Source organism: Urocitellus parryii, unplaced genomic scaffold (assembly GCF_045843805.1).
Source record: "Urocitellus parryii isolate mUroPar1 unplaced genomic scaffold, mUroPar1.hap1 Scaffold_48, whole genome shotgun sequence".
NCBI lineage: Eukaryota > Metazoa > Chordata > Mammalia > Rodentia > Sciuridae > Urocitellus > Urocitellus parryii.
Genome location: NW_027554049.1, coordinates 1091286 through 1235464, shown reverse-complemented (window position 1 = coordinate 1235464; position 144179 = coordinate 1091286). Strand labels below are relative to the sequence as shown.

General features: G+C 37.6%; 1 non-coding gene and 2 pseudogenes across 1 annotated transcript; 1 reads left to right on the top strand and 2 right to left on the bottom strand.

The window, feature by feature from the left end:
- Positions 1–30209: 30209 nt before the first annotated feature.
- Positions 30210–30282, bottom strand: Trnaa-agc (transfer RNA alanine (anticodon AGC)). The gene has a single exon. It is a non-coding gene; the product is annotated as a tRNA-Ala (tRNA).
- A 28340-nt stretch (positions 30283–58622) lies between these two features.
- On the top strand, positions 58623–72553 carry LOC113178401 (zinc finger CCHC domain-containing protein 14-like; annotated as a pseudogene).
- Positions 72554–89101: 16548 nt separating this feature from the next.
- On the bottom strand, positions 89102–104911 carry LOC144252562 (dual specificity protein phosphatase CDC14B pseudogene; annotated as a pseudogene).
- Between the last annotated feature and the right edge of the window lie 39268 nt (positions 104912–144179).

Sequence of the window (144179 nt, the reverse complement as noted above, 5' to 3'; positions counted from 1 at the left end):
CCAGTTATAGTGATATGCATTTGTACGTTTCGCTTGTTAACCTATTTGAGTAGTTTGTATGCTCATAACTCATTATCTGTGCAGTTGTTGGTAGTATATTTGAGTGTGCTTGCAAAAAATATATATTATTGGCTATTATAATTTGTAAAATGAAGTAATCTGATATGTTTTGTGTTTCTTGAATCCCATTATGAAAATGTAATTGCCCTTTTAAGAAAATTTTAAACTGTTTTTTTTTTCCAGAATTATATTTTTGGAGTTTAGGTCTTTCGGGATCTCAGCATTTAGGATTATGTCATTCCAGATTGTGTTTTCAGGATTATGACCCAAACCCATAGGTAGAATATAAACAGATGTTTTGAATAACAAACAAACTGTACTAGATCCTTTTGTATACATTATAGTAATTAGTTTAATCTTTGCATTAACATTGTGAGTTTGGGAGCATTATTTCATTTTTACTAATAAGGAAATGAAATGTGTAACAAGGTTAAAGAATTGACCATTATTAAATGGCAAAATAAGCTTTAAAGTGACTAGATGTTGAGTTGACATTTTTGGAATTTGATTTCTAATTTGTATCACTATTGTGAAGATTCATAATCATAATATAGTTATATGAAAGTGCTTTGTGAAAGTGCAGAAGATAGATGTTATCATTGCCTCTTGTTAATATATTTTCAGTATGATTTATGTTAGGTATTTGGTCTGAGAAAATGGCAAAAGTGGCTTTGGAAAAAAATTACAGTAGAATGTGTTATTTGTATTTTAAAAAAGTAAATTCACATACTGAAAATAATAAAATTTATAGTATTGGTTTTATTTTAGGAAATTAAAGCTTTATTCAAATGTTTCTTGCAAAAACAAATACAGTTTACATCTAATAGATAGGCAAAGATATCTGGAATTATATTTGAGTTGGCAGACGTTTATCTAGTTTAGTGAAATTGATAAGAAAGAGAGAGGCCTGGGTATGTGGCTCAGTAGTAGAGCACTTGCCTAGCATGTTAAGGTTGTGGGTTCATTCCCTGAAATCTTCTCTTCAAACCTATCAGAAGTACTTTATGAAAAGATAAGAGATAAAGGATGATTACATGAAAAATCATAAAAAGTTTCAATCAGAATCCATAAAACAGTGACAGGATGGACAATAATTAAAAAATCAAGTAATTGTATGTTCTAAAATATTAAAAACAGTATCAATGTAGTAGTTTTAATAACTTTTAAGTTTGACAGCACTGGGAAAAAGATTATAGGCCACTTTATGAAAATAAATACAAATAGCAAATAACAGGTGAGCTCAAGGCTTCTTATCCATTCAGTACATGGCAAGGATTTAAACTAGGTTGAACTGGCTATACCTGCATTGCCTCTCAAAAGGTTTCTTGGGGCTAAGAGAGCAGCTCAGTTGCAAATGATTCCCAGATTCTTTTTTTATTAAAGAGATAGAGAGAAAGAGAGAGTGAATTTTTTAATATTTCTTTTTCAGTTTTTCGGTGGACACAACCTCTTTAATTTATTTTTATGTGATACTGAATATCAAACCCAGTGTCCCGTGCATGCCAGGTGAGCATGTTATTGCTTGAGCCACATCCCCAGCCCAATTCTGAGATTCTTACAATCAGCTTTCTTTAATTTCTTAAACTTTTGATCATACTAGATATGTTCTTTTGAGAGAAAAATTAATCTTCACAATTCAAAATAACTTCAGGTTTGGTGAAATACTCATGGCCTTGCTCACGGCATTCAGATACATGATCACAGCCTCTTTGCTTTTCTTTGACCTGTTATTTCCATTTTTTCTTCTTCTTACTTTTCTTTGAGAACTATTTATTGGTAATGAGATTGTTTTAAAGAATGCTGATTTTATTCCTCTTGTTACTGTCAAGAATGAATATTTCATAACCATTTCTCTCTCTCTCTCTTTGGTCAGTCTGTAAGTTTCTCTCTCTCTCTCTCTCTCTCTCTCTCTCTCTCTCTCTCTCTCTCTCTCTCTTACACACACACACACATACACACACACACACACTAATTTGTTTTTTGTTTTTTTATTTTTATCTTCTCCAACTTTTTCTGAGTCCTAATGTCTTTTTTTTTTTAATGCGGGGCTGATTTTCAAAATCAGTGCCTCATACATGCTAGGCAAGCACTCTACCACGTAGATAAAACCCCAGCCCAGTCCAACTGTCTTGATCTGAGAATTTTAGTATGTTGGCCTGGAAAATTCTGCCATCATAAGTCATATTCTAAGCCTTGTATACAACAACATAGATTATTTCAGAAGGAGAATTTTAAGACATTCTTTTTTGGGGGTGGGGGGCAGGTATGGTGGATACCAGGGATTGAACCCAGGGCCACTGGGCCACTGAGCCACATCCCTAGCCTTATTTTGAATTTTTATTTAGAGACAGAGTCTCACTGAGTTGCTTAGTGCCTTACTGTTGCTGAGGCTAGCTTTGAACTCAGGATCTTCCTGAATGTTAAGACATTCTTTTACAAAATTTGCTTAAAATGTGATAGGTAATGTATTACAAAAAGAAAGAAAAAAGCCTGTGATCAGAATCAGAAGGCTAATTATACATTTAATAACTTTGCATACATCAGAGCAATCATCATGAGGCATGGGAAAATCAAATAACAATTCTCAAACATGATTAGTACATTCATTGGTGGGAACAAATCAGGCAGGAGTGATAGGTCAGTCCTAAGAAGGGGGGTACATTCAAATTTATTGGTTTGGGCCCTGTATGCCTACGTGCCAAACTGCACAGTGTCCAGGTTATTTATCTACTAAGTGGTCAGGGGGAATATCTACTGGGCAGTCCTGGGAATTGTCTTAACAGCTACAGGAATTCCAGGTTTTGTAGTGTAGCATAGGAACTTAACAATACCTGGTCCTTTACATTTTAACTCAGGCTTTGCAGCTTAGAAAGTTTACAATATCTGGTCTTTTACACTTTAACTTCAATTTCAATTTCTTTTACTCTTACAGTATAAATGAAGATTTATGCCCATAGGGAATTTATAATCTGGTTGGAGATGAGATGAACCATAAACACTTGAAAAATTAAATGAAAGCAAGAAAATAATTACATAATAATCCTGGCTTAATGAGATTAATTATATAAAGTGTTTAACAGAGTGCCTAATACATGGTAAATACTTTGAAGTGCTTATTTTCTTCCATTTTGACTAAACACTAAAAGTTTCATAAAATAATATTTACATGTAGAGATTTGTTTTGTTTTTAAATGATAATAAATGTGCTTGAGTTTTAGAGAGATTTCTATGAGCTAAGTGGGCTCAAATTTGAATATTGGTAGAATATGAAAAGAAAAAGTGTTTGGGGAGGTTAGCAGGAAAAGGGAAAGGCAAACAGCAAGGCATGGACCTGGAAAAGTTCAGTTCTATCTGAAGATTCATTGCTTCAGTTGAAGCCCAGAGTGTGTGAGCAGGGATTATGAAAGGTGAAGCTAGGAAGAGTAGTCTGGGACAGATTGTGGATATCCTTATTCTGCTTGGAAGAGGCTGGTGCTGAAGTCTGGCTGGACACAAACAACCGAGCCATCACAAAGCCTTGTAGATTCAAACAGCCACTCTTTATTTCCCAACTCTCACCGGCACTGCACACACCACACGGGAACACACTCCCTCCAACAGGCTCTGTCCAATCTCCCCCCCCCCAAGAACTCACAGGAACTCCAAAGTAGCAGGCACCCAAGGCAGCAAGAGCTGCCCCATTGCCCGACAGTAAAGGTCAAATATGCAATTCAATCAATCCAGCCTCACAGCAATTATATACAGCTTAACTCAAATCATCATCTCAATGGTTCGCTAGCATCACTTTTCAACCATTCCCTCTGGCAAATGCCAGGAGTCATTCTGACTGGGCTGTGGCTCTCAACTGGCTGGACTTTATATGCCACCTGAGATTTATAGGTTTACACTTTATACATAGAGAATGAATGCTTTAAATATAGAAAAGTAGGCCCCCTGAAGAATGCTACTTTAAGGATGAATGTACATATCAAAAGAATTTTATTGGTTTAAAATGTGTTTAGAACCCCTTTGGAGCCATAAACATCATACAGTATAGAAGATTTGCCATTTGCATGGCATGCTTTCTGAGACCATTTCAAATCCTCAGATTTTAACATTGTAAGATTTTTGTACAAATCTTTACTTGCCCTGAATGTATTTCTATTGAGTCTTATGTTTCTTGTATATACTACTATTCTACATGTTAACATTCTTTTCAACTTTAGTGAATGTTTTATTTTACTTTATGAATTATTTTTGATCAGGTTGGAGTATTTGGCGAATCAGTTCAATGATTGTTTTTTTTTTTTAATCTCAAACATTTGGTGGACTTGTTCACATTCATAGCTACAAGTTATTACCAAATTTGATAATCTGTTCCTTTTCAGGTTAAGAGCTATCATTTTCTTAGTCTTTACACTTTCCCTTCTTCCAATATTTTTATTAACAGTTTGGCTTTCTTTGGTGGTGATGAAGAAGACATTCTTTACGAAGAAACTTTGTGGGCTGGGGTTGTGGCCCACTGGTAGAGTGCTTGCCTAGCATGTGCAAGCACTGGGTTTGGTCCTCAGCACCACATAAAGATAAATAAATAAAATAAAGATAATGTGTCTAACTACAACTAAAAAAATATTTAACAAAAGAAACTCAGGGTTTTAAAAAATAACATTTTTTTATTAGTTGCTCAAGACAATACAATGATCTCGACCTATCATACATTTGATTCAAATAGGGTATGGATTCTCATTTTTCCACGTGTACAAACTGCAGAAGCACATTGGTTATACATCCATGTGTATACATACAGCAATCCTAGTGTCAGTTGTATTTTGCTGCCCTTCCTATCCACCCCCTCCCTGCTCCTCCCCTCCCATCACCTCTCTCTACCCATTCTACTGTGACACTTATTTCTCTCTTTTTTCTTCCCTTCCCCTTCACACCTTCGTATATGTATTTTGTGTAACCATGAGGGTCTCCTTCCATCTTCCGTGAAATTCCCCTTCTCCCTCCCATTCCCTCCCACCTCTTTACCTCTTTTCCTTGTTTCATGGTAATCTTCTTCTCATGCTCTTCCTCCCTACACTGTTTTGAGTCACCTCCCTTAAATCAGAGAAGACATTCAGCATTTGTTTTTTAGGGATTGTCTAACTTTGCTTAGCATAATCTGCTCTAATGCCATCCATTTTCCTGCAAATGCCATGATTTTGTTATTTTTTAGTGCTGAGTAATATTCCATTGTGTATAAATGCCACATTTTTTTTATCCATTCATCTGTTGAAGGGCATCAAGGTTGGTTCCACAATCTATCTATTGTGAATTGTGCCGCTATGAACATTGATATAGCTGTGTCCCTGTAGTATGCTCTTAGGTACACTTGTACATTGCTTGTGGGACTGCAAATTGGTGCAGTCAATTTGGAGGGCAGTATGGAGATTCCTTGGAAAGCTGAGAATGGAACCACCTTTTGACCCAGCTATTCCCCTTCTCGAACTATACCAAAAAAATAACACTTTTTAGTAATTGCCTTTGAACTTTGAGATGTAAATTAAAAACATTAGGCTAAACTCAAGTATTTTTAGTCTTTGAATTAGGCCTTAGCCTCTCCATTGCCTTCACAAAGTATCTTCTGCATGGGTAACCATGAGTGTCATAGTCTGATATACTGAATATGTTTGTAGAATACTTCCCTTGATCGATATCTTCTTTTCTCATACTTCTTTGTGTGCCTGTATCTGTGTGTGTGTAGATATGCATATCATATGCATCTGGTTTCATGTTTTTTTCAGTGAACTTTCTAGTCCCTTGAGCAAACATCAGGAACATTTGTAAAGATTTAATATTTAAGAGAGTAAAATGTGCTGTGGTAACTGATTGGTTGGGAACCCAAGTGAACCTTTATGAGAATGTAGAAACCTACTGCTGGGTGGTTACTTATATACTGAAATAAGGCAATGATGTGGATATAATTAATTTAGTGGTTTGGGTAGTTGAGGGTTTTCTGTATGGAAAAACCAGTATTTGTTATCAGACATTTGGAGATGGCTTTGTGAAAGAATGCACCACTCTTTCCTATAGCATTTCAGAGGTAATAGGTCATCTAAAAACTTCCAAATCTTTTTTGAAAAGGAATGATAGACAAATAAATGTAAATAGTACAGGAATTTTTTTATGCTAGTTACAGAATAAATACCAGGTCAAAAATTTTTGAAAAGAGCAACAATTCTATATTTGTCTCAAAATTTAAATAGATGTCCCATTGTATTTTATTTGTGTTTGTTTTTATATTCACTGCTTTTGCCTGTAACTGTTTCTATTGTAAGTACATCTACCATATGTTATTTGTACTCATGGTGTATATGACATGTTACATCTACTGGACTGTGAATACTGTTTTATTTCTATTGTTAGTCTTTTAATCCAGTAACTGTGCCTAGTACAGAGTAGGTGCTTGATTAATATTGTGAGTTGAATGAATATGAATATTTGACTGTATCATTTGAATTATCATTTATTAGAAGACTGAACTATCTTATCTTAGCTTTTCTTGTGGACTGGTCATGTACCCTAACTAGATTGGAATGTGTTATGAGTAGGAACTTGATTTTGTCTTTCTTAAATTCTTATTTATAACACTTTGGGCTGTAGTGGGTAATAGGTATTCTCAAACATGTGATTGAACTGAAATATGTTGGCAGTTTTTATTTACTTATCAGGAGATTCCTAAAAACACAGCCATTAATAAGAAATTTGGAAGAGATTCAAAATGCCAGTATATATACTTGTCTGTCAGCTTGTGGGCTTATGTAACAATCCATACTTTCATGGAGTAAAGAGTTGTGGTTCTGGGTCCTTGCTTTTGAGTGGCCTACTTGCTGTATTTTGGCCTTCTACCTGTATCACAGATGATGTAAGTCAGTGGCTCTTCAAATGTGGTCTCAGATTAGAACATCACATAGGTACTTGCTAAAAATGCAGATTCTCCTGCCCCCTCCAGATCTACTAAATCAGAAACTCTGAGGGTGGAGCCCAATTTGTGTTTTAATTAGTCCTCTAGGTAATTTTGAAGGTGAATTTTGATGTCACCATGTGATGTAACTATCTTTAAGACAGAGGGATAAAGTCAATGCTTATGTGCTAGAGAAAAGCCAACTAGCAGCCTAGATTAATGTGAATAAGAAGAGTTTCTCAGCAAATCATTGGGGTGAGTTAGCACGTGTGAACCCTTAGAACAGTGCCCAACCTGTGGCAAATACTTACTTCAAAACTACAATTTTATTTCTTATGAGGTCGATTGCAGTTGCCTGTCATGCATTTGGTGTATAAGCCCATGACAATGATATGACTTTAATTCTTCATGTGGTTTCCTGCCAGGCTATGAATTCCTCAAAGGCATTGGTTGAATAAATACCTTTTCCCAAAGCAATTGATATCATGCTTTCAGTTGTATTTCCTGTTTAATATATTTATATACTGTAATCTAAGGGGAGCTCTTCGTTTAGTATTTTGACTAGAAAACATTGTTCTTTGGAAATTCTTCCTTGAGGCTAAAACATCCTTGGACACAAGAAGATTTCTTTAAACCTACACAGGCCCTTGAGGAGGCTGCCGGGAAAGTTATCTCATGAAGGTGCTGTTCAAAAGAATTAAAAGGCCCAAGAAAACAAGAAATATCTGGACCTTGTCATTTTGGCCAGAAATTTTTAGCAGAGCCTTATTGCAAAACTTTGACACTTGTAGGCATGGTGGCACACACCTACCTGTAATCCCAGTGACTCGGGAGGCTGAGGAAGGAGGATCACCAAGTTCCAGGACAGCTTTGGCAACTAAGTGATTTAAGCTAAGTGATTTAAACTTTGGAAACTAAGTGATTTAAAAATAAAAAGGGCTAGGGATGTGACTTATTGGTAAAAGATCCCTGGGTTCAGTCTCCAATACCCCAAGCAAACATTGAACCTTAGCAAAAAACAAACAAACAACAAAAAAAGGTTTTTTTTTTCCAAAGGCCCTAATTCCTGAGAAAAATCAAGTCTAGTGGAGTTTTAGACATCACATATACCCAGACACTGAGTGAGCCCTTTTTAGGATTCTTTTGAATGTCTCCCCATTATACATCTATCTCACATCTTGACAGATATGTTCTTAGCAGAACATGGAAGTAAAAAGGAAAGTTGAACCAGATTTCTCCCAGCTTATTGTAATGCAAAAACATCAATAATAACATCTAGCTCTCAGCCTTCTGTGATGGCACATGCCTATAATAACCAGCAGCTCCAGAGGCTGAGGCAGGAGGATCTTGAGTTCAAAGCCAGCCTCAGCAAAATTGAGGCACTAAGCAATTCAGTGACTCTGTCTGTAAATAAAATACAAAATAGGGCTGGGGATATTGCTCAATGGTTGAGTGCCCCTGGGTTTAATCCCTGGTACAAATAAATAATTAATTAAATAAATAAGAAACCTAGCTATCATTGAAAAATCCAGGACAAATGCTAAACTAGATGGATCCCTTAGGACAAGAGGCATGGAAACTTGTAGGAAATGACTGTAACACTGATCCCTCTGAGGTAGTGCAGTGGTTCTCAATCCTAGCAACCTCTAAGCATCACTGGGGAGCTCTTAAAACATGCCAATACTTGTTTTGGATTCCAGTTCTTCCTAGAGACTCAGATTTCACTGGTATTAAGATGGAACCTGAGAATCAGGATTTGGGTAGCATCACTTTCAAGCAAGATCTACCTGTTCCTTAAGGGCCAGTGTTCCAAAAGCAGTGTGATGCAGGCATTCAGAGATTCAGACAATACAAACAACAGGGACCCTACCACGTTCTCCGTACCAGTGGGTATGTTGTTATCTTGGGCTGAAAGAGTGGAGAGTGGCCCACATCACAGAACTCCCACCTCATGACATGTGACACAGTGAGAAAGAGTGCACGTGATTCTTTTAAACATTTAATTAAGCAACTCCTACACTGTCATGACAAAATGAAACTTGTTGAGGGTTACAGAGTTTAATGAGAAATAAAAATAAAAAATTCTCACAAAAGCCCCATTTAAGCCTATTATAAGTGCTGCACTCTCTTTTGAACATGGATTTTGAAAACAAATGTCAAAATGTAAATCCTCAGCACCCTAAAAATGACTTATCATTTTGATTCAATCTATAAGTCGATGATCATATTTCCAGTGCCAAATTTTGACATATGAGAACTGCAATAGCAAAGAATAGAAATGCATCTTGTTTGCCCAAGTCCTCCCCAAGACTCGCCCACCCTGTGGGTTCCCCAGAAAGCACAGGGATGGTCCAAAGAGCCAGTCAGTAAGGCAGCATTTGCTATGCTTTGCTGCTCTGAATTCAGTTCTGCTGCTTTGCATTGAACTCTGTACAAATGTTCTGGATGATCCTGGGGTTGGATTTGTACAGGTTGTCAAACTCATCCACAAAGAAGTGACCTCCAGCTTGTCCTGTGCAGCCCATGCAACCCTTATTGCACAGGTGATCACTCCTATGGGGACAAAGATCAGATGAAACAAATGCCCCTAAGAAAAAGTGTTGTTGATGAATCTTTGCCGTTTTGCTGCCCTGTCAGCACAACCCAATCCCAAATCAGAAATATGTCAAGCAAAAGAAAAAAACTCCCATGGAACTCTGGGTTCTAGAATTGAGACCAGGTATGGCCATTCATTCATCCATTCCTTCAAGAAATACTTTTGAGCATCCACTTCAGAGAGGAGGTAACAATCTTCAGTGGGGAAAATGGAGAGACTGCCTGCTGTGATAGTTCTTGATTTGGTTGGGGGCAGTTGGATATCAGGTACTTGACCTTACTCTACAAACTCCTATTCCTATACCACCTTCAGGTTAACCAGGGTGGATGCACAGGATGGCCAGGAAACAGAGGGCAGAACCTGAGGTGGTCTTCCTGCCCAGGCACCTGCCCTGCACCCCCCTTTCTGCCAGTGGCCCATCTCATCTTCTAGGTGTACAGTCCTGCTTATTAGGAGCTATCAATGCTTCACATAGCTCTGGTCTAATATGCTTTCAGTTAACCATCATGCTGCATATTAACTGCCAGTCCCTTTTCTCACCTCTCCAGCTTCTTTTCTCTGAATATCGTCTCAATTAGGAGAAGTTAGCCTTGGGTTTTAAAATGCTGGTTAAGTGGCCATGGGAACTGAGCTTATACTGAGCAAGCCCATGTTTCTGCTCAAAGAAAGAAAGAAAGAATATCCCCCTATAAAGACTAGAGAACAGTATGCAACTTTTCAGATCCTTGAGACCACCCTTGCACAGAACCTTCTACTGTCAATTCTGACAGATGGTTGTTAACTCTGGACTTGGATTATCCTACGAACACAATGCTCATTGCATTTTTAGATGAATCACAGTGTTTGGCTGAGCAGGAACCCACCTCCATGTAATTTGTATCTATTGGTCCCAGTTCTTTAAAGCTTCTCAGAATATGAGAATATGATCCCCTGAGAACTCCCATTTCCAACAGTCTTCTCATTCCCTCACTTCCTGGGTGAGGCCCAAAGAAGGTTCCTAGAGAAATAAGTGAGGGTGGGACTGAATGTGATCTTGGACAGATGTGCTAGAAAAAGCCCTGCGCTGATGAGCCAAGAGCTGGCCCATGTGCCACTCACTCTGGGATTTGGAGCGGGTAGCTTATGACTCTTGAACCAACTCTGCTGATGTGAGACCAAGGGAATTTGTGACAACTGGCACAAAGAACATCACCATCTCACCATTGTGAAGGTGCCCCACAGACTCTGCAAAAGGCAAGTCCCTGAGAAGACTTTGTCTGAATGCATTGTCTAGATACTTTGTTTTCTGGAAGTCAGCACCACCTGTTCATTAAGAATTGTCTTAGAAAGGATTTAAAGCAGCTCTCAAGAATACAAAAAATCCTGAAAAAATAACCCATATTAAAAGTATGCACAGAAAAGGGAAAAATAATTGACCACTGCATTGTGTGAGTTTTGTACCATAGCACTTAGAGGTCTCCAGTTCCTCTGACTACTTTATTCAGTTTTATCATTGTTATTGCTACTATTTTTCTTTTTCGTAGTTGTAGATGGCTACAATACCTTTTATTTATTTATTTTTATGTGGTGCTAAGGATCAAACCCAATGCCTCACACTTGTTAGGCAAGTGCTCTACCACTGAGTTACAACGCAGCCCATTTAATATTACTATTATTATTATCATTTTGGGTTTTCTTCAGGCTATTATATTTTCATGCTATTTTATGGCACTTTTGAGAAAATATATATTAATTAATTCATAAATGTGATTTATTTTCTAAACACTTAAGTACTTTGTTCATTTTTTGTGTTCTTTTAAATAATTATTTCTTAATTTTAGGTGGACACAATATCTTTATTTCATTTTTTTTTTATGTAGTGCTGAGGATCGAACCCAGTGCCCCATGCAAGTACACTATCACTTGAGCTACATCCTCAGCCCTCATTTTTTGTGTGTTTTTGAGCCTTCTCTCGACAACTTAGAAATTTTTATATGGAAATATCACTTTTAAATATTCTGAATCAAAATTTCTTAGGGTTTTCCCCCCAAACCCTCAATATCTAGTTTACAAACATAGTACGACTTCCTTAAAGAACACTATTAGTCTTTAAAAGGTATTAAGGACAAATTGGTGTCTTCAACACAGCTAGGGATTTGTTTTTCTTTCATAGAAAGTGAAAAATAGAATTCCCTTTTAGTGTCTCAATCCCTGGTGGGAAAAGCCTCAGGATGTAGGAGGTCAAGGAAAGGCTCCCTGTTTTCATATAGATGATTGTACTTTCTCCTTTACCTTATGGTTGAGTGGTCATGTGACTGATACGGTCTATGAGTTATGAAAGGAAATGACACATGTAATGTCTTGGCTTGAGCAAGACACATGGGGCCTCTCTTCTCTGCCATCTACCAGCAATATTCTACACAGAGGCTTTCCCATAGGATTTTTATCAGGGAAGAAATGACAGAAAACAGATCTGCACATGGTCCATAGGGGGTACATAAAATGACCAAAATATAAACCTATAAAAAGCCACCACAATTGGAAAGTATTGATTACTCTAGCATAACTTCACTTAATCCAATTAATGTATAGGTCCACTAGTGAAGTACTCAGCTAGAAAGAAAACAATATAGAAACTATCCCTGCATTATTTGTACCTCCTCAAAGAAAAGATAATAAGATTTTAACTGAAAAATGCTTACTTGATGTTCATTTCAAAGGGCACCCATTTAATTTTGTATTAACAAGAATTACATCTTTTTAAAAACTTTGTTATCATTTTGTCTAGTTAAAACATCCTGAATCTTCTCAAGTTCTTGAACAAAATAAGAATGTCAATATTTATCTTATATATGTATGTAATTCATGAAAGAATATAAGAAACACAAAGTTTACACTAAGATAATGTAGTATTGATATGTAAAGTAATGAAATTCTTGAGTTAAACTGTAGTCTCTCCTACATAGGTCTAGATATAGATCAGGCTGCCATGACAAGTATGAAAGTGATTTTTGGCATAAAGAATCAGAGTTTGGGATCTTGGTTATAATTCTTAGAAACTCTTTCTTTCATTAATTGTTTACATTACATAAATAATCTGAGGTTATTCATATTTTTAGAAGTTTTTAACCTTTCAGTGTTTTACTTTGAATGTAAAGCTCAGGCATTTCCAACTTGGGGAAGCCTGGCAGATGTATACCCCTTATGGGTGATTATTGTGATACACACATCTTTTTCCTTTGCTGGACTTGGGCATATGTCTTATTCCATGTGTTAATGAGCTCTTTCCCTTGGCCCCTTTCTGAGCTCTCAAAAGCCATAGGTACAGGTGGAGTGGGTAAAATTCTTATAAGAAGCACAAATATTATTGAAAAATGTGTTCCTGTCTTCTGGAGAAGCACAGCAGACTGAGTGTCCCCTAAAACAAAGGTGTAAGTTGTAGTTGGGATTTGTTTACTCAGGGATAACTTAGGTAAAACCTCAAGTCTTGAGGACTAACCTGAAACTTATTCTAGTTCTGAGACAAGATACATTCCAAGATTAAAAGAACCAAGTGAAAAATCAAATTTGGGACCCCAATGGTTCAAATTTAAGAGGTAAAGTTTAAGAGGTAGTTTTCCAATAGCCATGTTTTTATTAGATTGATTACACTTTCTGAGAGTTTGAATATTTCTAGAATATTTTGATTATTGAAGCTTTTTTTGGTTATTTGAGCATTCAAATTAAAGAATGCTTAAGACACTATTGCCTCTTCCGTGTTTTCCAATGTCCAAATGCATTGGATTTTTGTCAAAGAAGATAATCCTAAAATTTTCTTCTGATTCACCAAAAGAAATCCAGGCATAATTTGCCCTTTTCTATTCTTTCTTTGAAGTCATTAAAATCCAGGCAATCTTGGTTCACAGATTGTCCCCACTGTTTGTCAGTAACTATCAATTCATCTTCCTTGTCTGTGCATTAAATTCTTAGTTCTTTTTTTTAAAGGGTGTGTGTGTGTGTGTGTGTGTGTGTGTGTGTGTGTGTGTGAGAGAGAGAGAGAGAGAGAGAGAGAGAGAGAGAGAGAGAGAGAGAGGAGAGAATGTTGTTGATATTTTTTATTTTTCAGTTTTCAGTGGACACAACATCTTTGTTTGTATGTGGGGCTGAGGATCGAACCCAAGCCTCAAGCATGCCAGGCAAGTGCACTACCGCTTCAGCCACATCCCAAGCCCAAATTCTTAGTTCTTAAAATTAAACACTTAAGATTTGTCTACTTTATATATATGTTATGCTTCAATTTTAAAAAGCTAATATATTTTTGGGCTGGGGTTGTGGCTCAGTGGTAGAGTGCCTAGGTGCCTAGCATGCGTGAGGCACTGGGTTCGATTCTCAGCACCACATATAAATAAATTAAATAAACGTCCACTGAAAACTAAAAAAAAATAAATATTTTTTTAAAAAAAGCTAATATATTTTGTTACACATATTTAATTTTACTACAACATAACTTTTTTGTGTGCATTCAACCAATATGCCTCCATTCATTATCTAGTTATTCATAATATTTGTGAGTACATATTTGTGATTCAAACTGACTTGAGTTCAAATCCAGATTCTGCGACTGCATTTTTACTCTCCCAAAGTTTGAATTCCTCATTTCTTGAATGTGATCATTGCTTATTTTCAGGGTTATTTTGAGGGTTAGCTGAAGTAATGTAAGTGAAGTATTTAATGCTGCAGATACTACATAGTAAGTCTTCAATAAATAGTAGAATTACCATTTTATAAATATAATGCTTCTATACAAAAAGGCAAACGGTGCTTGCTTATAGCCACTGTGAAGTTGATCCAGGTGAACAATTTTTTTTTTCTTCCAAGACAAGAAACAAATGGTACAAAAACATCAGTGAAAGAAATACAAAACACACAAGACCTGCTTCCCTTAATTAAACAGACAATAGAAGAAATCATAAATTGAGAGTAAAAAATGGAGTGTCCAGTCCTATTTTCAAGCTTTGTTTTTTAAGCCTGTCATGAACATCGTGCACTTCCATATTCATTCAAACAGTTTTGGTTTTGAAATTTTAAAGTCGATTTACAAATGCATGTATTATGTGTAAGTATTAATTGATGCACTGCCTATCTCAGTACCCTCAGTAAAAAAGTTCAACATAATACTTTTATTACTATTATAATCCTAGTAAGCTTGCAAGTAGAAGAGGAAAGTAAAAACATAACACCCTGAGTGAACTTCCTTTACAGTGTTCATAAAATTTTGTTATTTTCTTGATGCCTATAAGACCTCACCCTAACCACTGAAGTTATTTCACAAATATTAAAATTGTTTTTGTTTCAAATTACTTTGTGAACAAATAAAAATTGTATAGTTTTATGGTGTACAAACATGGTTTTTTAAAGTATGTATACAATGCCGAATGACTGAAACAATCTGATCCTAAAGTTTTCAATTACTATGTTTAGTCTTGGACTGCGATATTATCACTCAACTAATATTAACATAAGAAAGTAATGTTTGACTGTGAGAATTTTTCACCAAAAATATGATGTAGATAATTTTTTATATACATGCAATTGTAAGAATAATGCAGAGAGAGCCTGTGTGCTCTTTACTTCATTTCCCTTATTGTATGACTGTGCAAAATTATAATATAATATTGTAATCACAATATTGATATTTATACACCATGTTGCTGTTACTCAAACCACCTATTTTATTTGTACTCACTAGTGTGTGTGTGTGTGGGGGGGGGGATGTTGTATATAGCTTGATAATCTGTATAGTTTTATGTTGCACCAAACATACTCAGGATACTGAGCATTTCCTTAACTACAAGGATCTTCAGTGTTAGTTGAAGTGTAAATTATTTTTTCTTTCTCTTTGGCCTGTCGATGTGATGAATGGTATTGATTGATTTTCTAACACTGATCCAACATTGCATACCTGAGAATAAGAACTATTTTGCCATGGTATACAGCTCTTTTAAAAATGTTGTATACTGTTTGCTAATAATTATAGGTGATTTTCATGTCTAAGTTCATGAGCAATATCAGCATTTCTCTTTTTTAAAACTATGTTTGTCTGCTGCTGGTATTAGAGAAATATTGAGAAAGACTATATGAAATTGTTTTTCAGTTTTTCAAATGTTTGCTAAATTTCTCTGGTGAATCCATTTGGGGATGAGGATTTCTTCTTCAGGAAATTTTTAATTGCAAATTTTACTTTTTAATGGTTTAATGGGATTTGATAGTTCATGGTTTTAAAATAATTGGTCAATTTTATCTAAATTATTGAATTTATGAGCATAAACTTGTTCAGAATGATGACTTATTACCGCTCCACTGGTTTCAGGTCTGTAGCAATAGCCTCAATTTTATCGTGATATTAGTGATTCTTTTTTCTTCTTTTTATTTCTGTCAGTCTTATCAGAGATTTACTAATTTTGTTGACTTTGTTTTTTGATGTGTTAAGTATTTGTTTAATTAATTTTCTCTATTTTCCTATTATCTGATTTTCATTTATCTTTATTAGAGTAATTGACAGAGGCATATGGTGAAGTCAGTGCTATAATTGTGGAAATGTTAATTTCTCATTGTAATTTTGTTGGTTTGCACTTCCTGTATTTTGACACTCTCTAGTTTGATACATAATTAGGACTGTTATGTATTTCTGGTATATTGCTTTTCTCTTATTGAATTGCCATTTTTAATTTCTGATAAATTTTAGAAATATACTTTGTCTCTTATTAATTCAGTTATTCCTCTTTTTTTTTAAAAAAAGATAATGTTTCTCTGGTTCATCTTTTACATCCTTTCACTTTAAGTCTATATATGTTGTTGAACTGAGAATGAATTTCTTTTAAATAAAATTTAATTGGGTGTGTATTTGTTTCATTATTTCCTGCTGCCAACTTGTCTTTTCATTGGTGAATTTACACTGTTCACATTTAGTATAATTAATAATAAATTAAACTTAAATCTTTCACTGCGATTTTTTTTTTTGTGTGTGTCCTCTGGATTTGTTCCTCTGTTTTGCTTTCTCCACCTTTTATGAGACACATAATCAAATTGTCCAGTTCCATATGGATTTGCAATAGTGTATTTCTGTATCAATCCTAAAGGAAAGTGGACAGCAAAAAAAAAATTGTATCTTTGAATGTTCCTTTTCTACTCCCAAGAAACCTCACCAAGTTAAGGGAAGTATGAGAGCAAACCTGGGCAGGAAAGTCCAGATACTTATTATCTTGAAGGCATGGCCTTCTCTGTGAACACAGAGTTAGGGTAAGTTAGTGTTACCTGTAGAAAGTTACTTTCTTGAATGTATACAGTGATGGTTGCTCCTTGAGATTCTGGTAATACAAGTAAGCTAATGGTGATATGTCACTGATTCTGCCTCCTAATATGTGAATCTATCTTCTGGGGAGTTGCGTGTTGGTGTGAACTGGAGGCACTGTGGAAAGGATTTATATCATTCTACACTCATTCAGCCAGCCACCATTAGACAAAGCATCAAGTGGAAGAAGAGTCTCTACCTTGGTGAAACACCTTGAGGTACAGAGCTTCTATTTGTTCAGCCTTCCAAGAACTGAACTTTCTGAGAGCAGTCACTGATCTCTCCTAAGCTTTCCCTTACTAGTCATATATGTCTCATGTGGGCACTTTCTTGACTTTCCCAGAGCCCATCAGAGGGCCCTGGCACACTGGGCTGTGGACAAGACAGTCTTTTTGTATCATTTCTGTCAGAGTTGCTCTGGGAATTACAACATATAAATGTGACTTTCAACATACATAGATGACTTCTGTTGTTACCGGGATTTCCAATTGACTTCCCTTGCTTTGGAGCCATGCTACCTGGTACGGTAAGTAAGCTCCTGAATCAACAAAGGAAGGAAGTTATCAAGAAAAACACTGGGCCTCCTTAGGTAAAGTGTGTGAATCTCACTTCTGGTTGCTGTCATTATCTTTTTCTTTGTCTTTATTTTTTATAAGTTTAAATTTTTTTTCAGCATTAAGTTCTCTGGAATTATTTTGTTTAGAATTTATTCAGTTTCTTGTATCTATATATTTGTATCATTTTGCCAAGTTTTGTAAGTTATTTTTCATTATGTCTCTGAATACTCTTCCACACACACTCTACATTCCCTCTCCTTCTGGGACTCTGATAACACAAATACTGAATTTTGGAATATTGTCCATAGTACCAGAAAGTATTTAGTTTATTTAATTTGTTTTCTAGTTCATTTTTCTCTTTTGTTTAAATTGAGCAATTTTTTTAATCCATCAAGTTAACCAACCTTATCTTCTGTTATCTTCAATATATGATTGAGCCTTACAAGTCAGTTTAATAATGTTGTTATTGTACTTTTCAGGTTAACATTTTCCACTTGTTTCTTTTGTATGACTGCTAATTCTTGGTTGAAGTTTTTAATTTATTTATTTTTTTTCATTTGCTCCATGAAAGTGTATTATTGATTGTTTAAGTAAATTTTCTGGCCATTAATTAAAACCCCTTGTCATGGTGCCAGCTGATTGTCTTTTCTCACTAATGCTGTGATCTTCTTTGTTCTTGGTGTAACTAGATGATTTTGAATATATTTTACTACTAGCAGACTCTGGATCTTCTAAAATCTCTTGTTCTACTAGATGAACACTCTTCTTAGCTTTAGCACTCAGGTCCTGGCATTCTTCTGTGAGTTGTTTTTTTTCTCTGACAGTTCAATTTTTAGAGCTTGTGTGGTATATTCTTGTCTAATCTTCCTTCTGGTACTGCTGGGGCTTCCACGGGTCTCTTCCACTGCAGATGTTTTGAAAGGGAAAAAGAGGTTTCTGACAGCAAGTACTACAAAGTATTTTTCATCAGTAAAGGAAGTCATTGATCCTAGGATGAAGTGGCTTCTGTGGCCAGAAATTTATTATGATGGGATTCTCCTAACTGTCACAAACAGAGAACAGAGTATTGTCAGTGAGCATCCTGGCCAGCACTCCTTTTCCCTGGCCTAGCATCTCTGGCAATGGCATGACTCAAACCCTCAGAAACAAAATGTTTTCCTAGGTTTGGCTGATGAGAAGACTAGGTGTTTAAAAAAATCTTCCTATCTTCTTATGTTGGGCTGCTCAGTGTGACTACATTTCTTTTGCTGTTGCTGCCCAGTGGTTTGGTGTCTCAGGCTGATATGAAGAGTGTTTCTTCTGGCTTCTATTGTTACAGGGGTTTGTAATTGACCTCCCTTTCTGTGGTGCCAGGCTACCTAGTATTCTAAGTAAGCTCCTGTACCAACAAGGGAAGGAAGAAAGCAACCTGGTCTACTCCTGGGTCAGCTTCTATTGAGGGTGGGAATCATGAGTCTTCTTACAGTTAAGGGGCTCTGCCAGTTCTGAGTGACAAACCAAATTGCCTTTCCCTTACCTCCTTTTGGGGTTTTTCTTTGGTTGCTCCTTATGTTTTTCTCATACTTTGTGGTTGTATATATTGGGGAAGAGCAGAGGCAAGTGTGTATATTGAAATCTTCTCCAGAACAAAAGCTGTAGATTATTTTTGAAAATAATTATTTTGAAAATACTATATAGTCGAAAAACCATTTCAAAGTACAATCAAAACTTCCTGTTACGAATCTGATAGAAATAGCAGATAAAGTTTAGCTAGGCCATTGTCCACAATATCATATGTGATCTAGACTTCATAAGCATCTACAGTTCACTTGTCTTCTCACTGAGTTACTCAAGTTATTCATGTGTTCTAATGTATCAGGCCAGTATAACAATTTTTCAATATATACTAAGAAAGCAACCCAAAAGTCTCCTTAATTTTTAGTTGCTCCCAATCATTCAACAATTAGAGGTTTATATTATAATTAATAATGCAATGTTCTGATAGATATAAGTATACAAAATCAGTTAAAATGTATACCTCATCCTTTCTAAATTAGAAACTATTAAAATAAAGACTAGGAAAAAAACCAGAATAAATTTTCATTTATTTATAATTTATTTTGATTACATATCAGGTTTTTAAACTACTCTATATCTACACAAAGATATATTTTTAAAGACACACATACAATGCTTTACATGCCAGCACATCTAATTCAATAAATATGGCACATCATAATATGCTATGGATTGGATATAAGATGCTCCCTGGAGAACTCAAGAGACAATGTAGGAGAGTTCAGAGGTGAAATGATTAGATTATGGGGGCCATAATGTAATAGGTGGATTAATTATTTTGGTGACCTAATAATTTGAAAGGAATACTGTACTGGGTAGTAACTGTAGTTAGGTATGGCATGACTGAAGGATTATGTCATTGGGAGCATGACTGTGAGGGTTATTTTGTCTCTAGTTGCTTGATATTTGCTTCCGGGAGCTTTCCTCTGCTGAGATATTCCACCATGATATTCTGTCTGAACTCAGCCCAAGAGCAATGGAAGCAACTAACCAAGGACTGAGACTTCTGAAACCATGAGCCCAGGATAAACTTTATCTTCTCTAAATTATACTTGTCAGATATTTTGGTTACAGTGACTAAAAGCTGCTTAACCCAATGTACTACAGGTAAAACTACATATATTATAAAATGAACAAAATTGTATTATTTTGATATTACAATACTTTTCCCAATGTAAATTAATAATAAATTAACATTAATGTTACTTACACAAAATGTTAATAAAACAGCAGATTCAAATTAAAAAAACTGAAAAAAAAATTAAAAAGCAACTTTATATATCATATTTGCATATAAAAGTATTTATGCTGTAAGGTTAATTTTATAGTAGTCCAGAATATTTATTCATTTTTAAAATTCCTCCAGGGGAATTTATATCAAAAGGAAATGAGATATTTAATAAAGGTAACGTAAATATGAGACATCATTTAATTATTTGCCCCATTTCCAATCTTAACATAAACCACTAACATGACTAAGTATGAATTACCATATTTGTAGTTTATGTAAATTAAAAGATTAAAAAGTTATGTCTGTAGCTAAGGAAAATAAGTAAAACATTTTACAACTGCTTATCAATTCTAAAGCCAGTGATTTGATTTCAATTGTTCTATCCATAAGAATCAATAAAATACTATTTTTTAAGGACAGGAAATAAGATGAGTTAAAGATTGAAATAATGCTAAGCACCTGAATCTTTCAACAGCATAATCATACTCTGAAAACTTGAGAATGAATAAATGATTGTTAATATTTTTAGAGATTTCAAATAAAGAAACTTTGTTTGCCGCGACCCCTCGCCAGCAAAGGAAACACGACACAGGATTCTTCCTTCAGCAGTTTATTCAGGCCTTTGTTTAGACATGTCTTTTAGCTTGTTTCTCTCTCGAACATTCCTCCCGTGTGCCCCAGCCTTAATAAAGCAGATAAAGCCCCAATGCACAACTGCCACGTGGACTTTTCTCATAGGGTGCCAAGTCACAGCGTGCCAACTCATTCAGATAAGGAGTTGTTTGTCACAGACTACAGCGGAGCCAGCGCCATCTTGTAATGACGGCCACAGTTCACAGAAACGGCTCACCACATTTGTTAACCTCTGCTTTCAATTTCCAAAAATCCAGTCATCTAACCATAGTATTTATGATTAAACAGTGGAGTTTTATTATAATATTCCAGGACAGTTCACAGCATGCTTCCACACACTGTTTCAGAGGGAATCAATGCATGAGAAAGTACTTGTCTAAAGTCACCATGAACCCAGAATGGAAAGCTTGCAGTCTGTGGTCTTCCCATCTCACCACAGTTTTTTTTTTCTCTTTTAGGAGGAGAATCATGTCCATCAGAACTTTATATTTATGCAAATTAATTATAGAGTTCTGTGTTTCATTATGGCAAATAACATAATTAATCTATATTTTCCCAAATACCTCCCTTTCTCTTCTCTCCAATTCCCTCCTTCTCCTGATTCCTATACTCTACTGGCTTATTCTCTACTGGCCTCCCTTCTACTTTCATGACATTTTTTTTCTTTTTTTTTCATCTAGGCTTCCATATATGACTGAAAATATATGACATATGTCTTTCTGAGTCTGGCTTATTTTGCTTAACATGATGCGCTCCACTTTCACTCATTTTCCAACAAATAACATAATTTTGTTCTTTGTTTTGGCTGAATAAAACTTCATTGTGTATATATACCACATTTTCTTTATCCATTAATTGGTTGATGGTTTCATAACTTGGACATTATGAATTATGCTGTGATAAACATGGGTATACATGTATGTATAAAGTATGCTGACTCTAATTCTTTTGGACAGAGACAGAGGCATGATATAGCTGGATTATATTGGTTTCTGAGGAACCTCCCTACTGATTTCCATACTGCTTGAACAAATTTACATTCCAAACAACAATGTGTAAGAGATGCTTCACCTCACTAGAACTCCCACATTCTTGCCAGCCATTATGGCTATTCATTGCTATTCAATGATAGCAATTTAGCATCTTTTTTTTTTATTGGTTGTTCAAAACATTACAAATCTCTTGACATATCATATTACATACATTAGACAATTTAGCATCTTAATGTAGTTTTGATTTGCATCTTTTCTGATGGCTGAAGATTTTGAACATTTGTTTTTCATAGAGTTGTTGGTCAATTGTGCTTATTTTGAAAAGTGCCTGTTTTGTTCTTTTGCCCATTTATTTGCCTAATTATTGAATGGGTTATTTCATCACAGTGTTCCTTAATTCTTAAATCATTGCTTTTACTGCCTTTTGAAATGAGCATAGGTGTTTGAACTTACTTGTATATAAATACATACACATTTATGTGTGTATAAATATTCTGTATCTCTCTCTCTCTCTCTCTCTCTCTCTATATATATATATATATATATATATATATATATATATATACCTGTAGCAACACTCTGAGATATCTGTTAACAATAGATATATCTAATTATTATAAGTTATATAAATATGAATTAGGTATTGAATTGTTTGACTTTCTAGTCAAGGCAAATGACAGTGGCTCACAACACACAAGTAGTACCAAATAAATGCTAAATGCAGTAATTTGTTCCCTTTACACAAATAGCTGCTGAAAGGTAGATGGAGGTGACAGTTGTGTGGGGTGCAGGTGATTACAGCCCAGTCCACACACCATCAGGTTGTTGTTTTTTTCTCCACCAGAAAACTGTCCATTAACTTTCCAAAGAGCCAAAAGCAAAAGGAGAGGAATATGTGAAGTTGATAGCCCATATGGCTGGTAGTGAGTTAATCTGTGTCTGAGCAGCAGGTAGCAAGAGCCAGTCTGTCTGTTGGGGCTGTTAGTAACCCAGGGGCAGATCAGAGAACAGCAGGGAAGGGATCAACTCAGGCTGCAAATACAGTCAGGAATGTGGCAGGAAATTATTTCTGAAAACACACTTTGCAGCATAAGGGCAGCCATCAGATGCTACATGATAATCTAATCTGCACTTCATTTTGGTAATTATTTAGAGTTATACATGTAGGTATGAATTTTAGATAGTTGAAGATATGTAGTCATTGTTCACTTTATATAACACCTTGCCTTAAAATAATTATTTCAAGTGTCCTTGCTTCAAAATAAAATGTGCATTCAAAAATATTTTGGAATTTTGAAAAAGAGGAATTGATCTAAATCAGCTATATGAGAAAGAGATAGGGACCTGTTCAAAAGGCAGAACCACAAAGATAATGGCTTTGTTAAATAACCAAGAGAAAATAGGGGCTGGGTAGTATTTCCCTTAGTGATCTGGCAAATAGAGAAAATGAGAAATAAATTAGTTGAAAACAACTAAAAGAAGCCTGAATTATAGGAACAACTGGGTACCAAAAATTTTAAAAAGGAACCATGCAAATTATTATTGGACGATGGTTATTAGTATCTTCTTTCCTTCCTTCTTTTCTTTTGCTTTCTTCATTCATTTATCAATAGATGGATCTCTCATCTATCAATGCACCTATATTAATGTTATATCTAACATTAATATTTGGCATATTTTTGTGTTCGCAGAATTAAACCTAAACCATTTGCAAAAATAAACTAGACCAAGGAATCTGTTTACATGTAGTCTTCTTGTTTCTTAACCGTGAAAATAAAGCATTAATTTTCCTAAACTTAGTTAATATAACTTAGTTATATTAAACATCCATCATTAAAATATTGAATAGAAGGGTTGAAGAGATAAATGATCAAAGCTGAATTAAAATGATATTCACAACTAGTATCAAATGTGATAACTAGGATCACATAGTTCTAGAAAATCCAAACTACTATTTTTTTTTCATTTAAATTTTTTATATTTTTTTACATAAGCTCTATTATTTTTATTATTATTATTTGCATTACAATTCTTAATACACCTCTATACCACAATTTATCCTATCTTCGTATACAAGACATGCTGACACCAAATTCACATCTTCATACATGAACTTTGTACAATGATGAGGTTCTCCTTCCACCATCCATGCTATTCCCCCCTCCCCTTCCCTCCCACCCCTCCTCCCTATCTAGAGGTAATTTTCCTCCCATGCTCTCCCTCCTTATCCCATCCTGAGTCACCCCCCTTATATCAGAGAAAACATTCAGCATTTGTTTTTTGGGGATTGGCTAACTTCACTTAGCATACTCTGCTCTAATGCCATCCATTTCCTTGAAAATGCCATGATCTTATTCTTTTTTAGTGCTGAGTAATATTCCATTGTTTATAAATGCCACATTATTTTATCCATTCATCCACTGAAAGACATCAAGGTTGGCTCCACAGTTTAGCTATTCTGAATTGTGTTGCAATAAACATTGATGTGTCTGTGTCCCTGTAGTATGCTGTTTTTATGGGTTTATATGTAAACATATAACTTTTTCAAACCTTCTTTACTCATAAAGAGCTTTAATAACAAACTCTCTAGAGGGGAAAAGAATTAGAAAGGGCCAAGTCTATGCTCAGGATCAGAATTCAAGTGAACTTCATGTTTTTCTTTCTGAGACCTATGACCATTAGTTTCAGTAGACTGAATTTCACCTTCTGTCATACCATAGCTGAAATTCCAAAACTAAAAGGTTTACTGTTTAGGGGTCTATCACCTGACCCTGGTGATAGGATGTGGTTATTTCCATAGTGAGGCATATTCTGCTTTTTCTCCCTAGAAACAAGAAAACTGAAATACTGTTAACTCCTGCACAAAGTCATTGCTACAGAGTGGTTCCTACCATTCTTCAATAGCCAGTATATGTTATCCACCTCACAATTGTCCTCTAAAGCTTACATCATTTACATAATTTCAGGTGATCTCAGAGACCAACTCAAATTCTCTTCTCTTTGCTCCAAATTGCAAAAACATCTCCAAATATGTTAGTGTGATCAAGGGAGGTATCATGATTAAAATTGCAGCTGAACTGGGCCTCAGAATTTTAAATAATAAGAATCAGAAGATAAATTGTTATTTCATGAAGATTGACATGCTAGACATAAAGTCATCAAGAAGGATTCCAGACTGTATCCAGGGGGAGAATGCAGAAGAGCAGGATGCCTAAATTTACTTATATAATTCCTGAAATTGTAATACACATGTCTCATGAAATATGAAGTTCAAATTATGATAAATGCTAAGAATTTTATTAGATGTCAACAAACCCTAGAAATGATGATTTGGAAGAAACTTGATTTTTTTGATGATCAAAGAAAATGACAACAATGACAAGAAAAAAAAAAAAACTTGTACAGTGGTATGTATAACCAAAAGGCTTTAGTGTAGGGTAAAATGTATGTATATATTAGTAGTATTCAGCAATAATTTGGATTACCTAAGTTTCAGAGAAAGTATTAACGTATTTCTATGTAGAAGGAGTTTGTATTTTTAAATGGGAGGAATTTGTATTTATTTGCAAATGCACTACATTCTATGTAGCTGTAGAGAAACTAAAAACATATTATTAACATAAGACACAGACACATGCATATCTAAAATGAATTACACAGTACCCAGCAATGTCACATTTGCCACTTTCACCTATTCTTACAGTATTCATTTTCCTTAAATCATGACAACATAATAAATCCCATTTTACTACAAAGAATAGAAGCTTTCTCAAAAATAATAAAAATTAGTGTTATTCATCTATGTATCTGAAAGACATCAATGTTCATTTTTTAAAACTACATTTTAAATTTATTATCAAAGTAATATGTTTAAAAGTAACTCTACTCTTCCAAGTCCACTACTAATTCTTTTTTTTTTAATTGTTGGTTGTTCAAAACATTACATAGTTCTTAATACATCATATTTCACAGTTTGATTCAAGCGGGTTATGAACTCCCACCTTTACCCCGTATACAGATTGCTGTATCACATCAGTTACCCTTCCATTGATTGACAAATTGCGTTTCTAGTGTCTGATGTATTCTGCTGTCTGTCCTATTCTCTACTATCCCCCCTCCCCTCCCCTCCCCTCCCCTCCCCTTTTCTCTCTCTACCCCTTCTACTGTAAATCATTTCTTCCATTTGTATTATCTTGTCTTACCCCTCCTTTCCTCTTATATGTCATTTTGTATAACCCTGAGGATCGCCTTCCATTTCCATGCGATTTCCCTTCTCACTCCCTTTCCCTCCCACCTCTCATCCCTGTTTAATGTAAATCTTCTTCTCAAGCTCTTCGTCCCTACCCTGTCCTTGTTTACTCCCCTTATATCAAAGGAGTCATTTGGTATTTGTTTTTCAAAGATTGACTACCTCCACTTAGCATAATCTGCTCTAATGCCATCCATTTCCCTCCAAATTCTATGATTTTGTCATTTTTTAATGCAGAGTAATACTCCATTGTGTATTAATGCCACATTTTTTTTATCCATTCATCTATTGAAGGGCATCTAGGCTGATTCCACAATTTTGCTATCATGAATTGTGCTGCTATGAACATCGATGTAGCAGTGTCCCTGTAGCATGCTCTTATTAGGTCTTTAGGGAATAGACCTAGAAGGGGAATAGCTGGGTCAAATGGTGGTTCCATTCCCAACTTTCCAAGAAATCTCCATACTGCTTTCCAAATTGGCTGCACCAATTTGCAGTCCCACCAGCAATGAACAAGAGTGCCCTTTTCCCCGCATCCTCTCCAGCACTTATTGTTGTTTGACTTCCTAATGGCTGCCAATCTTACTGGAGTGAGATGGTATCTTAGGGTAGTTTTGATTTGCATTTCTCTGACTGCTAGCTATGGTGAGCATTTTTTCATGTACTTATTGATTGATTGCACTACTAATTCTTAAAAGCAATGACATCCAGCTTACTTTTTGTATATTTAATTATCCACACCTCAAAATAACATGTGTGTATAACTTCTTAATTTATCAAAATGAAGTCACTTGTCTATTGTCTTCTGATATGACCAAAAATATTTAAAGCATTTAAACTGCCACATCACCTCCATGTACTCTGGGTATGGTTACATCACTATTCTTAAGTTCTTTGGGGGTAATTTCTATCATTTGGAACTATTAGAGAGAAGGAATATAAATTAATATAATAAATAAATGTGAACATCGCCCAATTTAATAAATCTCCAATGTAACACTTGTATCACGTTCTCCTTCCTTTCCTTGCAAATGTTAAGTTCCACTTAAATTTGGTGTTTGTTTTTCCATGCAAGTACATATTCACTTATATTTATCCATCTTTCCTGTTACAAACCCTTTTGAAGTTAAATGTATTTTGAAATTAGAATGATTTAGATACTATGAAAACATTACCATAAAGACACTATATACTATAGAATATGTAACATCTTCTGTAGATTTGGAGCAGGCTCTATAATTAAAATCAACAAATATTTCTGAAACAGAAAGCATGAATATCCATAGCAAGTGTGATAAACAAAAGGAAACATTAGCTTCATATTATTTTGGTCAAATTTTGTCAGCAAGTGAATTAAGATTACGTAAATTTTATATGCAATGCATTGGGGGTGGGGTAAGAAATCTCATTTTTATAGCTCTTAGGATTTGGGAGTCATTCATGAGAGATTGTGAAAATACACTAAATAATGGATTTCTATTACACTCCTAATACATTTGTTCCTAACTTTTTTGACACAGATTAGTGTAGTTCCCCTCTGTGAAACGCAATTATCATCATCACTTCCCTTCCAGGGACCTTTCTTCCCAATGCCTACCTTTAAATGGAGGTCTTTTTTTGGTATGATAACACTTGTATTCTGTTACAGAATGCTAACATAGCTTGTTTTCCCTGCTATGTCTGTAATTTGATTTGGAGAGGGCATGTCAATAATCTGCTTACATTACTTTGTCTATGTGAATATGGGTTATGCAGCTCCAGGGAGCACATTCATTTTTCTTCGAGCTTTAACTCTATTTAGTTCATTTCTCTGCATTATTTTAACAAACATACCTTTCAATTTACCCACAATTTCTATCCAAATGTGTTTGCTATCAGCTGCCTGTAAATACTGAACTCAGAACCTGTATTAAAAGTGATTTCCTTGTTGCTGTCATTGCCCTGTGTGCAAGGCAAACATTTGTTTCCAGTTTCCCACCATATCCTTCACTCTTTCTCCATCTGCTTTTTATCTTTAATATTTGTTGAAATACATCATTTGCAAATGACTCTTGTTTTTTATATTTATGTTGAGACTATACATGTAAAAGCATAATTTTTGTAAAATACAATATATATATACACACAAAAATAGTATCAGAAAGAAGAGAAAATGAATTTATATTGCTAGCTTAACATTTGTTTCTATAAATTTTAAGAAGAAAAATGTTCAAATGATAACTATAAAAGATCATATTATCCAGGAGCAAGGTGGCAAGGTGCAGAACTTAAATGTGTTGTGTTCAACTACAACTAAAATAAATATTTAAAAACAGATGAAATGAACAATGCCCCGAGGGCCGCACCCCAGGACCTTTGCTTGCTAAGCAAGTGCTCTGCCACTAAGTTACATTCCAGCTTGATGTCTGCCTTTTCCACTCTTTTTTTTAAATATTTCTTTTAGTTGTAAATGGACACAATACCTTTATTTTATTTGTTTATTGTATGTGGTGCCAGGAATCAAACCTGGTGCCTCACACATTCTAGGCAAATGCTCTACCACTGAGCCACAACCCCAGCCCTGCCTTTTCAACTCTTACTCTCATGCTTCTACAATACAGTTTCATACAAACTTCATGATGTGCAGTGACTTTACCACTGTGAGGGTTACAGACTGTATGAAGCTGATATGAGAATCCAGCTGTCTTTTATTAAGGCAGATATTACACAATTTGTGAAGACATAAATTAATGTTATTCTTTTTATTTTTTTTCTTTTGCTTTGGAAAGTTAGTTATCACCCACAAAAAAATGTTTCTATGTTGCTATATGTGGTGGTGCATGCCTATAATCCCAGCAACCTGGAAGGCAGAGGCAGAAGGATCACAAGTTTGAGGCCAGACTCAGCAAGGCCCTAAGCAACTTATCGAGATGGTGTCTCAAAAAAAAAGGGGGTGGGGGTGGGGATATGATTCAGTGGTTAAGTGCTCCTCCTGGGTTCAGTCCCTAGTGGGGAAAAAGGTATACTCATACATTGCTGTTGGGACTGCAAATTGGTACAACCACTCTGGAAAGCAGTATGGAGATTCCTAAGAAAACTTGGAATGGAACCATCATTTGACCCAGTTATCCCACTCCTCAGCAATGTTCCAGATGACTTAAAATCAGCATACTAGAGTGACATGGCCACATCAATGTTCATGGCAGCTCAATTCACAATAACTAAGCTATGGAACCAACCTAGGTGCACTTCAACAAATTAATGGATAAAGAAAACACAGTACATATACATAATGGAATAATACTCAGCCATAAAGAAGAATGAATTTATGGTATTTGCCAGTAAATGGATGGAACTGGAGACTAACATGCTAAGTGAGATAAGCCAATACCAAAAAATGAAAGGCCAAGTGTTCTGATATGTGGATGCTGACTCACAACTGGGGGGGGTGGGCAGAGGTTCACTGAATTGGAGGAGGAAGTGGACTGGGAATAGGGGGAAGGGAGGAGAGTTAAGAATGGGAAAGATAGTAGAATAAATCAGACATAACTTTCCTATGTTCATATATGAATACACGACCAGTGTAACTCCACATCATATACAACCACAAGAATGGGAATTTATACTCCAGGTACGTAAAAGTCAAAATACATTCTATTGTCATATATAACTAAACAAACAAACAAAACAAAAACAAATAATGGATGGATTGCACTCCAGAGCAAAACAAAATATTTTAAAGTAAAAAAGACAAAAGTGAAAAAGACATTAAATATTGTATACTCACCCAAACAGTTACTAAATCTTGTACATCTTGATGACTAACCAACTGAATATTGCCATCTTCATAATAGTGAACCTGTGTGATGAAGTATTTGATCAAGTTTATGTTTATGTTTAGTTCATATAGAATCCTATTACTTAATGCACAGATTCATGCTTTAAGCTATCTTTTAAGTTGACAATCCATGTTTAGCAATTCTGAATAATTAATACAATCAATGATAATTCATAGTGGTATTAACATAAAATTCACAGAATGTTTAAGTTTAAGAATTCTTTTTTTTAATATTTATTTTTTAGTTGTAGTTGGACACAATATCTTTATTTTATTTATTTTTATGTGGTGCTGGGGATCGAACCCAGGGCCTCACACGTGCTAGGCGAGTGCTCTACCACTGAGCCACAACCCCAGCCCAATTTAAGAATTCTTTGGGCTTGTTGGTGCATTCCTGTAATCCCAGTGACTTGAGAGGCTAATGCAAGAGGATGGAAAATTTGAGGCCAGTATTAGCAACTTAATGAGACCTTGTCTCAAAAAATAAAAAGGGCTGGATGTAGTTCATTGGTAAAGTGAACCTGAGTTCAATCTTGTACAAAAGAAAAAAGAAACAAAACCTCTTTCCTTACCAGATAAAATTTAAGTTCAAAAAACATTTGTGTGGGACTGTGGCTCAGTGGTAGCGTGCTCACCTAGCATGCATGAAGCACTGGGTTCAATCCTCAGCACCACATAAAAATAAATAAAATAAAGTCCATGAACAATTAAAAAATATTTAAAAACAAATAAAAACAAAAAAACAAAAAACATTTATGTTTTTGATTCCAGGCACTGGGCCAGACATTATGACTACAAAGATAAATAAGATCCCACTTTAGAAATATTAAAAATAATAAAAAGCTGGAAAATTAGTTTCTTTTTGAAAACCAAGGAGTTTTAATGGATCCTAATACTTAATATGTGAGACAAGGCCATACAAATATCATCAATATGCAGGAGGTACATAGATCTGACTGGCAGGAAAAACCTAATTGGGATTTAAAAGAAAATCACTGAAAACCAAATATTTGATGGGAAAATACACTATAAAAATAAGTGTGACATAGGCCAGATGCAGCGGCACATGCTTGTAATCCCAGGAACTCTGGAATGTGAGGCAGAAGGATCTTGAGTTCAAAGTCAGACTCAGCAATTTAGCAAGGCCCTAAGAAATCAGCAAGACCCTGTAGCTAATAAAATAAATCACTGAATTTTTTAGAGCCTTGATTTTGCTGAGGCTAGCTTTGAACTCTAGATCCTCCTATCTCAGTCTCCTGAGCCACTGGGATTACAGGTGTGTGCCACTGTGTCTTGTAGGCCTAAATATCTTACTGTCTCTTTCAAATAATTTTCATTGTGACTTTTAAAGGATAATAAAAATGAAGTAAGCCTTCTCTCAAAGTGTGACCAGACATTCTGTATTAAAAAGTGTATATGTATAGGGCTGGGGATATAGCTTAGTTGGTAGAGTGTTTGCCTTGCATGTATAAGACCCTGGGTTCAATCCCCAGCACCCCGCCTCCGAACACACACACAAGTATGAAACAGGGCTGTGGTTGTGGCTCAGCAATAGAGAGCTTGCCTCGCACGTGTGAGGCACTGAGTTCGCTCCTCAGCACCACATAAAAAAAGAAAATAACCAGCAAATAGTATTCTCTACATAATTATCTTTATCAACCCCAAATAGATCTCTGTTTAACTCCCTCCCCAGGAAAGCTTTTAATTCTACTCACTTCCATCCACCTCTCTTTGCATCTACATATAATTTAGTACTTATTTTAATTCTACAACAATGACCAACTCGCATGTTTATTTTAAAATGTGAAGTTTTATTTATTTAGGCAGTGCTGGAGATTGAACCCAGGGTCTTATGCATATTTGGCAAGCACTGAGTCATACTCCCAAACCAAAAATGTAAACTTTTTTACCATGATCAATGAACATGTTTGAATCTTACCTGAATCCTGAGTACTCCAACCACCTGGGCTGTAGGTGGTGTAATAGTGAACTTCCACTCTGATCTCCAATGACCATTCCTATTAAAACATACACATACAGTGCTGCAGAATCAGCAGTAGGTACAAGAAAGAGGTGATTTACCACTGAGGCCAAAAAGTTGAAAAAAATTTTTGAGGGGTTGGGGAGGAGGGGACCAGTCATTCCCAATTTGTTAAACCCAAGGCATACTCAAACCTAGTCTGGAACTAAGTGGCCTGACCATAAACCTTTTCTAAATTATCTGGATTTCCACTTTTTCTTAGTTTGCTTTGAAGTGAACCATGCCCATTCTGTTCATGGTATGTTCTTCTGAAAATGGACAGGCTGCTGAGTTACATAATCAACTCAAATATTACTAACCCTTACCCAAGTAAAATTCAATAATTTCAACTGGGCACTTTATATTAATCATTTGTTCCCACTCAATATAAAAGTAGTTTTTAAAAAGATATGGCTATAGAATCTTAGAATTGGAGCTGGGTATGGTGACACATTCTTGTAATCTCAGTAACTCACAAGACTAAGACAGAAGGACTACAAGTTCAAGACCAGCCTCAGCATCTTTGTGAGACCCTGTCTCAAAATTAAAAAAAAAATAATAATAATAACAAGAACTAGGGATGTAGCTCAGTGGTAAAGCACCCCTTGGTTCAGTCTCACATATTGGAGAGAAAACAAAACAAAACAAAACAAAACAAAAAACCCAAACCAAATTAGAATTGGAAGGAATCTAAATAATGTCTAAATTCATAGATGGAGAGCTAAAATCTTGTAAATAAAAAAATTACCTTGCTGAGGCAGGAGGATTAGAAGTGCAAGGCTAACCTCAGGAATTTAGCAAGACCGTCAGCAACCTAGTGAAATCCTGTCTCAAAAATAAAAAAGACTAGGATATATGTAAATTAATAAATGTTGGGAGCAGTGAATGAACTATATAATCCTTGAGCTGTCCCTCCTGGGAACTCTCTGTGCAAAGGCCTAGATTTAAAACTGTCCAGGTGCTGTGGTGATGCCCTGTTCAAAGGGAAATTCCATGCTAGCCAGGGACTTATCAGTTCTTAACCTTGGGTTCTAATGACAGTTGTCCACAGGTGGAGAATTATGGGCACAAGCTGATAGTTCTAATTGAGCTGTTTATACCCTCCACTTTGGTTCTGTTTATCTTTAAGAAACTTTCTTACAATAAATCCTTTTGAGGTTAAAACCTATATAATGAACATAGTGAACTGGCTCTGGGTTGTCCATCCCTTGTCAGGGCCCATGCTTTTTCTCTATTTGTATTGTCTCCATCTCCTTATCACCTGATCTGGTATCTGAATTAACTGCTGTGCAGTTTGCAGCAAAAAAAAATTCTCAAAATGGATAAAAATTGCTGATTTCTCTACAAAATAATTAGATGCAAACAGAAGAGAATATCTATTTCTTACCAAAAGTTTTTAGGCTGAAACTGGTGGCTTTCAATACATGCCATGATAGTCTGTTGCACATCTATAGTTTTAGAATAAACCTATTGGGGGAAAAATCAAACTAGAAATACACAATTAATCTAAACGCCAGACAATGCACATAAGCAGTGTGTTAAATCCTTGAGACAGATAGAATAAGCAAAACATAGCACTCACAACCAGATCCTGTTAAATTCTTTATATATATATATATTTTTAGTTGTAGTGGACACAATACCCATATTTTATTCTTTTTATGTGGTGCTGAAGATCGAACCCAGTGCCCTGCACATGCTAGGCAAGCACTCTACCTCTGAGCCACAACCCCAGCCCTAAATTCTGTTAAATTCTAACAGAGACAGAGGTACAATGAATAGAGGAAAATATTGCTCCTGGCTTAGAGTTTAATGGAGGTTTCCATTTAAGCTGAGCTTTACAAAGCAGATAAGATTCTGATAAGCAGAGACTGAGAATAAAGACCAGTAAACAGTTCAGGCATGAAATCAAGGGTTTGTTAAGTGAATGTCAATTAGGTCTTCAGGTTACAGGGTATGTGTAAAGTAGACTAGTGGGAGACAAAATGGTAGATTTAGAACATACAGTAGTATATATAAGTAAAAACTTTAGATTTCATTCTACAGGAAGCAGAAAGATAGTAAAACAACATGACCAAAACTATTATATTGGGAGAATATGACCAGCACTATTATTTTTGGAGAATGACCAATTCTGCTATACAGGAAAAAAGGGAAGAAAAGCTGGAGGCTGGTTAGAAGACCACATAAATTAATTTAGGTCATAATCTAGGGTAGTATCAAATGGTAATGAAAAGGAAGGGTTCCAGACATAATGCATAAGTTTAGCAATATATTGTAACTAAAAGGTTAAACAAACAAATGGACAAACAAAAAAAAAGGAAGGGCCAAAGTATTTGTACATCTGAATGATTGGAAGATGGTGGTATCAATGACAAACTGGGAAATCTAGATGGAAATGTCTAGCCAGTAGTTACAGAAACACCAACTCTTCCTTACAGTATAAATAAATGGAAACAATTACTAGAGGAATGCAAAGAAGCCATTGAATTTTAGAGTTCACATAATATGTTTTCCCATATTATTTTCTATTTGCTCGAATAAAACTGGGAAAATCTACAACAAAATAAAAGAAAAGGCATGTTTATTATCCACAAAAGGTAAAGCTGAAGTTAGTTCACTGTCCAAGGTCTCTTAAGAGAATAAGTGGTGAAGATAAAACCAAAACACATTGTTTTTCTAACACTAAGTCTGTGTTACTTTCCCTATGTTTAGTGGGCTATGAACTTTCAAGTGTATTTTAAAAGTTTTTGGATATTAGAAAATTAGAGACAAAGTAAAAAGAATTAATAGGTATTGATAATGGAAGTCTAAGCAAAATATCATTTCTATTTTCTGGGCTCAGTATGAAACAGCAGTAGAAGTCAAGGACCACAAAAATGTTCACTGGATCAAGTGATTCAGGAACCATTAATACTCTCAGAGAGCACTTTCTATAGGATGGAGACTAAAGTAAAATTCAAAGGCTCATAAGTGGATGAGTAATGAGAACATGGCACTAGTAGGGGAAGAAGGCCCAATGATTTGGAGGGTAAGGAAGAAAACAGAGGAGAAACAGCAAGATGAACAGAAACAACTCAGAGGAATTATCATGATTAAAGTTTTATCTCCATTAAGTACAGGAAAAATAAGAACATTTCTAAGTAATGAGAACTATATAAGAAGAAAAAACAAAGTCATATAAAATTGTCTTAAAGTACACAGGATAGTATGAAACCAAGAGTAAGAACCTTTCTTTCTCAAATTCAAGTATAAGAGAAAAGTTTTTCAGTGTGGAGGGAAGAGAAAAAGATTTTATGTCAGACTCACACCTAATAAAACGTTGGGGATTAGATGCCCATCTAGGACAAATAAGAATTGTCTGAAAAATGCCACATAGAAAATGTGATAGTTAATAATGAGTTGAAATTACTAAAATAGATTACTAAGCAAGACAGCTAAGAATATAGAAAACTAGTGTACAGTAGACACCATTAGAAAAATTCCAGCACTTTGTTGCTCATTTGATAGCAAAGAGAAATGAAAAAAGATCCCTGAGGTTATTTGCCATTGAAACTCTCCAAATTAAGAATGGGGAATGACAAACTTTGAATAGATAACAAATGACAAATTGAAAGTATATTTAGGAACGAAAAGCCAATTTCTAAAAGGAAGTGTATCAAGTCTCCCACTGCAATACTGGGTTCCAAAAAGAATTCTGTACTGGTATCCACCAAGATGGGTTTTCTCCTTTATTAAACAAACAAACAAACAAACAAACAAATAAATAAATAAAATAATAATGTTATCTACCATTTAGGCAGGGCTTATGTTGTGCCACTGTTTTAAGCACTGTAAATGCATCATTAACTCATTTAATCTTCACATCAATACTATGTGGTAAGAACTATTTCCATTTCAAATGAGAAAACAGACATAAAACTATTAAGTCATTTACCTAAGGTCACACAGCTAGTTAGGTGGCAGGGCTAAGACGCATACCAGTTATTAAAGTTTAAATGTAAGTGCTCTTAACTAACTTTCTATATTGCCATTTAACTCATCATCATCACATATTTTAAATATTCAAGTTAATGTATTGTTTTTGAGAATTGCTTAGAGATTAGATTTTCAGCATTCTCATTAAAAAATGAGAATGTTAATTAGCTCAATTTAGACATTCCACAGTGTATACCTATTTCAAAACATCATGATTTTATTAATTGATATAAGTTTAAAATACAATAATAAAAAATTATTAAACATTCTGAGGCTGGTGTTACAGCTCAGCTGGTAGAGTTCTTGTTTCACATGCACAAAACCCTAGGTTCAATTCACAGCACCACCAAAACAAACAAACAAACAAATAAAAAATTAAACATTCTATACATATCTTTCTTGTCACAATATTATAAAGGGGAAATCATGTTAGAGCCAAATTTATCTGTTAGAGCCCAAGAGATAGTAAAAAATAAAAATAAAATTACTCTGGATTTCTAAAAGTGTTTATTTCAAAACAGTTTTGATTATCTAGTGAAAAATATCTTAACTATGCAGAAGTAATTTTTTTATATAAATGCCTATGCCAAAAAGACACAAATGTGGACAATAGATCTCCCAACAATTTTAACATTTTTTCCTAAGTCTATGTTAAATTATTTAAAAACTTAATTTTTGAAGGAAGGCAATATTTTTCATAAGTAAATAAGATAAATATGAAATAGAACATATAGAAATTTAAAATTATTATGCATTGTGATTTTATAAAGAAATTTTTCATATATTTATACTCCGTTCAAAAATGGTTTAGGGGGCTGTGGTTGTGGCTCAGTGGTAGAACGCTTGTAGTATGTGTGAGGAACTGGGTTTGATTCTCAGCAACACAAATAAATAAATAAATAAATGCCCACTGACAACTAAAAAATATAAAAAAAAGATTTAGGGAATAAAATACAGAGACCATAACTAAGAAAGAAGTGATGTTTGGTTGGCCAAAGTTCCCAAGTGATAAGGTAAATGTAAGAAATATAACACTCTGATAATGAAATAGGCAGACAGTTACTTAACAGTACAGAAGCCATTGGAATAATGATCTTTCACATAGGCTCTTAAAGCATTGTCATAGGATTCTCTCCAAGACTTCAAACCTCCATCTACTTCCTCTGGTTGAGGGTCACTTTGCTTCTTTCTATAAGTGATCAAACTTAAAGGAAATTTTGTTTCTTGGATCTAAAAACTGACTATTACCCAGGTCACCATGCTCTGTAATTAAGACCTTCCAAAAAAGAATTAAAATTATGACTAACTATAAAAAATATAGTTATCACATTTTGCAAAACAAATAAATAAAATTGAGGAAAGCAGTTTTTCATTAAGTCAAATTTCTCTTTCATATTGATTTTTTCCAAGTCTCATTTTTATTCTTATGAAAACATTATACTTATGGTAAGTCAACTTTATCCTATAAATTGCCCCCCACCTAAACACCCATCATTTCTTGGTTTAATATTTATGTAAGTACTTTTGAACACTTTGGTATTCTCTTTCCTATACTTTATGCAAAATTTTCAGAGTCACTATACTGAACATTTAAAAATATATAAAGGTAAAAAATCTCCTATTTTCCAAATAGCAAATTCCTAAAGGAACTTAAAGTAGCCTACATTTCAGTATGAATGCTTTTATTTCCCCATTGAATAAAAATGTCTCCTGTTATTCTTTTTTTAAATTTTTTTTTGAAAGAGAGAGTGAGAGAGGGAAAGAGAGAGAGAATTTTTTTTAATATTTATTATTTATCGGCAGACACAACATCTTTGTTTGTATGTGGTGCTGAGAATTGAACCCGGGCCGCACACATGGCAGGCGAGCGCGCTACCGCTTGAGCCACATCCCCAGCCCTCTCCTGTTATTCTTACTAAAAAGAATTAGAGACAGCTGAAAAATTTTTAAGATCTTTTGATTTTCTCTCTTCATATTAGGGGCATCTCTCTCTCTCTCTCTCTCTCTCTCTCTCTCTCTTGTCAAAGATAAACACTAGTATCAGCAGAAAGAGAAAATAATTTCCTAATGTGTAGAATATTTTTAAAAACTTTGAAAATCAAGACATAAATTTATTTAGCACTTAATATACATCTGCTTTGGTTTCTATCATCTCAACTACGTGTCAGGCATAGTCTATCTAATGGGTGTATTTTTTCATATATTTTTTGGATCTTTTGAAAATATGTGAAAAGGCCATTTGTTGGGCATGTAAGCTGGAAATAAGCCTACTTTCCTTTGCGCAGGATCATAGGGCTCCACTCACTGGTCTGTATATTTGTGGTTCGGAACACCAACCACAACCCGCCCCATCACCATGGTAACCTGGCTACTCTCACGTGCACATTGTGTTCCTTTTCTTTCTGCTTTTTGCCAGTGAACTTTCAGCCCATTGGATGCCACTTGTAAGTGTGTTGCTTGCTCACCGGATTATTATGGCCCTCAGCTAAATTTACTAGGTAACAGACTATGCATAAAAGGCTTCCCTATGCAATAATAACGTGGAACAACTTCTGTGAAACTGGTCACCAGAAGCTTCTTTTTGACTTTGTCACCACAACCTCCTCAGCTCTTCAGTGGGCTTTGGCTGGACCAAGTGAGCCCACAGCCATTGAGTACTCTTCTTCCTAAAACCAAAAAGTGTGTGTGTGTGTGTGTGTGTGTGTGTGTGTGTGTGTGTCTGTGTGTGTGTATTTGTGTACAATTAAAAAAATCATGGATACTTTGAAGCCAATTAATACTGCCACCAGGTAAAAAATCCCAGCAATAAAGGTGCCTCTGAAAAAAACATACTACTACACAAATCATACAGATGCTTTTTTAAGTAGATGCTACTCAAGTTTTATAATGTTATATGTTGCTCACTGTCATCATATAATAATGCTGAACCCTTTTTTTTTTTTTTTGGATATACGAAATACCATAAGTAACATTGCCTATTATATATTAGGTGACTTATCAGTACTTGATAACTGAATGCAAGTATTAAACGTTTTATGACATGGTATTAAAAGGATATCAGTACCAATGACCAAGAAATAAACAAAAAAATCCCTGAAATCTTTAATAATCTCATAGTTATTTTTAAAATTCTGTTGGTAATTAAAGTCAGCCTACAAAGAAAAAGCATGAAGTTGACTCTTTCATTTAAACTCTCAAAATTTAGCACAACATTCTCCCTCATATCTGGATCATGGACCCACTATGAAACCAACGAATACCAATTAATGAATGGCTTATGATTTAGGATTTACCATTTCCTGAGTGGACTTTCCTTGAAAAAAAGTTATTGCAAAAACATTTAACGTTAACAAAACATTATAGCCTCTTATATAATAAATAAGTCTTAAAAGCTATAATTAACTCCCTTCTCTCATTGCTAATATTAGTTACTTGTATGTCCATCTATTTCTTGATTTAGTACCTCAGAAGTTTATCTATCTTATTAATTTTTCCAAGAATCATCTCTTGACTTCATTGATATCAATTGAATGTTTCATTTATTTCTGCTTCATTTTTATTATTTCTTCTGTTTTTCTGTTCTTTTGCTAACTTGCTGAGATAAATAATTAACTCATTATTGTTTAACCATTATTCTTTGATATGAGCATTTTCTTAAACAGTTACTTTTGTTAAAATCAACAGATTTTATATTTTTAGTTGTAGAATTTGAAAGGAAGAAAGTAATTTGTAGTTAATCTTATTGTGCCTTGTGATAGCTGATTTTAGGTACCTAGATATTTGGTTATATATTGTGTCTGAGTATCTGAGGGTTATTCTAGTAAAAAATAAACATTTAAATTGGCAAAATTAATTAGTACAGCAACATGCCCTCTCCAATGTGGGTGGCCTCATCTAATCTACTAGAGATCTGAATAGACTTAAAGACTGAGTAATAAAGAAATTTTTCTCTGTTTGATTGTATTTGAAGTGAGATGTCAGTCTTCTGCATTTGGATTATGACTCTCACTGGAACTCAGACCATGAGCTCTCAAGAAAGTGCCTCACTCTGGCTTTAAGACTCAGACTGGAACTATATAATTATAGGTCTCCAACTTGTCAAATACAGATTTTGGATGTCTTAGCCTCCATAAATGCATGAACCAATTCCCTTATAGTAAATGTATTTTTAAATGTCTCTATTTGTGTGTGCATACTATTAATTTAGCTTATCTAGAGACACCAGAATAATGCTCCAATACAAGATACACCTGTCATACAGATAAATTATTTGAATTCATGAAAAGTAAACTTTCATTTTTATGTACCAGCTACAAAGCTAAGAAATAAAATTTTCAAATAATAGCTCTTATAATAGAATAAAATATCATGTAGTTTGGACTAAATAATATAAAATAAGAAGACCCTCAAGTTTACTATAAAATAGTATGCAATAACAGGCCACAGTGGGCCACAGTATGTGATTATCTAATATTATCTAGGTTTGTGTATGTATTCTTTATGATGTTCAAATAAGGACAAAATCATCTAACAATTAATCTGTCAGAATGTGTCCCATCATGAAATATACTCTTAAGAGAAATTGAAGTTCTAAGAACAAGATACTATTTTTGTGATTATCAGATTTAATATTTTCTGAAGGGCTATGTTAATTCCCCACAAGAAGTTAGCAAAATTACAATCAAATTAAGCAGCCTGTATTGACAAGATAATTTAAAAATAACATAGGAGATTCAAAAGGTTAAGAAAATCAGTAACATAATCTTTAAAGAAGCACAAGTACTTGCTCCTCTAATTGTTATAATTTATTATAAACCTGCAGAAATTAATATATTGGCATAAGGATAGAGAAATATATCAATGGAACAGATTAGATTGTTCAGAAGCAAGATCATTTATACCCTTGTCTTACAACAAGTGACATTAGAGTATGGGAGAGTGTAGACAGTGGAGAATTGGGGTAAAGTGGATGAATGATACTGAACAATTAAAGACACCTATATGAAAAAAAAAATTCAACCTCAATCCCTACTTCATATTCAACATAAAAATCAATACTTGCAGGCTTTCATACCTATTAACTAAACATATTTATTAAAGTTCTGGTAATGAAAACATGTATTTTTATGACCTTAGGTAGAAAAAAGACTTCTTAAATAGAATACATAAGTTATTAATCATACAGGGAAGGGGTACCACACTTTAACTACATGTAACTAAGATTCATCAAAAGCCACCTCAAAGAAGAAAAAAATTAAGTTGCAGAAGTGGAGATGGATGTGACACATATGACAAAATGATTCATATACAGAATATACGAAGAACGCCTAACCCTTCAATAGGAAGAAAAGTATCAAAACCCTAATAGAAGAAGATGGGGGTATGCATAGGGTTTACAGCTCAGTAGTAGAGTGTTTGCCTAGCATGAGAAAGGCCTGGGTTTGATCTATGTCCTACAAAATAAAGGAAAAAATACAAGCACTTCACAACAGATGACATTTAAATAGCCAATATACATACGAAGGTGCTCTAACTCTTTAGGAAATAAGGAAATGCAACTCAGACAATATTGAAAACTATTACCCACTAACCAGTCAGCAAAATTATTATCAAATATTGATGATAATTTGGAGCAATAGGAACTTTCTTACACTGCTATTGGAGCATTAAATGGCTCAAATTCACCATTTCATACATACGTTAGTCACATGAGATTCTAATCAGCAACAGATCACATATATGACAGTGATCCCATAAGATTATAATGGAGCTATCCAGGTGCAGTGGTGCACACCTACAATTCGAGCTAATAGGAGGACTGAAGTTTTGAAACCAGCCTAGGCAGCTTAGCAAGAAAATATTTTAATTTTCTTAAAGTAATAATAATAAAAGCCTGTACATGTAGCTTGGAGGTAGAGAACCCTTGGCTTTAATCCCTAGTACCACCAAAAAAGATCATAATCTAACTGAAAAAAATCCTTAATACATAATGAAGTCATAGCTGTCTTGACAATAACATGATACTCATGTGTTTGTGGTGACGTTAGTATAAACAAACTTACAGTTCTTCCAGTCATATCAAAGTATAGCACATACAATTCTGAAAAGTGAATGACATTTGATAATTATAATGAGCATCTATGTTATTCATTTGTATATTTGCTCTTCCATAATTTTTTTTTTATTTTGGAGCCTCGCTACTTATTTTAAAAGTGCATATACAGGTGTGGTGTTATCCACATATAGTCACAGCATTTTGGAAACCGAGGAAGGAGGACTGCTAAAGCAAGAAGATTGCTTTAATCCAGGGGATTGGTGACAGTCAAAGTAGGACCCCATCTCTTAAAAACCAAAAATGGCAAGTACTATAAAATAGTATGCAATAACAGGCCACAGTGGGCCACAGTATGTGATTATCTAATATTATCTAGGTTTGTGTATGTATTATTTATGATGTTCAAATAAGGACAAAATCATCTAACAATTAATCTGTCAGAATGTGTCCCATCATGAACATATACATATATATTCTTTACAGTTAAGCATTTAATACAGTAGACATTGGTCAAATATGGATAATGCACATCTACAATGTAGCTCCACCGAATTGATACAGGATTTAAAGAGTATAAAACACAGGCCAGAATTAAAATATTTAGTATAAAAATGGCAAATATCTTAATTTTTTAATCTATCATGTGTTGCAATGACTATATATTTATTAGGCTGAATAAAATATATCATTAAAATCAACTTTATCTCTGTCTACTTACATTTAAGTGTAGCTTAGAAAAAAATTAATATATATATATATATATATATATATATATATATATATATATATATATATATATCACATTATATTCTACTACATATCACTATTTCAGAGACATTACTCACATGTATACTTGAGGACATGCACCAGGAGGATTGTAAGTAACATTATTAGTTATATTTCCCAAACTGGAAATTTTCACTAGAGTGTAATAATATATTGTGGCATATTCATACAACATGTAGCAAAAAATAACAGTAGTAATAAAACATGGATCTATCTTCAAAATATTATTAACATAATGAAGCCAGATTAAAAAATAAAAACACATATGATTGAATTCATTCTAATCTATTTAAAAAGTTCAAGATGAGAAAAACCTAATTATGGTATTTAGGAACACCTGATTGGATGAGAAAATTATAAAAAAAGCAGTCACTGCCATAAAAGTGGTATGATGAGAAAAGTGTTGACACTGTGCTAACTTCAACACACATTATGCTCAGTGATGGTTAAATACTAGTGTTCTGTAAATTGTATATTTTTTATTTATATGCATTTTCTGATTGAGTTACAATTCACCATAAAGAGGACTTAAAAAAGAATCATCGGGCAAAGAAAAAAGAAGGGTAAAGTTATCAAAAATAAGTCTAAATGGTCATTGTAGTACCCAGTTCAAAGAAAAAAGGACAAATTTCAAATTCTGTAAGGGTATAGCAGAATACACCCATAACACCAGGTTCTCAGAAGAAGAGTGAGGTAGGAGTACCAGTGAGATTATTCCAGACTGTAATAGTAATACTAAAAGCTAAGCAACACTAATTTCCAAAACAGAATTCAACATTCAAACAAATTATCAACAACATGTCATAGTAACATACTCCTTTGTATACCAAGATAATAAATCTTATCTCCCATATATTCTTTCTCATTAAGCTTATGTGAGTTCTGCTATTGTAAAATGAATATAAATACCAATAAATGAAAAATCTGGAATATAAGAAATGAAGGAACCATTATGGAAGAATGGCCAAAAGAATGCCCAGAATGAAATGAATGGAAATTACAAAAATATCACCAGTCCACATTTAGGTCAGAAAAATAGAAATATCACCAGTCCACAGTCAGGTCAGAATGCCCTGGGAGAAACTGTCTCAAGAAAAGAAAATTGATTCAATGACTGAGGGAACTAAAAATCTTGGGAGAATATTTGGAAAACTGGTAGAGAGTTTGAGAATCAAAACATAGAAAACTATACAAATAAGAAAACAAGGTAATTTTCTAATCAAAGACTTCCTCCAGAGCCAATCTTGAGCAACTTAAGAGCTATAATGCCTGCAACTCTTAGCAGGCAATACAAACGTGCATGTGACAATGTCCCAAATAGGGTAAAACTGAATATAATATAAAGTACTTCACCAAAAATTTCCCAAGGTATTTAAAATGTTTCTGTGGGAATGTACATTAATTCTATTAAAAATTAATAATAAATTAATAGAAATTGTTTTTATACTTCACTAAAATGGTCAAATTTTCTTACACATATTTTATAAGCAAAGGGTATACCACAATTGTTGAGTTCAACAATATAATATTTGCCAAGCACCTAGAAAACAAGCACAACATATGAATGCTACCTAATAGGACTAAAGCAAAGGACAAGGATTAGATGCTAGTCCTGGTTTTGCTCTAACATATCCTGAAAAAAACAAATATGGACCTGAACATGAAGATGATTTGTCAATACTACCTACACTTAAATACTATTGGCTACCACAAAGTAGTAATGGGCGTATATTGCTTTATGCTGCCAACAACATAGACCTACCTGGTAACTGAACTCACACTTCATGATAGAAGTACTATCTAAGCATTTCTCCCTTTGCTTTTAATTCAGGTCAGAGTTCATTACCACCACTCAGCACACTTCCACATTGATTTCGTCTCCTTACAGAATTGGACTACACATGTCAGAAGATCAGTTTAATACTTTAGAACCTGGTGCACCAATGAGATGACAATCATTCCACCCAATGTTTTAAAAAGCATGACTTGAAATTTGCCCTAAGGGAGCCAATGCTCACTTTTAAGAATCAGGACATTAGAAAATCTGAAATTCGGAATGCCTGAGAAAATGTTTTTACCTTTAAAACACACTACTGCCTTCCTTTTCTAGGAATTTAATGTATGAAGAATTATATTCCAGGTGCAGTCTTTTTCTCTTCTGAATCCCTCCTGGGGACAACAGATGGATCACAGCAGAGTTTGAGAAAGGACTGCGAACTCAATCCAGTTTTATAACCACAACCAACCCTTCCTTCCAGGACCCGCCCAAAAATCAAAACAAAACATACCAAATCGAGAAAATGCCCTCCAGGACCAACAGGCAGCAGAGTCCCTGCTGCCAGCCACGGGGACATGGCTGAGCCTTGGCTGAGAGCAGGGTGGACCCTGCTTCCTGTAGGACTTCAGGGATGGACAGGCACCCCGCCCTCTGTGGGCTAGCCAGGTCCCTCCCCCAGGTCTCTGGTGGCTGCCGGCCCAGCACTGACCTTCTGGAGGCCCAGGACCAGCAAACCCCACCATTTCTGATGGTTCTCTTTGCTGAAGATTTCCGACCTCCGCTGTGCCAGCTGCGTGGCCAAGGTAACCACAGTGGAGCTGGGGCAGCCCGTGGGCCAAGCTGGGCTAGGAAGGTGGCCAAGCCGCGGCAGGCCGGTAGCCACACAGGCAGAGCGCAGGCCACATGTGTCGCAGGCCACCGCCTCCAGCCTGGGCCGTGACTGTGGCCAAGGAGCTCAGGGGTTCTTCCTGCGCCCAACTGGCCCTCGCCTCCCAGGAAGCGCGGGAACCCTGAACTCCAGCGCCTGCAGGGCCCTGTATTCCGCAGAGCTGGACTCCTGCTTTTTCTGGGCCCCCAGCCCCAAAAGTGTCCCACGGGCTTCCCCTCCTTTCTGATTCCTGTGCAGGCCAAGGCGGGCTGTGAGCGGAGGCAGCAGCTCCTTTGCTCCTAGCCCTGTCCCTGCACTCCAGACAGGCAATGGCCCACCTGTGTCACCTCTAGAGGGCCAATGCCACAGACTGAACGCGCAGAGGGCAGGAGCATGCCACTGGGACATGCACAGGATGAGCCACCCTTGGGCAGCCACGCAGAGCTCTGGGGGGAAGCCAAGCTTCAGGGCGCAGATGCAGAGACTCAGCCCGCGCTGCCTGGAGAGGCCCCACATGGAGCATACCTGCAACAGAGTGGACCAGGCTGTGGCCAGACTGAGTGTGGCCATGGATTCGGCCTCTGGGGAACTTTTCAGGGACTGTTTCAGACTCACAGAGGATAAGTGCTCTGGGCCCTGTGGCCAGTTCTGCTGTGGTGTGAACTGGTCAAAATAATCAATGTCATAGGCATAGGTTATAGATTATAGGAATAAGATAAGATGATATAGAGAAGCAACTGTAAGACATAAGTTCATAGACAAGTTCACAGGAGTAAGCCTTAGTAGTTAAATCATGTAACTATAATACATAGCATTTAAACCACAGGAAATGCCCCAGCAAGAGAGGCTTAATTTAAGACTTATGTTTCAAGTCCAAGATCTGGTGGTCCCTTGGTTTGGGCCTCTGTGAAAGGTGGCACATTATTAAGGGAGAAAATATTGTAGGGATTTCTCCCACCTCAAGTCAAAGGAGAATATAGAGGGGAGGGAGGAGGGAAAGGTGGAGGAGGAGATGAGGATGATGATGATGATGATGATGATGATGATGATGATGATGATGGAGTAGATTGGTATTTCCCCATCTATTTTTCAAACCATGCTTCCAAATACCTCAGGACTTTTTACTAGACCTCATCTCCTGAATATTTGTTACAATTCCCTCTACCACCCTTGGACCAAGCTTTTGTATTATATAGAACTTTTGGGAGCACTTATCCAAATTTTAACAGTCAAGATTACTAAACTCTTGAGTAAAAAATAATTATGATATTTCTAAAGTTTGAAGCTAACACAGAGCCAGATGCTGGATCAAGTAGAAAGATTATTACATAGAAATGTACAGATCAGGCATATAAATGTTAAAAGCTTCTATTTATTTATTTAAGCATCTGTGAACAATCTCTGAAGAGTAGTAGTTTTTCCACTCAACAAATAGAAATCTCAAGGAAAATTTCTTTTTCAGACTCTTCATTTGGAGAAACAATATAGGTATGAATATATGTCCTGAGGGCCATTGCAAGTGAGTAATCTGTGCATTTCTATTTTGGTGATGGAGTGCTCTGTGTACTTTGCCAGTAGAATGTCTTACACCATGAATCCCACCTCCATTTCTTCAGATCCTAATCTTTTTGTACAACCAATTCTTTAGTGAATGCTCAAAAAGGGCATATATTATTAAAGCCTGCATCCAAAGATCACTGTGAAAAGTGAAATAGGTAAGTTCTCTGGATATGACTTGGGATAATAGTAAATAGCAACACAGTGTATTCTACACAATTAGGATGGTGATTGTGATAATCATGATTTATGAAATTTCTCTGTATAATGATAATAACAGATTATTATTGGCTGCATAAGAATAACATCTTATTTTGAAGCACATTGTGATTGTTTTGTTACACAATTCTGTACAATTATTATTCAGAGCTTTATCCAATTTTGAATTTTATGAGTAGCTGAGACTAATATTTATATACCAATCCTTTGGGGCTGATCAAGTGGCCAAACTCTGATCCAGACTCCTAGCTTCCTTCCCAGGAGACAATCAGAGGAATAGGAAACACTAGGAAGTTTAGAGTGAAAAGGAGGAGGTTAGAAGCAGCCCTTCACAGGAGCTATGTCCAGTCTCCTGGGCCATTGTATGAGAAAGGGACATTCCTGAATGAAGACAGAAGTCATATTCAATAATGGGCATGAACAAAAGTAGAGTGTGTGGTAAGTTGCTGGTGGGGAGTAAGGAAAATGAGACCTAAAAACATACTGGGACCACATCATGAAAGGTCCTGAATGCCTGCTGGAAAGTGTGTTCTTTAGGCAAGTGGTCTCACTGAAGGTCCATGAGCCAGGGAGGCTTAGAGGAAGGTTGTTTCAAGAAGGAAGCTTAAGGGAACTTGCAAGTGGACAGGACTAGTGATGGGAAGAACTACATTAAGCCTAAAATATTCTGCATGTGGCTTTTCTGGTGATGAAGCCCCACAACAACCACTGCTGAGTTTCTAGTTCCTGGACTTGAAGTGGTATTCTGATGTCATTGACTTTGTGATGTGGAGAAGTGAAACTAAAGTATATAGATAGTTGTAGCTTCATGGGAAAAGTACTGGGACAAGGATTGGAGAGGCCTGGTTGGGAGTGTCCTGAGTTGGAATATTTCCCTCTCCTAGGTTTTGTTTTCCATCTGGTAAAACAAAGCAAGTGAGATGGATTAGGTTGGGCATTTTACTCCAAGCTAGGAGCACTAGGAAAGACTTAAAATACACCTTCAAGGGGTCTGTAAATGCCTGAAGTTGCATAAAAAATTGGTCTATAGCTTTTCCCATTTCTTTTGCTCCACTGGAATGCCCTCTGCTGGAGGTGAGTCTTCTTCCTCAATTTTCCATGAATTTTATGTGCTCTTCCCATAGCATGGATCACACCCAGTATTGATGTTTCTTAACTCCTCAGAGACATAATCCCTTCTCAGTAGGTGTACCTGTTTTCCCCCACTTCTGACTCTAGAGCTCATATACACATGTGTGTGAATCTGTAAATTTAGGGATGAAATTGAGTTCTGTCTAGGTAGGTTCTATGAGCATTCCTTTCTCTTTCCATTTGTTCCCTTTTAGCTCTTTTTGGGGTTTGCTGTATAGAAATGAATGTTGCTCTGTAGTTGTAGAATAATGAAGTAATTGAACTTTGTAGGCCAAGCAGGAACTGTTTAGGGACCTCTTTCTAGTTGATTTTAAATTGCATTCTTATTTATCACTCTATTTGATTAAGTGGTAGTTCATTCTCAGGATCCTCGTCCTAAGAATCTTCCTCAACATCATATTTCTTTCACTCTTGAATCTTCTAACATTTGGAGAAATAAAATGTTATTATTGTTTCCTAAAAAGTAAACTTAGGGCCTTTGTGTCTGCTGCCCTTTGGAGCCACTTAGTGGTCATGCATTTTCATGCAGTTTGCCTTCACTGGAACTTCACCAACCAACCACGAACTTTCCTGGAATCCCTGAAAGAGCTCCAAAGTAGCGGGCCAGGCAGCAGGGGGCCGCCCTATTGACACAGCTTAACTTAATTATCATCATCTTAAAGGCTCGCCTCTCAACCATTACTTCTGGCAAAATGCCAGGGGCCATTTCGACTCGGCTGTGGCTCTCAACAAGATTTCTAGTATTTTTATCCCTCATTTCACAGATGAGGAAATTAAAACTCATATAACAATCAGATAAGTTGCCTTCTACATGTACAGCCCTTAAGTGTTATCACCAGAACTAAACTACAGGTCTATCTGCTATTCTCCTGATGAATGGTAGATTACAAATAAATCTACTACCAAGAGGTGTGTATAATCTCATTTTAATGATAGAAAAAAATGCCCAGGTAAAAGAGAGAGAGCACAAGCCTTTAGCCACACAATGAGTTATTTGCTGATCTTTTCAGAAATGTGGCTAGGATTCACACCTCTTAGTCATTTCTTCTACTACCTACAGATTTCATGGTTTTAGCAGGAAGTTGGCTCATTTTTTCCCTGGTAATTGCTTCGTTGTGTTCCCAGGAGGTAAGTTCACCCCTTTTAGATGGACTAAGTGCCACAGTGCCCCTGAGTGCAGCCCAGAGGGAGATCCAGTGCCTGTCTACACTGCAGCTACTACAAAATGTCCTGCAGATTCCTGGGAATGAGTCAGAAATGGCCAAGGTCCTTGCCTTGCTTGATTCTTGAACTCAATAGTTCTCAATTTATCTTGTTCAATGTGAGTGTGGAGAGTGAATGTGAGAACTCTTGGTGAAATCCTTTTTTTATATTTCATTTAGAGACAGGGTCTCATTGAGGTGCTTTACTGAATGAAGCATTACCCTATTTCACTCTGGACATTTATAGTGTCTGGTAAATTGGGCACAATTCCCAGGCTAGTGTTTGATGTCTTTCAGCATTCTCAGCTTTCTATTTTTATTTTTCCTTCCAGCAATCCTCAATTCCCTTCTGCTGGGGAACAGAAGATTTCACAGACATACTCCTTCTCATCCCTAACGGTACATCTACAGAAGTGATTTGCTATATCTGGAGTACCTAATTTGTTTCTTTCTCACAAATTTTGTCCATCATCTAATAACATTCCTCAAATATTACTATTAAGTACCAAAAAGACATTCAAATATTTCTTCACATTATATGTATTTCTCTATCATTTATTCCACAAATATTATTCAGTGCTAACTCTGTGCAAGTAATTATGCTTGGCACTAAATGTCAATATATAGTTCATAATGGAATTATGATGGAAGCCAGGAATGGTGGCATACACCTGTAATCCTAGCAGCTCAGTAGCCTGACACAGGAGGATCACAAACTCAAAGACAGCCTCAGCAAAGTGAGGCACTAAGCAACTCAGTGAGACACAGTCACTAAATAAGATAAAAATATGGCTTAGGGGATGTGGGTGGAGGTTGAGTGCCCCGAGTTCAATCTTGCTTCATCTTCAAATATCCCCAGGACAGAAACTTCAAATCACCCTTTTTAGTGAAGCACTATAACTTTCTTTATTCCTGTCAAGTGTCTTTTCAGAGTGATACTGTTGGTATATGAATGTCAATGGATCCTGGCTTTGATTTTTTCTTCCTCTTCCCCTTAGTGAGATTTCCCTGTTCTCTCATAAATGACCTTGCCTTTCACCTTTACAAATAGCAGAACTCTTCCTGTCCCTGAAAATAGTCAGCAATGGCAAACCCTTGGGACATGGCCCACTGTTTGTGGTTACTGGCTTTAATATTATGTTCATAGGAAAGGAACTGGGAAACTGTGTGGTGGAAATTTGATCAAACTTGGGGGAAAAAAAGCAAATGAAGTTTTCAGAGACAATCCTACAGAGATGGATTCCACTCATGAAGAGAAAAAGCACTGTCCTTGGTGGTGCAATAATATATTTACTGATTCCCATTCCCATAACCAAAACACTGCCTTTTATTCTTAGAATGCTACACAAAATTCAAAGAGAGAAAGCAGGATGGTTATACATTTAGTTGATAGTTTCACAACCCTGTGTGGCCACTGTGATGATGACAATGATGATGATGATGATGATGATGATGATGATGATGTCAATGATGTGATTTGTATTCTGATTACAAAAAACGTGGTTCAAACATGTTGAGACATTATTTTTTTCATATCAGGGATTGAACCAAGGGGTGTCTAAATGCTGAGACACATCTGTTTAGGGCCATATTAAGTTGCTGAGGTTAGCCTTGAACATACAATTCTCCTGCCTCAGACTCCCAAGTCACTGAAATTACAGGCACCTGCCACTATGCCCAACAGATTGACATTTCTGAGGTTAAAAAGACTGGTAAGTGGCAGAACTGAGATTTGAATCGAGGTCTTAATTTGTATTCACTTATTAAATAATTCACATAATAAATATTCATATTTGTTTAGAACTATTTATTTGAAGTTATCTTAAAATAGCAGCTCTGTGAAAAAAAAGGTAAATAAGACTAACACAGTTCTGGTTCTCACAAGTTTATAATCTAGGGGAACATGTACTAAGACTTGCTAAGGGGAAATTCAGTACCATGAGAGCAGTTACAAATGCTTTCTGAGAATCAGCACAGAGGAGGGTTTTGAATCATAGGTGAGAGGCTCAGTGCTCACAGCCAAGAAATGCAGAAGCAGAAGCATGCCAGGTATGCTCATTGTGTCTAGTTAAGAGTGAGGGATTGGTAGGAGCTGTATATGGCCAATCGCACCAATAAGACAGAATATGTAAGGCAGATCCAGGCAAAAACTGGATGTCATAAGGTGTAAGCTGTAGGGATGCATGTTTATCAAAGTGCTCTGAATTTATGCTGGGAGCCCTGGGCTCACTAAAGGGCTGTGCACACAGCAATCTTTAGCAAGGCTTGGAAACTTGATATAATTATAACACAAAGGAGATGTAAGTACCATGGGAGAATGGTAGAAAATGGGTGGATTTAAAATTATTGAGGAAGAAAAACCCTCAATATTCCCTTTGGTTAATGACTTGGACTCTGGAATCAGATCTGGTTTTGAATTACTAATCCTGCCATTTGACAGCACTGTGATATTAGGTTAGTTACTCTTTGAGATTCCGTTTACTGATCTACAAAATGGGCATGATAATAGTATGTACTCTAATGAGAAATAATCAAATGAGGATATAGTAAGTGTTCAATTTCTCTTTTCTGAGTCCCTCCTTTAATCACATCCTTCAGTCAGATGTATTCATACAATTATTTGCAGTTTCTTTTTTATTGGTCTTATTTTTTTAATACATGACAGCGGAATGCATTACAATTCTTATTACACATATATACACAATTTTTCATATCTTTATATATAAAGTGTGTTCATGCCAATTCATGTCTTTATACATGTACTTTGTTTTTGTGGGTTTTTTTTTGCATTACAATTATTATTAAACATATATACCACAATTTTATACAAAGTATGTTGACACCCAATTCGTGTCTTCATACATGTATTTGGATAATAATGTCCATCACATTCCATCATCATTGGTATTCCCCTGCTTCCATCCTTTCCCTCCCTCTCCTCTTCCCTATCTTGGATTATTGACAATTTCTTCTTGATCTGAATCCTGTTAAATTGCAAGCTCCTTGAGCACCCATGTCTCCAGCACCTAGCAAGATTCTTTGCAATTTATAAGGACTCAGTTGAAACTATTTATTTACTTTTGATACTGGGGATTTAACTCAGTGGCACTGAACCAGAGAGCCACATCCCCAGGCCTTTAAAAAAAATTGAATCAGGGTCTCACTTAGTTACTTCGGGCTTCACTAATGTTGTGAGTCTGAATTTGAACTCATAATGCTCCTGAGCTGCTGGGGTTGCAGACATGCACCACCAGGCCCAGCAGTTAAATTTTATTTAATCAGTTTAATAAATCAGGCAGCCATCCAGTATAAAATATGTGTACAAAAGGAAAAGGAAATGAAACTAATTTTCAACACTGCTCATAGTAAAATAGGTATCATATGAAACCAGGTATAAATATACAATTAAGATGGTTATGGTGGTGCATGACTGTAATCCCAGCATCTTGAGGAGCTGAGATAGGAGTATCACAAGTTCAAACTCAGCCTCAGCAACTTATTGAGGCCCTAAGCAATTTAGAAATATCCTGACTTTAAATAAAAAAATAATAATATAAACAGGTTGGGGGTGTGGCTCAGTGGTTAAGTGTTCCTGAATTCAGTCCCTAGTACAATAAACCAATAAATAAATAAATAGTTTCTAGGTCATGGCTATAACTTTCAAGTTTGTGCTTGGATATAGATGGAACACTAAATAAGAAGAAGAACAATAAATACAGGTTTTTTTTAAAGGTAGGATTATGTTTGGGTTTAGAAGAATGTTATTGTTGTATAATACCCTTACTCTACTGAGCATGTGTGTGTCTACACAAAGGAACACGAATGTTTCTCTCTGTTCATTTCCCAATATTGATCTCTAGATGTTTTAGTCAGCCTTTTCTCTGGTGTGACGAAGAGACCTGACAAAACAGCTCTAGAGGAGAAAAAGTGTATTTGGGCCTCACAGAGATCTCAGTCCACAGATAACTGAATCCATTCCTCAGAGTTTGAGATGAGGGAAAACATCACAGCAGGAGGCTGAGGTGCAGCTGAGTGGCTCAAGACAACATTATGAGTGTGTGTGTGTGTGTGTGTGTGTGTGTGTGTGTGGAGAGAGAGAGAGAGAGAGAGAGAGAGAGAGAGAGAGAGAGAGAGAGAGAGAATGAACAAACACACACTCTACACAATAAAGACAAAATATATGCCTCAAAGTCATGTCTCCTGGGAACTCTCTTTCTCCAGCCATACCCTAACTGCTTTCAATTACCACTTAGAGATTAACTTACTATTGGCCTAAGGCTTTTATAACCCAATTGTCTCACATTTAAACCTTCTTCTATTGTCTTACACATGACATTTGGGAGGACATATAGGTAAATCATAGCACCAGATCTGAAGAAAAAGAGTCTGCTTGTATCAGTGTCAAGGATAATTCTAGTATAAGGTTATAGTTTTGATATTATCAATCTAAAAACTGAATCATAAAAGAAAGTTCATAAAACTAATATTGATACAATTATTCTCCACATTTCTAATTAATAATTAGTTCTACTAGTTCAGAGCAGCCCTTACAGTTCTCTAAATCAAGGAATTTTATATCACATTGGATAAGGAAACCATTATACTAGGGCTGATAAGTCTTAAGCCAGGAAATATGCAAAGGTTAAAATGCAGAATTAGTATGTTTTGACAATAGTCCAATTCTGTGACAACAAAATAAATGAAGCTCCACTGGAAAGACAGAAATGAGGCTTGGGGCCTGTGCAGGGTGGAAAGAACCCAGATGTCATGTACTCTCCCATCAGCTAAGTTTTCTTACCCACAAAGGGAGAAATGTTCTGTCAACCAACTGTCCTCACTACATGAAGAACCACTTGTGAGGCTATCTCTTATTCATATGTGTATCCCTAGTGCTGGTTAATATTGGGGATTCAATTAATGTTCACTGGATCTGCTTGAGAGGAGGTGCTCTCTTCTATGAGCAGGGAAGTTTCTTTTGGACTCACTGTAACTTGGAGGACATTGCCTTCTATTCACCTATGGTCTGATTCTGAGATTAACAACTCAACTTCTGGCTACCAATTTGACATTTCACCTTCTATGTATTAAGAATGAAATGCATTGGATAAGTGATGAGTGTTCTGGTTGTGATGTATTGTTTTTATATATCAGCCACCTGTGGAATGAATAATTGAATATTTTAAAATGCTGATTAATTTTTACCTCTGAACATGGACAGAATTGAGTTCTTGAATTTGTAAATCAAAGTAAAAGATCCTAAGCTTGGGTGATTTTACCAATATAAAACCCTGAAACACTATGCCTAATGAGGCTTTTATATTTCTCTTTAAAATTACAATAGAAATTTCTGTTGTGCACAAAGTTGCAACTTCCTCATCAGCTTCCTGAGGACCTTCCATTTTACATTATATTCCAGAAATATCCCTAGTTCCCAGGAATATTGATGAAAAGAGACCAGGAAAAAGAACTTAAAATCAGTATATTATAGTGACATAGCCACATCAATGTTTGTAGCAGCTCAATTCAAAATATTCAAAAGCTATGGAAGAAAAAAAATTGTATGTACACTTCGTCAGATTAATGGATAAAGAAAATGTGTTATTTATACACCATATATTACTCAGGTATAAAGGAGAATGTAGTTATGACATTTGCTAGTAAACGGATGGAACTGGAGAATATTATGCTAAGTGTAATAAGCCAGTTCCAAAAAAACCAAACATCAAATGTTCTCTCTGATATGTGAACACTAACCAATAACAAAGGGGGATAGGAAGGGGAAGTATAGATGTGAATTGTATTAGACAAATGGGAATGAAGAGAAGGAAAGGAGTATGGGAATAGGAAAGAGAGTAGAATGAATCACACTTAACTTTCCTATACTCAGATATAAATACACGACCAGTAGCCATCTTTCTTTTCCTCATCTCTACTTCATGAATATTGTTTTTATTCACAAGAAATATAATATAGCCTGAGATAAAACCTACCGGCTTGGAAATATGCTGGTCTCTCCTGTTCTCTCATTGAGATATAGGAGACAACTCGCCAGCCCCTGAGATGGGGACATATTGGTTTCCCTGTTCTCTCCTTGAGAAGATAAAACAGACATGCCATCCCTCTTCTCCCTCTGAGAGACGGAAAAACTGGTTGCCTGTCTTTTTTTTCCAAGAAGCAAACTTGCTTTCTATAAGATCAATGGATGCTTACTGTATCAGTCAAGATTAAAGCCATCCCTACTGTGCAGCCATGATTCTAGCCTATAAAATGTTACACTCAAAGAGGAGTTGGGGCTTGTCTCCACCCTTGCTGCTGCTGTCACTCTCTTTTTTTGCAGAACAGACTTGTCAGATCCTGATAATAAACCAGCTTCTTATCCCAGGTGTGTGTGATTAGTCCTGCACAACCATTGTATCTGGTTTTCAAGCTCTTAGAAAGTGGCTGCTATTACATAGAGATGTATATATGGGTTGTATCCATACATTAACTTTCCTCTGTATTTCTATGCTGTTAAAATATTACTCTTCCTTCACATTCAAGTTCACATGTTAGCTCCTCATTGAAGGTTTCCATGACCTTTCAAAAGTAGGAAAACCTGGGCCCCATAGTCTGGCAGTGTGGTCCATCTGCTGACTTTGTTCAAGGCTCATTCTTTAGGGCCTCCAGTTGCCCTAGTGCACCTAGATGAGGTTGGGCTGGGGAGGCTCCCAGGGCCACTCTGGCCTGGCAGTTGAACATTTCACTTTTGCTATGGAGTGGGCTCTTAATGCTGAGCACAAGGCCAAGTCCTTTAGCACTCACTCCTGCACACTCCTGCATTTTCATTTTCTCTCCCTTCTTCAGGACCAGCCTTGATTTTCCTTGCTGGCCTTCTATGAATATGTACAGAATGGAGCCAGAGATAGATAGCTCCCATGCCATCTCACTAGGGGTAAGATCTACACAGTGTGTGCCCATTAGGTAAGAGGATAACAAGGGGAAACTTGGGGTGAATTTTATAATAGTAAACTTCCTGAGCAGGGAATAGGATACAACTCATTCTTTGTGGGGTTGCAACTTCAGTCACCTGGCAGGCTGTGGAGTAGCTGCCCATGGGTCAGGTGCCATTTTTTGTTCTGGTGATGGAGCTTGCTTCATTCACCAATATATATTTATTAAGCACCCTACCATGTGCTAGACCCCAAGTCATCTTTTTAGTGTACAGTGGTGAACAACAAAGGTTTTACTCCTCCCTAGTTCACTTCATTTAGTTGGGGAAATGTCACCAGAGCTTAAGATGATAGGTTTGAAGGAACCAAATAAGGGCCAGACATGGAAAGTAACAGACCTCTATCTACAAGACAGTCAGAGAAGGATTAGAACTTGAACAACAGGGAAACACCCTAGTGTCAAGCAAGAGAAAGAATGTTTTCCAAGCAAAGGGGTCATTAGAGAACAGATCTCCCAGAGCTTTAGTGGCCAGAGTGGCCATTGGGATTTTTATTCTCTGGGTGTTGGGGGAAACTTTGGCTTGTGTTCATTGGAAAATGTTCTGATTTTGGTGTGGGGAAGATTATTCCATGTCTCAAGTGTGGACAAGGTACACACCAGGATATCTCTGGGACAACCTGTGTATGTAGTGAAAGAATAGCTTCAAATTTCAAGTCCTGGCAAACCTGCAGGAAACCATCTATGAGCATTGTGTGAACTAATCAATGCTGGAGACCTTAGGCTGGGAAGCCCAGTGTTAAGAACTTCCAGGTGAAATCCATTAGTTTGAGCAGCTCTAATCTCTGATGGAGAATCAAGTTTGAAGAATTACACCAGCAAACTTTTATTTCATTATCAGATAAAAAATATGCAATGGTGGCAGATACCTGTAATCCCAGTGGCTCAGGAGGCTGAGGCAGGAGCATCATGAGTTCAAAGACAGCCTCAGCAAAACAACAACAACAACAAAAAGGCAAGGCACTAAACAACTCAGTGAGACCCTGTCTCTAAATAAAATACAAAATAGCGCTGGAGATGTGGCTCAGTGGTTGAATGCCCTCAAGTTCAATCCCTGATATCACACAAAAATAAACATATAAACTCTTCAAGTATATTCTTTGTGTTCATGAAAGTTATAGATTTAGCAACATTATGCAGCGTATTCCACAGTTGAGCTCTACAGCTGCAATATGCAATGATAGGAGCTTTGTGAAGCTCTCAAGATAGTATATATTGTAAAGTTACTATTAGGAAGGTAGGTTCAGGAAAGATGGTGAAACATATGTTTGCCTAGCAAGAGAGTTCCCTATTCCCAGGAATTGTATGCCTGAGATCAAGGTTGAAGCTGATAAGACTGTGGCACAGAGCCACCTGATACAGGGCATTACCACAGCAACTGGGCATCCTCTACTTTGTACAGAAACTTCCCCAGGCACTGAGCATGCCACAGCCATGAAGACATCAGACTCATCCTAATCTCAGACACTTGCCACAGCCCAGCTGGCTGGGCAAAATAACCGGGGGTGGGGTGAGGGGGTGATGAGCAACATTGTTAGAGTCTGTAAACAAGTAAGGATGGCGCCTGGCATTTTGCCAGAGGAAGTGGTTTGTGAAGTAACGCCAGCGAGACATTAAGTGTGGAGATTCCTTATTGGTTGACTGCTGTATCTAGTTTATGTTAATTAAGATAAGCTGTGTGGAATGTATAAATACCTCTGTTGTCCTACAATAAACAGCTCCCACTCCTGCTGTATCAATCTACACAAGTTGTTTGTCACCCCCCGGTTATTTTGCTGCAGCCGGACTGCGGCAGACACTGTTCTCCCATTCTCTGTCACTGCTCTCCACAACACCTGACAAAAGTAAGCACCAATAAAAGACTCCTCCCACAGTGAAACCTTGTACTCACTGGTCCTTTTGATCTGTATTGCTATAAATAAAACACATAGGGGCTGATTCTGTGTTAGCACCAGATCCTTCTGGTAGACTCAATCAGTCATGCCTCTACTTTAAAAACATTCTTGACTTTTGTCTTTATTTCTGATATATTACTTTACTTTGAGAACTTTTATTTCACAGCTATCCCATCCTTCTGATGGGTATGCATTCCCTTACCCACAAAGGATGTGAGTGACACAACCCTTCCCTTCTGAAAGTAAGTGCCATGGTAGGCTGTGTCTTGAAGGGCTTTGTGTGGAGTGGCCAGCATCCCATCCTCCCAGAGCTGAGCCAAGCATCACTTGCAGCCCTCATCCAGTACACCCTTTACCTTGCCTTACTGCTCCCACACCAGAGGTGCTCGCTCAGTACTGGTCTACCAGGCCCAGGAGGACACCCCACCTGAAATTCTTTTATGTCCTGTGGTCTTCAGGCCCCTCAGCCCCAGGAGCAAAACAGAATTTTGGATTAGCTCAGGAATCTGAACTCACACAAGTATTACCCTGTCTTTAAGCAGCTCACCTTGGTGAATTTTTTGAGCCTTACTAAATATGAATTCCTCATTATGAGGGCAAAAAAATATATATATATAAAGACTCAACTGGAGCTGGAAAAAGGGAAGTCAGACTCCTTGGGCTGAACTTATTGGCCTTGACCTTGTTATCCAGCTGTGGACTGGCCCTAGTGTACCCCACCAGACACGTTGGGCCGTGCAGAGTTGGTGTGGTGGCAATGCTGCAGATCTGTTGCTGGTGGAGATGGATGGAGTTGGAGCAGCTTGTAAACAGGATGCCCCAGGAAGGCAGATCTTCTTAGTACTCCAGCTCTTTCTCCAGTCCCATGGGTGTGCTCACAGAGGTGTGCTCAGACAGCTCCAAGGAGAACAACATATTTGCACATGGGCACTTGGAGGGTTCAGATAAGGAGAAGTCTGTGATGCTCCTGAGTCACTTCACTGAGAGCTCTGCCTGACCCATGACCCATGTATTACCTGTGCAAAATGAGGCTGGCTACAGCCCTTGACTAGCAAGCCATCACCATCTGCCCCTATAGCTCTTGCCCACAGCCTTACACCTGCCACCCAACTGAATGCTGAGTTGTGTGCACAAAACTGACAGACAAGGTGCCAACAGGAAGTTCCTCTCATCCTCTGTGCACTAGTGGTTTCTTTGGAATAAAAGGGGCAAATGGTCTGGCTCCAGGAGTGGTATTAAAGTATACAAGAGCTCTGGTAGTGCTGTGCTGCTCAACACCTTGCCCTCATTCACACCCCATCCCCCTGTGCAGGTCCTCTCCTGACTCTCCGAGAGCAGCTCCATGTCATACACTATCTGCTGTGGGCCCTTGACAAAAGTTGTGCCTGCAGCCACTCTAGACATTGTGCTGAAGATGGCACGGCAGATAGCCCTGGTAGTCCAGACCACCATCACAGCTGCCACCATGATGCCCAGTACTGCCCTTCACATGGCATTTAGCATTCTGTTTGTTACAACACAGGCAACAAGGGGTTAGCAGCTAAACAGCATCTTCAACAAAGTTCCTTTGGACTTCTCTCCCCCACTCTCCTGACACTGATGATCCCTCTTCCTCTCCCTCCAGACTACAAACTTCTTGAAGGGTGATTTAAACCATTTCCTCATGGCCTAGCATAAGTCTCAAATGCTATCTTAAGATTTGTTTTGGGATAAATGAACTTCTTTTGAAGACCACCCATACCAGGCCCTCTTTGAGCAACATAGTGTAAGGCAGCAGGAGGAAAAAAAGAAACTTTCACCAAGCACATTATCCTAAGGTGGCAGTGTTGAAGGGAAAGGCCCTGACCTGCAGTTGCTACAGGTGTGATGCAAGCAGAAACCTGGAAGGAATAAATTGGAGGAGGGTGGCCATTCTCAAACTGGCTGCCTGTTGTCATCACCTGTGGGAAGTTTTGCCTGTCCCCTCCCTCAGGACTCACCCTTCCATGGAAAGCAGAGTCTCTGGGTGAGGTCCTAACTCTTCAGTGATCTCCTGCAACCTGCTGATCCTGGCTCTAATTCTCCCAAATCTGTGTTCAGTTGGCATCCTGGTAGCTTAAAATTTACTACTGTGTGATATTTCTATCACATCAATCGGAAAATTCAACAAATTGTAAATTAGTTCCATCCCCATTTTTTCCCCTGGTTATAGGTGGCACCTAGCTATATTACTTCTGGTTTTTAAAAAGCTCGCCAGATATTTCAAAGGGCAGCCATATTGAGGAGCTTCTATCCAAATTATTCCCCTTTTGGTCTGAAGTGTCCCACTAGAAAATATCTGTTGCCTACTTCCTGCCTTTGAGTTAGTGTCATTGCATGCTACTCAGATGGCCTCTATGGAACCCTTATGAAGTACAGAAGACAGAGTAGATTTGTGGTTTTGTTCTTAGTTGTTAAGTTTCTTTGTATACAATTTAATTTCTTTTAAAACTGGTCAAATCTCTTTCAGTGTCCTTTTAGGGTTGAATCTATGGAGACAAGCAAACTTAACGAAGGAAATGGGGGAAACTTGAAGTAATGTGCAATTAAGAACCCCGATTGTCCCCTTGTGTGATTGTAATTTCCCATTTGGAGGCATAATTATTTGTGGTGTAATCCGGTGGCAGAGATCTGATTTTAGACGAGTGAGCTCCACCCATCCAAGGGTAGTCTCACAGGTACCATATACTGGACTGATTTTCTTGCATCAGAAATACCTGCAACCAGATGCACAGCTCTATTCCCCTCTCAGGCTGGATGAGTCACGTTTTGCTCTGCACAGTAGACTGCAGTGTTAACTTAAGTAAAACTGCCATCACCACCATGTGATGCAGGAGTTCAGCTAAACAAACTTGGACTCAGTAAACCCTGAGGTAACCAGAAATCCTAAAGACAGAGAGAACCACTGAAATGTAGAAATTCCACTCTTGAAACTGGTGCTGGGCTCCTAGAGAACTTCTAAAGCAAAAAGGTAACTTTAGTCTGGCTAAGAGAAGGCAGAAAGAGGTTGAAAGGGCTTTTTAAAATTGTATTGAGGATGACAGTCTAATCAGGATATGTTCCAGGATGACATCTGGAACAAGAGGCACATTTCAGTACATACTGCTTTGGACTGTCTGCAGGAGATAGATTGTCAAGGGCAACTTACTTCAAGGGCTCTAAACTGATTTCTGTAAAATCTTTGTTGTTCAGATATTATCCTCTATAGTGTTAACATCAAATTCTTCTTAAATATTTTTTGTCTGAAAACTAATTGTGATTAGGATAAGTGGAAAATTATCAACTTAAACATTGACATATATTGTGCAGGAAAAAAAATCAATAGAAACCTCTCAAGGATATTTTTGTGTCAGTAAATGGACTTGAATTAGATGCTGACTAGATCACAGAGGGGAGTTTCTAATCCCAGCTGCTAGAGCCTTGCAAATGTGACTTGACTATCCCCTCTCATCAGCCCATAGGCAGTGGGCCACAGACCGAGTAGCAAGTATATATCTACTGCAAGTTTGGCCCTCAGGGAGAAGCATCCTTTCTGCTCCATCCACCTGCCATCAATAGAGAGAAATTCAAGATTGTATTTTCTTAGTTTTTGCTCCTATTTCCTTTTTCCCAGCCTTTCTGCTCTCCATATAATAATAAAATATCTCTTGGTGCAGTTTTACATATCATTTTATAGTGTTATAGTCTCCACTGAATTTTTTCTAAAAGAATATCTGATATCCATTAAATTTTGTGAACCAATTTTCTCTGCAGAAACTATTGTTTTCTCTTATGTTTATCTAATGAATAGAGCACAGTGTTGAAATAGACTCTTGGAGAAGAAAATACTATAAAAAATGAATATGATCATTTCCTTTATTTTCTTGAATTTTACTTTGTAGCAAGCAGGAATGCGCCTGAATCATTGCCACGACTTGCTTCAGGTCTAGGGAGAACCTCAAAGCTGTGCTTCTGAGGCAACTTTCTCCTTTCCACATCCCCATGTTAAATAACCAGTTAAGACCAAAAGTGTCTGATCAATTCCCATTCCCTTAGCCTGGCCTTCAACAGCATACATCAGCCCATCTCCCTGTTGCCTTCTTGCCAACCTCGTTAATCCTTCAGTATTTCTTACTTCAGCAGGCTCACATTCTCTGTGTGTATTATACTTTTCTTATTTTTACAGAGCTACACGATATAAACAATGCCAGTTGCTTTCACTCAACAGGGTTTTGCAGCTCAGTCATATCATTGCATGTCTCTTGAGCCCATCCTTTGAATTGCCAGGTAGTATTCCACTATGTGATCATTCCATAATTTGTTTATTCATGCTTCTACCAGAAACATTTGGGGTTTTTCCAGAGTTATGCTATTATTAATATAACTACTATGAACATTCCAGAATGGTCTTCCATGGGCATATGTTTTCATTTCTCTTGGATAAGTTCCCAACACTGTTATTGTTGATTTATTGTATTGGTATATGTTTGACTTTATAAGAAATTATCAATTTTACAAAATTTATTTTGTTCTCTCATTAGTAATTACAAAAAAAATATAGTAGATACATATCCTTTCTAACATTTGGAATTGCTACTCTATTTATTTATTTATTTATTTATTTATTTATTTATTTATTTAATACCAGGCATTGAACTCAAGTGCACATAAATTATAGTTGATAAATATACTTTCTAACATTTGGAATTGCTACTTTATTTATTTCTTTATTTATTACCAGGCATTGAACTCAAGAGCACTCAACCACTGAACCACATACCCAGCCCTATTTTGTATTTTATTTAAAGACAGTGTTTTCCTGAGTTGCTTAGTGTCTCACTGTTGCTGAAACTGGGATTGAACTTGCCATTCTCTTGTCTCAGCCTCCTCAGCTGCTGGGATTACAGGCATGTGCTATTGCTCCCAGCATATTTAATTTTAATAAGTTATATAAAATGGTCTTCTTGTGGCTCTAATTCACATTTACTTCAGGCAAATATGATTATCTGAAGCTTAGTTCTTACCCAAGCAGAAGTTCTAAGGTCATAGCCATGAGGAACGAGATTTAGATTCAGCATACTCTAAAGGTTGCAAACGAGAGGTGAAGGAAAAGGAAACTTGTTAGTACTCAAATCATGAAGTGAATAGCTTCTGGATGGCATCATGAGATAAAATGCATACCAAGTGTCAACAACACATCCTTTCCCTTTCTGTGACCAGCACTGTTACACGCATGCATTCATATACCTTCCACATGTTCACACAGGATACATGTTATATGGCAGGCTTTAAATCTTTCCTCACATAAATCTGCAGTGATATAATCTATAAAGAAGGACCTAAAATATGAAAACTACTAGTAAAAAGTGATTAAATATAAAAATTAAAAGAAATATGCTCTACCAAATATTCAAATATTCTATGGCATACTCATACTTGCAAAGGGAGACCTACAGGAGCTAAAATCTACTTCATTTATTAAGCTAACATTGTCAGAATTATATGCAGTTCCCCTTCAAAAAATGTAAATCCAGAATTAATTAATAAACAAATTAACTACAATTAAGCTCGTCAAACTGCATGTACAGAATATGTTGAGAATAGTGAAGTGGTATACTATTTTCTTTAAAAGTTCATTATGATGTCTATATCTCATTATGTGCCTTACTAAATAAATTTTAAAATTAAATTTGATTTTCAAATTGTAAAATATTTGTCTTAAAGAAAAAGCAAATATTGTACTCATCTATTTTTAAAAGTAGAAATGGGAAAGCCAGGCTCGGTGGCACATGCCTATAATCCCAGCAGCTTGGGAGGCTAAAACAGGATGATCATGAGTTTAAAGCCAGCCTCAGCAAAGGTGAAGCACTAGGCAACTCAGTGATAACCTGTCTCTAAATAAAATAGAACATGGGGCTGGGGATGTGGCTCAGTGTCTGAGTGCTCCTGAGTTCAAACCCTAGTACCCCCCCCCAAAAAAAGGGAGTTGTTGCAGTAATTCACGTGCAGGTCAGCATGAGAAAGAAAGAAGAAGCAGAGCAAGCAAAGTAGTAGCAGAAAAAATCCTTTATTCTATACAAGCAATCTTTTTATAGTATTGTGAACAAAAAAGGCAGCCTTCCAACAGCAATAAATCAGGTCTTTCAGCTAATTAAACATAGCATACAGAAATTTAATTTCTAATCAGAAGTGACCCACTTCTCATGGCTAATCTACTTTCAGCTTGGAGCATGCTTAGCTCTGCTCTTGTTATGAATAGATAATAAATTTTTTCTCAGTGCCCTCTTAGCCCACTTGACAGAACATCATCCCGTTTGCAGGCAAGTCCTCCCAAGGACAGCAGACAACTCGTTTTCCATCATGTCCACTGTTACCTTATCTAAACCTTGAAGGAGCCTCTTGTATTGAGTAGGCCCTCCCAAGGACAGCAGACACCTCGTTTTCAAGCATGTCCGCTGTTACCTCCCTATACCTTGACAGAATATCCTGTTTGCAGGCAGACTCCATCAAGGACAGTAATAGTAAAGCAGTCACATTTGATTCTCTACAGGATTGAGCAATATAATGGGTAATATGTCTCATTTTCATTATAGAAAAAAGACAAAGTGAACAAGTAATCACAAAAGTGAATAAGAAATAAGAGATGGAAATAAGAATAGGTGGGTCAGAAATGGATAAGACACCTGGGGTTGTGGCTCAGAAGTAGAACACTTGTCTAGAAAGTGGGGGCAGTTGGTTCAATTCGCAGCACCATGTATAAATGTATAAAATAAAGATAAACCTCCATCAACATCTGAAAAATATTTTTAAAGTGGATAAGACAGGGCTGGAGGTGGTGTATATATTCCACACAATGTCTGAAGCTCTAAACCCAGCACTGAAAAAAAAAAAAAAGATAAATACGTTCTCCTATCCAGAGTTAGCTGGAGAAAAACACTGATGAATCAGACCAAAATGGTGGATGTGGTCATAGGTAAATCTGAGAACAGGAACAGAGGACACAATGATTAGAAGCCAAAGAGCAGTTAAAATCATCTTGGGAAATCATGTTAATATAATAAAGGAATCAGGGCTATCAGAAGATTCACAGAATGCCATTGGATTTTGAAACACCACTTATTCATCCCAATTTTCATTGGTTCTTATACCTATTACAGAAAAATCGCTGTTTGCTGTCTTTCATTTTGTGAGTAAACATATGGGAAATGCTCATATTTCATATTTCAGAGATTTATTTTGGAAACTCAGATGTGTAGGTTAAATTTTATATGCATAAGTACTCTGACATCTAGAATTCTGACTACCTTACTTATGTGCTCCTAAAAGATTAAGATTCAAACATTTCATAAAGCATTTTGTCATTCTGACATTTAAATAATTTAACAGTTTTTGATCTAGTTAGCTCCCAGTAGAGAGAAGACACAGTGCAAATCCCTTAAATAATGTTAGAAGAAACATTCAGAGATAAGTAAGTCAGCACTCATCACATTTTACAACTGCTCTTTGACAAGCTATTTCAAAGAGTAAGATCCATCAGTCTGCTTTAAAAGAAGTCTTGCTCCAAGTTAAAGCACTATCATCAACACAATCACATTTTATATAGTACGTGCCAGAGGCCTCAGAAATTTGATCAACAAACAGAGCTATTATTCCACGTGTCTGAAGTCTTGAAGAATTATGTATATAACTCACCCATATATAGAAGACACATCCATTACAACATCAATCACAACACAAGAAAGTTCATAAGACTGCATATACATGGGGGTACTGTCTGCTGCAATGTATATATTGGGTGAAAATATGAAAGAGAAAATATTTTCTAATACCTGAATTCTTGAAAAAACAAAATTGTGGAAGTATTCAGTATCTTTTAAGAATCAAAGTTAGCAAAAAATCAAAGACCATAAATTATTAAATAACATATAAGGCCATACAACACAATACCAAAACAAAAATAGTAATTGTTTCAGAAACTCTTCTATTATCAAATAATAAAAGTTGAATTATATCTCTATTTTACTGACATAATTGCATATGTTAAATGTTTTTCTTATTCCTCTTTGATTAAGTGAATCATTTCATAGATATCACCAAAAAATTTAACAAAAAAATTATCCAAACTCAAGCTATAATTATAATCCATCTCTGATTTGAGTGATCATGCTACCGGAAATTTCTTATGTGTGCAATCAATATAACACAAAAGATTTACAGTTGATGTCAACATCTAGCATAACACAAAAGCCCAAGAAACCACTGAACACTGAATCCTTTCAAATTAATGTTTGGAAAATATAATAGATACATATTAAATTTACTGGGATGGGAGAAGTGGTACTTTTTTCTTAAACTTAATCTTCAAAATAAGAACACAAAAATATAAAGCTAAGATTACATTTGGTGGCTGGGTGTGGTGGCATACATCTATAATCCCAATGGCTCAGGAGGCTACCACAGGAAGAGCAAGAGTTCAAAGCCAGCTCAGCAACTTATTGAGGTCTTAAGAAGCTCAGGTATCTTCTCTCTCCAAATTAAATATGCAAAAATGGGCTGCAGATGAGGCTCAGTGGTTAACTTCCCCATACCAAAAAAAGCTCCCCAAAACAAACAACAACAACAACAAAATAGATTACAGTGGGAGAAGAAAGGAGGATACTTTTTAGAGGAAGATAGTTTGAATTTATTTTTTAGAATGTTTTAGTTGTAAATGGACAAAATACCTTTATTTTATTTATTTATATGTGATTCTCAGGATGTAACCCAGTGCCTCATATGTGTGAGGCAAGAGTTTTACCACTGCTCCACAACCTCAGCACTGAATTTTATTTTTTAAGCACTAATTTCCTATAAATGATTTAAAAACTTAATCCAGGCAAACTAGAAGTCAAAAGAGACTTTTTGCATGGTTTTCTAGGGGAGTTCCTAAAAGCTCTTGGACCCTGAGGCCCAGAGAACATTATTGAGCTTATAGGGAAGTCACCATAACAGACTCACGATAAGGTAATTACTACATTGAGTTGCTCCTCTGCTTCCCCTGTAATCTGTTACTATCATTAAGAGAACATTTTCTTGGTATGTTTAAATGCTCATTTGAACCAACATCATAAAAAATGAGATGGGCAAAGGTATTCCTTATAAGCTTATAGAAAGCAAATTCAAAATCTTTAATCTTAATTAGCAGATGATATTTAACAGTAGTTTCTTAATTAAATAATTATAAATAAGCAATACTTTCAACTATTTCATAGAAAAAGGATGCAAACTTATACAATAAATCCACCTAACACAAAGGATAGTTTCATAAAAGTAAAGTGTTTTAAAAACTAAGATACATTAGAATCAGTCCAGACTTGAAAGTGTACCACATTTATAAAAGACCCTTGCTACTAATAAAGATAGTATGAAAATTCAAGCTAGACTTTAACAACAAATATAACAAGAGATTATTTGCCTAAGGCAACTGGAGGTTGTGGGTGGGGCAAAAGCACCAATGGATACATGTCACATGAATTCAATTACCAGGAAAATGTGAAAAGAAAGAAAAATAACTTCTCAATTTCACCAGGCTTACAAGATAGCGTGGGATTCAACAAAGAAGAGACCGGAATATTTCAGAACTAGGAATGGGCCTATCAGTAACAGAAAGCTATGAGGTTGTAATGAGAGAGATGGGAATATATCTTCAGGGCTCTCATATTGAACACACATGTTGTTTTTTAAGGGAGGGATCTCATTTCAAATATACATATTTTTACCTAACATGGATTTTTTTTCTAGCCCAGCATCTGCAAGGTCATCACTGGCTCTCTGACAAATATTCCTCTTTGTTTCTATTTTGTGAGAATCAGACAGACCAACAACTTTGGGAATAAATCCCTCAAAATGCTTGTCTGGCTTAACTTTGTAGGCTTTATTTTTTAAAAAAAAATATTTATTCATTTCAATTGTACACAGTACCTTTTTTAAAAAAATATTTATTTTTATATGGTGCTGAGTATCAAACCCAGGGCCTCACACGTGCTAGGTGAGCACTCTACCTCTGAGCCACAACCCCAGTCCCAACTCTGTAGACTTTAGCAACAGTAATGTGAAGTCTTGTTGAAGCCTCCCTGTAGTTATCCTGTAAGTCAGAAAAATTATTTTATAAAAAGAATCTTACAAAAGGCAAGGAATGAGTTAAGAAAGTGTCACACTAACTCTTTCCCCAACCACAGAAAATATATTACACTATTTATTCAGAAATATCCAAACATCAAATATACTAATAGTTAGTTCTTCCACTTCTTAAGATAAAAAATTAAAATGCCAAATTAATGCCTCAAATTTTAATACTGATAATATAAAGGAAAGGGTAAATGAACAATTCTTCCAAATAGTTTTTAAAGCAGTCCCAGCTCTGCCATTTATTAGATGTGTGAATTTAAACAAGTTGCTTAACTCTGATTTCTGTTTACTCATCTATAAAACAGGAATTACAATATTAACTTCACAATGTTGTGAAGATTAAATTAGATCATGTATGTGAAAGTTCCCAGTATATGCTCTATTACTCAGAATGCATTCCTAAATAATATATCAGCTATGAAAAGTAAGATTCTTAGGAATAGGGACATGTACCATTCATATGACTACCTGGCACACAGTAGGCCCTCAATAAATGCTTTCTGGACTAAATTCAATTTGGACATTCAAGAAAACTAATAACTCTAGTATATATTGACTCAGTTCTTTCTCATTGTCCATCTTATGTTATGGGCACTGACAGGATCTTTTTGATAAGTTGTAGTACTACTATAATAGCTAATAGTAATGTGTAGCAAATTTTACTGGAAAGCCAATCCTAGGTGCTTATTAACTAGGGCTCAGGATGTAAACTAAATCTCCTAACCATCTGATTCTTTCAAATTGCAATGACATGCCTGTTCCAAAAGCACCTCTGCAATTGCATCAAATACTGTTATGGAATCTGCTGGTAGAGAAATGAGCTGCAAACAAATGACAATTAGACAAACAATTTTCCATTGTTTCTACATATTTTTGCCACCAGGGAAGAGAAGTAAACATAATTATTTCTAACTACCTGTGCATCAATAACATATATAAATGTTCTTGTTCCCCTAAATACAATCTTGCTGTCAAAGGTTGGGTCAAAAAAGTCCATTGGCCCAGGAAAATCCCAAATCTGGAAATTCACAAAGTAGCTATTGGAAATGTCATGTTTATAAATCTTGTTGGTGCTCTCCAAATAGAATGGGTGACATCTTGTAAAACACTACCTGCTAGGAGAAAAAAAAATGTTATGTCTCTTCAACTTCAGAATTTAAATTTAAAACTCCATAATGGATTAACAATAGAAAACTTGATCTTTTGGCATAAACAAACAAACTAACTAACTAACTAATGTAAAAACTGAATGTTTATAAATGCATTGGTACTATCTTTTTACTTATAGCTAAGGAAAACAGTAAATAATTTTCCATTCAATCTATTTTAAAGCTGAAACGTTTTATCCTATTTTCTCTGCAATATAATCAGTACTAGCATTAGCACTCTATTGTACCCACATTGTTGTTGTTGTTTTTGGGGGGTTGTTTTTTGGTTTTGTTTGTTTGCTTTTATTGGGGATTTAAACTTGCCAAACTCTAATTTAATATGATGAAACTTTTGTAGCAAAATATCCAGAAGTTTTGATCATTCAAAAATCCAATGCCTACCCCAGGATCTGAGGAATAATAAACATGAAATATTTCCTCATTAAATTTGCACTCTTGTGGAAAAAATAAACAAGGAATGTAATTATACAGAAAATGTCCAAAACATGAGGGGGACTTGTGGGAGCTGATAGGTTAGATAGGCAACTCTCTTGAGAAAAGAAATGGTAAATGCAAATATTGAGAATCACAAAATTCACAATCCATACAATCATAACATAAAATTAATTTGCCTCACCGTTACACTGTAGAAAATAAAATGATTTCCAAGGTTTTGTAACAAATGGGAGGAGCTAAAATCAGTTTGCTGCAAACCTATCATAAGTACCCCAAGTCTTTGTAGAGGTGAGAAGAAAAGTAAATAAAACACAGTAATAAAGCAAATTCAAGAGGGTACTTTTTAAAAACATCACAACTATGAAATATCACACAGACTTTTTTTTGCATAGACTTTTTCAACAAAGTGTAAAGGGGGAAATACTAGGTGTGCACAATAATAGTTTAGAAGTTTGTTTTGTGTGTAATGAGGATGAGAGAAGTCAACTTTGCCTTTATTTTCCCCTTTACCAAACAGTATATAGTCCTCCATTCCTTTCTGACAGACCCAAAGTGAAAACAAATGGACAAATGTGTATCTGCAAAACATTTTCAAAGTTTTCAAAGATGTTTCTAACTACACATCTATAAGGTGAATACCACCAGTAACTACACTCACCAGGTCACTAGGATTTAAATAGGTGGAGTGACAGTACCCAATTCCCATAAGTGTTGGAGCCAAGACTCCTCTGGAGTAGTAAAGTATTCAAATGCCTGGTGCCTTAATCAAAACCCTTTTGGACCCTGCTCCCTGGGGCTCGGCTGGGAATCCCTGCAAATTCAGGGCACCTGAAGCGAGCCAGGACAGGAGATGGAATCCAACAAGTTCTCCTAGTGAGATCTGGAGGCTGTGTTTCCCCTTGTCAATGCCCCACGGCCTGTGTCCCCATGTGACGTTTCGGTCTGTCTCCAGTCAGTTTTGCCAGAGTTCGGGATCCCCGTGCATTTGGCTCCATGCCCACTTGTGGGAGTGTGAGAGAAAGTGAGCTGTGACCCGGGTGTAGGCCAGCACGACCATCACCCTCCTCTGTGCCTCCAGGTAGCGGCCACCTGGGACACTGAAGGGGAGCCAAGGGAGGACAGAAGGACCCAACACCACCAACTCACCCTCTGAATGGAGGACTTGCGGCTGTGCAGCATCCCCAAGAGCAGAATCCTCAGCTTTGAGCTGTTAGGGGTCCCCGGGGGACCGCCACCTCATCCTTCTCTTCTCCATTAGAGAAGAAGTCCTTTGGGAACCAATCCACCCAGTTGGAACTACGTGTCAGGGGCGTCTCCTCCGCCCCATACTGCAGGGACACGGTGGCAGCAACCAGAACACCACCGCCTGCGCCCTGACAGGCCAGGACAGACCAGGCGGTGCCACCTCTCCCCACTTACCCACACGCCTGCTTCCACCTCCGCCACCACTGCCGCTGCCACAGACCTGCCTGCCGGCTGCCTCTGCCTCCCACTCGACTGCTGCCGCAGTCACCTGTATACTGCTTGCAGCCACTGACGCTGCTTCTGACCCGCCTGCATTGGCCGCCGCCTATCCACCTGTAGCCACCGATGAAGCCCTGCACGCCGCCACCAAGGAAGCCCTGCCTGCCGCCGCCCCGCCTCCTGCTGCGGACGCCAGGCCGCCTGACGCCCACGCCCCGCTGCCTACTGCCATGGCACCTCTCTGCCTGCTGCCACCGACGCCCCGCCTCCTGCTGCGGACGCCAGGCCGCCTGACGCCCACGCCCCGCTGCCTGCCGCTGTGGCACCTCGCTGCCTGCTGCCGCCAACGCCTAGCCTGTCACCGCCTCCGGTTCTGCCACCACCGCGGCCGAAGGCCGGCTTCCCGCCACCTCCGTGGCCCCGCCTTCTGCTTCCTTTGCCTCGCCTCCCGCCACTGGAACTACCGCCCCACCTGCCGCCAATGCTGCCTCCTCAGCCTTGCGTGCCACAGCTGCCGCCGCTCCACATGCTGCAGCGCCGGCTGCTGTTGCCGACACCACTGCTGCTCCACCTGCACCTGCTGCCTCCAACCCGCCTACAGCCGCCGCCGCCGCAGCCCCACTTGCCAGTGCCCGGCATCCCGCTGCTGCCCTGGCGGCCAAGGCCCTGCCTCCCGCGGCCTCAGCCCGGCCTCCCGCCACCTCTGCTGCCGCTGCCATCTCCGCCCCTCCACCTGCTGCCTGAGCCGCTTCTTAGGAGCTGTAAGGAGCCTTGCACATGCCCGGAATCGCCTGACTCGTGGCAGTGGGGCTGGGATGAGTATTCGTGAGGAGTGCGGCCCTGCCTTGATTTTTTCAGAGCTTGGTCCCTCTGCCCTTGGCCAGGCCCTTGACCACACGCACCATGGTCCTGCCCTGTAGCGCAAGGCTCCTCACAGTGTCTCTACACTCTTCCGAGCTCTTGAGAGCACCCCACAACGGGAGATGCTTTCTGGGATTTTGGGGAAGAACTGATTGTTCTGCTTCTCTAATTATACTCGTGGAACCAATAATTACTGATGCCTTGATACTGAGTATCCAACAAAGGGCTTGAAACTGGAACTGATTTGGACCCTACCTGCCCTCAAAACTGCTTTAAGATTAAGAGATGTCGGACCTCTGAGAAAATTGCCTCCACAGATTAAAAAAGAACAAAAATAATTAGAAAGCAAAAATTCCAGAAACTTTCCTCAAAATCAAAATTCTAGAAACTCTCCAAAAGCAAAACTTGAAATGACTACATCCTACATAACACCCTAAATGCACACAAGTGAAGTATTGTGTAGGCACTCTATTGGATGTTTTATAAGTGGTCTGGAGATGATTTAAATTATATGGGAGGTTGTAGGTAAGTCTTATGTAAAGTGTATCCCATTTTATGTGAGTGTTGAGCTTCCACAGATTTTGGTATTTGGTTAGGTGGGTCATGGAACCAAACCTACACAGATACTGAGAGACAACTTATGTTGGTTCAAAGAAAATCTGATATTTCAGAAATGCAGAAAGTCAAAAGCAGAAGCCCTACTTCATTTTTGGGACCTGTGAAGTACATCTTTTCCTAACTTTTCGTCTAAGTATTGAAATATGTATGCGTACATGTGTTGGCTTTTCTACAAATATATTTATCATTTCTATCTCATCCTTCCATTTGGGTCTTCCATTATCATGACAGTGACTGTGTGTGAATGTGTATGTGAAATGAGTCTCATTTCTTTCTTTCTGTTTTTGGTACTGGGGATTGAACTCCAGGGTGCTTAACCACTGAGCCACATCCCCAGCCTGTTTAAATATATTATTTAGAGACAGGGTCTCACTGAGTTGCTTAGGGTCTCTCTTAAGATTCTGAGGCTGGCTTTGAACTCTTTTTACTCCTGCCTCCACCTCCTGAGTGGCTGGGATTACAAGTGGGTGCGTTTTTAATGGTAACATAGAATTTCCACATATGCATGTGCCATAATTTTGTGATCGATATCCTATAGGTGAATATTTGGGTTATTTCCCAAATTTACTATTACATATAACAGTGCACACTATTTGATGAGATACCATGTGGTTTCATTGGGTCAAATGGTGGTTGCATTCCAAGCTTTCTGAGGAATCTCCATACTGCTTTCCAGAGTGGCTGTACCCATCCAAATTGATTTATTCTAAGCAAGTGTCTACCCATGTCCTTTAAGTTTAGAGGCATGGGGTTCTGTTTCCAAGGATGTCATGCCATTGTTTAAAATTATTGTTGAAACTCCAAATATGTGTAGCTTTTCATCCACCCTTCCCACACACAAGTAAATAACTATCACAGTATCTCACTGGATCTCCAGTGCCCATGCCCATATGTGTTTGCAGCTGATGGCAGGGTTGAAGTTTTGTGGCAGAGATCAGACAGCACAGGCTCAGAATATTTCTCTCTTACTCATTTCCGATCCTTTTATCATTGGAGATGGAGCCCAGCAGCCTGCTTGAATCCTTAGGTAGTGTGAGCCTAGAATATCGGTGGCATTATTTCTCCTCTCCATTAGGCACCAATAGTGAAAAAGCAAATTGGGAGCACACTTATAGCATCTGCAGTAAGTCTGAAGTTTGTGTGCATCTGTTGGGCTGCAGTGATGAGATGAATCCTCTTTGCTAATATATGACTTGCAGCTTGAAGCCTCCCCAGTCTCTGGATTATAAAGCAGGTTGCTCTGTGGGCAGCCTTTCAGCCAGAGAACACGTGGAACAGAGCAAGGGCGAATCCTGGGAATGCAATGAGCACACTGGAATTTTTTTCCTTTCCCTTTTGGTGGTGACTTTAGCTAACAGCTGCGTCAAAACCTGGCTGATTCCATAAAGCCTTGCAAGCAAGGGCTGCTAGAAATGAGAGCACACTGAAGTATGTCAGCAAAAGAAGAACAAGGGGCTGCTCTTGTAACATGCACTCTAGTACCTTGACCCCTCTCCTAAAAAATATAGTTCTCAGTCAGGCGTGGTTGTGCATACCTGTAATCCTAGCGGCTCTAAAGGCTGAGGCAGGAGGATTGCAAGTTCAAAGCCAGCCTCAGTAAAAGCAAGTCCCTAAGCAACTCAGTGAGGAGACCCTGTTTCTAAATAAAATATGAAAAAGGGCTGGGGATGTGGATTAGTGGTTAAGTGTCCCTGGATTCAATCCCCTGTAAAGGGGGGATTTTTTGTATATGCTAATTATATAGAATAGTGGGTTTTGTTGTGGTATATTTGAAAATGCATATACCATAACTGTAGCATAGACAAAGGGGTCAGAGGGAGAGACGAAGGGGTGCAAGGGGAGGGTACTCTGAATGAAATATATCAGTCAGACTATCATGAATCCTATAAAGAAAGAAACTTTCAAGCCTGCCACTGAACTAAGACTCTGTCTACCACCAACAGATGGAGCTTATGTCATGTCCCTTTGGCTTGGAAACAAATATTTCTTAATACCTTTTCAGAACCTAACACATAAATTGAGACTGAAATAGAAGACAGGAACTTATTATACTTGATCATGACCTGTTGGCATATCACTTAAGATCTATTGATTCCCTTCTTCTATAATTCCATAGTCATAAAGAAAATTGGAATCGTTTTGTTAAAAGCTAGAATGCTAGGTAGTGCTTGCCCTGGAGAAAATGTACCAGAAGTTTGTGCCTCAAAGGAGTGGAGTGGAGTTACAGCTACAAACCTGTTTTCTCTGATATCCATTTCTAGTAAATTGTTTTCACACTATCTGAGCAACTCTTAATTAATTGGTAAAATGAATTTCTGAGCAGAATTTTACTGTGGTCTGATAAGCCAAAAAATCCCCTCTATTCACCCCTCACAAACACTGTTTAGCATTTTGACAAGGATTCTCCCCTCTTCAAAGTTGAAGAATGATTGTTGTTTTTATTTTATCAATCCACATATTTTAAACAAGTTTTTTTTCCTGATTTGTTTTATACCTGAAATTGAACCCAAGGGAACTTAACCACTGAGATATATCCCCAACCCTTTTTCTATTTTATTTAGAGACAGGGTCTCACTAAGTTGCTGAGGCTGGCTTTTAACTTGCAATCCACTTACCTCAGCCTTCACAGCTGCCGGGATTACAGGTGTGCACCACTGCACCCAGCTAAACATAACTTTTTAATTCCACTTCTACACATGGGTGTATAAAGTCTATGTGACCTCAACTGATGTAACCTGCAGATTAGCCATGGAATGCTAAAAACAAACATGATTGTTGTCTATTTAAGCAAATGTTTAGATGGGTTATCACTTTTCACAGTTTGTCCTTGATTAGCATATACAGTTTCAGCAAGAATCTTGAAGTTTCTGATGTAAGTTCTTGCCATGAATTTTTATTGGTGGGGGCAGGGATAAGAGCTGGGATTTTAACACTAAAGCCTGCTGTCTGTTGTGTGGATAATCCCCATTTTTTTTTTCTTTTGCATTTGTCTGTGCAGATGACATAAAACATTTTGTGAATTGGAAAGTATGATCATATCCCCCTCAGGTTTCATTGAGGCACAGATTCCTAGTGAATCTAGTTTGTGCCTGCACTTTTTGGGGGAGGTGAAGTATTTTTGCTCTGAAGGATGCTGCAGCCACTTTTCAAGTGAGAAAAAAGTCATCTCTAATACATGTGAAATTTTTCATTACCTAAGAGGAAGGGAGTTGGAAGACAGCCTTTTCTTTTTCTTTCTTTTTTTTTTTTTGTTTTTCTTTGGTTTTTTTTTTTTTTTTTTTTTTTTGTACCTAGGATTGAACTCAGTGGCACTCAACTACTGAGCCACATCCCAGCCCTGTCCCTTTGTATTTTATTTAGAGACAGGATTTCCCTGACTTGCTAAGGCCCTTGCTAAGTTGTTGAGGCTGGCTTTGAACTTGCTGACTTCCTGCCTCAGCCTCCTGGGCTGCTGGGATTACAGGCATGCCCAGCTAGGGAGCAGTTTTAAGTCACAGAGACATTTGATCTGCATATTTGTGTGAGTTAGTGTCTTACTAGAGACATTTTTACAAATAGTTTTTAAGTTGTAGATGAACTCAATATCATTATCTGGTTTATGTATTTTTATGTGGTGCTGAGGATTGAACCCCAGTGCCTCACTTGTGCTAGGCAAGCACTCTACCACTGAGCCACAACTCCAGCCCACAAATTAATTTATTAAAGCTCAGCTTTTCCTCCTGTCAAGTGGAGTATTACCAATATACTTCACAGGGTTGCAAAAAGGAGTTAGAAAAAGTGCTTAGAAGAATATATTCTCTATAATCCTTAGATGTTGTGATTAATGTATCATGCACAATTTCAAGTAGCTTACATCATAAGACACAGCTAAAAATGGTGAAATGAATATCTCCTAGTGGTAGAAAGTGGTAGAAAAAGCACTTTGACACATTCTGGAGTCCTGATACATTCTTACTCTCGAGTCCTGATACATTCTTACTCAGATCGTGAATGGGGTTCTGTGTGCCCCTCCTATGGTCCATGATGGTTTTGCTAGGTTTGTATCTGGTAGGAGTACAGGTAGAGCAGTAGATGACACAGCCTCAGGGCCAGGCTGTATTTATCCACATTATCTGGGAAAAAAAACCCTGAGGTTCCTGGGGGAGGAAACAAACACTAGCTCATAAAGTTTGGTGGTACTAAGCATGATTCCAGACAAAGAAATTCTCCCCAGCTAGCTGGTGACAGATTCCTGCTTGCTCTTCCTTTAAGTTAAGAGATGAGCAGAGGTTGATGGGCAGGGAGTGGGGGTGAGTTTGATTCTTCCTCATGGCTTTATCTTTGTGAAATAGGTTAGGGAGATTGTTATTTGGACCTTCATGATATTTCTGTACCCTATAATGAGCGATTCTGTGCTAGACAGATTGATAGCACTCCATAAATAGAGATGGCCCCCACCTTACAATGGGTTGACTTAAAATATTTCAACTTTACAGTGATGTGAGAGCAGATCTTGGCAACCACTCTATATTTTTTTTTAACTTTGAGTTCAATATTCAGTGAATTCCATGAGGTTTACCACACTGTGTTATAAATTGAGCTCTATGCTGGGCACAGGGGTGCACGCCTGCACCTGTAATCCCAGCAGCTTGGGAGGCTGAAGCAGGAAGATCACAAGTTTGAGTCCAGATTTACCAACTTGGCGAGGCCCTAAGCAACTCAGTGCAACTCTGTCTCTAAATAAAATACAAAATAGGGATGAGATGTGGCTCAGTGATTGAGCACCCCTGAGTTCAATCCCCAGTACCCCCTCACGACAAAAAGAGGTATGGTGTCAGTGATTCTGCTCTGCAGTAGACTCACACCACTGGACTTTGTTTAAGGCAAGCCAGGCTGAGATTTGATATTTGGTGGGTTAAGTGTATTGAATGCATTTTGAATACAATGTTTTTAACCTCCTGTGGGCATCCTTTTATTGTAGGTTGAAGAGCACGAGAGTATTGGTTGGTGGGCTGAGGATTGGGGGGCAACCTCTAAATGTTTATGTCATCTATAGAAAAGCAAAGAATTGAAATAAACCAGTCTGTGCTTTAGTTATATATTAAAAATTCTTGATGTGCCTTATGCTGGTAAACATATAACAAATTATTGCTGTAATGACTGATAACACTCAGTTTGGAATTGGGGAGACATGTTAGCATATGACTCTTTGGAGCCAGTACAAGCTTATAAACTCACACAACTAATTAATACCACTTGTGTGCTGGGGTACTGTGCTAAGTGGTTTAGGTATATTTGTTCATTTAAACATCACTGTAACTTGTTTTTTTGGTACCAGGGATTGAACCCTGGGGAACTTAACTATAGAGCCACATCCCAAGCTCTTTTGTTATAACCACAGAGCCACATCCTCAGCTCTTTTTATATTTTATTTAACAACATGGTATTGCTAAGTAAGTTGCTTAGGGCCTTGCTAAGTTGCTGAGCTTGTTTTAACTTGCAGTCTTCCTGCCTAAGCTTCCAGAGCTTCTGGGATTACTGGTGTGTCACCATGCCTGGCATAGAACCTGTTTTGAAAGGAGAAAACTGAAGTTCATAGAGTTCAAGAAGCTAGCCCAAGGTTACATGGGTTGTAAGTGACAGAATTTCCATGGGCACCCACACAGCCTGGTTTCAGGGTTCATGCTGTGGACTCAAAACTATACTGTCACCTCTCAGCAAAATTTCAACATTGCTAATTTGAAGTTTCCTTAAGTTAGAAAAAGTCACACAAGAGCACAGTCTAAATCAGAGCTAAACTTGACTAAATCCTTTGCTCTGTCCCATTTGCAAGCAGGTGCAGCTGTAGGTGGGGGAAATAGGTTCCTTCCTCCCTTTGAGAGTCCAGAATTACCCCTTAAAAGCCACACACTCCTCCTGGCTGTGTTTCCTCTCCCACAGGCATCCCTCTTTCCCGAGACTGTGCCAAGCATACATCACTCTCTTCACACAGGAGTCTCCAAGGGCCTCCAAAAGCATAATTAAGTTTTACCTATGGCTGATTTTCTCCCTGGAATCAGCCACTGTGGAATTCTGAGGAACCAAACACTTGTCTTTATCACATTGTTTACTCTATATAAGCCATTTTTTTATTCTTATAACAGGGATTGAACCCCATGGTGTTTAACCACTGAGCCACATACCCAGCCCTTTTCTTGTATTTTATTTTGAGATAGGGACTCACTGAGTTGCCTAAAGCCTCACTAAATTGCTGAGACTAGCCTCAAAGTTGCCATCCTCCTTCTTCAGCTCCCTGAGCTGCTGGAATTACAGGTATGCACCACCCCCCTAGCACATCCCCAGCCCCCTCCATCACTCAGACACTCATACTCCACCCCAACTGTACACTTTTGAGTTATTTCTCAAGCTACCCCCTAGGGCCCTCTTCTTCATAGGAGTGCTCCTTTTGTCACCAAATAATGTAGATCAGTGCCTTGAAAATGAAAATGTCTTAATTTGAAGATTATTTTTCCTTTCATCATTCTAGGCAAAGAAATGGCATTTCTTCTTACTGTGAGCCATCAGGATGCTGCAATGTAGGAAACATTCTTTGTTGATATTTTGTTCTCTCAGTGGGATCATTGTAGATATTTCTGCCACATCGATCTGGGTTGTGTTATCCATCTGGGATACACTATGTAGGATGGACATGTTCAGGAAGAAAAGGGCAGTGGTGTCTAGGGCTTATCTCTACCTAATGGTGGACCGTAATAGTGGCCTGAAGCAAAGTGTAGAGCTATTGCGCTTCTGAAGGGTGCATAGCTGCCTATGGATTCACCTGTGACAGTTTCTTACCCTGCAGTGTACAGGGTAGACCAGGCACACTGGTGCATGCCTGTCATCCCAGCATCTCAGGAGGCTGAAGCAGGAGGATCACAAGCTCAAAGCCAACTTCAGAAACTTAGTTAGGTGCCAAGCATCCCAGTGAGACCCTGTCTCTAAACAAAATACAAAATAGTGCTGAGGATGTGACTCAGTGGTCAAGGGCCCCTGAGTTCAATCCTGGGTTACCCCGTCCCTCCAAAAAAAAAATGAAAAAAAGAGCTGCTGGAAAGGGTTTGACATCTTTCTCACTCTGGGTAACGTGACTGTCGTGTCAATATTTTAGCCTCACATCAGTGATGCCCAGGCAGCTTTATCTATTGATGGTCATCTTGCATGCCCCCAATTGTAGCATGTCTTCTGTCTTTTGCATAGCTCAGTCCTGCACCATCAATGCTACTTGATGTTGATAGTGACCATGAAATAATAAGAAGGTCAGACGTGATCTAGGTGGGTACATGCACACTTGGTGGCTAAAAGTTTTCATGGCTCTGTGTGTATTCATAAAGCACTATGAAGGTGTCAAGAGCATTGATTTTGAGGTTACAAATTAAATCTGGTGAGTAGGAAAATTTGCACACATAGAAACTATTAATAATGAGGATTAAATGTCTCTCTCCCTGTGTGTGCAGCTGGAAAGAGGAACCACTTTTGTGATGCAGTGAAAAATCCCTCACCTACCAATTTATAACACTTTAGCTTTGGCTATATCTCCAATTTTTCTTATCCTTCTTTAAAAAGGAATGATACCATACGGATTTATGAGCATTAAAAAATTTGATGACCTTAGCACAGTAGGTACTTGATACATATGTGTGTCCCCTGCATAGATAGTATTATTTTGGTGGATGTGGGTGGTGGTGATGGTGACATGAGCCTTGGAGACATTGAGCATCAACCTCAGCATCCTAATATTGAAACGAATAATGTTTCTGGGTATTCTGGTTTATTTTCCACTCAGTACATACTATAATAACTATTTGGAAGACTATTGTGAGCATTCAATAAAATATCCTGCTGGATAGATTTTGGTCATCTTTGAATCCCAATACAATTGGGAGCTGTTTCACAGTCATGGAACAGTATAGATGTTGCTTATCATTTTCCTTCTCATTTTAAGTATCATCTAGGATATGTAATTTTTTTTCAGTATTTAGGTGGAACCCAGGGCCTTGCATGTGCTAGGCAAGTGCTCTACCACTGAGATGCATCCCCAGCCTATTCTGATTCTCCTTCCTCTTATTATTATTATTTTGAGACAGAGTCTTCCCAAGTTGCTGAGGCTGGCCTGAAATGTGTCATCCTATTGCCTCAGATGCTAAGATTATAGGTATGTGCCACTGTGACCAGCAAGAAACACAAGTTATTTTTTTGTACCAGGAAATGACCATAGGGGGCATTTTATCCACTGATCCACATCTCCAGTCCATTTATATATTTTATTTAGAGACAGGGAATTGCTAAATTGCTTAGGGTCTCACTAAGTTGATGAGGCTGGCTTCAAACTTTCAATCCTCCTTCCTCACACTCCCAAACTGCTGGGAATACAGGTGTAAACCACTGTGCCTGTCAGGATATAGAAATTTCCATGGATGTTATCTTTCCATGAGAATTTTAAAGTTTATCATTACTTGGCATATTATAGTTCTTGTTAATAGTGATTATCAATATTTTGTCTTATGCCAGTCATTCATGATAGAGTTGATTTGTCTGTGGAGAGACATATGGCAATGTTTTGCTTGTCATAATTATGCAGAGGTGCTACTATCATCAAGTGAGTAGATGACAGGGACACTTCTAAACCTCCTGCAATGCACACGCCATGCCTCAGAATGTGAATAGTGCCAGGGCTGAAGCACTCTGCACTAACTGCAAGCTCCTTGGAAGCAGCACTGTGTCCTACTCCCTGTCCTGAGCCCTGGCATGGATCCCTATCAGATCTACCTTGGGTCCTCAGATACCTCCTGAGTTACATAGTCTACAAATACACTTAGCCCCTGGGTTTAGCATTTCTGCAGATTAGCTTTGTGACTTCTAGATTTTAGGATTCATCCACAGCCATTTTTAATATTTTATTCAGGACAGGGTCTCACTGAAGTGGTTAGGGCCTCACTAAGTTGCTGAGGCTGGCCTTGAACTCATGATCCTCCTGCCTCAGCCTCTTAGATGCTGGTATGACAGGTATGTGCCACCATGCCCATCTCTCTTCTGTTTTTATTTTACATTTTTGATGACAGAGATTTAACACTGGGCCTTGGACATACACATATAGCATACACTATAAATATAATTTTATCCTCTTAAAATATTAATCTCATAATATCACAGACATTAGGAAAAAAACAGTATAAACACAGCTCAAAGCACTGTCCATGGACTGCCCTCACTCTCAAAACTGTTGGTTCCCAGGCAAGCAAGTACAGAAATTGAGAGAGTTCAGAAAATTGGGAAGCCATGGGCCAGTGCTTGGTGGTTTCTGTTCTCAGTAGGTATCTGTCTTCACCATATTCAAGAATATGAATTTCTTTTACAATGTATGACCTTTTAGTATTTAAACTTTGAATAATAGTTAAAATTGTTGGATAATTTAAAGACATATTTTTCCAACTTTTATCATGTAAATGTTAAAATGCACAGAGAAGCTGAGGGAGTTGTATAGTGAACAATTATAGAACTACTAAAAATGTGGATTGGGTTGCCATGCTGCTGCTTGCAGGTCCAGCCAGTGTGGAAATGAAGCCTCCGTTTGAAAATGAACTTCTTCTGGAACAAGCCCTGCCCCTTATTTCATGTATTGTTTCTCCCTGCTGTCGTACCACTCAATCAGGACTGAGTAGTTTCTACAGAGAACTTTAGGTACTGCTCCTCCACCGAGTAGCAATACATGGTTGTTTCAGAAGCACAGAGAGCCCACATTTGGATCCCCAGTTTTAGTAGGTATTGACATTTAGGTGTCTTAAGTGCACATTTATGTCTCTTTCCCAATCTTACCCTGTCATGTCCTACCCCCAGTCTTCTGCTTATTTTATGGTTTTCTCCTTTCATTCACCTTTTGGTTTACTCTGATCCAACTTCTTTCCTAAATTTATTAGAATTTTTGGTAATTTTTTTTGTCTTTGTGTGTGTATGTGGGAGTGTATTATGGGTTTTTGTTTTCATTTATTTGTTTTATTTTGGTGGCAATAAAAAAGATATTCAGAGACAACTACAATAATAGTAAAACAGGAACACTTACAAGTGCCAGATGCAAGGCATAGTGAAGTATGCCTTAAATCAGAGTGAATCTGTCACCCACTATTTTTTTGTTTATACACTTTAGTGAAGGAAATAGAGATATGTTTGATGTCTTCGATTACATTTTTACCTTCCAGAAAGTAAGTTTATTATGATATTAAAAGAATTTCTTATAAAATCCAGGACACAAAAACACAAGATTTCTCCTATTCATATTTAAAGCTTGAAAAATATTAAGTGTGCTGTATAGCAGAAAGAAAGTTTCAACAGGGTGTCTTTAACCATTTATTTTTTTTTCTTTTTATAATGTATAATGTGTGAAGGGACACTTCAACAATTGCTTTCTGGTCACACATAAAACAATTCTACCTGTCTTCTATGAGGGGAACTATGTTGTATCAAAGGATTTCTTGCAACATTTATAAGGACCTTTCTTTCCCGAAGAATTTCTGCCAAGTATTTCCTGTGGGACAATAAAAATAGTTATCTCTTGTTAGGTTTATTTGTTAAAAAGCTAATTATGATGAAATGATAAAGATAGTTGTGTCTTAAGTGTAGTTTTACATTGATTTTTTTTATTTTTTGTAACAGGCATTGAACCCAGGGGCACTTAGGCACTGAACCACATATTCAGCCCATTTTTTACTTTTTATTTGGACACATGGTCTTTCTAAGTTGCTCAGAGCCTCAATAGGTTGCTGAACATGGCTTTGAACTTGCAATAGTCCTGCCTCACCCCAGAGTTATTGCAATTGCAGACATGAACCATTGTGGCTGACTGAAATTAATTTTGATAAATCCTGGGGTCTTTTGGAGATCAGAAAGCTAATATATCTTGTCTAGTAAGTCTCTCCATGAACCCTGAGAAAATTCTCATACTTCTATAAGCACAATACTCTTTGTTTTAAGAAAGCTTTAGAAAATGGAACATCAATGTTTATTCTTAAATTGCAGTTTTCACAAATATACTGGGTGAAACAACACAAGTAAAATATCTAATAATTTTCATAAAAATCCTGAGTTATATTAAAATGCTATATCCAGATTCTCAATAATTAAAACAATGGAGTAAGATGGAATATGTTGGTTTTGTATTTTTTTAGAGAGAGGGTCTCACTGGGTTTCTTAGCACCTCGCTTTTGCTGAGGCTGGCTTTGAATTTGCGATCCTCCTGTCTCAGCCTCCCAAGCTGTTGGGATTACAGGTATGCACCACCATGCCCAGACAGAATATACTGTTTTAAATGAGTTTAAAACTTCATTTTTTCTTGTTAGTGTAAGCATGTGAATCAAAGAGAACACTAGCGTCATGGGAATAACAAGTATGTAGTTGCATTAAACAAATTTTACATTTTAGCAAATTTTTCACTGTAGGCAAATTTCTTTAACAATTCCAAAAATGTTAGACTACAATGAATTTTGCTGATAGGTGATGAGCCTCCAATTCCTTTCTGGAAAACATCTGATAAGAATTAACTTTTAACAAAATAGAAGTACCTATACAAATGGCTCATTTATTTTTCTTGGTCCTATCCATTTCCTTTTGAGGAATTTTAAAATTTTGAATATAAATGTTTATCTTGACTATTTTAATTAATGTTCTAACATTTGATATGTTTTTCTCCTCACTTTTCTAATTTATCAGAAATTGTTTTGTACTGCTTATGGCTATTTTCTGCAGCTTGGTAAAATTTTATATATTTGTGGAGCATATTCATCACAGTGTAGTAAGTGGAATAACTTGATATTTTCATTTCTTTCAAGAATGTATTCTCACCAAACCCTAGAATATTCAGTGGAGCAGGGAATAAGTTATTTATCATTACCCAATAAAAAGGGAAGGTATAAAAACTATAAGAATGAAAATTTACTTTTTAAGAAGGAATGGAATTTTTTTGGAGAGAGAAAAGGTAAAAAATTTGTCTTAATGAATATAACAAATGAATGATTATTATTTAAAATAAAATCAGGTTATGTTTTTGAATAGAGTTTCAGAAGACTCCTCAACTTAAGCCACTCCCATTTGGGGGGCTAATACTTTTAATTATGTAATTATACAATTTTACTATTCAGTATTTTGTATAAAACCAGTAATAATATACCATAATTTCAAATCAAGAATATGCATCAATCTGCATATATATGCACAGTTTATAGGTCATTGTAAAGCTACCTTCAAAATACTTTCAAGAAAATCAACATTCAATCAGTTCTGTCAGCTTTAAAAGTATGATAAGTAACATTTAAACAACAGCAACAAAAAAAATCAAAACAATGATCAAAGACTTATTAACCATTTATTTTTTAAAACTAATAATCTGTTCATGAATGCAGATTAGATAAAAGTCTGCAAATTATTAATATAATACTGCATTACTCTTCTATGACAGTTCTTCCATGTGATAAGGAGGTAATTTCCTTCAGAGTATGGGCAAATTGTCCCATGTTTTAAACACACTCCATAGTAATTGCATGTAGAGATATTGTTCTTTCAAATTAAGAAGAAATGGAAGAGCAGCAGTGAGCTTCACTAGAACATTTTAGTTGACAAGAACTATTCATTAATTTTTTTTTTTTTTGCGGGGGGAAGTTTGGTAATCATTGCTTTTTAAATGCTATAAAAATAAGAAAAAGAAAAGAAGCAGCTGGTTCCTTCTAGAAAACACCAAAAGAGTGCACTTCTCATCTGTCATGGATGGCAATTCAATAAAAGCAAAGACTTAAGGTGCTCTTGGCACAAGGCTTCCAGAAAATTTATAGTCTGTGTGGCCTGCATGTCTGCTTCAAGTCCCCAGAGTAGACAATAGGACTTCATGGGAACACTGGGAATGCTTCTGAGACTAGTCTGCACAAAAGCTAAGTGGGAAAACAACCCTTAGTAAGCAGTAGCAAGGTGAGTTTGGGGCCAATGGGGGAGTTGAAAGGCTTAAGCTCATAACTGGAAAATTCTACAGAAAAGTAAAGCCACCACACAGTACAGGCAAGGGTGCCTATGAATGAAGCATGGCTTACCATCAACCCTCTCTATTGTTGAGAAAAGTGTTCTAGTGTCTTTTATACACCATGAGTTTCTCTAAGCTAGAGGAGCATACTTTTTAGACACTCAGCTCTGGGTCTCTTCCTGATGGTTGATGATTTGAGTGAAGGGCACCTATGAATATTCATTTCTAATTTTAATCCCAGTGGAAGTGGTTTTGGTGTATATTTTAAGGTATTTCAGGCCCATAAGTTAGTATAATCACTCTACCTGAAATGTACTCCTTCATTTTCTATAGAAGGAAGGTATTCAACTGGACTCCAAGTTACAATCCTTGAAGATTTGTGTATTTTATGGTTTCCTGTTGGATGGAGTTTGCTCTTATTTGTTGCAGAAGGAACTTTCCATGTGTCAGACCCAGAAATTTTCTGGTTCATACACATGTCCCCAGTAAGCTTAATCTTGTTGCTATAAAATTCTTTTGACGTAATAGCAGTAGTCATCTGGGAATCTGAAGGAATGTGCCTTCAACAAATCTAAAGTGTCCTCTGACTAATTTAGTGAACTACTTACATACAGTGTTTATGACAGTGATTTTAGCTGGAAAGTTGAGAAGCCAACCCAAAAAAGCAACTTCGAGAAAATCACTGTGGTTACCAAAAGTTTTGACCAAGTCCCCAGATGGCTGTGCACTACGAGGGGTCAGAATGTGGCATGAGCCAAGGTGTAAAGGACATCTACTCATTCCGCTGCAGGACATAACCATCTGCTGCAGATGGGCATATGGATTGGTATCTACTGAGATTAGTTATGGAGGACTTGGCCTTTACAAATTTCACCCTGAGTCACAGCAGTTAAGTCCTGGGCACAGCTCAAGTGTTTAGCATTTTCTCAGCATGGAACAGCATATGGAATGGTCCTACTTCCACCCAGCTCTTAGCCTTTTTTTGCCTGAGGGACAAGAATCCACTGCTTCCCTGTGATCTAGTCCCCAGGTTTAAAAAACTGGCAAGATCCTGCCCGCTCAGAGAGTACTGCAGAAAGAATTGCCCACAAAGATATGGCCAACTGACTTCTGCCTTAGTTCCCATTAATGTCATGTTTCAATCCAAGGACAATTTATCCTGTCTTGCTACAACTTTGAAAAAAGGCAGCTCTGTGGATTCAGTCTTCCTCACACATTCACCTTGTCTTTGAAGAAAAGCATTGCCTGATGTTGCCTTCCAAAAGGACCTCTGTTCAGGATTCAGACTAGGAAAGAACAGAATGGTTACGATGGATGGATAGTGTTCACTTCTTAGGGAAGTAACCAATGTGATTGCAAAATATTCTTTAATTACAAAAAACAGGTTTTTTTTTTTTAGCAGCATATGAACACTTTCTGTGATCATTGTGCATTACACACCTGGCTGTGTTCCAGCAAGGTTAAGGAAGAAGTCACTCAACAATTAAGTGCTGTCACTGCCAATAACTGTAGCTCAAAATTAATGACTTTCACTGGAATGTCCTCAGTGTGATTACACAAAAATAATAATCCAAATTGGTACAGGAAGACCATGAAAACTATTGATATTGTTTCTTTTTAAAGCCACCATAATGTGGGATTGCTCTTTGCAGAGGCAAAGCCCAACAGTGAGTGTGTATGTATGAGTGTGTATATGTGTGTCTGTGTGTTCATACATGGAGGAAAATAAAATTTTAATTTTACTGACTGGGATACCCAGTAATGCATAGCCTTCGGATACTTTGGTCCCTAAGTAATATCAAAAAGGAAGTTCCTTGGCACAAGTCTTCCAGAAAATTTATAGTCTGTGTGGCCTGCATGTCTGCATCAAGCCCCCAAAGCAGACAATAGGGCTTCATGAGAACACTGGGAATGCTACTGAAACTAGTATGCACAAAAACTAAGTGGAAAACACCCGTGAGTAAGCAGTAGCAATCATCTTTCAACTTAGAAACCAGTTCTGCCTCCTAAGTTTTCTAAAGTACTCACAAAAGTTCCCTGGCAAGTTTTCAGTGCCCAATGTACTACTTGGTGTTCCAATATGAAACAGTGTTTAAGTGCCATTTTCAAAGGTTCTCTCTTGTAAAGCATGCTTTTTTGAAAGGCAATCAGTTGAGTACTTCATATAGTGAAATTCACAACAATATTTCAAAGAGAAAAGGCAGAATGATTGAATTAAATAGTATCCCATTTGGAAAGATCCATGGCAGGAGCATCTGCTGGGGTCACAGTGTAAATAAAAAATAAGAACATCAAAATCTCTCTTTAGATACACTTCTGAGAGCCATCAGTGAATATGATTATCAGTAGAAGGACAAAATGAACCACACAGACTGGGCAACACTCTGGATGGTGAAATTTGTGCTACTTTCACCTGAAAGTAAGTTGAAAACAGTGTTTTTGTGGTTTAACTCAGACAAAAGTGAATCAGGCCCTTCATGTCACTGCTCAAACCTCAGACTCTGGGTTACTGAAACTCTAGTGGATCTTTCCTTGTTCAGATAAATTTCTAAGGGGGAAAGCAACTATAGCATCTGAAATTTTGTTTTGTTCTGTGTAGAGAGCCATGGCCAGTCAGAATGACGCCTAGAATTTGCCAGAGGGAATGTTTGAAAGGTGATGCCAGCAAACCATTGAGATGATGATTTGAGTTAAGCTATATATAATTGTTGTGATGCTGGATTGATTGTATTGTATATTTGACCTTTACTGTCAGGCAATGGGGCGGCTCTTGATGCCTCGGGCACCTGCTACTTTGGAGTTCTTGGGGATTCCCAGAGAGTTCCCATTGGTTGGGGAAGTGCCGGAGGCAGGAGTGCGGGTTTTCTGGAAGGGCCACGTGGGTGGCGTTGGCAGAAAAGCACGAGTGCTGTGCCAGTGAGAGCTGAAATAAAGTAGTTGCTGTTTGAACATACAAGGCTTTGTGGTGGCTACGTTATTCGTGCTCAGCCAGACTGCGGCAGTTCTTAAAGAAATTTTTCTAAATCTTGTCAGAATTTTCTATTCCCAGATTCTTTCTTCAGTTCTGATCACAACTTTTTTATTTCATGCAAAAATATTAGTCCTTGTTAAAGAGGGGCTGCTAAAACTGCTTTTTCTCAAAGCAGATTACTTGGTTGTTTTAATAAAATTACATTCAAATGTTTAAAACTGTGAAGTGTGTAATGAAGAATTACTATGGGTGATATAATGTTAGATTTTGATCGTATTCAGCTTTTCAAGGCCCCAATTCTATCACCTTGTGGAACTCCATTTATTATGTCACCATCACTACCTTGTTCAGGTTTCTGATTGTCTTGATTTTCTACACTGCTTGTTGAAATACCACCTAAGAGAAGTCTGGTGAAGATTGATGCTGCTTAGTGTGTTCCATTCTTCTGCCTCCCTAACTTTTGCTGAATATGGTCCCTATCCAGCCAGACACTGGTTTGTTTCATGACCAAATTCTTCTGCTGAGGCCTGATCTCTGAGCTGGGTCTACAGATTTGGACCCAGGAAATAGTCTTGGCTGCTCTCCTCCCATAATGCTTTATGATGTGGCCTATTTGAGTGGACATTAGATCAAGGCAGACTTTACAGTGCATGGAAATGGCACCTTCTACATTTTCATACATACCCAGAAATTATTTTACAATGGCATCCATTGGGGTGCTATCATCCACAAGGAAAAAACCACGGTGATCAAAGAGTTTAGCAACATATATCCTTTTACTCAGAAAATACCTATAGTAACATTTTGAGTCTTACTATCAGGAGAATGTTGTGTATCTTGCATAAATTCTTCAGAAGGTGGTCTGATATTTTTCATTTTAAATCTCCATTTTTTGCTATTTCATAGTGTTTGTTTTTATCAATGTCAAATGTGTTGAAATTTAAGAAGCCATAATGTGTTGCCTTCTTCATTATATGAGAACAGTAAAGAAAGTAATATAAAATTTGAAACTTCCATAGGCAGCAACTCTGAACGGATTAGAGGATGTATTTCCATAGATTGATATTTTATGTGCATTTTCTGGACTTCTCCCAAATATAGAACCATATCCCATATGACAAAGAAAGCAGCAGTAGCTTTTCTCTGATCAGAGCTAGTAAAATGAATAATTCTCCTCCTTATTCTTGTAATGCAGTTGAATTTCTTATTTTTGTTGTAAAATTATCTGCAAACCATTTATGAATTGAATAGTTTGAAATCTGCACAAAAATCCTCATGTTCAAGTTTATTGCCTATGAGGAAAAATATCTATTTGATGTATTTTTTAGTCTGCTATAGAAAATGGCACAGTGATGGCAATTAGTAATGTCCAGGTATAGATCATTGTGAAGGTGATGCATGTTCTGCAATATGGAGGTATAACTCTTCTTCACACTCAGGAATTTCAATCAATAGTGCCACGAACAGGGGCATGCAGTGGCCCAACTCATTTGCTCATCAATCTTCCACTTCATGGACTTATCCATGGCCCAAAATAGAATAACAGCCATGGACCCATGCATATGCATGCCCAGGAGGCCTATACCAGCCCCAAGAGAGTTTACATGGATAGAATGTGGGATTTAAAACATAACAAATTTAATATGGTTTAGATTTTTTATATTAGTAGCTATTCTCAGGAATTGATTAAGATCTTGGTAAATACAAAACTACCCACCAGCAGTTGCCTTGGTTTCCATCCAAAACTCACTACTTTTAGTTGATACTGATTGTTTCTGTCTTCCTATACATGAGTTCTTCCTAACCAGAGAGTTCAATGTACATACTGTTTGTGTGATGGCAAAGCTCTTACGAAGAGCTTTGCAATCCATCCTGTGTTTTTCCTGTGGAGTATCAATCATAAGACTGTCTTATGAAAATAGAACTAAGGATGAAAGGTTGTACCTGCTCCACTATTAAAAGAAATGTTTCTATGCAGCAGAGGATGAGAGTAGCAGACCACTGTTTCTTCACTGATACCCTCTCTATTGCCCATTCTCTCATCTATAAAGCCAAGCATAGGATAGATCCACTCCACAGGCTGCTCCTAGAACACATTTTTCCAACTTTTCCATCAGAACAGAAAGTATTTCTTTCCAGGTCAAGTTCAGTGCCATCAGGATTCTGGTTGGTCCTGTCTGTTATGTGCCCAGCCCTAAGACTACAGAAAAAGGGAGAAGAGAGTTATATGGGTCCTCCTCCATTTCCACATACTCTTGGAGCTCCTCTGTGTGATCTCTCCAGGAGTGCAGTTGGACATATTTGTTAGCACAAGGCTTCTAGAGAGTAAGATCTCTTAAAGTCACACCTAGAGTTAGCACAGTGCTTCTTATATAGCCCAGAGACCAAATCACTGAAAGACCAATGCATTCAGAGAAAAGGGTTACATACTCCAGTTCTTTTTTTTTTAATATCTAGTTTTTAGCTGTCTTTGGACACATTACCATTATTTAATTTTATATGGTACTGAGGATTGAACCCAGGGCCTCACACATGCTAGGTGAGCATTCTACCACGGAGCTACAACCCCACTGCCATACTCCAGTTTGTGATGAGAGATATATTTGAAAAATTGTAGCCATTTTGAATTTATTATACCTACTCATAATAGAACTAGAAATTTACTTTTCCAGGGTTCACTGAAGACTGAGTCCAGACAAAATCTGCTTAGGTGTATTGTTTCCAGACTGGTACAGACACGTGGTAGTGTGGCCTTCAAGGGCATTCAACAGAACTGCTTCCTTTACCCAGGTATTGTAGCCATGAAGAGGCAGCTTTTGGATTTCTCTTTCAAGGAGGTTTGCTGCCTAGAATACTAAGGAGTGCAGGTGGCAGCCTCTACTTGTCAGCATCATCAGTCTCTGCCTCAGTTGTAGAGAGCTTTCCCCCCATCATCATGCTTTTTCTGAGCACTCACTACTTTTAGTTGATTCTGATGTATACTCCCTATACATGAGTTCTTCGTAGCCAGGGAGTTCAATGTACATACTGTTTGTGTGAGAGGTAAGAAGAGCTTTGCCATCCACCCTGTTTTTTTTCCTGTGGGCTATCAATCATAAGACTCTCTTATGAAAATAGAACTAAGGATGAAAGGGTGTACCTGCTCCACTATTAAAAGAAATGTTTCTATGCAGCAGAGGATGAGAGTAGCAGACCACTGGATCTTCACTGATACCCTCTCTCTATTGCACATTCTCTCATCTATAAAGCCAAGCATAGGATAGATCCACTCCACAGGCTGCTCCTGGAACACATTTTTCCAACTTTTCCATCAGAAAAGAAAGTATTTCTTTCCAGGTCAAGTTCAGTGCCATCAGGATTCTGGTTGATCCTGTCTGTTATGTGCCCAGCCCTAAGGCTACAGAAAATGGGAGAAGAGATTTACATGGGTCCTCCTCCATTTCCACATACTCTTGGAGCTCCTCTGTGTGATCTCTCCAGGAGTGCAGTTGGACATATTTGTTAGCACAAGGCTTCTAGAGGGTAAGTTCTCTTAAAGTCACACCTAGAGTTAGCACAGTGCTTCTTCTATTTTTATTATTATTATTGGTTGTTCAAAACATTACAAAGCTCTTGACATATCATATTTCATACATTTGATTCAAGTGGGTTATGAACTCCCATTTATACCCTGTACACAGATTGCAGAATCACATTGGTTACACCTCCACATGTTTACAGTGCTTCTTTTTATATAGCCCAAAGACCAAATAACTCAAAGGCCAATGCATTCAGGGAAAAGGGATACATCCTCTAGTTCTTTCTTTTTAATATTTAGTTTTTAGTTGTCATTGGGCACATTACAAATATTTATTTTTATATGGTGCTGAGGATCGAACCCAGGTCCTCGCACATGCTAGTGAGCATTCTACCATGGAGCTACAACTCCAGCGCAATACTCCAGTTTGTAATGAGAGATATATTTGAAAAATTGTAGCCATTTTGAATGTATTATACCTACTCATACTAGAACCAGGAATTTACTTTTCTAGGGTTCACTGGAGACTAATCTGAGTCCAGACAAAATCCCTTAGGTGTATTGTTTCCAGACTGGCACAGACACGTAGTAGTGTGGCCTGGGAGAGCAATCAACAGAACTGTTTCCTTTACTCAGGTATTGTAGCCATGCAGAGGCAGCTTTTGGATTTCTCTTTCAAGGAGGTTTGCTGCCTAGAATACTAAGGAGTGCAGGTGGCAGCCTCTAGTTGTCAACATCATCAGTCTCTGCCTCAGTTGTAGAAAGCTTTTCCCTCAACATCATGCTTTTTCTGAGTAGCCCACATCCAGTGGTGAGGGAAGCAGGAAGATGATGGCCTGGCCACTTTGGTCCAGCCATTTCCATCTGAGTTAGATAATACTTACTAGTGATACTTGTTCCAGAACTCTCTACTGGCATAACAGGCTCTGCAAGGTTATATTGAAATTTCACTTCTTCTACTGCCAAAAACAACTTCTTATCTCTTCCTTTCCTGAGTGCAGATTCCCAATGAACAGATAATACACAGACAGTCACAGACTGTGCTTCCAGAGTATGTGGCCTGTGACACACTTCAGCAACTATTTACCCATACCTAGATAAGCACACATGTATGTGTATATAAACACACACATGTGGATAAATGCTCAAGGCATGCAATTATACATGTATACATGCACATATATAAAATGCATAGCACATATACACATATATAAAACACTCACAGACATTGGTACATGGGAATGCTGAGAGCATGGAGATCTTGGTAAAAAATGAAACCAGCCTCCACTCATTCATTCCTTCATTCAACCAATACGTATTGAGGATCTAATATGTGCCAGGAAAAATTCAAACCAACTCAGTTTCTGAAAATGAATGAGAATGAGAAGATAAAACAAAATTAACTAAGTCCAATTAAGAAAGTTTGGAACCAATACACAACTAACTAATCTCCATCATTTTTGCAGAACAGATTTGTTTCCATCGCTGTTAAGGCTAAAGTGTTTACCATTTCCTAATTACTTAAACATTATAGAAAAAGTGATTGTAAATGCCCTGTCTGGTTCCAAATTATACTGCACTCTGCAATACATCAGAAAGATCTTAAATATTTTATAAATGTTCTGGACTCCACATAGGACATACAGTATAGGAAATCTCTCCTGCAACCACTACTATAATGTAGGGTGAGTTAACATAAACTTCCTTTGCTCCTATGTCATTATCTCTAGCAGATAGTTATCCTGACCATCCTGTTGTGAGTGCTTACTGGCTTTATTCATTAAATAAATGCTTATTGAATACTTTAGCATGTGCAAGATATTGGGCTGGGTGTCCTAGAAACAATGTTATTAGTATATATTGCTCATCATTGAGAAAACTTTAGTTCATATGAGAGATAGAACTATAATCAGTTAACTATAATACATGTGCCATAATTATGAATATGTACTGTTCATGATGTATTCATGCTCTCTCATGAATATATATATATATATATATATATATATATATATATATGTATATACACACACACACACACGTGTATATACATATATGTTTGTATATATTCATGCATACATACATACACACACACTCACACACATATTCTCTCCTACTCTTCACAAGAGCACTACAAAGTAGATATCATATTACACAGGCTTTAAGATTCAAAGAAAGTAACCTCCTCAGAGGTAGGTGTATCACAATAGATTAGACTAAGATAGGTTTCCAAAGTCCTTGCCAAATTCTCAATAGCATGAATCCTTAGGGAGTACTACATGTGTTTACATGTGTATGCATCTACAAGCCGGTGTCTTAAGATTGGGTTATACTACTTAGGAGTAAGTATCTTGCCATATTCTCCAGGATTTCCTCCTCCTATGCTAAATATACATTACTTAGTAAAAAAATTCAAGTTATAACCAAAATGAAGTACACATTAAACAAACTTGTGTTCTCTAGAAGTTTGTAATAGACATTAAGTGAGAGAAACCATACAAATGTAAAATATGTGGCAAATCTTTAATCAAAGCTCACACCTTATGTAACACCAAAGAATTCATAGTGGAAAGACCCAGAGAAATGTAAAGAATGTGGCAAAGCTTTTAATGTTATGCCAACCCCTATTGGGTACCAGAGAATTCACACTGGAGAGAAATCATACTAATGCAAAGAATGTGGCATAGCATTCACTGTTCAGAACAGCCTTGTTGTGCAACAGAGAACTAACACTGGAGAAAATCCATACAAATGTAAAGAATCTGGCAAACGTTTTAATCAAATGTCAAACTATATAATTCCAGGGAATTCATACTGGAGAAAATCCATACAAATATGAATATTTTGGAAAAATTTTTACTCAGAGACAATATCTTTGTTGACATCAGCGAATTCCCCCTGAAGAGTAGTGATACAAATGTAAAGAATTTGGCAAAGCTTTTAATCACAGATCATGCCTTAGTAAACATCAGAGTATTCATACTGGAGAGAACCCATACAAATGTAAAAAATATGGCAAAGGTTTTAATCAAATATCACATTTTATTCAACATGAGAGAATACATACTGGAGAGAAACCATACAAATATAAAGAATATGGCATAGCTTTTAATGTTAGGCACACAGTTATTGTGCACCAGAGAACTCACACTGGAGAGAAACCATACAAATATAAAGAATGTAGTAAAGCTTTTAGTGTTAGGCAAAGCCTTGTTCTGCAAAATAGAATTCATAATGGAGATAAACCATACAAATGTAAAGAATGTGACAAAGCTTTTAATGAAATATCATACCTTAGTATACAACAGAGAATTCATACTGGAGAAAAACCTACAAATGTAAAGAATGTGGTAAAGATTTTAATCAAAGATCACACATTAGTAGACACCAGAGAATTTATAATGGAAAGAACCCATACAAATGTAAAAAAAAAATTTCAAGGCTTTTATTTGAAGAGTAGGCCTTACCCAACACTAGGGAATTCATACTGGAAAGGTTATACAACTGTAAATAATGTGGCAAAGTTTTTAGGTACAATTCAAGGGTTATCAAGCATGAGAGAATTCATACTTGAGAGAATCTTTACAAATCTAAAGAATGTAAAATATGATTTATTGTGATATCATGACTTAATAATTACTAGAAAATTCATACTTGAAAATATAGTTTAAATTGCCAAAAAGTGGCAAAGTTTTAATCAAAGCCCAACATTTAAAAAGTGCCAAGAATATTACAGTAGTGATTAAACTCTACAAATGTAAAGAATGTGACATAGTGTTTAATAAAAGAACACACCTTACAAATTTCCCCCAATTTAGAATTCAAGAGAAGTTTTGTACTTGCCAAAAAATGTCAGAACGATGTTCAAAATTTAAAATTCATACTCTCTCTATTCCAAATGCATATACTATCTATTATGGAAAATTGAATAAAGTACTTCTTCTACCTTAGCAATGACTTGCATGTTATATAAAAAAGCATCATCACTCTTTTCATTTTTATAAAAGCAGTATGTACATTCATTCATTAATTTATGGCTGTTGTAAAATACTTATATTAGCCTTGCTTTTCCTATAACATGCACTTTTATAACAATGTATCTCAGAATCCTCTTTTGCCTTTCATTTTTCAGAAGTACCCTTTATTGTAAACAGCAAAAACCCAAATATCACATATGTATTTATTTTTCTTACTATAATGTCAAGTCTGAGATAATCTAATCACATAATTTATACTATGTGCCTTTTAAAGTTATTTTAATACCACATCAAAATTGTAAATAATAGTTGGATCCATTGTTTGACATATTTATGCCACAGTCTGACCGAGCACAATAACCGGGAATGTGACAAGCAAGCTGAAGGTTGAAGTGGGAACTGCTTTATTGCAGGGAAACTCAGCAGGAACTGAGCAGGCACTCAAGGTAGTGAGAGCTGCTCCTCTTCTGGACAGCAGAGGTACATATACCCAACTAATTACACACAGCTTAACTTAATTAACATCATCTAGATACAGCACTCAGACATTAAGGAATTCTCATCATCTTAATGGCTTGTTGGCGTTTCTTCATAGACCAATCCTCCTGGCAAACTGCCAGGTGCCATCTTGACTTGTTTGTGGCCCTCAACATATTTATACATGCAATAGTATAATTTGATCAATTTTATGCCCAAATTCCTCTCTTTTCCCTTCCTTGCTTCCTATCACTTATTGCTTTCCTCTACCCTATAGTTCACATTAAATTTTAATGAGATCCCCATTTTTCCATTCTTCAATTTTCCACATATAAGAGAAAACATAGGATCCTTGGCTTTCTGAGACTGGCTTGATTTGCTTAACATGAGGTTTTCAATTTCCATCTATTTTCCTGGGAATTATATGGTTTTGTTTTTTAGGGTTGAATAAAATTACATTGTATCCACATTTTCTGTTTGGTCTGTTGGCCAATATCTAGGTTGTTTCCATAACTTGGCAGTTGTGAATTATGTATATTTGTGTTGCTAAAGTATGCTGACTTTAATTCTCTCATATAAGGAGTGGTATAGCTTAATCATACACTGGCTCCATTCCTAGGCTATTAAAGAACTTACATATTGACTTTAATAGACATTGCACTTATTTAAAAATGTTACCAATATTATATTAGTTTCAGTCACCTAGGATTCTCACCAGCATTTATTATTATTTAAATTCTTGATAGCCATTCTGACATATATGTTGGAATTTTACTTCTGTATTTTCTTCTATGGAATGCATAATTTCTGGTCTCATTAGCAGGTATTTGATTGAGTTGATTGACTTTTATTTGATTGACTTTCACTTTTGTACAGGGTTATAAAGGTGGATCTAAAATTATTCTTCTATATGTACAATTTTACTAGTAGCATTTGTTTAAAAGACTGTCATTTCTTCAATGTATGTTTTGGTACTTTTGACAAAGATCAGATGACTATATCTGTAGGTTTGTCTCTGAGTCTTCTTTTCCATTGATCTACAAGTCTGTTTTTTATATTGGTATCATGCTATTTTATAACCCTTCATTTTAAATTGAAATCAGTTATCATGTTGGCTACAGCATTATTGTTTTTTTCTCCCAGTATTATCTTGGCTACTCTGGTTATTTTATTTTTCCATACAGATTTTAGAACTATTCTTCTAGGTTCTGGGGAAAATACCAATATTATTCTAACAGGGATTGCATTGGATTTGTAAATCACTTTTGATACATAAATGACTTAGCAATTTCAATTGAGCATACCCATGAACATGGGAGGTCTTTCCATCTTTTATTATCCTTTTTACAAATTCTTGCTTCAATATTTTATAATTTTTATTGAAGACATATTTTATTTCACCTCCTTGGTTAGATTTATTTCCAAGTACTTTTAAAGTTCTATTGTAAATGGAATGGTTTATTGATTTTTTCCCAGTGGATTCATTATTGGTGTGTTTAGAATTCGTATCTTGCTAGTTTGCTGAATTATTTTTAAGGATCATTGATTTCTTCTGCTGGAAATTTTTAAATTTCTAGGTAAAAATCATATCATCTACAAAAGTGATAATTTAACTTGTTTATTTACTAATTGTATATCTCATATTTCTTTTTCTTGGCTAATTGTTCTGGCTAAAATTTCAAGTACTACATTTAATAGCAATGATGAGAGTAGACATCCTTGTTTTATTTCTGATATTAAAAAATACTATCAGTTCTTTCCTATCCAGTAGGATATGTTTTTTTTTAAATTTTTTGTATACAAATATAATATTGAAGTGAGTTCCTTACATACCTAGATTCTTCAGTGTTTTATCATGAATGGGTGCTAGATTCTGTCAAAAGCTCTTTCTCTTCATATTGAGATAATCATTTGATTTTTAAATATTAATAATGTTTTTGTGGTGAATTACAATTTTTGATTTGAATATGTTGAACCATACTTTCATTCATGGTATGAAACCAACTTAATCATGATGTACAATCTTCTTAATTTATTCTGAAAATGATTTTCTTAAATTTTAATAAGAATTTGTGGGAGTTAGTGTTGTGGCTCAAAGGTAGCGTTCTTGCTTAGCACATGTGAGGCACTGAGTTTGATCCTCAAAACCACATTAAAAATAAGTAAATAAAATAAGGATATTGTGTCCATCTATAACTAAAAACATATTTAAAAATATTTTTTAATTTATGCTCATAAAATATATTGGTCTATAGTACCCTGATCTTCCTGATATGTCCCTAGGTATTTGGCTTATAGTAGCTTCCTAGGATGGTGATGGAAATATCTATGATCCACACACTTTTTCCATTTCATTGAGTGATTTGACAACTATCAGTAGTAACTCCTTAAAATCCTGGTAGAATTCAGCTGACACTCTGGGGGTTTTGTTGTTGCTGCTGTTGTTGTTGTTGTTGGGAGGCCTTTTATTACCAATTCAATCTCATTTCTTTTTATCCAGTTTATATTTTCTATGTGCTCTTGATTCGATTTTGGTAGGTTATATGTTTATATAAATATACCCTTTTTAAAAGATTTTCCAAATTATTGAAACATATGTTCAAAATAGTCCTTAATGATCCTCTGCATTTCAGTGATGTGTGCTGTTACCTGGTTTTTCATCTCCAATTTTAGAAACATTGTGTTTATCTTCTCTCTGTTTTGGTTAATTTGGCTAAGTGTTTATTAGTCTTATTTATGTTTTCAAACAATCAACTCTTTTTCACATTGATTATTTATATTGCTTTTTAATTCTCTTCATTAATTTCAGACCTGATATTATTTCCTTTCTTCTGCTTTTTTTTTTTTAATTTTATTGGTTCTTGCTTTCCTAGAGCCTTAGATTGTTTATTTGATATGTCTCTGTTTTGTTTGTTTCATGTTGTTTTTATGTACGTACTCACAGAAGTAAACTCTTCCCTTAGAAATACTGTTGTGATTTAGGTAGGCAATGACGTCCAAAAGCTCATGTGTGATACAATGTAGTAAAGTTTATATGTGAAATTACTGAGTTACGAGAAATTAAATTTAATCAATGCATTAAACCCCTGATAGGGATTAACTGAGTGGTAACTATAGGCAGGCAGAATGAGGCTGGAAGAAGTGGTTCTTTAAAGGCATGCCTTCAAAATATACATTTTCCCCCTTTATTAGGGGATCCGAAGTTTGCCTGCCTCTCAATTCTTTTTCCATTCGGTTTCCTTCTCCTGAGCTGCTTTCATCCATCACACTCTTCTGACATGTCTTTCTATTTCACCTGAGTGAAATAGAAAGTGTTCTATTTCACCTGAGTGAAATAGAAAGTGAGTAATTTTTGAACTAAGACCTCTGAAACTATGAGGCCCAAAATAGTTGTTTTCCTTTAAAATTGTTCATATCAGGTACTTTGGTCACAATGGTGCAAAAGATGACTGAAAACGAAATTGGATGGTCATTAAAAACCTATTAGCTACCAAAGAGACCCTGTTAAGTACCTTACCTAGAAATAATAAGAAAGATGGCTTGAGGGCATCTCAGTGGATTGACCACACCCTTCTCAGGGATTAAATCTCTCTGTAGGGATTAAAAGTAAAAATTCTTTTGAGAAGGAACCCTAGGTCACCCTTTTTGGGCTGGGAAGTTTGGGGAGTTGTTTCACAATGCTCAGTCACCTAAGCACTCAGAGGCCACTATAGCCCTGATACTTAGAGATTTATCTACTGCTTGAGAGGGCAGCGTTTCTTGGTGTTAAACACATGGTACTTGTTCTGCAGGATTGCCAGATACTGGATTTAGAGTGTCATAGATTCTTCCACAGATATTTCAAAAGAAGTCCTAGGAGGCCAGGAAAATTCCAATATGATTATATTCCCTGCAGGCAGTTTCAGAGAAGACAATGCATTAAAAATATGAGTAGTAAACTAAAGTTACAGAAGAGACAAGATTTGAAAGTAAAATGAAATCGCCCAGCTGGTCTTTCATTTGCAATCCTCTGAACTCAATTTCCCAAGTTGCTAGGATTACAGCTATTAAAGTGACTCTAAAATAGTTCTTTGTTGTTGGTAAATTTGATTGATACTCATATAGATGGTGTCAGGGGTCTTCTTTATGACCAGGTTCTTATTTCTCTGGGTTTATTATGTCTATTAGTTAATACCCTGTGACCTCTTCTCAAACAACTCACATGGTTTGTTCTTTATAAACAGATGGATATGAGCCAGGTGTGGTGGTGCTTGCCTGTCCTACCAGAAGCATGGGGAGGTGAGGCAGGTAGATTGCAAATTCAAAGCTATTCTAAGCAAATTATTGAGGGCGTAGGCAATTTTTATAGACTGTGGGTCAAAATAAAAATAAATAAATAAATCTCAACATGTGGATCAGTGGTTAAATATATATAAACTTGAGGATTGTGTCTTGCAGTCTTAATGTATCAGGTTATTTTTCCACATGCTGATATATGTCCTATATGTCAGAAAGAGAGAAAGATGAAGATGGACTTTTTAGTTGTTTCAGAAAAATCTTGTATCTATGATCTCTAGTCTCAGATCCGAGATCTATGTACTAGTGCAAATAAGAGTGGTTTCCAACAATGAACTACATACAAAGCAGGAGTGACAACTAAGGCCTTGTGAAATTGATCACACAAATCAACAGGTAAACCAAGTTTAGATTCCAGATGAAATAAATGGGCAATAAATAAAATCACATGTGCTAAAAAAAAGTACAAGGACTGGTTAATTGTGTCAAATTTCATTCACTTAAGAAAACAATGAGGTATTGAGTGATGATTCAGTTGAAGAGTGATTGCCCAGCACGTGTGAAGCACTGTGTTTGTTTCTCAACACCACATATAAATAAATAAAAATAAAATTCTATCAACAACTAAAAAAACAAAATGTTTTTAAAAAAGAAAATGAGGGCAGCAGGACGGAAGCATTAAGAAGATTGACCAGCTGCTGCTAAAATTCAGCCCAGAGAGAAGTGCATTGACACTTATCACTGTATATATGGTTAAAGTAATTTGTGAATAAATATGTATATAATTTTATTTATGGAAATTATATCACAGTTACATTAAAAATTATTTAGCTTTTCTGTTCTCTGGTCTTATAACAAGCAACTTGAGATTTAAACTCATTAGCAATTCCCTGAGTCAGCAATGTTCCCATATTCCTCCCCTAAGAAAAAGTGACTCAATAAGTATAATTTTAAAGTTTCTACTATTCACATTAAAAATGAAAAAAAAAAAGTCAGGCACAGTGGAGTGCCCCTGATTTCAATCCCTTATTTCCTTAGTGCAAATGGGCCTGGAGTTATAGCTCAGCTTGTACAATGCTTGCCTTCTAAGCATAAGGCCCAGGATTTGATCCCCAGGATCATGGGGGGGGGAGGGAGAGGGAGGGAGGACAAAGGAGTTTAATGAAATGTTTGGAATGTTTCTATGGGTCATTTTAATAAAATGGTCTTACATATGAAGAAAAAAATCTAAATTGTGGACCCATGACAGTTAGTCTGAAAAAATAAATCCTCCTATGGAGCAGTTCATTTCTATATTTCCTCTGGGAAATCAAGTTGGAAATATACCAACAGCTGAAATTTTGAAAATTCTGTTCTCTCCATTTATGGTATCTTCAATTGCCACAGTCTGGCTGGGCACAAAATGACCCAGCCACCACACAGCCTTGTAGGTTCAAAACAGGAACTCCTTTATTCTCCACACTCACGCAAATGCCATGCATGTGGCCTTCTCCTGGGACACACTACACACCAACCAGAAAAACCTTCTCCAGAAATCCATCCTCTGGCACTTCCCCAACCAATGGGAACTCTCCGGAAATCCCTGGGAGAACACCAAAGTAGCAAGCCCAGGCGGACAGCAGGGGTCTAATATACAATTGAATACACATTAACATAACCATTATGATCTCAATAGCTTGCTGGCTGGCGTCACCTCTCAACCACTCTGTTCTGGCAAAAATGCCATGCATCATTCCAGTTCGGCTATGGCTCTTAGCATTCAATCATGGCCCAAGCCCATGTGCATAGCTTTGTTCTGGAAACCTGGCATTTCCCCAGATTGTATGCTAATAATTGCTGTGATTATCAGGAGAGAATCCCAAACCCAGGTGTGATTTTGTTTCTTTGCATAAGGCTTTGCTGGTATATAGGTGATTGAGTTGTTTTTTCTTCCTGAAATTTCTGAGAAGCAGAACCTCAAATTCAGAATGCTGAAACTGATCTTTAGCTTTATATACATATCTCAGAATAAATCCTATATTTTCATCTTCTTGCTCACATTCATAATGCTAACTTTATTACTCCACAGTATAATAAACAATTTCTCCTATTATATTTCAGACACAGTATTGTGTAACTATTTTTCTCCAACACTAGATGGCACTGTTTATGGGATTTTGCTCTGTTGTATTTTATATGAGAGGAAAAAAATGAGAAGATCACTTGGCTCTTTTTGTAAAACAATTCTCATTTCTGCCCCCTCTTTGTCTTCCATAGATACAGATACCTTATTGGAAAGTCTTTGAGTGGGGATTCCCCATTGTAGACTTGACAGGATGATGTGTTCTCATGTCACTTTCATACTTTCTCTTGGCTTAGGGGTTTCTGAGCGATCCACAGCTCTCATGTGTATATACTTTGGAGTATCTAGCTAATTTGAGTCTCAGTGTCCTCTGTTGCCAAGAGAAAGTGGTCTGAAATACGGTGTAAGGGTTAACAGGGGGGTAGTTAGATGCCCTGCAGTTACAAGGAATCTCCTGGTACACTCTTCATTTGAAGAAACTTTATTTCTTCTTCTTTTCTTTTTTACTACTCACAACTCTGCTACATAAAAATTGGCATGCAGTTGTTTCTTTATCTTCTTCATTCTAATACCTTGAAATTACACCCTTGAACTAAGGCATCAGGGAAAATGCTAAAAATTAGAGAGCAGAGTCCAGAACATGAAACAATCCTGCAGAGCCCTCTCTCTAGGTCAACACAGTTATTAACTAGTTTTCTCTGAATAAGATCGTTCAACTGGTTATGAATCCAGGTGCTGTGTTCTCATCCAGCCATTTCATTCTGTCCATGATGGTGCCATGAGAAATGAGACCAAGGCTTTGCTGAATTCCATTTTTAACACCCTTGTGCTTCCCTGATCTATAGGACCAGGAATCTTGCTGAAAATATTATGACTTGTTCTTGGACAATCAAATGAGTTCCTAGGATTCACCCTTATGAAGTGTAGCATGCTTTTTTATTTTCCTGAAGAAAGCAAACCAGAAATCACAAAGGTAGATTATAGAATCCTGTAACACAGAATCCAAAAGTCTCCAATTTATTATCGTTTTACAATGTTAATGATGATGGAAAGAAGAAAAGCCATTCTGAGTAAAATGCTGATAATGGAAGAAAACTCCCTATCAGTATGTCCTCTATTCTGACACCCTTTTGATAAATGCTGGTTAAAGCCATAGAACAGTGTGGCAGTTGGAAGAACTGTCAGGAGGGCAGTGAGGACACGTTTTTTAGCAAGGTGAGCAGGAGTCACCAGACAACTGGCCAAGGAGAGCCATTGCTCCTGAGGCAGGGTCCCCCTCAGAGTTTTAATACTCTTGTTTGTTGGCCAGAAGTGACTGGAAGCTTCTTTCCCCTGCCCAAAGCTCATGGGCACTTTACAAGCCATGTCCTGGGGAGCTGAGGTGGGCCAGGGAGGCACAAAGGGGATGGGGGTGATCATTACCTGACGGCTCTGATGGTGGCCTTGAGGGTGGGGATCATGTCTTCAATGAGAGAGTCATTTCCGTAGCCCATGTCTTCTGCCATGGGATCATCATGGGAGGGAGACACAGGTGTCAATGGCAGGCCTCAAAACGTGGAGAGGCTCTGAGACCCTCCCTGGAGTAGGAGCTTCCAGGCCTCAGGCTTTGTCTCCACTTTGTGGGGCCACAATGTGGCCTCCAGCTGCCACAGCACCCACTCTTCCTTGCACCCCCCAATTCTTGTCCAGAAGTTTGAGTTAGAGGCCCAAGGGCTGGGGAGGGCATGTGAAGTGGGCAAAGTATGTCCCACAGTATCCAAGAGGTCCCATGAGACAGCAGTGGACACCTGTGTGGGCCTCACAGTCTGATAGATCTGAAGTGGGATTCTTTCTCTGTCAGTCTGTCCTGGTGACCTTGGGAAGTCACTATCTGTGCCATTCACACTTCACAGGTCCCAGAGAGTATCCAGCAATATGGTGAGACTCAAGGACCCAGTGGCCTCAGACATGGGAGTCACTGCTTTCATGCTGGCCCTCCCTCTTCATGAGTAGAAGATGCACACAAAGCCATTGTTCCTATGGCTCCTCAACCTAGGTGGTGGTTTTCTGACCCCTCTTCCCCATCCCAGACCTGGGTACTGAGGTGTCCATCTGCAAAAGGCTGTGCAACTGGTCTCTGCCTTCAAGTTGACCTGCACAGCTGTTTGCCCTTCAGGGCCACCTCAGAAACCATGGCAACCTGCCCCCAGCTCCCTGGAGACAGCCAGGAAAGCAGCTAACTCAGCAGCCTCCTGTCCTATAAGCCCTGATGCCTGGAGGGACATGAATGAGATGAAGAAGAAAGAGGGAAGGGAGAGACATTTTGGGGACTCAGGAGTTCTTCAAAGGAGAAGAGGGGAGGTGGGGAGGAGGTGGGCTCAGGAGAGCAAAAGTCTGGGAGACAGGCAGAGGATGGGAGGACAGGGGGCCATTACCTTGGGAGCTCTGCCAGAAAGCATAGGCTTTCATGCAGAAGGCGGTGCAGAAGCGCTCTTTATTGTTTAAGCCAGCAGGCTTTGACTCTTTAGAAGTACTTTCTTCTATGTCATCTACATTCAGAGGGGTAAATAGCTTTCCTTTAGTATTGCTACCAAGAGGATTAGAAAGGCAAACCTGATCCAAGAGACCCAGCTTTTGGCTACAAAAGAAGCAAAAGTGAACAATTTTCCTCCTTAAGTGCAGGCTCTTGTAACTTGCCAAACCTCCATAAAGACTCAACGTCCTCCTCCAAGGCTGATGGGAATCAGCGCCCAGTGTAGGACAGGGTGGGGCTCACATGCTGGGCACCAGTGCCCAGCCTCACATCTTGGGTGAGCTCCTCAACTCTCTGGACTCAGCTTCCTCCTATGCTAAAGTGGGGCACACATAAGATACAGTAAGGGCAGAGACCCCTCCACGGTTTCCCTTTCTGTAGTTTCAACTATCTGCTGTCTACCACTATCTGAAAATGTTACTAGAGTGCAATAAAGGATTAAGATATTTTGTGAGAATTCATGCACATTGCATAACTTTTCTTTTATCCTATTATTATAAATATTTATTATTTGTTATTGCTGTTCATTTCTTACTGTGTCTAATTTGTAAATTCAATTTCATCCTAGGTGTGGGTGTATATGTAAAAAAAAAAAACACCCAGTGTATGTCAGGCTCTGCACCACCTTGTTTCAGGATCCATAGGGATCTTGGATGTATCCCCTGTGGATGAGAGGGGCTATTTGGAGGTGCCTGTCTCATAGTTCATGCTGCAAAAATCCGTTCCTTCTTCATGTCTCTCCCCTCTGTATCAATAACTTTTTGTCTTTCCTTTTCACCACATTGTGGTGCGAAATATGACTTACACAGGCAGATACTTATCAAATGCCCCTTGAACAAAACTAAATAACATAAAGCCATAAAGTGGCACCTTTAACCTGCCATCCACAGACAGAATCTAGGGGGTCCAGGGACTTGGGTGGAAATGACACCTTTGAGTTTCTAGCCTTTAACTAAAATTTAGCATCTCTTTAAATTAACAAATATAGGTAACAAACTCCACCAATATCCCCAATGCCTATAACTGCCCACAAAGGAAATTATAGATAATTGCATGTCCTATTAGCTCAAGGTATTGTTTATGCTCATGGCAGCTTCAAGGTTATCATAGTATTCAACCTGCCAGTAGGTCTTGTCCTTTAGTTCAATACAAGGAAGCATGTATTTGACAGCTCAAATTTTTAAGTATTTAACTCTATTAAATACTTAACAACCAGTTTATTTTATAACTGAATATTATATTTTATTTATGGATTCAAATAAGTATTCTAAGAAAGAGTCCATGGGTTTTGCCAGACTGCCACAAAAGTTCTTGGCACAAATAGTAGTTGATAACAAATATACAGTTGTCCTGGTACAAAATATCAACTCCTGGTACAAAATAACACCTCCACTTGAAGCCAGGTCTATCCTTCCCATCTGGCTGACATTGGCCAAGCCATTCTGTTCCTGACCCTCAGGAGCCTCATCTGTAAATTATAAAGGTAAGCATTTCCTGTTCTGCTCGGTTGCAATGAGAAAATGTTGGTCAAAGATTTGACAAAGAACTTGATACATGGTAGGTGCTCTTTAAATATGAATTTCTTGTGGTGCACAACTGTAATCCCAGCAGCTTGGGAGGCTGAGGCAGGAGGATCATGAGTTCAAAGCCAGCCTCATCAAAAGCAAGGTACTAAGCAACTCAGTGAGACCCTGTCTATAAATAAAATATAAAATAAGGCTGGGAATATGGCTCAGTGGTCGAGTGCCCCTAGTTCAATCCCCAATACATCCCTCCCCCAAAATAAATAGATATGAATTTCTTCCCTCTATTTCCCACCCTCTGTGCTGTTGCACTAGTTGGCATGAGAAATAGCAATTTCTATGTGAAATTTTCTGGAGAGTCATATTGCATATTTTCCCAAATAAATAGGCTCCAGTCATTGGCTTCCTCTCCACCAGTCCACATGGGGCTTAGCACAAAATAGGCTCTCATGAGGGGCTGGGGATGTGGCTCAAGTGGTAGCACACTTGCCTGCCATGCGTGCGGCCCGGGTTCCATCCTCAGCACCACATACAAACAAAGATGTTGTGTCTGCCGAAAACCAAAAAATAAATATTAAAATTCTCTCTCTCTCTCTCTCTCTCTCTCTCTCTCTCTCTCTCTCTCTCTCTCTCAAAAAAAAAAATAGGCTCTCATGAGAGGGTGAATGTGTATGGGGGTCCCATCAGTTCCCTGTGGGCCTGGGACCACTCTGTGTTCTGAGAAGCCAGTGTCACTGCCACAGCTGTGGGCTTCTGCCTTTGAAGCCTAGGGTTGTGTGGAGGGAGGTCCTGGGGTTGCGGTTGCAGGGCTCAGGTGGGAATGCCACCCCTGCCAAGAACTTCTGCACTCCCTGAGCACCATGTCCTCATCTGGTACAGGGGCTTGACAACTGCTTCATAGAGGCTTGGGGACTATTACACATGATGTTATCTGTGAAACTTCCTGCCTGCAGCCTGGTATAGAGAAGTCACTAAGAAATATTGCATAAATAAGTGAATAAACAGAAGACTATGAGAATAAGCAATGGGCACCCCTTATTTCTTGCTCCCTCTGGGGCTATTCTCTCTCATCCTGCACTGTTCACAGCAGTTTGGTTGAAGGACTCCATGAATAACCAGCCCAGGGTACATTTAGATAAACTCCAATATTCAACCAGCTCCATCTTCCTTGAGCTGAAGTCAAAATTTTTGGAGCTGCCTTTCTGACCAATATTTGGTGAATAGCAAATAGGCAGAGATGTCAATGGTGGATAATGCAGGAAGTGAACTGAACACATAGAGAAGGCAAACCTGCCCACCATGGAAGAAGAGGCTTTGGCAGTTACTTCTCAGGCCATCTTCCTTCTTGGCCCCTGCCTACCTGTCCTGCTACACCTCCAAGTGGTTCCATCTTTCTATCTGCACCAAGCCCTTTGTCCTTTCCAAAGGGTCCTCCAACACAAACAGGTCCACCTGCCTGCAGTGCCCTTTCTCACCTCCTCAGACAACCTCATTCCTGTCTGCAAATCTATGTACAAGTGTCCCCCCTTGGAAATTAGGTACTCCTCATCTGCTGCAAAGTCATGTTGTATTTCTCTCTGTCATATATTAACACATGTGTGGAGAAACCATTTCCACATCTGCTAGGCAGAGCCTCTGCCTAGTTATTTTGGGCCTAGCACACTCCCCTGCCCAGTACTTCTGGTGCTCAGCATGGCACCTCAAATCATGGGCTTTGGGAAGAGACATTCTGGTGAACCATGCAACTCAGGACACATAACTTGTGCTCTTTGGTCTCCAGCTTCCTCACAAGGAGAATAAAGACAGTGAGCCCATGCTTAACACAGCTGATGAAGAGTTAAATGCAGTAATGTTTGTAAAGTACTTTGCCCACTGTCTGGGATGCAGGAAGCATTCAATAAATGCTGGCTATCATCATTATCTTGGTAAATAATCCTCTTCTCACAGAAGCAGTGGAAAGCTTACCACATTTGTGAAAATAGTGAATACAATTTCCTGGGCCACAAAAAAAGTTTGTGTGGGTTTTTAAATTTTATTTTATTCTTTTACATGAACTGAGATGAGCTTTGGGGATTTATATTTTATTTTCCAGTGCTCCTTAATGCTAATCTCAAAACACTCAACATTGCACTTTTATACCTACTGGCAGAAACTAAGTACGGGAGGAGCTAAATTCCAAATAAATTAAGCAAGACAAATGAATGGGAGCCACTTTATCCTGATTTGAAATTTCAGCATAATTTTGGAACGATAATGAGAAGGCCCTCTTGGTTCTATTTGTGTTGGGACCTAATTCTTTGTCAGTTAAATGCTTTAGTCCAAACTCAAAGTCTGAATTGCTTTGGCCACGTTCACTTAATACTGTGTTGGTTACAGATGATACTCAGACTGTGTTAATATCCAGATGTGTAGGGTCCAAAGTCAGAAATCTTGGCTCTGAATTGCTAACAATTCAGCCCTTGTCTTGGGCCCTGGCCTGAGGTCTCACCACCCAGGAAACTCCAGCCACATTCAACTCCTCAAGAGGAGACAGATCAGGCTGCAGCAGCCACACACCCCACTGTCCTTCACCCCCATCATCATTATAATCAACACTGGCATCTTTCATGCATTCTTGGGCATCTTTCATGCCTTCTGCTTGGTCATCAGATACTTTCGTTGGTGCTTTTATACATCAGCTCATTTCATCCTCATTACAACCCTGTAAGGTAAGTACTAGGATCAGTCATTTTCCTGAAGAGGTGCAGAGAAGTAAAATAAATAAATAAATAAATAAATATTGCTCAAGGTCACAATTAAGAAGCTGCAAGGTCAGGGTCCCAAGTTGGGCCGTCTGGCTTCAGAGTTCATGCTGTCCTGAGAGGCACTGCAGGTGCTGAGCGTTTGACCAGCCTCAGCATTTTAAATATTCAATTATTTATTTACAGGTGGCTGATATATTAAAAACAATACATCACAACCAGAACACTCATCACTTATCCTCTTGCTGTGCTTTTGACTGATGTCTCAGGTGCCACAGGGTTTCAGGTGCCACACAGGGACCATGGAGACGGGGTCTGGACAGTTTTCCCCGCTGCCACTCCAGACCTCCAGTTCAGGGGGCTGAAAAGTTGTTAAGGACAAATGCTCAGCCATTGCCCTAACCACCCGCAGCCACCCACACCCTATGCTGAAAAGAATGAGCATCAAACCGCTTGCCTGCTTAGGCATGGGCCTCTGCAGCTTGCCACTCACTGCCAAATGGCTGAGAGAGGGGGAATCTGTGCTCAGACTGCCCCCTCTGCTAACCAATTTTCAAACTCACCGTGCTGCCCTCCTGCAATTTTGAGCCAGTCCCTGCAGCTTCCACACCATTATGCCCTCTGTGGAGGACACTGCCTTGGATGCTATTTTGGCATGCCCTCCAGTGGAGGGCTGCTGGGCCCAATGTTTTCAATCTCTGGTACCAAAAATCTACTATAGAAATGAGATAATATGCACACCACTTGGTTTGAAGGGGAGAGGAAGAGGCAGCCTATCAATCAGCTGATCTCAAACACTAGAGCATCTGCAAAGTCCAATTTCAAGTCTCCAAGAAATATAATGTGTGTGTGTTTTAAAACATAGTCTTCATTATTATTTAGGTATGGCAGGGCCAACAGCTCAGAGGAAGCTGCCACTGAAGAGGTAGCTTCTTATGTTCTGTTTCCAGTTAAAGGGAGCACCATGACATGAGTGCCACATAGGGGCTAGGAGCACTGGCATCAGTCAAAAGCACAGAAGAAAAAAAAAACACAGAAGGGAGAGGAAATGTGGGCAAGAGCTCTTGGTGTGGTTTCTATGATTAGGAAGAAGTGGGGTGGGGTCGTGAGGTTTAGGATTGTCTGGCTTAATTAATTCAGTGGGACTTGAGGCAAAGGGCTGTTCCTTATTATCTGCTATCTGCTCCTGAGGGCATTAGCACAGGTGGATGATGACACAGGGAGAGAGATCTCTGTAAAGCAGGCTATTGGGGCATGAGCTGGCTCATGTTTCAAAAGCCTACTCAGGCCCACATTGCCATCTCTAGGAATTAGCAAAGTTTGAAAGTGGAAGAAAGTCCCTAGGGTTTCAGGAAGACCCCAAATGTCAAAGCATCAACTGCAGGTGCTTCCAATTTAGCCCTTTCAATCCATGTTTGTTATGTAATAAAAGAGTCATAGTTTTATGGAAGTAGGAATGTTTATGTGAAATTGTTTTTAAACTATACTCTTTTAAACTATACTTTTTAAACTATACTTTTTTAAAACTATTCATTTAAAAAACAGAAACAAAGATCGATGTTTGTCCTTTTCATCCCTGCTCTTTGATGGGAGGGTTCTTCTCTGTCAGATATATTCCGAGAGCTTATCTGATGCAGACTCAGAAGGAAAGCTGGGCATATAGAAAGACCAATGGTTCTTAAGTCTGCAGGGCACTTGAAAGAACTTCTAAATGAATCTGGGAAAGTTGTAAAGAAAAAGGGGTAGTTTTTAGTAAAAATTACGTTTTTGAATATGTTCTAGTGATGATGTTCAAGATATAATTATGAAAATCTCTGATTGTTGTGAAATTATGGGGGGAACCTGGTATATTTTCTTTCAAATATGATATTACTCTGAAACTCAGTCATGCCTACCATAGATTCAATTTGTTACATGATTACTAAATGTCTTTGGATAAATATTTTATTTCCTATAGATATTTTTTTCTAGAACATAGAGCCTTTAATTTTATATGCATGTAAGTGAACTTTAAAATTTAAAAGAAAATTAATTCACATATAAAACTATAATTCTAACAAAATTATAATTCTGCAGAATTTTTTTTGTAATAGCACATTTTTTAAAAATACCATTAACAAAAGAGTGTATTCTCCACTTACATGTTAACTTTACATTCACTTAAAAAATACATAGTATTTCATTAAATAGATTTATTATCACTAAAAATAATAATTTAATTATTATATACTTAAAGCTTGCTTTCAATATTTAGACAATAAAATGCTGGGTATCTGTGGTATAAATAGTCCCTTAATTTTCAGTTTTTTAAGGTTGTTTTACTTGCAGAGCTCAGATAGAATGGAGAATAAGTATGGGTAGCAGGGTCTGGGATGATATTTCTCTCACTGCAAGCTAATCATGTGTGAAAATGAATTTAGAGAATTGCATGTCTCCATGAACTACATCATGTACTGATTAGAGAAAAAAAGTGACCTTGACATTGATGAGATTGACTTATCTATAAATGTTGATGAGCACTCAAGATGGTTGAATGAAGTGATACTTCCTGTATGGTGGCTGCTCTCATAACTGCATTAATCAAGGTTTAAACCATAACTTCTATAGTTCATTTGAATGATTAGGTAAGTGTGATGTGAAGATGAAAATATTAGAGCAGATATGGAATTAAGTAGGCAGCTGTTCAGGAATCAAGTCACAAGTAACAAGAAAATATGTAGAGAGGGGTATTTTATAATGTAAAGGACTTTTAAAAACTGTTTAAATGTGGCATTTATACACAATCGAGTATTACTCTGCATAAAAAAATGACAAAATCATAGAATTTGGAGGGAAATGGATGGCATTAGAGCAGATTATGCTAAGTGAAGCTAGCCAAGCCCTAAAAAACAAATGCCAAATGTCTTCTTTGATATAAGGAGAGTAACTAAGAACAGAGTAGGGAGGAAGAGGATGAGAAGAAGACCAACATTAAACAAGGATGAGAGGTGGGAGGGAAAGGGAGAGAGAAGGGAAATTGCATGGAAATGGAAGGAGACCCTCAGGGTTATACAAAATTACATACAAGAGGAAGTGATGGGAAAGGGAAAAATAATACAAGGGGGAGGAATAAATTACAGTAGAGGGGGTAGAGAGAGAAGAGGGGAGGGGAGGGGAGGGGAGGGGGATAGTAGAGGATAGGAAAGGCAGCAGAATACAACAGACATGAGTATGTCAATATGTAAATCAATGGAAGTGTAACTGATGTGATTCTGCAATCTGTATATGGGGTAAAAATGGGAGTTCATAACCTACTTGAAACAAAGTGTGAAATATGATATATCAAGAACTATGTAATGTTTTGAACAACCAACAATAAAAAACTAAAATAAAAAAATTATAAAAAAAGAGAATTAGTGAGGTAGAAAACAAATAGAGAAATCAGTGAAAATAAAAGCTGATTCTTTGAAATTATCAATGAAATTTACAATCTATCTTGCTGAATATTAAAATGATTGTACTAAGAACACAGACAAAAAATTGTATATTTACTTCATTAATTTACTCAAATATAATTCTAGAAAAAGCAACCTAAAATCAGCCATCAGCCAGGAAGAAGAGAGAATTTGGGGAAGGGCAGAGAAGTTCTCTGATACATTTGGGGTGATGGACAGGTATATTAACCCAATTTTGGTGATGGTCTGTCATGTTTATTATATCCCAATTATACCTCTTTAAGACTGTTTTTTTTTTCTCTCTCTCTCTCTCTCTTTTTTTTTTTTTTTGGTACCAGGGATTGAACCCAGGGATGCTTAACCAGTGAGCCACATCCCTAGCCCCTTTTTAAAATTTTTTATTTTGAGAGAGGGTCTTGAAAAGTTGATGAAGACCTTGCTAAATTTCTGAGGCTAGTTTTGAACTGGCAATCCTCCTGCTTCAGCCTCCAGAACTGCAGGGATTACAGGTGTACACTACTGCACCAGGTTTTACAACTGTTCTAAAAGGACAGTCTTATTTTTAATTTTCTTAATTTTATAAGAAAATATTAATACTAGCTACTACTAGTATGTGAGAATTGGAGGGGATATGGTTAAAAATGATTTCTGCTGTTCTTTTAAGAACTGAATTCACTGGACACAAACTGAACATTATTTATAATACCTGCAGTTTACCCATTCAATTTTACTGCAGAGAAATGTGACTAATTATGAATATGTTCATAATATTAGTGAGTCTATGCAGTATTATTTAGCATATATCTAAATAGCTACAAGCCAATCATATTGTACAATGTTTTTACAAGCTGATAAGAGGAAATATACAGCCACATTTCAAAGAATATGAAGAAGTAATTCATTAAGATGGATACAAATAGCCAACAGAAATATAAAAAAGGTGGTCTGCCTCATTACTTATGAAATACATATTCAGAAAATGGTGAATTAACCACTTGGGTCTATCAGGTTATCAAGTATTGAAAAATTGATATTTTCCAGGTATAGGTGAAAATGTAAAGAATATAGATTTCTAAAGACAACCTAAAACTGTATATCAAAATTTAGAAAAATGTTGACAAATTAATTTCACTTCCAGAAATTAATTTTAATTCCAGGAATTTGTATAAGATAATAAAATAATATATAGATACTAATCAAATATTGTATAAAGTAGTAACAAAGTTAAACAATTCATATGTTCATCAATAGGATGAAATAAAACATCATATTACCTATTGGGTAACATGGAATGTCACAGACAGTTGGAATGGAATGGATAAGCTAGATCTAGTGGAATGTGATGATCATTATTATTCAAAGTACAGATATTTGTGTGAATATAACCAGATATATGAAAAATTGTGCTCTATACATGTAATAAGAATTGTAATGCATTCCACTGTCGTAAATAATAAATAAATAAATAAATTTTAAAAAACTGTCTAATTGTACTTGCTAGTAAATCTCTTCATTACTAGTGGCACCCCATGTTAAAAAATAACAATAAATTCTTTGGAGAGCTTTAAAAATGACAAACTTATGGTCATCTTTTATCTACTCTCTTCTTCCCACCCTTTATCTCTCTTAGCCCATTTATCAATTACTTAAAAAAATCACATCTAATATATATATATATATATATATATATATATATATATATATATATATATGATTTATATATAATTGTATAATTTTCAGGTAATTATATATATATATATAAAACAAATTACACACACATGTTCATCTTCATCATTATCACCATCTCAATTCTATCATCTGTTGTATTTGTATGAATTTTATGTTCCTGTAAAGATTAATGGGCTGAAATTTTAGCCCCTGGTATGGCAATATTCAGAATCTTTGAGAAGTGGGACGATGGAAGGTAACTAAATCATAGGGACTGAATCCTCATGAATGGATTAATGCTATTTCTGGAAGTGGGACAAATCTCATAGAAGTGAATTAGTTCCCATGAGAGCTGATAGTTATATATAGAGAAAGCCTAGGTCCTACCATCTTCCACTGGCTATCTTGCCATGTGATTTCTCTGTTCCACACCATTGTGATGACATCCACAATGGGGCCATTACCAGAATAGAATAGATGCTGACAATATGATCCTCCACCTCCAGAGCTGAGATATATAATCCTCTTTTTCTATGAAGTATCTACTATTGGGTATGTTGTTATAGCAACACAAAAATAGACTAAGTCAGTTACTCATCTTCATTTGTACTTTTCTCAAGTTTCTTGAAAGAAGTTTGCATTCTGATAATTGTGTAGCTGGGAACTTACTACTTCACTTTACAATTAATTTGTTAACTCTCTCTAATTGAGATTTTGACCCCCACATACCATCTGAGACTGTTTTGTTATAATCCACAAAGACTTACTTTTTTTGGTAAATCAATGAAAAATATTATTTTTATTTTACTTCTATTACATCTAAAATCATTTAAATTACTTCCTCTCTAAGCCATTGTGACAGTGTCTTTTCCTTATTCTTCATCTGTTCATTTTATTTTACTTCATAGTTACTTCATTTTTACTTTTTACTATATCCATATGCTCAGGGTTCTTAAATCTTTTTGGTTTTCTACTATATCAACATGCTGGTAATTCTCAAATACCCATTTGATGACCAAACCTCCCTTTCTTCCAATGTTATACCCATGTAGTCAAATCCTATTAAATTTCTTCAGCTGGATTTTTTTTCTCATTTAAAAATAATTAACTGATACATAGCTCAGCTGAATTCCATAAATGTCATTAAAATGGAATGCATAGATTTCTCATCCTAAAGTTCTACCTGAAATTTGTAACTCTGAACAGCAGTGAGGAGTACTTCCAGTCCCTTAGTAAACCTGCCAGAAATAAAATAATCCTTCACTCTTTCCTCCCTAGTTTTCCTCTCCATACTCTATTTATCTTCTGGATAGCTTTCAAATTCAAATTCATTAGTTGAAATTCTAATTCTTTCTTATGTGGATTGTTAAAATAGCCTTTGATCTGTCTCTACTCTCTATTCCATTGGGCTGTTCTTAGTACTGTATCAGGACTAAGGTGCATGTATTTAAATCCCAGCATACTTTCTAATGAGTTAGAGTTTACAATTAATGTTCCATAGCTTTCTGAATAACACTGAATTTATTACTACAGAATAACTGACTTTTGTGACTCCATTATTTTTTTTTTTCTCTTTGCACGCATCTCTACATCCCTGTATCAAAATACTACTTAAACCCGAAACTCATGCCTCTGGGAATCTTCATTCTGCCCTTCTCTGGAAATCACTTCCTTTTCTTTCACCATGGATACATTTTTTCTGAACTTTGGGATTATGGTTAGTTACTTCTTTCTCAAGAAGTCTTTCTCTGACTCTGCTGCCTTTGTGTATGTATTTGTTCTCTATCCCTGTGACCCAAATCACTATGAACTTGATGACTTAATAAAGAAAAAATCTTTTAAAAAATAATTCTCACAAGTCTGAAGTTAACACCCAAGAACCCCTTGGAACTTTTCTCACTACTGTAAAATTCACTTATTTGGGGTTGCATGTTTGTGGTTCCCATGCTCTTGCTGGCTGTCAACTGGAGACCTGTTTCATGGATTGAAGTCCTCCTCCTTTCCTTCTTGCTTGGCTTCTTCAAATCTCAGAGTGCCCTTAGTTATCAGTTCCTATGCTTCAATTATCTCTTATTTATGTCCCAGCCAGAGAAGCGACTCTCCTTTGAATGGCTTATGTGACTAGTTAGGCCTTCTATATCACTTTCTTACTTAAGGATTATCTGTACCATAAAACATAAGATAAGCTTCAGAGTGATATCTTGATATATTGACAGACTCTGGAGATGGGCAGGACAATGCTGAGGGCCTCTTTAGACAGTCTGCGTACAACAACCTAATAGGATTTTTCTCCTTACATGTTCTTAAAAGCTTCTTATTGGGGAAATAAAATGCCACAAACCCAATTTTATGAGGGAAAACTGAACCTTAGAAAAGTAATGTAAATCAATGTTGAGGTGTACTAGCTAGGGTAATGTTGACAGAGATTATAAGAAAGTTGTTAAAACACTGAAAAAATGTGATTATTTATATCTTCTTGGTATACATACATCATCATCATAAATAAGGCACTTAAATTAACATAATTGCTTTATATAATAAATTAATAATAATATCCTGATGGATATCTGGGGGAAACCCTTACCATGTACAAACCATTTTACCACATCATATAATCTATTTTGAAATTGAAACAGAAAAAGAAAAAAGGGAGAGGATGTAAATATGCTAAAGTGAGGAAATATGCTAAGTTGAGGAAACTTATAAATATATTTAAAAATATAGATGTAACATACTGAGATTAAAGTTTTTTTAGATAAAGGATATTTGTAAATGATTAATCAAACAGTTAATTACAGTTTCAAGTCCTCTAAAAAATAATTCTATTTTATGTTGTTGATATTGCCGGTTCCCAGTGACAAGTTCTGCTCCCTTACATATTGAAGTAGAACATTAGAAAATTCACACTAAGGCAAGCATATAAAGCAGGTTTTATTTAACAAGGGATAGCTTCTCTGAGGAGGGAGAAGGGGGCCATAGATGGTGTTTCTAGAAGTGGGGCCATTCTGCCTTTTTTTTATATAGGACTTAGGCTTCCTTTGTTCTCCTGCTCTCTTCCCCTTATCTCTCTCCTTCCTGCTTATGTGACTAGGCCCAGGAGCTGCTCAGTGTGATGGCCAAAATGTGAGCAGTAGATGGGATGAAGGGGCCAAGTTGGAACCATCAGGGCCGGAAGGCAATTAACAACTCCCTATAGGAAGGGACAATCTCTGAGACTGGTTATCTTAGCAACAGGTTGGAACAGGTGCAGGGTTATTCTTGATATGGGTGGAGAAAGGGCTCTGAAGGCATTAATATTTCAATCCCACCATTCTCCTGATCTAACCCTTGCCTATCTTCCTCTCTGATTCTTGCTTCATTGTTTATTTAAAATTTTATTTTCAGAACAAAATACTACCATTATATAATTCTGGTGTTATGTATTATACACATATATAATCTTTGAAGGTTTTTTTTTTTTACAAAATTTTAGAATGTTGGTTAATAGAAATACAATCTTAAAAAAAAGTCACTTTGATAAAGACACATCAAGAATTTAAACACATCAGCTGCATGCTATAAATTCTCCCTAACACCAAAATATTTCTCAGGGAAAGGACATCCTTAATGCATGCTAGTATATTCAAAATACTATTTTTACTCTCAAGTGGCATGATTAATCAGAAGAAAAAATAAGTACAATGGCTAAAATGACATTTATTTTCATCAGTGATTTCTTTTGAATTCACGGTAAGAGGAAATATTTCATTTCTCTGTAGTTAAAAAAAGTATAAAGATTAATCATATGTTCACTCTCCTTTTTCAAGGCATTTTTCTTTTACTGATTAACAATTTTGATTTTTGTTCTAAAATCTCACTTTTCAACTTATATCATTATGATAAATCATTGAACAGTATAATTCCTACCTGGAAAGGTAGTATCAACAGAATCTGTAAGGAGAGTAGTCCACAAGGTCACATCAACTTCTTTCTTGCCAAATGGCACTCTCTCTATCTGATCTCCTTCATTACATTCCATATAACATGTTTTATTAATGAACATCACTTAGCAAGCTGAAAGGAAAAATTCCCCTTTCTATTTTCTCTTAAATACACTGGATAGATTTAAATACAATTATTTAAAACATATTTCATTATTGACGTCATAAAATCTGAAGATGAGAGATCCACAAGGCAGATGGTTCTTTATAATTAGACTTACTCTTAGAAAGCAGGATTGGCCTACTATTACAGCTGTTCTGATGGCAGAATGTTGATTATAAATTCTTTATTTCATTTGTTTTTTTTTCCTCTTTTATTTTTTCCTCTCCCCACCCCCACTAGCCACCTTCTTCTTGGATTATTGCTTTTTCACTTAGGTTGGAGCAGGACCATTTATACAAATCACCTGTAAACTCACATAAAGCTGTGAAACATCCAAAGCAAGATTCTTTTGCTTGCTTGTGAGAACATAAGACTTTTGTTCAAGCTTTCCCTTGATTTGATTTATATCTATAAGGCATATGTTTTTAGTCCTTTTCGGCATTTCCAAGTCTTCTATTTCTTGCAAAAAACACATTGTTGGATTTTATTTTCCTTTGTGAAATTTATGGATCCTTGTCTTTTATTTGGTTACTTTAATCCATCTTCATTTGTTTTAATTTCTAACTAGGATTTTATTCTGCCGTATTATTTAATGTTCTTGTACTTACTGTGCTCTTTTAATTAACTTCTATAATATTTTCTTCTGGTGTTTAAAGTTTTATACAATAATTTTATTTCTGTTTCTCTTTAGAGACACAAACAATACTTCTGTTTCCCTAATATATCAGTGGCTGTATCTTCCCTCTTAGAAAAGAAGAGCATTAGTAAACCTCATGTCTTTACCATCTCTATGATGCCCGGAATATTACTTACTTCTGGTGACATAAGTAATCTTTCTCTTTTATTACATTTATATATTCATGAATCATAGTTCATTATATTTACTTAAAATTATTCCACTACCTTTATTGGTTCTTTGGGTTTGGAGAAGAACCAAAGGCCAGAACATAGTGTTTATCTCTGTAAGAAAGCTGAAGTATCTTGTGTGTGGGACAGGGCATGGATATGGACATTTTGACAGAAAGTCCCATTCAGTGAATCATAAGACAGCTATCACTTGATTTTGAAATAGCCCAGCAGAAAATAACTATGGTCAAGATGGCACTCCAAGTTCTTTTTTATGTTGGAATGTAGATAGAAGACAGTTTTGCCAGGTTGCAATCTACAAACACTGGGAGTTAGATTAGAGAAGTAAAGGACTGAATGCCCAAAGCATGTCAGCCTCCACCTACTTTAACTTTACCCAGAAGAACTCTTGCCCAAGAAGATCCCCACAGCAATGATGTGAGGGCAAAAGGATAGGCAATAACAATCCAAAGGCAAAGAGGTGGGACATAGGTTGGGGAGAGCTAAAGGAGAATTGGAACTGATCTTCTTGTGTTGCCTCTAGCTCTTCTCTGCCCTAAGCTGACCACTCACTCCCTCAACAGAGCAGTTTAAAATATACTTGTTAGTGTTGTTGTTGTTGTTGTTGTTTTAGATCTTGCAGTCCATTTTTCTAATCCTGTGGATTCTTGGCATCATTTTTTGAGGCAGTAACTTATACAAGTTGAACATCTTGTTGAACACCTGCTATCTTGGGTGAATATATACAGATGTGTGTGCATGTTGAACTTGTATCTATATTCAGTATATACTAATTATATAAGGGATATATATATATATATATATATATATGTATATATATATTGATACCTTTACTATACTTCATGTTCTTTATTTAAATCATTTTTTTTTCATTTTCTGTATTCAGTGATAGTATATATGGTTTTTTTATAGCTAGATAATACTGTACAGTTTAAAATCTGCTTATTTTACAATGAAAAAAATTTCCATGTACAATGAAAATATATGTTCTGAAAGATGACCTTATAAAATTCCCTTGAAAGGACACTTCATATAGTGTGAAAATACCAAACAAAAATTTTTTAAATGCAATTTTTAAATAAGTCACAAATTTCAAACCTGCAGTCATTAGGCAGCATTTGGAAAGAGTTTTGAAGTCTCATCAAAATTTTTGTTCTTTCATGTACAAAATTGAATACTGGTAATTGTTACTTAGTTTATAGCCTAAGTGACCTCCAAACATCATTTTAGTTTACCAAAGCATCTTTTATTTTTATGGTGCTTGAGCTTGAACCCAGAGCCTGTGCATGCTTAGGCACATGCTCTACCACTGAGTGACCCAAAACCCCATATTGATTTGGCTAAAAAAATACAGCAATTAATGGAAAAGTATATGTTTGATGAAGTACATACACAAAAGCATTAACGTGAACACATTATCTTGTGTTGGTACTGTCAAAAAAGCAAATACTGGAGAAAAATTAATACTTACTCAAATTTCAGTTTAAATTTTGTTAATTCTCCTCATCCCCAAAACAATTTGTCTCAAGAAACACTGTACTACTTATTGTTTCCTTTCTTCTTGTCCCCTTTTACTATCTCTGCTTCTCTTTTCCTTCTTGTTCCTCACCCTGATTCTTATTTTTTTTTTCTTTTATTTTCTGCCACCACTGTTTCCTCCCTTTTCTTCATATTTTCTCTCCTTTTTCCTTATCTTCTTCCTTGGTCATCAAGTAGCAGTGGTAATGGTTGCCAAGTTGCACGTACTAATAATGGTTGTATTCATCATTCAGTAAATGCTTTCCACGTGCTGGACATTGAGCTCAGCTTTTAACCAGATGAGTAATTTTAGTTGGTAGTTCTTGGGATTCAATGGGAAGTTCAGTTCAATTTGCATGCAGTTTGATTAAAATTATGCTCTGACATCTTTGAAATTTGATTGAATTAAAAGACTAATGAATTTATATTAAAGAAGATAGACTTTAAAAGAACTCTAGAGTTGGATTTATATACTCCAAGTAAAGTATATAGCCCCACTATATACACTTTTTCCCTGGGTTAATTTAAAAATGGAGAAAAATATAATTCTTGAGAAACAAGAATTGTCAATATTTGAAAATAAAATAACAAATTAAATTTAATTGCCCATAAGTTTACTTTATAAAAACATTACTTTTTTTTAAAAAAAAAGTACTCTTCTCTTTGCTTTCAAACACCAAACTAAAATATATGGTACTTCATAATAAACTTAATGGAGATGGTATTGTATGCAATAATAATATTTAGGGTTGCTAAAAAGTTTCTTTCAGTGAAATGTGTTATAATAGAAAGAAAATATAGAACAGCTTCTTGATAGGCAAGTGCTTCCTTCACTGATGTATTTTTGTGATTGACTTTTGAGGGTAAAATTCATTATCAAGAAATTCTGTCTTGAAATTATTTTACAATAAATTGGTTGCATTAGATAAATGCAAACTAGGTGTTTTTTCTTTAAGAAGTTTACCATGTTTGCTTTCCTCAGCTCATTTAGAAAGAATGAAAATATGGAAAGCCAATTTACATTGTAACTGCAGGCATCAAACCAATTTGACTTTGTAGATGCAAAAAGTGAAATGTATAAAATCATTTTCATTTTAAATCACAAGAATAATGATCCTAAACAAGATGAAGAAGATTGTAGAGTAGATTTTTGTTTAAACTTGTTTGAAGTATAATAAAGCACAAACTTACCTGTGAGAACTTATCAGATTCATTAGGCAGAAAGTAATATTTTGGGGATGGGGTGATTTATAGTGTCCTGGAAATTGGTACACAATAAACATAGCCAGTCTACAGATCATGAAGAACAAAATGAATGATGGTAATGCATTTTAAATTACCTTGAATTTGTAAAGAAGCAGCAAAGCACAATCTCATTCTAGTTTGGAAAGATTAGTTTTGCTGCAATATGGAGCAATTATTAAGTGAAACAAAATAAGAGGAAGGACTACTTTTAAAATGTTATTGCACTGATTCTGAAAGAAAAAAAACATTTTTTAGGTCCTGGAGTAAAACACTAGCAACGAAAATAGAAGAGATAATTTTGGAAATTATTTAGTAGTAGAATTTCTTGAACTTGAGATAGATGATTGTCGGAGGTTAAGTGTCAAGGATGACACATAGGGGCTTTATAGAAAATTATTTTGATAACTATGTCATTGTGACAGAGAATCTAAAAGAAGAAAAAAACACTAGAACATGACAAGTTTTGTTTAGAATACTGAGATTGTGATGCATGATGGATAGCTAAGTAGGCATGGCTGCTCAGCAATTTGACGTAGAATATAAACATAAACATTATTAAAAGAAGTGAAATAGATTTTAGTAATGAAATAAATGTAAAGAGTAGGCATGATATTATCACTCATGATTTTTCCTTGGTGAGTATTAGCTTTCTATTTTATTATAGTTGGAGCTCAAATGAAGTATGTTAATTGCAATGGAGAATGTTAAAATGGACCTCAAATGAAGAATGTTAATTACAATTTTTAATGGGGCATCAATGGCGTCTAAAGGTAGTGGATCAAAAACAGATGAAATTATCTTTTAAATCATTACAATTTCAACAGAAGTTAGCTTCTGCTTTTATGCCTCTGACATCACTAGGATTTGTATAATATTCTCAAAATGAATATTACAATTTTGAAGACAAATACCAAAGGGAAAGTTACAGTAAATACATTTACCAAAAGTCACTCCCCTTGTCATCTCCAATAGTCACTCATACTTGGTATGTAAATACAATATAAACTTGAAATAACATATTCACTAATATAGCCAATATTTTTCAACAGAAATCAAATGATGGGAGCAAGGTGATAAACTGATACATGTATTTATTTCTAGAAGCATTTTTGCTTAAACTGTTTTTTAATATGATTCAGTAATATGTAGACTGAGTATGAAAGGTATTTGCAAACAGTATTTGATTCATTCTACTCCCTCAATTTATCCTAAGGAGGATTTCAAAATAAGAAATGGAGATATGTATGAAAATGTTCAATGTGATTCAAAAGTTAGCCTGATATCCTCAATATTTAAATAACATTATATCAGAAAACTGCATTGAAAATTCACATGCAAAGGAATGGAAAATGAAATTAAAAAGAATGTCTACTAAACCTCAAATCTTAAGATTTTCTTTTTATTCAGAATTATTTATTAATTGAATTGCATTTTCTTTTTGAGACCAATTGCACTACATGCTTTTTTTTTAAGAGAGAGAGAGAGAGAGAGAGAATTTTTTAAATATTTTTTTTTAGTTATCGGTGGACACAACATCTTTGTTTGCATGTGGTGCTGAGGATCGAACCTGGGCCGCACGCATGCCAGGAGAGCACGCTACCGCTTGAGCCACATCCCCAGCCCTGCACTACATGCTTTATTACTTAAATAATATGTACATACCAAAATTATCACATATTATCCATTTTATAGGTAATCAATTTATAGAAAGAAAATACAAAACTTACTGTAATTGTATACCAATGTAGCCCTATCATATAAGGTAAATGTTCATAAATAAAAATTGGCACTTGTATATAAAGCTTTCATGATCAAGGATAACTAGATACCACCTAAATAAGACATGTCAAGAACCAGATATTAATTAGTCACCTAAAACATTGGTGCCTATTAAAAGATTTTAAAACAATATTATTAAAAATTGTATAGCCAGGGAAAATTGAAGGAGCAGGAGAAAGAAAAATGGAGCTCAATTGAACTATGTAAATTATCATTTTTAATGGAGCATCAATGATTTCTAATGGTAATGAATCAAAAGACAGATGAAATTATCTTTTAAATTTTAGTATTCAAAACAAATAAAGTTAAGAATGTGTAAATCTGTGAGACTAGGGAACAAGAGAAAATAATTTTTCATTTTTATATTACTACTACTTAAAACTTCAACCCTGAGGATATAGATGTGCTGATGTTGCTGCAATTTTGTTTCATCCAGTTATTGTCACAAGGAGAGTCATCACCAAGCACTATTCCCTTCACAGAGCAAACTGTTGCTAGATTCACACTAACAAAGGGGTTTTAATTCTATTTCTCTTTCCTATAAGAGAATATGAAATAATTCCAAGATACTGAAAAAAATGGTACTTAATGTGTTTTGACTATGTAGAGGAAAACCACTTAAACAATGAAAAAACTGCAAATCACATTTTGAAACTGAATACTGATCATGCCGTGAGTCCATCTTGGTAAATCTGCCTTTATGGAAGAAAAAGCTCTCCCATTTACTTGATACCTAGGTCATGGTTCATAAGAACTGATACAATGTTTAAGACACTTGCAACTTTTTTTTTTCCTGAAGAGAAATTTTTCAGACATTTTTGTAGACCCCCACACAGTTTCCATGGGCTGTGGGATAGGAGTTGGATCCAAGGAGGTTGGTCCCCCATCAGCAAAGGCCTGTGTGGAAAGCAGGAGAATGTTATGAAAACTCACTTGTTTGTGAAATAATCAAAGTAGTGCAGTTTCTCTACTAGTAAAATGTGCAGTAAATCTTAAAGGAATTAAAGATGCAGAATTAAAGGAAAATGAGCACTTAACTGCGCTTTATGAATACTGGTAATTCTATGTTAGGACAGTCCAGTTTAAATGAAACCATCTCCAGGGAAGGAATTACAAAAATCTATTTTTTTTCTTGAAGAGAATTAAATCAAATACATAATATTTGGGGATTAAAAGTCTTAATCAAATATCTTTTCTTAAAATATGACTCGTTGACAAAAAAAATTCCAAAGTGTGACCCAACATGCATTCTTGGTCTTCTATGGTTATATGTACCATTTTGAAAACATCTTGTTCATGAGGTTAAAGTTAATGCTTGATTCTCTGTTTATATCATGTTTTCAAAATAGGTAAAATGGGTGTCACCAGGAAGGAATATGACAGTTACAGTGACAGCGCTGCAAAAATGCAAAGTACGTTTTCATCACGGTGTGTAGGCACAGGCCTGGAGCCACCAGACATAAAGGAACTGGCTAAAGATGTTTTTAACATAGTCATTCATTCATTCTTCTGTGTTTATCTGGAATCTACAACCTGTAGTGTATGAAATGCTTTTGCCTCTCAGCAGATTGCTAAGTGGACAGTGTTTGGCACCTTCCAACGTGCTGTCCATTAACAGTATCCCCAGACCTGCCAGCTTCCATCTCTGGTAACACAGCGGGAAGAATGGAAATGCTTTCTGTATTCAGCTTCTAGAAAACCATCCTCATGTGCTAGTGACACATATACTTAAAACCTCTCTACTTGAATTCTACCAAACTAACTCTCCCTCCCCACCTGTAAGATGTTGTTTGCTGATCCTTCTCCAAAACTGTTCCAATGGAATTCAGTCGACTGGAGTCAAGCCAAAACAAATATGTATGGTACATATATTATAGGACAAGACTGTTTTTAAAAAACAAGAAGTCCCTTACTCTTTACAGAGCTTGCTGTTTAGACAATGTTTGAATGAACTGAAAATCAGTTAATGCAATTCAGTATGTACAGGCAAGTATAGAGCAGGCAGTGGCAGAGGACAAAGCCTGCAGTAAAGGCAGCTTCATACAGGATGGGAGAGTTGCTAGGGTGGCCAGAGGGATGGCTTCATCAAGGGAGATGTCCCAGGAGGTCCCAAGACCGAAGAGCATCTGCATAAGCATGGAGGAGAGCCCCTCCAAGAGTCCAGCTGGTTCTCTGCTTCAGCTGGTTCAACTCTGACATTTCTTACATTCAATTAGTCCCTTCCTTCCTCATCTCATGCTAGTCTTTCTATGTTAAGTGTTTCCCACTCACTCTTGTTCTTCAGTGCAATCAAAAACATTTGGGACTTAGTGATACATAGCCTCTTCCTCCAGGAAACCATCCACCATTCATTCCCTGATGATAATCACTTAAAAATAACATTGGTTTTTCATTTTGCAATCAAAGCATATACATATTGAAAAAAATCAGAAAATACAGACAAACATAAAATGGAAATAAAGGTCATCCACGAACCCACATCCAGATAAAAACCTCTGTGACTATTTTATTGTACATACGTCCAGATTTTCCCTACCCATGTGGACATTTTTCCTTGAACAAAATTTACAGTGTACAATACTTATCCTTGGAAATCTAATTTTTTGCTTCATGTAGTGTGAATCTATTTCCTAAACAAAACTTACCTGTGGCACAATTTCTGTGGTTGCATAGGATTCTTTCTTGGATCTGCTTTAACCTATTTAAAAAACACTTTATTACAAATATTTTATTATTTCCATTTTTGTCATGTTCTCTTATCATGTCTGATGGGCTTTTTTCATCTTAGTATTACACATTACCCAACAGGTTGCATTTGTTGACATGTCACTGTGCAATTATTTTCAAGTTATGTCTGTGCTATGGTTTGGGTGTGTCCCCTAGAATTCAAGTGTTGGAACCAAATGTCTAGTCATATGTTAATGATGGGGGCAAGATCTTTGGGAGGTGACTGCATCAATAGGGATCTGCCCTGATGAATAGACTCATCCATTCATGGGTTAATGGATTAATGGGATATTGAGGAAGTGAGTTAGGTATCATAAGGGTGATTTGTTAGGAAATCTAGATTGACCATCTTTCATGAGCCCCCTCAGCATGTCATGCCCAGAACTGCCTTGGAATTCTACAGAGTTCCCACCTGAGGAATGCCTTCCCCAGATGCAAGTCCTTGACCTTGGACTTCCTAGCCTCTAGAACTATAAGAAATTAATTTCTTTTATTTACAAATTAGCCAATCTCAGGCATTTTATTATAGCAACAGAAAACAGGAAGATAGGAGTGTGTATTTGTAAGTCTTCCACGAAGTCAAAGCATCTTAGAGGCATGGGCAGTTTTCCTTATTAGGAATTATTCATATAGCAAGTGTTCACTGCTGCTCAGATGGGTTGGCACAGTCTGCTAGGATGACATCTGAATGAACATTTGTCTGGGGGTGACCTGCAGATTTTGCCCACTGTTCAAACAGTGGCTGGCCTGTTGGAATGGAGAGCAAAAGGAACAGGAGCAGATAGTAGTGGATCCACTAGTTCAGCTGATGGCCCAAGAATGTTCCAGTTCACTTCCCAGGAAGCTTTGGGAAAACTGCTAGAACTATAGATTATGAATTTGCTAGAGATTTTCTCAGGTGAGGAAAGGACAGACCACAAGGGGGAAAAGCAGAGCACCTGATGCTGGAGGTCAAGCATGGGAGCCATGGGAGGGTGTCTCAGTGCAGCTGTAGGTCCTGCTGCTTCTTGCTCCACTCTGGACTCACATCTATACTAAACTTCCTGTTCCTTCCTTCGAACTCTTTATTTCTTGCTCAATCATCTTCTGCAACCAAGACATGAACACAGTTCCAGACAAGGTGACAATGAAGTTTATGTCCTTTCTGCACACCACCCAGCCATCCGACCTACCCTATTGGCTGCAGTTGTTTTATTCACCTGGTTCAGGCCAGTTTTCTTCTGAAGTAATAGTGACCCCCACTCTTGTAACTAAAAGGGGGAAACTCTCTGTCTGTTGGTCAAAACCTAAACAAGAAATAAATAGTAAAATGCAATTTTTGTCCAGTTTCCTTTTGGAAATTTAGATGCTCATTCATTTTATTGAACAGCCAAACAGAGCTGTGTAACTTAAGATAATGGTTCCAGTGAATGTATAAATTTAGAAATGGCTATTATATCATCAATATAGTTGTTTAGGGTATGATGCCATTGAAGGTGGCCCCTCCTGAGCCTGCTTTTGGTCGCCCCTCCAGTGGCTTTCCAAGTGTTAGCTGATTTATCCCTCAACACAGCCAAGGCTGTCACTGTCACACTCCTGTCTCACAGGTGGACCAGCGGAGGCCCAGTTTGATTGGCAGCTGGTGAGAGGCAGAGCAGGGTGTGACAGGCGTCCCTACTCTGCAGTTCTGCCCTGAGTCATTATGCTGGCCAGGAACCTGGAGCAGGGTTGGGCACACACTGAGGGGCCCTGAGGGAGATGGGAATCTGCAGAGCCCATGAAAGCAGGGCTCTTGGAGGTTTGCACTGTTATAGTTTGTGTGGAATGACCCCCTAAGATTCATCTGTTGAAGGCAGCAATGTTCAGAGGTGGGACTTTGAGGAATTAATTTAATCACGAGGGCTTTAGCCTCATCGTGGATTGATCCACTGATAGATTAGGATTTTAATGGCATTATTGGGAGGAGTTGGGAACTGTAGGAGGCAGGACCTCACTGGGTGAAGTAGGCCTCTGGGGTGCGCATCCTGCTGGTTACAGCTTGACCCCACTCACTTCCCTGCATTCTCTCTCTCTCTCTCTCTCTCTCTCTCTCTCTCTCTCTCTCTCTCTCAGCTTCCTGGCTGCCATGAGGAGACAGCTTTCCTCTGCTTCACCCTTCTGCCTTGATGTCCTACTTCATCTCAGGCCTAGGTGACCAGGGACCAAAACCTCTCAAAACATTAACCTAAATAAATTTCCTCCTCTAAGTTGTTTTTCTGAGATATTTTGTCACAATGTTGGCAATGGACTAACCCAGATGTCCCCAGGACAGCAATGTCTACCTTAAGGCTGCCTTGTTTTTACGTTAGCATTGCATGTCCACATTCTGTTTTCTTATTTTTAGCCTGGTGTATCTTTTCCATCCCTCTTCTTTCTAACCTTCTGCTCTGTCCTGTGTTGCATTGTTTTATGTTACATGATTCTTTCTACATGTTTAGACCTTTTTTTTTCAGATAATGATATGATCTTGACAAACCTTTTCACAGATTTTGATATTATCCACAAGGTGCTATGGAGTCTGAATATACTCTGCCTATATGTTTAGGATCCCAATCCAAGAGATCAGTGTAGACAGATGCCTGGCCCATGATCCTTAGGGATGATTGGCAGAAGCTAGTGCTGAGCTACTCTGCAGGGGTATTTTCATGACCCCAGACATTCCATTGAGAATGAGGTCACAAATCAAATGCAAAACACAGGGAAAATTATTCACTATGATTCATGTGCTTAACTCTGTCTTGCTTGAGACTTGGAGAGCCTTTTGAATCTGAACAATCATGCATTTTAGAGAGCAGCAAAATTCTTTTAAAATAGTCTCTCTGCCAGTTTCTCCAATTCTTTTTGGAAAACATCTTTGTAGACTTACATTGGACCTTCTCATTTTATTCTATGTGCCTCTTAACAACACTTTCATGTGTGTGTGTATAGATATCCCTTGATTTATGATGGGGTTATGTCCAACAAACCCCTCATAAATTGAAAATATCAGAAGTTGCAAATGCATTGAGTCTAACCCAAAAAGCATCCTGCCTTAACCACACAATAGATTGTATACTGTAGAGTCATTGTTTCCCCCTCATAATCTAGGGGCTGACTAGCGGAAATGCCTTTCTGCCCCCACCCATAATCATGACAGAGGATTATACTGCAGATCACTAGCCCTGGGAAAGAACAAAAATCAAAATCTATATAGTTAGGAATTTATTTCTATTAAAATAATATATATGCAATGTTTAAAGCTAAATAAGTTCTATTAAGACTTAGGATATAATAAAGAAATCCCCTTCCTCACACAAATTCCAGCTCCCAAACCCACTGTTTTCAACTTGTTTCTTCTGACATTTGCCTCTGCATTACTACATTATGATAATGCTACTGTTTTCAGGTTTGGATTTCATCTACTGATTTCTTACTACAGAAATGAGGAATTTCCTCTCTTATACCTGTATGACAATGTTCCCCTTCCCTTTGTTATCTTTCAAATTTTTCCCAAGTTTTTCTTCCTACTATCATTTTTAAAATTTTCTAAAAGATTATTATTTTCTTTCTGCAGTGGTTTCCTTTTTAATTACCTCCTGTTCTTGATTCATGTATATACTATCTTTTTCTCCTCCTCCTCCTTCTCCTCCTCCTCCTCCTTCTCCTCCTCCTCCTCCTCCTCCTCCTCCTCCTCCTCCTCCTCCTCCTCCTCCTCCTCCTTCTCCTCCTTCTCCCTGAGGACATTATCAATAGTTGCTTGTCTTTTCTGATTTTTCTGCTTCTGCATGTTGCTTCCATTTCTTCAAAGTTATTTTCTTTTCCTTTTTGATATAGAACATTCAATTGCTTTCTAATCCTCACTTTTAAATAGGAGCCTGGGCAAACATTATCAGACAATTGAGGGAAGTGTTCATAAAAAAAGACTACATGTTTTCTTTTGCTCAGTTTTCTAAAAGGGACAACCTGCACATTTCTGCTCGGGGAGTAGACTTTGGACGCCCATGCTCTCCAAACCAAGTGCAGGAGGGAGTGTGAGGCTCATAATACAGTACTACAGTACGTGGATCACCTACTTCTACTTCCACCTTCTCCTTGTGGGCTCCGCATTAGCCTTCTCAAGCTACATGCTATTACTGATGTCTTATCGTGTATCTCCTCCCTGTTCCCTTTGCTCCTGAAGTGCCTGCCTTCCTTTCACCATTGTTACTTCAGTGGAATTCGTAGGAAGGAGGAGTGATAGTGATAAATGATTGTTTTAAAAGAAACATTTATGTTTAAACAGAAACCTTTTCTTGTTTCTTAACTTCTTTCACTGTGTTACATTCTGAATAATAATTCCACATTTTTCTAATCCCTGAGGACTTGACTACTACTTCTCCTGGTTTCTTCTCTTTCTTCTGTTTCTTGTTTTGTGTTTCCTGAGTCACCTTCTCCTTTACATAAAACATTTACTCTCCTAGGTGCTTTTTTTTCTTTCGTGTGTGTGTGTGTGTGTGTGTGTGTGTGTGTGCATGCGCACGTGTGGTGGGTATCAAACCCAGGGCACTGCCCATGCTAGGCAAGTGCTCTGCCACTGAGCCACACTCCAGTCCACTCTTCTAGGCTTTAATTTTGAGTCCGAGCTCATCTCTGGTGGACAGGGGAGGCCTACTGTCCACTCCAGAGGAGGGTTGGGGAGGGTGTGTTTTCATGTTTCCTCTGTAAACCACAGGATTTCACTGGCTTGAGATTTTTTGTTGTTCTTACTTTTCAAGATTCCTGCACTTTTTGGATGATGTAAATTTAGACTCTGCACCTAAGCTATGTCTAAAAGTAGTGTTTTGACTTTTCCTTGGAGACTTGAAAATTATTTCTTGCCCAGATCCCAAGGCGAGAGAAACCTCCTGCCACTCCTTGGGTCCAGAGGACAACCTCTCTTCCTGCCTTCTGTGCTCAGGTGGAGTGGTGGGCTCTCGGCTCCTACACGTTCTGTTTGATGATACCAGGGTTGGGATTCTGCAAACAACATTTCCCCTCTGTCACTAAAAGGGAGGAGGCTCCTCTCTCCTTTAGCTTTTGCTCATCAGGTTCTCCGAGTGAGGACGGAAGGGGAGTGAGAGAGCACACTCCCACTTCCTGACTGCTCCATTCCTGAAGCATCACTCCAGCCAGGATCTCATTGTGGCTATCCATGGTTCTATTCCTGGCTTATTTTCCCATCACCAATAACACCCTTATTGTACCCAGAGACACCAGTACCAGCTGGCAGCACCCCTTCCTGAGACTGGGTCTTGGTTATGTGGGGACCCTCCTCCAAGTTCTACTGAGCTCATTCTTGGAAAGGAACACATGGATCTAGATAAATAGCTGGTTGTGGTGGGCAGCTTCAAAGATGGCCCCTGTTAGCACAAAACAACTGAGCCACGTGCAAACTTCACAGATCAGTACAGTCTTTATTCAGTGGTGGAGTCATGCATCTGACAGACTCAATTTCCTGATGGAAAATGAGCCACTGGCCAAAGGGGGATTCTGTGCTTGTATATCCTACACTGAGAGGTGACTTAATTATTGACAGAGCGGGTCAGTTTGGGCACTCAGGAAACAGGTTTGTGAGAATTTTAAATTTGTTTTTCTTTGGCAATATTTTTACTTGGGGAAGAATGGAGGGTCTGGGGTCAGTGTTCAGTGCTTCTCTTTCCCTTCAGGGTCCCACTCTATTGTCACTGGTGAAGGATTTATTTGGGAAAGGATCAATGCTTTGGCTTCCTCCCAGAGACTACCATTCTGGCTGGATGAATATGTCCTCCCCAAGGATTGTGGTGTCTCTAGATGATGTTTGCTTCATTCCCAGGGATTGTCCTGGCACTGGAAAAGGATGGACTGGGAAAGGATCAATGTTATCAATGTGTTCCTTCTCAGCCCCTCTTCCCAGGCCACACTATTTGGGGCTTGCCATTTCCCATATATGACCGCCCCAGCCTTCTCTCTCTGTTATTTGCACTCCTGTGTAGCCCCATCCCTTGAATGCAAGCTGACAGACAAATTGATAGTGGCACAAATGGTGGGGAGCTGCCTCTGAGACCAGGTCACAGAAGCCCTGGCCTCCATCTTTCCCTCTCCTGCCTCTTGCTTGTTCTCTCTAGAAATCCGGCCACCATGTGGCTAGCTGTTCCCTGGAGAGGCCCAGAGGCTGGGAGAGCAGAGGGGAGCCTCTGGCCGACACGTGAATGGAGGCTCTGTGTCAACAGCATGTGAGGACCTGGATTCTGCCAACGGGAGTGGGCTTGGAGACAGAGCCATGCCCTGTTGAAACCTTGAGTGGAACCTTATAGGAAAAGGCCCAGCTAAGCCCACCAGGATGAGAGACCCACAGAAACCATGAGCTAATTAATGTGTGCTTGTGTTTTTAGGTTGTGAAGGTTTGGGATCATTTCTTACGTTGCCAGAGATGATTACTAATGCAATTCACTTCTGATAACAGAACATTTTTTTCATGGTGGCAGATCTTCAGAGATTCTAGCTGCAGTGGTTACAGTGGTAGTCTTCATTTCTCAAGGGGCTCAGAACCCATGATGTCTCCCAACATGCTATTTAAACCCTGGCTCTCGGCTGTCAGGGCCCGTGTCCAAAGTCTGCCGCTCAGGGCATCATCTTGCAAGCTCATCCTTAGTTTCTGGCAGCACCTTAAAATTTCTTTTACTTTTTAACTTAACTACATCTTTAAAACACATTGAAATGTTTGTCCAGGATTCCACTGTGTTTTAGGAAGAAGTGGCTTGTCCCTTCAGCTCAGTTTTCCCCATGGCCAGCTATTCAAAGTCAAACACAAGGCCCTGAACATTGCTACAAAGGATAATTAAAAATTAGGAAGTCTCTGTATTTTAATTCTCAATATTGAAACAGATAAATCTTTACCAGTTGTTAAAAGGCAAACTCTAGTTGGTAGTACAAATGATCTCCCAGGATGAATACCATTAGGGCAACCTGGCAGCTTAATCGCTTCCTCCTGGATGACTTATGACTTGGAACAGACAGGAAAGGAGGGTATCAAAACAAGTGCTTGAAGTGCAAAGATAAAAAAATGTTAATAATTAGTAACAGCTAGAAGCAAAGTTAATTCTCAGTGGGCCTGTAATGCCAGCTATTTAATGTAAATTAACAAATGACAATTTAATGTGAAGGACTTGAAAGCTAATATTCTAATTTTCCAAGTAAGATCAATAACTCAACAAACAATAATGTGTTCCAGAAAGGAATTGAGAACTAGAGCAATTACTTTATTTTAGAGATAAGTGAAATGCTACATAAAGTTTATATTTGTGGATCCAAAATTAGACTAAATTGGAGTTGGGTGCCATGTGCATTGGAAGGACAGCCTCATAAAAATGACAAGTGCGAGCAATAGCTGTTTTATCACACCGTGATAAAACCTGTCCGATATCACCAGATAATGAGCCATTGCTTACCTCTCTGGAGGATTACAAAGGGGACTTCTGAGTTTAAATGGTGTTGTTTTGAAGTCTTGGATCTTGTGTTTTCAATAAGAGCTTTGTAAATGAGTAATGGAAGAGCCTGCTGCTTTCTGGTGCTGGTCTGCTCAGGATGAATCATTTTGACCTGACAGATAAAAACATACTCTTGCGTTTAGACTGTAAGCTCACTGTGACCAGGAGCAACATTTTTTTTTTTTTGGTCTGTTTTATAGAAAGCACTAAATAAGCTGGAAACTTCATTTGTGTGGTCCCTTGCAATTGATAAACATATTCACACTTCATCTCACTTCATCCTTAAAACCAACCTGGGGGACAGGTGTTCTTAGCTCATTTGGTAGACGAGGGGGCTGAGAATTACAGAGGTGTGAGGGGAAATGTCTCTGGCAAACCCGAGGTCCAGGCTTCCTCCCTGGGTTCAGCTGTGCTCTGCCACATTCAGGATGGTTTGTGTGGCCCCTGCTCTGTCCCCCCAGGGATGCCTGCCTATGCCATCTCTGGCATGGCGGGTGAAGCTGAATGGGTGGTCTCCTGTACCATGCTTCAGCATTTTCCGTGTGCTGGGTCCTCTACCTGTCCTGATATTTTCTCACAGTCTTTCATTTTTAATTTGGTGTTTATCAGACAGAATCCCAACCCAATCTTCAACAATGGACTGTAGACACCTGCTTTCTTCTCAAGTTCTCCCTCTCCCTTACCCTGCCCCTTTAACTGGGTATTATTATTATTTTAACTTCAATTAAAATGAGAACACATTTGTATTGCAGTGTATGTGCACACAGAAAAACTCCATGCATTCATTTTTCAACAACAAAACAGGCTCCTGTGGTTTTGGCTCTGAGAAAGAAACTAAGTTGCCAGCTCCAGAAAACCTTCGGGTCCCTTCCCTGTTACCACCCCCTCAAAAGCTCACCATTTGTGTGCCTTCTAACTGCATGCATGTGCGTTGCTTGCTTTTGTAGACTTAGAAATGAAATCTTCGGGTCTGGCTCCTTGGGTGTGAGGTCCAGCTCAGGTGTGTTCACGCTCCACAGAGCACTGTCCCATGGTGATGCTATAGTTCCAGTACAATCTATCATTCTACATAACATGAAATAATGTATGAAATAGAACAGAAACCATCAAAGGACAAAAGCACAATGTTGTTTAAAGATCTCCCATGGCTTTATTTTCTGTTCTGGAACTGGTCATCATGAGCGTTCCCAGAGCCAGGCAGAGGAGGCTCCTTACATAGACAGGAAAGGGCTTCAATAAAAGGCAGATTGATCACTGCAAAGTTATTTTCCTTGTAAGGTGGGGACAGGAAGATGGACAAGAGAAAAATAACTAATTGGTTAAATCAGGTTACCTCAGGCCACTATTGTGTGTGTGTGTGGGGGGGTGGGTAGGTGGGTGTGGGTATAAGAATTAAAGCTGAAGGAATTTCATTATTATGACAGTTGAATCTGTCCTGATTGGAAAATTTGGCTATTACCTTTCTACCTCTGATTTCTTGTGCAGGAACTTATTTGAAAACCAAGAAAGAAGGGCTCTAATTTCCATTTAGCAACACTAATTCTGTAATACCTATAATTATCCATTTTATAGGTAATAGGCATTTGGATGGTTTCCAGTTATGGGTTATTATTGATAATGCTAATTAGAACATTTAACACAAGGTTTTTGGTGGATATAGTCATAAATGTTTTTTTTTTGTTGTTGTTGTTGTTTGTTTGGTAAAAGTGATTTAGTTTTTGGATCCTTTCTTCCCCTGGCAGAAACAAAAATTAATAAAGAGTATAATTTTCCATTTATATGTTTGTGTTAGTAATCTAAGTCACATTTTTTCTGAAAAATAAGTATCTCTGATAGCATATCTCATTTGTTTAAATTTCATTAGTTTAAAATTTGTAATGGTTCAGATAAGGGCTCAATGAAGTCTTTTTTAGTTTGCAAACATTTTCTTGAAAGGTAATTTTAGTTATCATTTCAATGTGAGGAAGGGGTATATTTCTCATTCAAGACCTACTCATCAAATACTGGAGAAACATCATTTACATATATAGTACAAGGTAATTTTAATGGATCTTATACAGAAATAAAAACAGACTATCTAAAGAAATATCCTTTAAAATAAAAAGCTTTGTCAGTACGTCTGAGTTGGCTATACTTAAATATCATGGGGAATTCCTTTTGTAAGCTAGGCTACATTCTGTCATTCCAAATCTCCTCCATTCAGATGTGGCCCTGGAACTGGGCAACACCCTAGTGGTGTTACTCTGGCTTGCATATAAGCACAGAAGACTTATCAATATGTAGAACTTTTCTCCCAATTAGTCAGGAAGGACACAGGGAATAAGACAATCCCAATTATGTTCAAATATCCACTGAGCGATCTGCATGGAAGTACTGGTGCACCATGCTCTGGCTGGGGATAGTTATTCATGACATCTGGGTGCTGGAGCCTTCCCCACCTCCTTCTTGTCTAAAGGTTTCTCTGCAGAGCCACACACACATGGAGTTGGGTCATTCCCACCCCCCTTTCCACTGAACACACCCTTCCTCCTTGTTTACTGACCAGCACCTTAGCAAAACCCTTAACAGTTACTTTTCACTAATTCAGCCTCTTGTTTCAAAGGAATTCTCCTGCCACCTCTTGAAATAACACTTTTATCCATTTGCTGCACAATAAATTGGGAGGTGTGTCCAGTGCCTTGGAGGAGAAAGGAGAAGGATACCAGGAGAATCTTTCTGGAGGAAGTGACCTTGAGGCTGAGAGCTGGAGCTTGCATGGGTGGTGGTAGGGTGTGGGCTAGCAGGTGTGTTAGGGACAGAAGAGCTGTAGTTAGGAGAGAGCAGGACATTTCAGTGAACCTGTGGTTTTCTCCTTTGACCATGTAATGCCCTGATAGAGCAGTTATCTCTCATGACAGTAATTCTGCGTAACAAACAACACACAATCACAGTGGTATGTGACACTGCTTAGAGAGGTGGTTCCATGACCCATAGATTCAGTGAAACAAATCATGATCTTCTAATCTCATGTGCAGCACCAGGGAGTGCAAGCCTTGGAGGTTGTGTGGCAGGGGAGAAGGTGAGCTACAGATCCCAAGCTCTAAGGGGAGTCCTGGTTGCAAGTATCCCAGGAGCTTGGCCCTGGACAGGGTGGTTATACACTTCTCCACATATAAAATGGGAACACTAACAATCCATACCTCACAGAATGGTTCTGAAGGTGATATTAAGAGAATATGTGAAAATCTGGGCACCATGCCTGGTGCATAGCTAGCACTTAGAAAGAATGAGATTAATGAATTAAGAGCAAAACTTCTAATTGTTCTTCTTAATTATTTTGCACCTTTTCAAGAAGACTGCTGTCTCAGTCTGCTCAGGCTGCTGTGTCAGAATACCATATATTGGGTGCCTGAAATGACAGACATTTATCTCCCACTGTTATGGAGGCTTGGAAGTTGAGGATTGAGGTGCCAGCTGTCCTGGGTTTGGAGAGGATCTCTGATTATGTGCTCACATGGACTATTTTGGTACACAGAGAAGAAGAGGAGGAGGAGGAGGAAGAAGAGGAGGGGGGGAGGAGGAGGAGGAAAAGAAGTGGGGGGAATAAGAAGAAGAGGAAGGAGGAGAGGAGGGGAAGGGGAGGAGAGTAGAGGGAGAGAGATCCTGTGTCTCTTTATAAGGACATTTATTCCATTGCAAAAGCCCACTCTCTGGCCCTAATCTAACCTAAGCACCTCCAAAGGCCCCACGTCCAAATGCCAAAAGCCATTGGGGATTAAGTTTTCAGTGGCAACCCCTTCCACTCACACAATACATTAAAACTCATTCAATGCTTTCAAATACTTCTTTGATCCACATCATCATCTGGATGGAAAAGGAGGACAAGGAAATGAGGTTTAAAGTGCCAAAGATTTCCAGTGAACTGTGTGGCCAGGGCAGCTCACGGGTGAGAACTGCTTCTGGCTTCATGTTCATACTGGAGAGGGGAGGGGGTCCCAGAGGTTCAGCCCTGCCTTCCCTTCCACACTTCCCACACAGCAGCAGCCCTGGCTCACGTCCTGCTGGGCCTACTGTGAAAAGCTCAGGGTGAGTGTGGGAAACTCCTGTCTGCTCTGGGCCCCCACATGCTGTCCAGCGCAGCCCCACTCTGTTGGGATCCAGCGGTGACTTTCAACTCCTTAACGTTTAAAGAGGAGTTTTGAAGTTTCCTATGTAAATAAAGACAGATGCTATTAATAATGCAAGTCAGCAAACATTGGGAGGAGCAGCTCTCTGGGGGCAAGTGTCCTTTATATCAGAGTGGTTTCACTTCAGGCCACTTTACGCTGGGGTCAGAGTTGGAACAATTAAAGATTCACATTTTAATACAAGATTTCCTTTCTTTCCAAATTACTGATGAATGATGAGTTGGTGTGTGTGTGTGTGAGTGGGAACGTGCAGGCTGGGTGGTGGGGACCAGGGAGCGTAGAAAGAAGCCTGAGCATTTTACATACACTTGCCTTGGGTCTGCACAGCTCTCTGGGATTCTGATGCATTTCCTCTTCACTCAAGTGCCTGGTGGGAAGGGGCACCTCAGCTTTTAGAGTGTGAGCTCTTTACTGGCTTTGATTCATCTTGTGAAAAGTCCAAGAGGCCCCCCACCCCTGCCGCCTTCTGCATTTCTGAATTCTAACCTCTCTGCAAGTGGAAGCTCCAATACCATCTGCTCCTAGTCACCTCCCCACCCCCAGAACCTGCAGGGATCTTTTTTTCCTACCATCCTTGCAGGTTCCTAGCAGAGCCACACAGGGCATTTACAGTCAGCACCAGGCAAGATGCGTGTGGTTTAGATGATAAGTCACAACAGCCAGCCTGTGGTGGGGACTAACCTGAGCACCTCACTCAACCAGCTCATTCAGCCTCATGACCCTCCACTGAGCAGACCATGATTTGTAAATAGAAAGGAAAATATTATCATTACCCAAGCAGATGTTAAAGGGCTTTGTCTTTTGGGGTTGGGGCACAGTAGTGTGGACCTGGGATGTGGTGGGCACAGAGTAAGAAAACAGTGAAAGAAAACTGTTCACATCTTCACCATCCCCTTTTCCCTCCAAACTTATTTTTATAAAAATCTTCTAATAAAAAGAAAAGTGAGAAGAATGTATTTAACAAAAAGTCCAAGTCCAACAATTGCTCACATTATACGTGTGGGATTTATTAATGTCATCCATATCATGAACATGTTCCTCACTAAATCATTTGCAAGTGTGTGGCCAATATCCTGATGCTTGCCCCAAGTCCAAAGCATACAAGTCCTTAAAACAAAGCACTTAAAAACAGGTACCCAACCACAGTATTGTCCATACCTAAGGTGACTGACAATAAAACTGAATGTCATTTGTCTTTTCTCCTATCACTATGTGACCAATAAAAAGGCGATAGGGAAAAATGTTTTGAGTTTGGTCACTAGTGATCTGGCATTGAATAGCCTGTGCTTCTCTGAATATGTCATCATCAGTCCTTCTGCTTCCTTTGAGGGCATCTGCCACTTGGATGAGGAGGGAGACTATTTTTTTTCAACACTTTTAATATTGGAATTCATTTACTTACTATAGTAAATATGGACATGCTCGTGGTATGTTGGGGAGATTAAGACTGACAGTTACAGGTCAGTAGTTTCAGTCTCTGTGGATTTGAATTCTAGATTTTCCCCTGAAAGTCCAGTTAAATTTAGAGCTAATCAGCAATGCACAGAAGCAACCTCTAATGAAGGAACTTAACAGTTTAATGGACAAGAAACCATAGACAGGTTCAGAATTCAACAGGGAGCAGATAGGGCTTGAGCCTCTATTTCCAGAGCGTGCAGCTGCTGAGGAAGCAATTGCATTGGTGAGCTGGTGATAGATGGTGGTTTTCTTTTTCCATTTATGAGATAGATCACTATTTTTGCTGACCAAAGAGAAATGCAACTTTAAAAATCTTGAAAAAATAATGTGTAAGCTTTGCTTCATATTTATCTCCTCCACGCCAGCTTTAGTCTCCAGATTCCCTGTTGGATTTGGTTTTCCAGTACACTCTATATCCAACTCCTCAGATACACTTGAGTTGCCTGACAGAATTACTAGGAATGAAGACATTTCTGAATATTTTGACAACACTGGCTATTACTATCTTGTCTCTGACAGGCAAGTCATGCCTTTTAACCTCTAGGTTTGGAACTGTGTTTGGTCTTTCCTAGTACTTACAGGTAGAAGGAAAAGTTACATAATATTTTAGGAAATATCCAAATAAACAGGAAGTAGTCAATGATCATATTGTGCTAACAGCAGAGGAATCATTAGTTTTTGCTGTCCAGGAAAGATCAAGAAGTATTACAGTAGAAAATATTGGTCTTAGCTAAAAAGCTGCTGTAGCCTGTCAATTTTAGGGAGTACTGACTGAATTTTTATTATACTTACTCTTCTGATGTAGAACTCTCTATTATGAAATGAGGCTAGAGGTTGAATCATGTCCTCCAGAATGGTTGGAATTCTAACCTCCAGAACCTCAGAATGTGACCTTGTTTATTAGAGAAAGGGCCTTCACAGAGATAATCAGGTGAAAGTAGAGGTTTAGGGTGGACCATAATTCAACATGATTGACTCTTTATGGAAAACAAAAACAGCATGTGTGTGTGTGTGTGTGTGTGTGTGTGTGTGTGTGTGTGTGTAGATAAAGGCAGACCTCAGGATGGTATTGGTGATTGCCAACTAACTAGAAGCTGGGTGTTATGCACCCCCAAATCTCATGTGTGAGTCAGTGCAAGAAGGTTCAGAGGAGAAATTATCTGGTTGTAGGAGTCTTAAACCAATCAGTGATTTAATCCCCTGATAGGGATTAACTGAGTGGTAATGAAGTGGTGGGGTGTGGCTGGAGGAGGTGGGAATTGGGGCATGGCTTTGGGGTATATATTTGTATCTGGTGAGTGGAGTCTCTCTGTGCTTCTTGATCATCATGATGTGAGCTGCTTCACTCCCCCACACTCTTCTGCCATGATGCTCAGCCTCATCTTGAGCCTTGAGAAATGGAGCCAGCCTTCTATGGACTAAGACCTTTGAAACTGTGAGCCCTCAAATAAACTTGTCCTCCTCTGTAGTTGTTCTGCTAAGATCCTTTAGTCACAGTAGCAAAGAAGCAGACTGAAACACTGGTGGAGATGCATGGGGCAGGTTCTCCATCACAGCCTCCCAGCAGCCAATTCTGCTGACATCTTGATCTTTGACTTCCAGCCTTCAGAACTGCAACATGATGACCGACTGTTGTTTAAGTCACAGTTCATGGTACGTTGTCATGGTAGCCCTAGCAGGCTAAAGCCAAGGCCAGCTTCTTAAGCTGATGTGTGTGGATGTGAGGTGTGGTGTTTCCTCCTCGGAGGATGGGTCACAACTAGTGTTACTCCCAAATCTCCTCTAGGGGGACAAATAGCTCCATGTATTTACTTAACGAGCTTTCCCCCCTGGGTTCCCGGGAATAAAATTGACTGACATGTTATTTCTAAGGGAATCACGTGGATGTTCATGTACATTGGGGATACCAACATGCATAAGCGAATGGTTACTGACTATTGAAATGTCAGTAGTGTTCACACTTCTGTCTCTTGGGTGGTAAAGTGGCATGTGCTAATCTGCTTCACTTTCCTCATCTGGGAAACTTCCCTGCACCATGGCCTTGTGCACACTCTGTCTTGTGGTATGATTAGACTCACTAGGCTTGTCCCAAGGGTGGCCAGTGGAAGTTCTTTATTCCTTTTTAATGGTTCAGGGATAACCTATCAGATTACTCTGCAGGATTTTTGCTGAGTTGGTCAGGAAATTGTTCTTTTATTAGGAATTAGGAGATTAAGATCGGTTCAGATGTGAGTTCTGGATGGAATCCTCTATGTAAATGGTGGAGCCATGCCACAGCAGTCAGAATTCCTGGATCAAACACTACCTGAGAGCAGAATCCTTATTTGAATTTCCTATTTATGTGAGCCAAGAAGTTCTTTCTTGTGTTTTAAGCCCTTTTGAGTTGGGTATTTTTTATCTATCTGAAGGGCCTCCAGGGTTCCCAAGGTTGAGGTGGTCACCACTCTGTCTGCAGTATGTAGCTGCACCTGATGGGTCCCTTCCTCTGGCTCACTGTGCTTCTTACCAAGGAGGAGACCACTGCAGCCAGGGGCCTGGTGGAAAGCATTCTGACGATAAAGAGGATCACAGCCACCTCCAGCACACAACCACCATGTTCTCTGCCAGTGGAGGTGCCCTGGGAGAAATATACCAATCCAACCTCGTGTGTTACTGAAGCCTCCCATTTCCCATGGTTTTGGGTAAGAAAACCCACACAACTTTTATCATTGTACATAGTTATAATTGCTGTATTTTATTGTTGTTAACCTCTTACTGTGACTAATTTATAAATTAAACTGTATATGTATAGTACAAAGCATAATGTATATGTCTAGGTACTATCTGAAGTTTCAGGCATGCACTGCGGTCTTGGAATGGATCTCCCATGAATAAAGGTGAATAAGTACATCTTCTTTGTGAGGTTCATTAATACACAGAGAATATAAACCAAATAGGTAGAGTTACTCTTTTCTACCCATAGTGTAGAGAGGCATTTAAATACTGAATGCACTGGGATAAATTGCATATGGTGGTGTTTCTGCTTGGCTTCCCATTGTGTCTCCTTCCATTGGGACTGCCTGAACCCTTGCTAAGATTACAAAACCCTTTGGACCAAATTGGTTGGGCCAGGTGTGGACACTTAACCCAGCCTGGTCCTATAACATTACATGTTACATGGGTGGCAACATGTCAGTATGATATGGCAGAATTATTTTCAGGCGTAGGTGGTTGACATCCAGTCCAAGGGGATTACTCATAAAGACATTTATTGACTGGAATAAAACATTGAGGGGCTGGGATGTGGCTCAAGCGGTAGCATGCTTGCTTGGCATGAGTGCGGCACTGGGTTCGATTCTCAGCACCACATAAAAATAAAATAAAAATGTTGTGTCCACTGAAAACTAAAAAAAAAAAAAGTAAATATTAAAAAGTTCTCTCTCTTTCTCTCTAAAAAAAATTGAAAGATAAGACTCAGTGAAGGTGTTGCTTGATCCAAGGACCTAAATATTATAACAGGATCCAGACCATCTCCACTTCTTGACTCTGTTTTCTTAGTGTTGGTGCAATCTCAGATTATGGTGCCAAGAGA